General features: G+C 40.6%; 3 protein-coding genes across 5 annotated transcripts in view; 2 read left to right on the forward strand and 1 right to left on the reverse strand.

Annotated features, from left to right (window-relative positions):
* The window catches only part of slc18a2 (solute carrier family 18 member 2), a 51,087-nt gene extending 5,410 nt beyond the window's left edge, over window positions 1-45,677 (forward strand). Inside the window, exons 2-16 of one of the 2 annotated variants that reach the window (XM_028469266.1) lie at window positions 2,732-3,082; window positions 7,926-8,274; window positions 24,523-24,581; window positions 24,747-24,830; window positions 27,216-27,308; window positions 27,660-27,749; window positions 27,827-27,870; window positions 28,507-28,567; window positions 30,007-30,102; window positions 32,522-32,600; window positions 36,837-36,888; window positions 37,743-37,806; window positions 37,889-38,008; window positions 38,983-39,116; window positions 45,139-45,677. In XM_028469266.1, coding sequence (XP_028325067.1) covers window positions 2,968-3,082; window positions 7,926-8,274; window positions 24,523-24,581; window positions 24,747-24,830; window positions 27,216-27,308; window positions 27,660-27,749; window positions 27,827-27,870; window positions 28,507-28,567; window positions 30,007-30,102; window positions 32,522-32,600; window positions 36,837-36,888; window positions 37,743-37,806; window positions 37,889-38,008; window positions 38,983-39,116; window positions 45,139-45,249 — 1,551 coding nt within the window. In that variant the 5' untranslated portion in view covers window positions 2,732-2,967 and the 3' untranslated portion in view covers window positions 45,250-45,677. Of the gene's footprint in view, window positions 1-2,731; window positions 3,083-7,925; window positions 8,275-24,522; window positions 24,582-24,746; window positions 24,831-27,215; window positions 27,309-27,659; window positions 27,750-27,826; window positions 27,875-28,506; window positions 28,568-30,006; window positions 30,103-32,521; window positions 32,601-36,836; window positions 36,889-37,742; window positions 37,807-37,888; window positions 38,009-38,982; window positions 39,117-45,138 lie in introns of both variants that reach the window. The other variant, XM_028469267.1, reaches the window with a different exon arrangement.
* Window positions 45,678-62,144: 16,467 nt separating this feature from the next.
* pdzd8 (PDZ domain containing 8) lies at window positions 62,145-113,680 on the reverse strand. The gene is made up of 5 exons (XM_028469250.1): window positions 112,769-113,680; window positions 94,196-94,321; window positions 92,364-92,466; window positions 65,256-65,418; window positions 62,145-65,174 (listed from the first exon to the last, which is right to left on the reverse strand). Exons 1-5 carry the CDS (start codon window positions 113,548-113,550, stop codon window positions 62,848-62,850), a joined length of 3,501 nt encoding a protein of 1,166 aa, XP_028325051.1. The 5' UTR covers window positions 113,551-113,680; the 3' UTR covers window positions 62,145-62,847.
* Window positions 113,681-137,165: 23,485 nt separating this feature from the next.
* The window catches only part of LOC114477153 (ectodysplasin-A receptor-associated adapter protein-like), a 15,673-nt gene continuing 15,263 nt past the window's right edge, over window positions 137,166-137,575 (forward strand). For both annotated transcript variants that reach the window (XM_028469280.1, XM_028469281.1), the window contains exon 1: window positions 137,166-137,295. In XM_028469280.1, coding sequence (XP_028325081.1) covers window positions 137,262-137,295 — 34 coding nt within the window. In that variant the 5' untranslated portion in view covers window positions 137,166-137,261. The remainder of the gene's footprint in view (window positions 137,296-137,575) is intronic.

Here is a 137,575-nt window from a genome sequence, read left to right on the forward strand (position 1 = left end):
TTAGCCACAGGTGCAGGAAAGTTGATGGTCTGTAGATGTTGTCAGAGGTGAAGTAGGAAGTAGAAAAGTGCCCGGCCGCCCGCCCCACGTCCGCTCGTCGCACCCCCCATGCGCTCTGTTGCTCCGCTTGCCTGGACGCCTGTCCCCAGAGTGTGTTTGTCGCAGTGTCCGTGAACGCAGCACGGACCGTGTCTCTCCCCAGTGTTGATGACTCAGCAGCAGCGTGTGTTTAGGGACGTGGCAGCACGTGTAGCGTCCATGTCGGACCCTGATTCACAGGAGGAAGACTCAACAGGACTAGGAAGTTTCCTCCTTTTGGATTTTCACTCACACAGATGCGACCAGATGAAATTTTTACTCGCACACACTGAAAAAATAGTCTCGAGCCCTGTTGGGGCTGCTTGGTCGTGGGGGGGTGGCCCCCGCTCTTTCTGCTAGCCTGGCTGCATCTACAGGTTTGGGGCAGCACTTAGGTTTACAGTAGTGGTTCTTACACATACACTGGTCTATGATACACTGACATGTCTTAGACTGTAGATAAAACTGGGCTTAACTTTAGACACGTTGATCCTAAATACCTGTTTTAGGTTTTACCACTCACTCCCTCCCTCTGTCCACAGACACCACCATTATAGCTAAGCTTCACATTGGTCACCTGACTGGTTTGATTACACAACATAATAAGCACAATATACACAACTACAACTACACATCTCACTTTAAAATAATCAACTTATCCCCACCCTTTCCATTGTCCTACCCTGACTCCCTCTTCCCTGTTCTCTTCCCCCTCACCTAGGTGTAACACTGCTCTCTCATTTCATATCATCCCTTTAATAAAGTATTTCTTATCTTTAGGCAATAAAATAAATTCATTCATTTAAATGCAATAACAAAACATGCATTGCTGTGTTAAAAAGATTACACTTCTTGTAGTTTTGACCTTTGACATCATGTGCAGACAAAGAAAAAGAAAAAAAATGGGTTCCAATTATTCAAAAGATATCCTTAGTTTATTGAAGGCATCAGGCGACCCCCTCCCAGTGTCTCTGTGGGGGTTAAGTCTACGCCAATATTGGAATATTGGGGGACTGAAATGATTGGATGATTAACATCATATTTCCTTTGTCATTTATTTTTTCTTTTACTTATGCTGAATATGACCAGCAGAGGTCGTGAAGTCTCTGCTTTGGGAGAACTGGAGTTCTGAATGGGTTTATGGTAAACTTTGAGAAGAGTGAAATAAATGAGCTGGTCAGCAATAACGACCTCTCTAAAGTCAAATCATTTCCCTTTTTCTCTTCATTACGCCATAGTGTAACGGAGGAAAAGGAACTTTTATTCATCTATTAAGACACACTTCAAATAAATATAAAACACATCCATTACAAAGAAGGGAAAAATCCATAACTAAAATATGTCAAAGACAGAGAAAATACACATTTGCAGAGAAAAATATGTGAAAAATCATGTTGCCAATTTCAAAAAATTAGATGAAGTAAAAATTACAAGAAGTTTTCACAAACTTTGTGAGACTGGACTGAAAAATGTCCTTTACGTACAAAACGGGACTTTTGTGTGTGAATCTGTAAGGATTGTGCAAAAGTCAGTCAATGTGTTTGAATTAAAAAAAAAAGAGAAAAAAAAAACCTCTTTGAAGCAAAAACAAGTTGATGAACTACGGCCGAACCCACGGAACGTCTTCGCACCGAATAGCACGAACCACATTCCCGAGAATTGAGTGAAATGACTCTAAAACAGAGTAAAAAATGTCTCAGAGAGGCTCTAGACATCTGCTCATAGAATATCCATGTCAGATTACAGCCCGATACAACGAGCGTTAACAGAGGAGGAGGCATGAGAAAAATGGAGCCACCGGGGGCCCGCTGACACCCCCATGGCACATATGGGCCCCATCCATATATTGGTTTGTGTCAATGATTTGGTACCACCAACTGTCACAATATTTGACTCACAAATAAATGAGAAAATGACTTTAATTAAAATTGCTGAAAAAAGGGGGTGGGCCTCAGCCCCTAATTGAATTGTGCAATACATAATCATAATCTACGTTGAAATACCTTTAAAACAATATATAACACGACTATGTGCCCATAAATTTGGAAATTACCAGAATTGGGGGGTGGGCCCTCGGGCCCCATTTAAAAAAAAAAAAAAAAAAAAGGGCTCTGTGCGTGTCATCATATTGATTATTCATCCCAAACTGCATTCCAATCTAACGAGAACTAACGGAGGAGTTGTCATTTGAATGCCTGGCACCCTGTGACAGTATGGGTAATGGGCCCCATTTATATATTATGTGCCAATTATTCGGTACCACCAACCGTCATAATATTTAATTCACAAATAAATGAGAAATCAACTTTTGTATTTTTTTTTCTTTTGAGGCCCCAAATCAAAAATGGGACTGTGATGCGTACACATCCATAGATTATAGTCTGATTCATTCACGAATAATAGAAGAGTAGTGATTTTAATTAGTGTACACGACAACAACAACAAGAACAAAGCGAGGGCGTTTTTTGAGTCCGGTAGCCCCGCCCTAAAAACTAACTCTCCCCTCACACAAATGTCCTGTTTGGTTCTTTAACAATATTTTTTCTGTAGCTGAAGAATTGTTTCTTTAAACATGTAAAACATGCTGTATTTGTTTAATTGGTACATTTCTTATTTGTGTATGGTGATGGTGATGGTGGTGATGATGATGAAGGCAGCACAGACCTGTTGAGTGTTTGGAGGATGCTGTGACGTCATCAGCACCTCCTCCCAGTAGAGCAGATGCTCCTCAGTCAGTCAGAGCTGGTGTCACGGTGAGGAGCATCAGCAGCAGCATCAGCAGCGGGGGGTGCTCTGTCAGTGTTAGTGAGTGCTCTCTGATCTCTGGGACCACCAGCACTGGTGCAGAGGGACCACTGTAGTGGGACCACCAGCACTGGGTCTGGTACCATGGGACAGCTGGCTGTGATCCGCTGGCTGAGGGAGGAGAGACAGTCCCGGAGACTCATCCTGTTCATCGTGTTTGTGGCTCTGCTGCTGGACAACATGCTGCTCACTGTAGTAGGTAGGTGTAGGTGTGTGTGTGTGTGTGTGTGTGTGTGTGTGTGTGTGTGTGTGTGTGTGTGTGTGTGTGTGTGTGTGTGTGTGTGTGTGTGTAAGGCTGCACCTTTTTATATCAAAACAAAATCCCGATTCTTTTTTACTTTGAAAACATAATTTTCGATTCCGATTGCTATGCTTTTTTAAAAATTTTTTTATCCTCCCTCAGACACTGGATTGAATTATTTGCATTATTTTACTGTAAAACTTTAACACACAGTGTTAAATCCCCTGAGGGATTGATCAAATAACCTGCTCAACCAATTGTGATTACACATGATTAAATAAGAACATTGATTTTACAATTTTGACATTTCAAAAATCTCCCTGAATAAATAATCCAATTTCAATTTTATATCAATTAATCGTGCTGTTTTACACCACAGGTTGGATTTAAAATCGACCCAAAGTGAACCATTAACAGTGTTTCATTCTGTTCATAATGTTGTGGCTCATTGGTTTATAATCATATCAATACTTTTAGAACAAGCAGAGTCTAGTTACAGTAATAGATCTACACAGGACCTGATCTACACTCACATTATCCTGTTTAAAGTAAAAAGCATGATGAATGAAAGGCTGTCAGTCTAAAAATCTCATTAAGTATCATTTGAAATTGTTTAAAAGCAGATTTAGCTTATTTTTTGTTGTTTACATTGTGTCTTGTAATAATAATATTAATGATAATTCATTGGATTTATAGACACTCAATGCTCTTTACATTGCATTATTCTGTACCTTCACACACAGTGGTGGTAAGCTACTATTGTAGCCACAGCTGCCCTGGCTGCCATAGTGATGAACCATCATTCCCTCCGCGCGCGCGCGCACACACACACACACACACACACACACACACACACACACACACACACACACACACACACACACACACACACACACACACACACACACACACACTAGAGGATGAAACAGAAAACGTCAAAATCTCTGAATATTTGGAAACGCTGCTGCTTTATTTCTGAGCTGAAACACTGAAGATAAAATCAAATAAAATCATGACATTGTTACAGGAAATCAATCACATGCGTTGCAATATTAATAAACGCAGGAACCATAGCAACAACTGTTTATTCAGCAGAAACACATCCATGTACTGTACTCTCCAGAACATTCTATAACGTCATTCGTCTGGTTTTTCTTCATGGAGTCGCGTTGTTTTCTGAAATGTTGAAATGTCAGACCTCGACCCTGAGACCTGCAGGTTGACCTGTTCGGGTGGAGTGAGTCAGCGCAGCATGCAAACAAAAAGAGCCCCTCCCTCAGTGGGAAAACAGTAATTAATAAGATTATTATTATCATTATTGTTATGAGTAATAATGTATGGCCTTTGGGCCTCGATGTGTGTCAAATATCTTAAAGCTAATAACAATAAATAATGGCATTATGATCAACAACAACGATACAATATTAATCAATATCACAAAATCTGCCACGATTCCATGTGATTCTGTTGATTGACGACAACATTATAAACCTATTGAACACAATTACTTACATTTCACATAAAGCAAGAAGAAAATAAACTTATATTTCTTCATTAATAAAATCATTATTTTTCAGAAAAAGGAAAAAAAGTTATTTAACCAATCAATATATTGATCAGGATCGATGGATATTTACCGTTTTTATCTGACGTTAATGTTTATCCTTCCTCACATCACAGAGAGAGAAACCACTCACAAGAAAGCAGGGACGTTTTCAGTGGATTTGATTTGAAGAGGCGGGGCATTCGTTTAGGGGCGGGGCCACTTATTTCCCACGTTGTCAACCTCAAACCAAGAAATACTTCTGATAACTTCCACTTTACAGTTTTTCTCAATTGCTAAGACACATTTGTTGAAACCTGCTCCCCTTTTCTCTAAACTATGAACACAAAACACAATTTCCAAGCTACATTCACAAAACGTCAGACTCTTCTTGCAAAACCAAACTTTCACCTCAAAACAGTTCAATCTGTGCTCAAAACTGAACTGTGTTGTCAAATCATGTCCCAAGTCAATCAGAATTAAAAACACTACTGAACAGTCACTAAACACTACGTAGAAAAATAGAAAACAATGCTCAGGACATGAAACTGGAGAAATAAATGTTTATTCACTGTAGGCTAAATGCATGTTGCAAAACAAAGAACCTGTGCATAGCACTTGTACAAAAAGAGAAAACACAAATCTTATGCATTTACACGTATCTTATGCGTTTGCCACTTGTGTACAGTAAGCCCATGTAAAAAAGTACAAAGATATACAAATACTGTGCATTACTCAGCCACAGCATCATGTCTCCGTACTGGGTCAGGCCACAGGACTTCATCCACATCACAGGCCACATTTTGTCTGGCCAGGCAACGGGGGAAAAACCCCTGGCATGCTGTATCCAGGTTTGCCAGATTGACGTTTTTCAATCTAGAGGTCCAGTGGGGTTTTACGGATGGGCGGGACTTACCAGCTCTATAGTATGTCATACAGTAATTGCTGTCAACATTTACATACTGTACTATAATGTCAAAAAAAAAGGGTAATTACCTGTTCTCGTCTCTAAATCTTTGGATTATGGTGGACACAGTGAATCTACTGATGTTTGGTTGTATCCTTTGTCCAGCCTCCCTCATGCTCATACCATGGACAAGAACATGGTCAATCACAGAAGCTCTGATTTCATCAGATATTACTGTTCTTTGTCTTCACTGACCACCTCGCCCTCCTCTCACACCAACTCTTCCTCTCAGATTTCTATCCATTGTAGGGCCTCACAAACCACTGCTCTTCCCTTACATCATTAGCCACAAGTGTGATCAGTTTTGAGTTGTTGTGTTCAAGTGGTGACGCCTGTGCTTTAATTGTGTTTGACTTTTGTCACCTGTGCTCACCATTATGCAGCACGGGTGCATCACAATGAAAATGTGTTGGCAAGTTGTGTCTAAACAGGTGAAAAGTGTTTATGGTTTTGCCAAAAAAGTGATTGTTTCAATCAGTGGGTTCAGGAAACTGAGCATTTGGTTCAGACAATAGGGTTTAGTGTTTTAGCAAATGAGAAAAACTGTAAGAATCAGTTTAACTTTGTGGCACAGTGACGTAGATCCATGTGGGTGGAGCTTCTTCTTCTGGAGCTCTGAGTTACTGTAATGTGGCTACAGCACACATATAATATAATGTAATATAATATAATATAATATAATATAATATAATATAATATAATATAATATAATATAATATAATATAATATAATATAATGTAATATAATATAATATAATATAATATAATATAATATAATATAATATAATGTAATATAATATAATATAGTATAATATAATATAATATAATATGATGTGATATAATGTGATGTGATGTGATACAATACAATACAATACAATACAATACAATACAATACAATATAATATAATATAATATAATATCCATCCATTCCATCTGTATTTTGGAAGAATCACAGCTCTAATTCTTTTTCTCCACAATATGTTTCATCAGATGTAAATAAATGATTTTATTTTTGATTTATTAAGGATTTCCTGATCGAGTATTGATATTGATATCAGATTATATCATCCTGCATCTAAAACAGTCCATTCCAGACTCCGTTCCAGCATGCAGAGCACACATGATCACAACAACAGTGCGTGCTAAGGCGCTAACAGAGTAGCATAGAGTAAGGCTGATGTTTGCCGTGCAGCCCAGTGCCAAACCTGTCATCACAAGCTTTTTCTAACGTTCCACACAGAGAATAAGTCATATCGTATCAATATCAACCAACACTCCAGGCTGTAAAATCAGTATTGTTACAGAAGTGATGGAGTTGCATCGATACGAGCCTATTATTGCAGTTCTTCTCACATCAGTATTTATTACATTTACCCAACAGAAAACGCTTTTCTCAGAACAATCAGTGCAAACTGCAAAACCTTGTGGATAACCTGCAAAAGTGCGTTACTTGTTCATAATGGATCGTTTATTCTTTATCAAGTATTCGTGTCATCAACATCAGCTTTTATTTTGAAACTTCCAGTGAAATTGCATATTAGCTAAATATTTAGTTTCACCCCTGACATTTAGATTTAACATTTAGATTCAGATATAACATTTAGATTTAATATTTAGATTTAGATATGACATTTAACGTTTAAATTTACATTTACATTTAACATTTAACATTTAAATTTAGATTTAAAAATAACATTTATATTTAATATTTAACATTTAGATTTATCATAGACATTATATTTTTCAGAGGAAAAATAATATTGCAATTATTGCTGTAAATCTGGTCAAAATGAACATTTTTTAAATATTTTTTGTTGCTAAATGTTGCCAAAAGTTGCTGTTTATTTTACCATGCGCAATTTTACAATCAACACCCCATACATCAAAGCTTCAATGTCCTGTTGTTCATGAACAAGATAATAGGCGAAAATGATTAGTCATGTTTTAATATGTTAAGTGTTTAAAAGGAGACATATAAAGGATAAACAGAAGCGGTCCAAGAACAGAGCCCTGAGGAACCCCACATGACATAAAGTATATCATGAATAGCAATTTTACATTCATTTAATGTCATTTTAAGGAAAAAACCTACTTGTTTCAGCAAGCATTATTAATATTATTTTCTCCATATCGCACAGCACTATGACCAGGTAGGCTACGTGTTTAAAAAGTGTTTCTATTGAGCGTTCACCATACATTTAATACAGAAATGTCTGAAAAACCTTATCATGAAAGACTAAAAACGTATTAGTGATAATTGAGTATTTAAGTGCGCTTCCATTTTTCCTACAGTTCCCATCATTCCTAGCTACCTGTACAACCTGGATAAATCTGCTGACGTGTTGAACCAGAGCTCGCTGCCACAGCTCCACCCCTCAGGATCCTTCAACAGCATCGTTTCCCTTTACGACAACACTGTCCTCTCCTCGGGCTCCAACACATCATCATCATCATCATCATCATCTACGACCATGGTCCCTTTAGTCCCAGCTGGTACCCAGCAGCTAATCAACTCGTCTGACTGTCCCCCCCAAGCCAGCAGCAGACTGCTGAACGAGAACGTTAAAGTGGGAATGTTGTTTGCTTCCAAAGCCATCGTTCAGCTGCTCACCAACCCCTTCATTGGCCCTCTGACCAACAGGTAACATCACAGTGTTAGCGTACAGTGCTAACTACAGCTAACACTACAGTGTTAGCGTACGATGCTAACTACAGCTAACATTACAGTGTTAGTGTGCAATGCTAACTACAGGTAACATAACAATGTTACTGTACAATGCTAACTACAGGTAACGTCATAATGTTAGCATACAATGCTAACTACAGGTAACATAACAGTGTTAGCGTACAATGCTAACTACAAGTAACTTAATAGTGTTAGCGTACAATGCTAACGACAGGTAACAGTGTTTGATTAGGTTAGCAAACAATGCTAACTACAGGTAACAGTGTTTAATTAGGTTAGGGTACAATGCTAACTACAGGTAACAAAAAAAAAAAAAAAAGGTTAGGGTACAATGCGAACTACAGGTAACAGTGTTTGATTAGGTTGGGGTACAATGCTAACTACAGGTAACAGTGTTTAATTAGGTTAGGGTACAATGCTAACTACAGGTAACAGTGTTTAATTAGGTTAGGGTACAATGCGAACTACAGGTAACAGTGTTTAATTAGGTTGGGGTACAATGCTAACTACAGGTAACAGTGTTTAATTAGGTTGGGGTACAATGCTAACTACAGGTAACAGTGTTTAATTAGGTTAGGGTACAATGCTAACTACAGGTAACAGTGTTTAATTAGGTTAGGGTACAATGCGAACTACAGGTAACAGTGTTTAATTAGGTTGGGGTACAATGCTAACTACAGGTAACAGTGTTTAATTAGGTTGGGGTACAATGCTAACTACAGGTAACAGTGTTTAATTAGGTTAGGGTACAATGCGAACTACAGGTAACAGTGTTTAATTAGGTTAGGGTTCAATGCTAACTACAGGTAACAGTGTTTGATTAGGTTCGCGAACGATGCTAACTACAGGTAACAGTGTTTGAGTAGGTTAGCGTACAATGCTAACTACAGGTAGCAGTATTTAATTTGATTACTGTACAATGCTAACTACAGGTAACAGTGTTTGTTTAGGTTAGCTTATAATGCTTACTACAGGTAACATAGGCTGTGTCCGAAATGGTGCACTACACACTACTCACACTCAGTATGACATCATAATTAGTGTGTAGTGTATCCCAATTCGATAGTCTGCAAAAATTAAATGTGCTAGAAATACCCGGATGTACACTATGGCCGTGTTGTAAATGTCAACCTAAGGCACTACTTGCACTAACTCTGACATCATAACAAGTGTGTAGTGCGTCCCAATCTGATAGTGTTCAAAGACTATGTACGTGATAAATACTCGGATGTACACTTCTTTGGGACATTTCTGAAGTGTACATGGTGGGCACACTACGCGCACTCAAGTGCCCCATGATCACCCATCATAATGCAGTAATAACGCAGCCAATTTGACAAAGAGGAGCAGGTGAGAGGCGCTTAAGAAAGCAGAGGCTCCCATTTTTTTTTTAATTTCTTAGTAAATAGGGTTCTTGTTTTGAAGTTAACTGGAAGTATAGTCAGTTTTTATGGATCAAATGAGCACATGTTGATATTCTACTTGGTCACTTTCTCGCTTAAAATGTTTTCAGAACTTTCAAAGGTGGAGAATTAACAGAGATATTTTGCCTCTGCTTCCACTTTTTGTCATTGTACTTTCAAAATGCATCATGGGAAACGTGGAAGTGTACTTTGGTGGGAAGTACACCCTTTGTAGTGTGTAGTGTGTCATTTCAGACACAGCCAAAAACATCACTGCAGGAACGCATGGAGTTCCTCATTGGGCTGTGAATGGAGGAGAACTAGTCCAAACACAGCTGAGGTTAGTTTTCAGCTGAAACTGATTCAGGTGATCTGTGTTTGGCCTCATTAGACACAAAGGAGTGGATTTGCTAGTTTGGGTCAAAGATGAGTGGGTGGGGTTGGTAGAGAGAGAAGAGACAGGAGAGGAAGACCAAGAGCTGTGGTATCTGATGAAATCAGGTCCACAGTGATGGACCATGTGTTAAATCATGGACTCTCTCTTACAGAGGTGCTTTAAGGTGCAGCGTTCAACAGTTGCATTATGAGAATCTTCCAGCAAATTAACAGTTAAGACCAGTGGGCGTGCACTGTAGCTGTTCCCACTCAACGTTCTGGAAGCCAAAATACGGCGCTTCCATCTTGCAATTTTGGAACCAGAGTCTGTGCAGTAGGGTCCGATGGGAGGAACCCTGGTAACATGCCCCGCCCATTTAGCGTACTGCCCTGATGACTTACACAGCCCAGCCACGCCAAGAACAGAAGTATATTTTCCGCTGGAAATTCTACCAGCGTCTTAGGACAGTTTCCTGCAGAACAACTCATTTTAACGAAAAAGACGAAAAAACTGAACGGAAAACTTTAATGGCGTCTCAGCTTTCCTTCACAATGTAACCGCTATTCACAAAGAGAGCTACGCAAGACCCACAGCTGTCAATCATTGTCATATATGACGTAAAATCCCGTTTTTCAACTCCAGTTAACTTATTTAAAACAAAGTTCACAGAAAAATGAGCACTTGAACACAACATAGGTGATAATAACTAATGATCACAGCAGTGATGAGTATTTTAACTTTAGTAGGAAATAAGGGTTATTAATAATTAGTTATATGAATGAAAATATTATTATGATTATTAATATTACTTAAACTTTTGCCGGGGTGTCGCCTCTTAAAAAGAGGAAATATGTCTAAGTTTTTTTTTTAGACTAACCCAATATTGAACCAGGGAAGTAGATTCATATACAGCACATCTAGACCTTAATACACAGCTTTAATGAATCAGAGGAATCAAAGATTATGTTTAACCTTTTGTTCAAAATTCAACAATTAACAGTCAAAATATCAATTGAAATGGAATAATTAAATCATGATAAAATGCATTTCTAGGCTAATAAAAGTGAGGATTATATGTAATAAAGTGAAATCACTAATCTAGGGGAATGCTCGTCTACTAAATATTGAATAAAAATGCAGGATACATATTTGAATAATAAGATCATAAAATCAAAGAATAAAATCATAAAGAGAGCCCATAAAACAAAGAGGGGAAGACAGACAGGGAGGACGAACAGACATGAATGAGATAAACTATGTTTGGAACATGTTGTGAATGTATGTAAGTGTGAAGTTATGGAAGTATGTATGTGAACTATTGTGTTTGCTGATCAGAGTTCGTTCAGGTACCTTGAAGATGATGTCTGGTAGAACTAGCGGGTGCTGTGTTGAAGAAATGCAGTGGGACGTGCCACCGTTGAGTTGAACAGAGTGTAGCCCCTTCAGCCTGTCCAGGCAGTTCTGGCCTTCGCAGCTGGGTTAGAGAACGGCTCGTGGCTTACCACAGTAGGTCGCAGGCCGGGCTTCTTTCGACTGTTATGCACGTCACTAGATGCTGGATTCGTCCGAACCAAGCAGCTGTTGTTTCCAAAAATCTAACTGTTTCAACTAAAAATAAAATAAAATAAATAAATAGATGGGGAAGGGAAACGCGTTGAGCATGAAACGGCCAACGCCCCAAAATTAAAGTTTCTTTCTTTTAAAAGATGATTTTTGAGGCTCACCTCCCAAGAATGGGCTTTGTTGATTGGTTTAAAGTTGCCAGCTTCTCAGCTGGCTGCCTGTGGGTGTGTCTTGGGTGTGTGTTTATGTGAGACAAAGATTTATACATAAACCATAATAATGAGTTCAGCATATTCAAATAATCTTTTCAACAATATCATGTATTATGAGAGTTTGATACCAAACATAACTGGAAAGTAGCCTAGTATTACTTCAGGAACCGGTTAGTGAATTTTACTTGTAATTAATTATAAACATAAATGTGAAAAATCATGTTATGTTTTCTCCTTACTATATGGTAAACAGTAGATACCTTAAAGTAACTTTTGTGATGTTTTCTGGTATTTCTGTTGGTATAGAATCACCTGAAAAGAGTGGCATAGGACAGACAATATTTGCAATTTAAATTTCTGCAGGAACCATTCCAATAATGTTTTCTTTTGTGACTTTTCAAACATAGCACAGTTTCTTTGTTCTCATTTGTTTTGGAAAATTACTAGTATTTCTGCATCTAGAGGAGGCCTGGGATGTATCTTTGTGTGACAATTCACCACAGGTGGTCAGGGATGAAAGGGACACGTTCTATGATCTTACAGCATCCTGAACGTATCTGTTTGTGAAAGGGGGCGAAGACGGTGTTTTTCGCCCTGTGTGGAGTCGTAAAAATGGTTTGTACTGAAAAGTTCAAAGTGTTAGAGCCAGTCTCCGTGGCTCCATTATTGGTTCAAAGGAAGCATAGTGGGGTTAGCTATGCACCTCAAAGTTGCTGGAGCAGTTATTCTGTAAATAGTTTGTGATAAAGAAACAGGCCCCTTGGTTAATCCTGTTAGAAAGAGGGTCTTTAGGCTAAAGTTCAGCTTGGAGTGGTTTGGTTCCCTACACTTTGCAGTTTGACCCACATCCCATCTGTTATCATTGAGGAGGCGGGATTTATGACCAATACGGCAGCCAGTCAGCTGGGTGAGTTCTAAATATAAATGCTTCACTCCACCGGGGAGCTTGTCCTGTTCATTCTTTTTACAGTTTATGGTTAAGACATGCATCCTACAATTACTGTATTGAGCCAGAGTTCACAAAATAAAGTAATCTATGGCTTTACATTAGCTGGAGGTTTGGGTAATATATTGATTACATATTGATTACAAAAACACCTCAACAGAGAAGACATAAGATGTGAGGAGGATAAAAACATGTGACCAAATGCAGACAACAGGATGTGAATGTTACAGTATGTTGTTGTTTTTAAATTGTATTCTGCCCCTGGAATTATGATATTCTGCATTTTTCAGTTTACAGTAATGTTTATATTTTTTGTAAGGTCTAGGAGTATCTGTAGTTCTTTATTACTGTAAATTGCTGCCAACCTGATTCAGTCTTGTTGTAATATATCACAGCATATGCGATAATTTAGAACCTTCAAAGTGCAAATATTTTATTTTATGATAAAATACTGATTTACCTGACAAAAATCATTCAAATTTAAAGATTAGATGTATTTGATGTAATGTTTTTTTGTTGTTAGTATTGTGTAGTTCATTGTGTGTTTCCACAGTGACACTATGTGTTAGTGTTAAATGAGCTTCTGGTGAGACGTGTATTAAGTATTTAGTTGAAGATTAGATCATGATGGACATGCTGACTGTGTTAGAGTTTAGATCATGTGACTCAGTTTGGACCAATGATTGTTAGCAATAGAAAAAAACTGTGAACCAATCAGAGTCTGACTTCAGGTGAACTGATCACGTCTCAGTAAATGAAGCAGAGCAGAGTTCCTGCGTGTGTTGTTTAGCATGCAAGCGTTTAGCATGGCTAGCTGCACACTGAGGGTGTGTGTTGATCATTTCCTCTTTCTCTTTGATGTCAGAGCAGCTCTGTACACACACGAACAGAGAGGAAAACAAAGGAAACAATCAGCTTTGATCAGGTTCCACTGCTCTACACGGAGCGTTCTGATTGGCTGGAGATGTTTGACATGTTACCGTCACAACTCACAAAGAACAAAGCAGCTGATTGGACCGTGTGTGTGTGTGTGTGTGTGTGTGTGTGTGTGTGTGTGTGAGTCCTTTTGTTCTGTTGGCTAACAATAAGGAAGTTATGTCCTGGGCCATGTTGTAAATGTCATACTAACGTCCTACTCTTGCTAACGTACTACTCATGCTAACGTACTACTCATGCTAACATTCTACTCGTGCTAACATTCTACTCATGCTAACGTACTACTCATGCTAATGTACTACTCATGCTAACGTTCTACTCATGCTAACGTACTACTCATGCTAACGTACTACTCATGCTAACGTACTACTCATACTAACGTACTACTCATGCTAACGTACTACTCATACTAACGTACTACTCATGCTAACGTACTACTCATACTAACGTACTACTCATGCTAACGTACTACTCATGCTAACGTACTACTCATACTAACGTACTACTCACACTAACGTACTACTCATGCTAATGTACTATTCATATTAACGTACTACTCATACTAACGTACTACTCATACTAACGTACTACTCATACTAACGTACTACTCATGCTAACGTACTGCTCATGCTAGCGTACTACTCATGCTAACATACTACTCATACTAACGTACTACTCATGATAACGTGCTACTCATACTAACTTACTACTCATACTAACGTACTACTCATGCTAATGTACTATTCATATTAACGTACTACTCATACTAACGTACTACTCATGCTAACGTACTACTCATGCTAACATACTACTCATGCTAACGTACTACTCATGCTAATGTACTACTCATACTAACGTACTACTCATGCTAACATACTACTCATGCTAACGTACTACTCATACTAACGTACTACTCATGCTAACGTACTACTCATGCTAACGTACTACTCATGCTCACGTACTAGTCATACTTACGTACTACTCATACTAACGTACTACTCATCCTAACGTACTACTCATGCTAACGTACTACTCATACTCACGTACTATTCATACTAACATACTGCTCATACTAACGTACTACTCATGCTAACATACCACTCATACTAATGTACTACTCATACTCACGTATGACAGTCCGTCATTGTAAAAAGGGAGCTGAGCCAAAAAGCGAAGCTCTCTATTTACAGGTCGGTCTACGTTCCAACCCTCACCTACGGTCATGAACTTTGGGTCATGACCGAAAGAACAAGATCACGGGTACAAGCGGCCGAAATGAGTTTCCTCCGTAGGGTGGCTGGGCTCTCACTTAGAGATAGGGTGAGAAGCTCAGTCATTCGGGAGGGGCTCAAAGTAGAGTCGCTGCTCCTCCGCATCGAGAAGAGCCAGATGAGGTGGCTCGGGCACCTAATTAGGATGCCCCCTGAACGCCTCCCTAGTGAGGCGTTCAGGGCACGTCAGGGTACGTCAGGGCATGTCGCTCCGGAAGGAGGCCCCGGGGAAGACCCAGGACACGCTGGAGAGACTATGTCTCTCGGCTGGCCTGGGAACGTCTCGGGGTCCCCCCGGAAGAGCTGGAGGAAGTAGCCGGGGAGAGGGAAGTCTGGGCCTCCCTACTGAGGATGCTGCCCCCGCGACCCAGAAACGGCTAAGCGGGAGAAGATGGATGGATGGATGGATGGATACTCACGTACTACTCATACTAACGTACTACTCATACGCATGTACAATTCATACTAACGTACTACTCATACTAAGTGTGACGTCTAAATGAGTATGTAGTGCTAGTCACTGTATAGTATATAGTAGACAGTATATATTATAGTATATAGTAGACAGTATATACTATAGTATATAGTAAACAGTATATACTATAGTATACAGTAGACAGTATATACTATAGTATATAGTAGACAGTATATACTATAGTATATAGTAGACAGTATATACTATAGTATCAGTGACGTGCCATGACCACTAGGGTTGGGTAGGCACGTTGCAAATCGAGACCACCAATGACAATTTCATATGTTTCTGCTGGCAAGTGTTAATTCAATTCAAATCAACTTTATTTGTATAAAGCAATTTCCAACAGTCATCTCAATGCGCTTATCAAAATATAAAATTCATAATAAGAAAAAAAAAACCCCATAAGATCCACATGAACAAGCATTTATCCATCTAACAAAATCAACATCATAAACACCATTAAAGAAACATAAACAATTATTTAATATAGCCTCCATACTCTCCCAACAAGATTAATCTCATGACATGGCAGCACATCTGTTGTTTGTGTTGGAAACACAGAAACACAAAAAAAATGGTTAGGGTTAGGGACCTGCGCCTCCAGGCATTTTCCTTTCGGGTGCACTACAAAAAAAGTTGCTGTAATATCGTACGTGACGCCTTGTCACATGCTCCCCAAGGTTCTGAAGGGCAAGTCCTCTTAGCCGTTCCCAAAACCTACTGGGCTGACCTACCAAGATCTCTCCAAGGCCGTATTCATTGTCATCTCCAGCAGGGTGTGTGGTACAGGGGGGTACCATCCAAACATGGGGGTTACAACTACCAGCTAGTAGTGCCATGTAGTCCTATGACAGTCCCTTCAGGACACCTTGGTTGGATGAAAACTCTGTTGAAGGTTCTTCAGGTGGCTTGGTGGCCCACAGTCCGAAGGGATGTCTGGAATTACGTCCCTATCTGCAGTACGTGCCAGCAGTACAAAAGTCCCAATGAGAAACCAGCTGGACTCCTCCAATCATTGGAGGTGAAAGTCCCAGGAGAAATGATCGGGGGGGACTTCATGGGACCATTTCCCCTCAGCAAAGATCAAAACTCCATACTGATGGTAGCGGTGGACTACTACAGTAGATGGGTTGAAGCGTTCACCATGAAAGATGCAAAGACACCCAAGGTCTGCAAGATCCTCAAGAATGAGATTTTCACACGCTGGGGAATTCCCAAGTTCATGGTGTCTGATCGGGGACCCCAGTTTGCGAGTCAGTTGATGGCCCAAGTGTGTGAAACATGGGGCGTGACACAAAAACTTACAACAGCATACCACCCCCAAACCAACATGACGGAAAGATTCAATCGCACCTTGAAAACCATGATGGCGTCCTATGTTGGAAACCATCACCAGGACTGGGACAAGTGGCTACCTGAGCTCTGTTTGGCCCTCAACACCGCTGTGCATGAAACCACGGGTGCCACGCCTGCCATGCTGACCATGGGAAGAGAGCTGAAGGGGCCACTCGAGAGACTAGTGCACAGAGCTCCAGCGCCATGCACATCCGCATATCTCACCTTTCAGACACACACACAGTTGCGGGAGGAGGTCGAAAAACATGTGGGCGTGTCCAAAACTAGACAAGCCAAATACTACAATGCACGATGCAGGGAGGTACACTTTTCCGTTGGTAGTCTGGTCTGGGTTAGGTCGCACCCGCTGTACAAAGCTTCCATTAAGTTCATTGCTAAACTTGTGCCTCGTTGGAAAGGGCCTGCTAGAGTAGAGAAAAAATTATGCCCTGTGAACTACCAAGTTCACTGGATGACAGATCAGGGGAAGGTGGACACTATTAATGTAGTTGACAAGAAGCCCTTCGTCGGTCCTGATAAGCCGCTGGCTGGGGGGGGGAATGTAAGGACCGCATAGGTCCCCCAGCAGGGGTGAGCCAGCCCCTTTAAAATGTCATTTATTGTGCAGAACCTGGTCACAGAGGATATAAAATCATTTAATTATGGTCTTTTTTTTCTTAGTACTGGTGTATTATTGGAACTGTATGAAAGCAGTTGTGAATTGGAGATGTTACCGCTATATGAGGGGAACAGGTTGTGTGCGCAGAGGCACAGTGTTGTGCCGTCACACGCCGACTTGATACTGCCCAGAACTGCGATACCGTGGAGCTAACCTCTTTGTGGATTGTACCCTTTGTGTTTCCTCGATCGTCCATTGACGGATGGAATAACGCTTCACAGAGCTGCTGGGATCATCTGGTCCAACTTCGGATGCACGGGAGGGCAGCCGTTTGGTGTTTGACCGAGCCTGCGGTGGGAACAAGGCTTTGGGGTTTGGACTTCAGGTTGCATGGACTTTTTATGTACAGCCAAACAATGGTTTTCCTCGCGCCATAGGGCGTAGTTTTGTTTTTGTTTGTTTGTACATGGGTTTACGCTTGAGCGTTTGGGTGGGATATTCTTTAAACTGCCTGAAATACAAGGATAATACCTAAAGTGTCTTGAGATACCATTGGTTATGATTTGGCGCTATACAAATAAAAGATTGATTGATTGATTGATAAAGCCAAAGCTATTTTTATGTGTTGGTGTGTGTGTTGGCATTCATTCCTGCTGGTAGACAGATCCATCCGTTACCTAAAAGTGCGTTGTAGCTTTATCGCCTTAGAAGAGACAGGTGAATCGTTACAACCTGACTGCGCATGCGCAAACACGTCAAAACACGCAATGGCAACAGAGGCAGAGCAGCAACGTGCCTTTGGGAGGGGGCGTGGCCTCCCTCTGCCTTACAGCGGAGTGAGACTGTGTAGCTGTTCCAGGAAATAGCACTGTTTAGTCATTTGGGCTGTGAAAGGCACAAAATGCGGACACTTTCAAACTTATAGGTACTGTAGGCTATTGGAAATGGAAAATAAATAATTTATAATTATATTATAATTACAACAAATAATCAAAATATCAATTCACCCTTGTGTAGGCACTGCCTACCTTGCCGACCCTGACGGCACTTCACTGTATAGTATATAGTAGACAGTATATACTATAGTATACAGTAGACAGTATATACTATAGTACACAGTAGACAGTATACACTACAGTATACAGTAGACAGTATACACTATAGTATACAGTAGACAGTATATATACTATAGTATACAGTAGACAGTATACACTATAGTATACAGTAGACAGTATATACTATAGTATACAGTTGACAGTATATATACTATAGTATACAGTAGACAGTATATACTATAGTATACAGTAGACAGTATATATACTATAGTATACAGTAGACAGTATATACTATAGTATACAGTAGACAGTATATATACTATAGTAGACAGTATATATACTATAGTATACAGTAGACAGTATATACTATAGTATACAGTTGACAGTATATATACTATAGTATACAGTAGACAGTATATATACTATAGTATACAGTAGACAGTATATACTATAGTATACAGTAGACAGTATATACTATAGTATACAGTAGACAGTATATATACTATAGTATACAGTAGACAGTATATATACTATAGTATACAGTAGACAGTATATATACTATAGTATACAGTAGACAGTATATACTATAGTATACAGTAGACAGTATATATACTATAGTATAGAGTAGACAGTATATACTATAGTATACAGTAGACAGTATATATACTATAGTATAGAGTAGACAGTATATACTATAGTATACAGTAGACAGTATACATACTATAGTATAGAGTAGACAGTATATACTATAGTATACAGTAGACAGTATATATACTATAGTATACAGTAGACAGTATATACTATAGTATACAGTAGACAGTATACACTATAGTATACAGTAGACAGTATATACTATAGTACACAGTAGACAGTATACACTACAGTATACAGTAGACAGTATATACTATAGTACACAGTAGACAGTATATACTATAGTACACAGTAGACAGTATACACTACAGTATACAGTAGTCAGTATATACTATAGTACACAGTAGACAGTATACACTACAGTATACAGTAGACAGTATATACTATAGTACACAGTAGACAGTATACACTACAGTATACAGTAGACAGTATATACTATAGTACACAGTAGACAGTATACACTACAGTATACAGTAGACAGTATATACTATAGTACACAGTAGACAGTATACACTACAGTATACAGTAGACAGTATATACTATAGTACACAGTAGACAGTATACACTACAGTATACAGTAGACAGTATATACTATAGTACACAGTAGACAGTATACACTACAGTATACAGTAGACAGTATATACTATAGTACACAGTAGACAGTATACACTACAGTATACAGTAGTCAGTATATACTATAGTACACAGTAGACAGTATACACTACAGTATACAGTAGTCAGTATATACTATAGTACACAGTAGACAGTATACACTACAGTATACAGTAGACAGTATATACTATAGTATACAGTAGACAGTATACATACTATAGTATAGAGTAGACAGTATATACTATAGTATACAGTAGACAGTATATATACTGTAGTATACAGTAGACAGTATATACTATAGTACACAGTAGACAGTATACACTACAGTATACAGTAGACAGTATATACTATAGTACACAGTAGACAGTATACACTACAGTATACAGTAGTCAGTATATACTATAGTACACAGTAGACAGTATATATTACAGTATACAGTAGACAGTATATACTATAGTACACAGTAGACAGTATATACTACAGTATACAGTAGTCAGTATATACTATAGTACACAGTAGACAGTATATACTACAGTATACAGTAGTCAGTATATACTATAGTACACAGTAGACAGTATATACTACAGTAGTCAGTATATACTATAGTACACAGTAGACAGTATATATTACAGTAGACAGTAGACAATATATACTATAGTACACAGTAGACAGTATATATTACAGTAGACAGTATATACTATAGTATACAGTAGACAATATATACTATAGTACACAGTAGACAGTATATATTACAGTAGACAGTATATACTATAGTATACAGTAGACAGTATATATACTATAGTATACAGTAGACAGTATATACTATAGTACACAGTAGACAGTTTATACTATAGTATAGAGTAGACAGTATATACTATAGTATAGAGTAGACAGTATATACTATAGTATAGAGTAGACAGTATATACTATAGTATAGAGTAGACAGTATACACTATAGTACACAGTAGACAGTATATATACTATAGTATACAGTAGACAGTATATACTATAGTATATAGTAGACAGTATATAAACTACAGTATACAGTAGACAGTATATACTATAGTATACAGTAGACAGTATACACTATAGTATATAGTAGACAGTATATATACTACAGTATACAGTAGACAGTATACACTATAGTATATAGTAGACAGTATATAAACTACAGTATACAGTAGACAGTATATACTATAGTATACAGTAGACAGTATACACTATAGTATATAGTAGACAGTATATACTATAGTATACAGTAGACAGTATATACTATAGTATATGCTCAATGAGTGTGTAGTGGATGTTACGACATTTACTACACATTGTGTGTCACCTTTGTTCTGACAGCTGTAGATACATTAGCTTAGAAACTCTTTGTTCATGATGTTTCACAGCTTTTATCATTTTAATTTCAGATAGTATGGTGGCTGAGAAGTACAAAACACATTTACAAATTACTGCAACACTTTTACAAAAGGTCAAAACTAATTAACAAATATGGAAACACTGATTATGTATATTTTTTTCAAAATTGTAAATGTGTTGCGGTATTTGTAAATGTGTTTTGCACTTTTCAGCCACTGTAAGATAGTTCCCAAATAATATTTGGCAAAGTCCTCAACAAACTGGATTAAATTCTGCTGCAGTTTGTTAGTGGACTAACTAATTTTATGAGATTAAATGTGTAATATTATGAGAATAAACTTGTAATTTTATGAGATTAAAATGGTTATATTAAGAGAAGAAATTCAAAATATTACTAAATAAACTTGTCATAGTATGAGGATAAACTTGTAATATTATGATAATAAAGTCATAATATTAAGAGAATAAAGTTATAATATCATGAGATTTCACTTTTAATCTACATTAATGAAAAATCCTGCAATTTTTCTCCAATTATTATACAAAATGTCATCAATTTCATTGATAATTTGTCACAAAATCCAGTAATCCAGAATATTGTGAGAACAAACTTGTAATATTATGAAAACACATTTTTAAATATTACAAAAATAGACTCAATACCTAATAGTACGAGATAGAATAAACATGTACCATTATGAGAATATAATTGTAATATTATGAGAATATATAATATTATGTTATTATGTAACAGCTGTTTTCTCTTCTCTCTACACTGTAAGAAATTGCTTTTAATTTCCGGCCAATATCCAACAGCACAATACTGTATTAATGTAATACAGTTTTGTACTGTAGTTTGCAATGCATTGTGGGTTGTTCAACATAAAATAAAAGCACACAGGCCTTCAACAGTGTATGTTAATGTGATAAATTACAGTAAACTAAAGTTCTCCTCCCAGAACATTGGAGACGCGTGTTGATGCACATGAAGAAGAAATCCTGCTTCCTCTGCATCTATGGATTATTCATCTACAAATAACAGGTAATTAAAAACGAACGTATCTTTGTTTCGTTTCCAGTAAAATACAACAGAAGTTGTTTGAAATCAAACAGTTGCTCAGAAAGTTGCCGAGTGAATGAGTGTGTTCTCTTACAGTATGTATTTATTATTAGCATTTTATTTTGCTGTGCATGTTAATGCTACACAGTCACGTTAGCACAACTAGGCAAGGCCTGCATGACAGAGATGAAGAACGTACTGTATGTACATTAGCAGAGTGAATTTAGGGATTTTTACCAGCAAACTACAGTTGGTGGATGATGAAACAGTGAAATGATGAAACAGAGATGCTGTGATTTTAATTTCTAGTTTGAAGGAAATGTGTTCAACATTGAGCTAAGCCAAGTAAGCTAACGTTAATCCTTGTTCATGAGATAATATTATTTTTAATGATTAGACTGCAGGATTTGTTTCATAATATGAATGTCTTTGTTCTTTACAGGTGTCTACCTGTGTAGCTGACATTAGGGCAACCCTCGCTCCTCCTTCTGATACTGCTTGGTATGCATTTCATTTTCATTGTTTCATATAATAGACTGGTCATTGTTCTGAGACTTTATAGAAGACTTTATGAAGTAAATAATGTTGCTATTACTTGATGTTTCAGGTGGAACAGGGCTAGTCACTATGCTGGATGGTCGTATAATATCTAAAGACATCACACCATCCTTTATGTACTCATTCAGAGGTAAGACTCATTCATTCCATTGTCATCATTATAGATTTTTTATTTTATTTATTAATTTAGTTCAAACTAAAACCTGAATAATCACAGATGTGCACACTCACACGGATAGTTTGGATTTTTTAACATAAGGTGGTATTTATTGACAGAGACATGAATTCAGACTCCGATCAGACATGAGCAGCAGAAAACTGGGGTTCAGGTCACGTAACTAAACATATCTCAACACACAACACAAAAAAACTTCAGCCATTCAAACCAGAATACAACATATATTGAGTAATTCTACAGCGTCTTAATATTTACTCAGATAACACTGTCTATAAGCTTTAACTAAGATGTCTGTGATTAGGCTGTAGTGCAATGTTCAGCACATAAAATACTTCCAAGATACAGAAAGATGTGATCGGAAAATCAAGCTGCAAAATTACACAAAATATCTCCTGATATCAGTACATGTGAATGAGTTACATCACCTTATGTTAAATAACTTGAAATATAAAATGTAGTTTTCATTCAATCACTGATCCATCACTATTGTGATTGTGTGCATTTCAACCTGCAGAGAAGATCAAAGGCCATCTGAAGAAGATGGATATGATGGTCCAGAAGAAGTGAACACACGTCTCCACTAGTGAAGAACCTCATGGACTTAGAATCACACTTCATAGGTCAGTGAGCTCCATCTTGTCTCTTGCTCTCAGTTTTTCATATTGTTCTGAAAAGCTGACATTAACTTATAAAATACTTTGATTTGATCAGATTTAGAAGCAATAATGTTCTTGTACATTTTGAGTTATGTTTTATTATTGTGTTTGTTGTTGTTTTAGAACGACAACACTGGAATAAAACCATGGAGAAGAACTATGACGAGCATGGTGAAGATCATCTCTCCCTGACTGAGAAGATTCCTGAATCACAACTATCTACACATACTCAGACTAATATAATAATGCACTGATACTTCACAGAGGTAAACATGTGCCTTACAGGACTCTTTAATGGTAAAGCACAAGCTATAGAGCTATACACACAGACTTCACCATACTACTATAGATCTCTGATAATCTAAGCCATTATGTCCAGCAGACACTATTTATTTTATTTTACTACTCAGAATCTCTTTGGCTTATTTATCTGAGATATCTAACAATTTCTTGTTTCTTTTTTAATATTATTGTATTTTACAGTAGCTGTATTCATGTTGACACTGCCTGTTTAAATAAATATGTGTGATTTATATCCTTTGTAAATTGTTTATTAATTATTTAGCATATAGGTTTAAGCACTTCTCTGTCGCCCACAGAACAACTTTAATTTTGATTGCAGTGAATATTGAGATTTTAGATATTCTAAAGTGCTGAGTCACTGTATTATGCCTGTCTACAGTAAACTGTGAAAATTTAAAGTAATTCCAGAATGTTGCTGTAAATTAAAATAATTACTAAATTATACTGCATTTTGTCTTTACTGTAATAGACTGTGAAATTGGTCAACAGTTTGAATACTGTAAAAATACAGTAAAGTACAGGCGTCTGCTGCTGCCAGCACTTTACGGTTATTTTACAGTGTATCTTTTTTTTCTCCTCATTTATTTTCTTCTCTTTTATTTTATTTTTTCTTCTCTTCTCAGAATAGGATACCAACCTCCCATATTCATCGGCTTCTGTATCATGTTCATCTCTACGATCAGTAAGTTCTTTCCTCATCTGTGTGTGTGTGTGTGTGTGTGTGTGTGTGTGTGTGTGTGTGTGTGTGTGTGTGTGTGTGTGTGTGTGTGTGTGTGTGTGTGTGTGTGTGTGTGTGTGTGTGTGTGTGTGAAGGGTTTATGATTCTCATGTTCTCTCTGTGGTGTAGTGTTTGCGTTCTCATCCAGCTACGCTCTGCTGTTTGTGGCTCGTTCTCTTCAGGGCGTAGGTTCGTCCTGCTCCTCTGTGGCAGGTACGTACATAATTTACACGTTTATTTTCACACTCTCGGTTGATTACTTCTACCTTTCCTTTTCAAGCTAAAATGGGGCCTTGCCCTTGTGGGGGCCTCCCCTAAAGTTGTTCAGGATGGGTGTGTCGGGGCACGGCCTGTGGTTCTTGCCCTGGCGGATCCGTGTCGGGAGTGGTTGGTCAGCTGTGGTTGGTCAGCTCGTTGTGCCGGGACAGGGGTGTCCAGGGGGTGGGTCTTTGGGTGGGGCGTCTGCTGGGAGCTGACTGGTGGCCTGGGGCCCTCCGCGCTCTGGGCTGTGCTGGCGTCGGGGGGGTGTCTTGTGTCGGCGCGCGGGTGATCGGGGGTGGTCTCCATGTCGGGGGGGGGGATGGGATGGGGCTCTGCTGGCAGCACTTGGTGTGGGGTGGCGGTGCCTGGCTGGGGGTGCTTGGGTTCACCTGCTTATTGGTCGGTGGGTGGCGGGGTTGGCGTCCTTTCTTGTCAGGGGGGCCGGGGCCGCCTCCCTGTAGAGAGCGTTGACTTTAGCAATAATTAAGGCGCATCGCGCTGGCGGCGTCAAAAAAAAAAAAAAAAAAAAAAGGTGACCTAGGGAGCTCTGGGGGGCTCTGTCGGTGTGGCACGCAGCGTCCCCTTGTTGCCCTGGGTGGCCGAGGATGTGGTCGTTATCCCTGGGCGGGCTGCTCTCGCCGGCTACCCATTCGGCATTGGCTCTGGCCTTCTACTGGGCGTGGGCCATGGCACCTCTGCTGGGGTCCCGGGCTGGGGGATGTCTGGGCCCTCCCCTTGGGGTTGTGATGGTGAGGTGGATGTTGGTGGGGGGCCTTGGGGTTGGGGGTTGGGATTGGTGGTGAGGTGTGCTGGGTCCTCGGTTCCTTGGTATGATTTTTTTTGCATGGGCCATGGCTCCTCTGCTGGGGTCCCGGGCTGGGGGCTGTCTGGGCCCTTCCCTTGTTGGGTTGGGTGCGGGGGTAGGGGTTGTGATGCTGGGGTGGATGTTGGTGGGGGGCCTTGGGGGTTGGGATTGGTGGTGAGGTGCGCTGGGTCCTCGGTTCCTTGGTGCTTTCTCGGGTGTGTATGTGGGGGGCAGTGGCTGCCTCTCGGCTTTGCGTTTTAGGGGCATCTGGAGGGCTGTTCGGCCATGGGGGGGTTGCCTGGGCTCCCTGGGCCCGCTCTTTCTGCTAGCCTGGCTGCATCTCCAGGTCCGGAGCAGCACTTGGGTTTACAGTAGAGGTTCTTACACATACACTGGTCTATGATACACTGACATGTCTTAGACTGTAGATAAAACTGGGCTTAACTTTAGACACGTTGATCCTAAATACCTGTTTTAGGTTTTACCACTCACTCATTCCCTCTGTCCACAGACACCACCATTATAGCTAAGCTTCACACTGGTCACCTGACTGGATTGATTACACAACACAATAAGCACAATATACACAACTATAACTACACATCTCACTTTACAATAATCAAATCTTTCCCACACTTCCATTTTCTAACTTGAATCTCTCCTCCCTGTTCCCTGTAATGTTTATAGATGTTTTATAAACCATAATCAGGGTTTACTAATCCTTTGTTAATCATTAACAAACATTTTATAAAGTGTATAATATGTTATAATGTGTGCATCAATAAACTGTTAATATTACAGCAATTATAGTATTACAAATCATTAAAAAACATTATTAACTATAATTTCATTGTTTAACAGTAAATAATTATAAACTAAAGGTTAATTAACTATCTATTTACCATTATTTAACCTTTATAGATGTTATTATAAAGTGTTACCCATTATTATGAGAATAATAATAAACTTAAAGATAATAGTATGATATAGAATAAACTTTAAACATAATGAGAATAAAATTGTAATATTATGAGAATAAATTAAAAATATGATAAAATAATCTTGAAATAGTACAGAAATGAAGTTGTGTTTTTTCCGCTGAAATAAACACATTTTCTTTCATATTCTTTTTAAAGTTGTGATGCTGATGATGATAATGTGATGCAGATGGACCAAAAAATAAAGTATTTCCTTATTTGTCAAACCTAGAGTAAAGTAGAACTTCACAAAGTCCTGCACAGATCACATGTCTCTGTAGTTATTCTTAAAATTATGACTTTTTTTCACAAAATGATGACTTATTCTTACGTCCTCCTCGAATTATGACTCTTTTTCTTGTGACAGTAGGACTTTATCTTCATAATATTTCTCATAAATTCAGTCTGTATTCTTCACATTCCTCTCTTTTCTCTTTAAAATGCTGTGGTTTTGTACAATCGTTGATGCAATGAAAGTATAATTTCCTGTGGTGTAATTAGTGTAATAACTCATGTTCCTAACACTGATCTAAGCTGTGGTTGTGTCTCTGCCAGGAATGGGAATGTTGGCCAGTGTTTACACTGATGATGAGGAAAGAGGTCACGCCATCGGGATCGCCCTGGGAGGACTGGCTATGGGAGTGCTAGGTGTGTGTGTGTGTGTGTGTGTGTGTGTGTGTGTGTGTGTGTGTGTGTGTGTGTGTGTGTGTGTGTGTGTGTGTGTGTGTGTGTGTGTAACTAAATGACATTTAAAGTCAGATGCTCACTAAATTCATTACAGAGGTGTACAGATTACTGTTATATCTATCTGGCCTCAAGCAGAAAATAAAAATGACAGAGAATCAATTAATAATTGTATGTAATTGACCAAATAATCCAGTTGTAGATATCTCAGTCCCTCCAAATACACATATTAAATGAAACTCCAACTGCTGTATATATCACATGATGGCAGTCATTTGTGTTGTGTTGTGTTATGTTGTGTTGTGTCCGTCACAGTTGGACCTCCGTTTGGCAGCGTCATGTATGAGTTTGTTGGGAAAACGGCTCCGTTCCTGGTTCTGGCGTTCCTCGCTGTATTTGATGGAGGTACGTCTGTAAATGTTAAAGAACACAGATGTTTAATAATGATGAGTGTTTAGCATGAAGACCCTTTGTCTCCACAGCTCTGCAGCTCTTTGTTCTCCAGCCTACGAAGGTGGAACCAGAGGTGGGTCTGTTTACCTTTATACTTCATTTCCTGAAGCTTATCTGCTTTTATTGAGATGACCTTTACAATGACTCAGCATTAACCCATGTTGGCCTTTTTCCTCATTAGACTCTCAGGTAAACACAGGAAGTGCTGGTGACAGCATCGGAAATGATGAGAAAGTTCACTAGAAGAACAACCCAAACCTCGATAGGAGGTTGGGTTCAATTATAATTATAATTATAATTACAATTACTATTAACTCCAACTTTTTCAATTGTTAATTACATTTTTATTTTTATGAGCATTGAAAATATAGCAAGAATTGGCAAGTATATGTTTAAAGTTAAACATTTTGATTCGCAGTGGGCAAAAATTGTGGGAGGAGTTTTTGATAAAAAATAAAAGAGATGGATTTCATAATTTATAAAAAAAATATTAGATTCAGAAAAGTTTTAGGATGGAGGAACACAAGCTCTAAAACTGTAAAATAGTCTCATTTTTGAAAAGACATCACACTAATACTAGTAGATAATAACAGATTTGTATGAACGGTGGAGGATCCATTAAGATGCTGTGTGTGTGTGTGTGTGTGTGTGTGTGTGTGTGTGTGCATGTTGCTGCTGTGGTTGATTGTGTCTCTGCTTTGGTCTTTAGAGTCAGAAAGGAACGTCTCTGTTGACATTGATCAAGGATCCGTACATTCTGATTGCAGCAGGTGAGAAACTAACGTGTGCCCTGTGACGGCTACAGGATCCACACTGTTTTAGTAGGGAGACCATAGTTTGACTTTTAATTAAGACGATACTTGGTCGACCTCTTCATACTCAAAGAACTCCACGTATTCTTCAATCTACCTTGTAACAACAAAATACAATATAGTAGATAAATAACAGGGTTCCCACGGATCCTTAAAAAGTCTTAAAAGGCATGAAATTCCTGAATTTAAAAATAAGGTTTTAATTGGCATTAAAATGTTTTAAATCAGTGTTTCAAAACTCTTACATTTTACCACATAATAAGTAGGATTTTATGATTGTAATTAAATAGTCCTATTTATTTATTTTATTAAAATTTTTCCTAATTTTTTTTTGTATGTTATTTGTATTTGTATTGCCACCAGTTGCACGTCTTCACTAGATACTGGAAAAAAATGTACCCCAACCCTATGTGTTTAATTTTATATCCCCAAATAACCAAAAACCCAGTATCGTAAATCGAATTGTATCGGGAGTTGAATGAATCTTTACATCCCTATTTATTATACATTATAACAATCTGTCCTTGAAACTTCTCCTGGAAATAAAAAAGTGTAAAAAACAAACTCAGGCTTACAGAACATTACATAATCATTAAATAAACACTTCAATAAATAACTGAAAGTTTCCATCCTATGGTTACATGCTGACTCAGCTTTATTCTGTCTGTTGTCATGGAGACGGGAGGTGATGAGGTCTAGACCAGATGATGGAAACTTGACTTTAACTTCTTACGTTCAAAGTTTCTACCTGTGTCTCCTTGGTTTTCTAATCCCTCTGTGAACCTCCATGGAGGTTTGATCATCCAGTAGGTTCTTCATCATGTTGTTTATTTATTAAATCCATCAGTATTTGTTCTCTTTTAATCCATCTTGGACTTTAGTCTCTCTTCTCTTTTCCTTGTTTGTGATGATTTGGTCAAAACAAAGCAGCGTCTTTAATGATTCCATCACGTGTGAGTAAAATTACCGTAATCACGTAATACTGCAACTCATTGGCTTTTAGAAACTGGTGGAATTTCTCAGACAGAGCAAATATTAGCTGAGTCATGGTCATTTAGATTAACGTGTTCCCCTAGATGTGTTTAGTTTGTAAAATCCAGAAAAGACGTGAAAAGAGAACATGTCTGGGTAAAAGCAGGTCACCCTAGCTTTATTGGGGCTCAGCATGATGCCTGATTGATGGTAGAAAACCCCTCCCTTTAGCTCCGTTTAGCCCTTAGATCCCAACTTTGTGACTTCTCTTCCAGCTTATGTTCTGGATATCTGTGGTTGTTTTCCACAGCTTTGTATAATTCTAACTCTATCTGACTTTTTTATTTGTGTGTGTTCAAACATTGACCAATCAGGTGTGAGCGTTGGCCTGATACTCTTTCACAGTTGAACACTATCGTCTACAGGTGCTATCTGCTTTGGGAACATGGCCATCGCCATGATGGAGCCCACTCTGCCCATCTGGATGATGGAGACCATGTGTGCCAGGAAGTGGCAGCTCGGTATGAGTATGAGCACAAAACACCCTGCACATGTTTCATACGACACTAATTATAACAATTAGTCCAAATAGAAAATGGTTCAGAAAAATCCCAATAAGTGAGTCCAGATAATTGACTTTGTAATTGTAACGGAAATTCTATAAAAAACTGTCAATTACAATGTAATTAAACACAAACCTTGTGAACCATGTTACAGTTCTATGTCTGACACATACGTAGTTAATAATTATTAAAATATGTTTCAGATCAACTTTTCCCACTAACTGTCACTTCTCTTCAGGAATATTTCATTATTTTTAAAATATATGTAAAACTAAGGCGCACGGTGGCTTAGTGGTTAGCACATCCGCCTCACAGCAAGAAGGTCCTGGGTTCAAGCCCTGGGGTGGACTTGGGCCCTTTCTGTGTGGAGTTTGCATGTTCTCCCTGTGCTGCGTGGGTTTCCTCCGGGTTCTCCAGCTTCCTCCCACCATCCAAAAACATGACTAAGGTTGATTGGAGTCTCTAAATTGCCCATAGGAGTGAATGAGAGAGTGAATGGTTGTCTGTGTCTGTGTTGCCCTGTGATGGACTGGTGCCCTGTCCAGGGTGTACCCCTGCCCAGCGTCCTATGAGAGCCGGAGATTGGTACCAGCAGACCACCGCGACCCTGATAAACGGGAATAAGCGGGTATGAAGATGGATGGATATATGTAAAACTATGGCTATAGTGACAGAAAAAAGGCTCAAACACCCACATTAGTGTATTTTACAGCTGATTATAGACATGGGTCAAACTGACCGTTAGCGTTACAGATGCTAACAGAAAGCTAACACAATAGGGAGGTTACGTTTAATAAGGCTTATTTATTAAAGGCTTAGTAATTGGGATTCATTGTAATTGAACTGTTAGCTCCAGCGCTAAGACAACATGAGAGAGAGAGAGAGAGAGAGACAGAGAGAGAGAGAGAGACAGAGACAGAGAGGGGGAGGGGGAGGGAGGGAGGGAGAGAGAAAGGGGGGGGGGGGGTGACGAGATAGACACATGTTAAAAACATCTGGTGCTACAACATGTGTACAGACCTGTGTGTTCAGTTTAACCAACTCACTGAAGTGTATACAGTGTAGTGCGTCCACACTTCTACCTCAGGGGTTCTCAACCTTGGGATCAGGACCCCATTTGGGGTCGCAAGACACTGGGAGGGGGTCACTAAATGCCTTCAAGAAACAGAATATGTTTTGAACAATTTGAGCTCATTTTTGCTTATTTTTACTATTGTTCTACAACTCCACCAAACTCACCATCACTTTTTCTTGCCATATTTTTGCTCCTTTTAATGTATTTTGCTACATTTCTCCCATTTCTGACACTTCTACATCACATTTTAATGTATTTTCCACATTTTTTCCACTTTCCAGACATGTTCAGCACTTATTAACCTTTTCTATCACTTTTACACCTAATGTCACATATGTTGACCTATTATTGTCACTTTTAACATCTTTTCATTATATGTGATGATTATTTTTACATTAACCATTTGTCATGCCCATTATTTGCCAGTTTAAACACATTTTTCCTACATTTTACCACTTTTTCTGTCTGTTTTTATCCACTCTAATTTACAACTTTTAACCAATTTCTTTGGTTTTTAAAATCTCATTTCACCTCCTTTTCCACCATTTTTGGTCACTTTGAACCATTTTATTAGTGATTAAAACCATGATTTCCATCTTTAAGATGACTATAATAATAATAATAATAATAAACGTTCCTGGATAACAGTGAATATTATTCAGATGAATAAATAAATGTGGTTATCACAGATTCATAGAACAATGGACCATCATTTTACTGACTTTATGGATGGACCCCAAAAATCTCTCCTTTATTCCCCCTTATAGATGGTCCTGTCTCCACATGACTGTTCTTCAATGTTCATGTCTGTGTTCAATCACCTTCAGACACAGTGGGGGTCCCTGCTCTATGGAACCTTTATTTTGGAGGGTCCCTGCTCTATGGGGCCTTTATTTTGGGGGTGAAAAGGTTGAGAACCACTGCAGTACCTAACATGAGCTGGTAGGGAGGATAGTAAAGTAGCTGCTGAAATCTAAAATACACAAATACTAACAACACTGTTTATATTTGCACTTTTTTGAAGGTTTTTAAATATTGGAATTTGCTGAACCTGAGCATCTTCATTCAGACATCCGTATACTGTATATGTAACATGTGCTATTGTTTGCTCACTGACGATGGAAGAATGGAGGCTGTGATGAGTTTGTTGTGTATGAAGTCAGATAAAAAGGCAGAGAGAGGAACAGGATATTAGCGTGTCACAGGCTGGCAGCTGGAGAACACACGTCTTCATTACACACAATGAAAGATGTGCCGTGGGTCAGTGATAGACATCAGCTTATCTGTTTGTTTGTGCCACAGGTGTTGCCTTCCTACCAGCATCCGTCTCCTACCTTATTGGAACCTATATCTTTGGGACGCTGGCTCACAGGATGGGGAGGTAGGGAGTGGGAGGGTCTTTATCTCTGTTCCTCTGTGATATCTGTGCATCTGCTCCTCCAAATGAGTTTTCACTTTATTAAAAGCATCTAGATCTCTGTGTGCTCACGTCTACAACTGGAATAATATCATCGTCTGCTTTTGAAACCAGTAGCAGTAAAACCACTGGAACCAGTAGAATACAGATGTTTGTGGACAAAATGTTCAATGATATACAGAAGTGTAAAGAGTACTGATATAGCTACTTATGTACAAGTAAAAAGTAGCTGAATTAAAAAGTACTCAGAGTAAAAGTTACTTTAGTTTATTGTTAGTAATAAATCTTGGTACGGGTCCCTTACATACAGTAAACATGTAGAAACTTAAAAAAGAAGAGACACAATCTACTACAATTACAATTTAATTTATTTTCTACAAAGACATCAGGTTTGTTCACATGTGCAATTAGTTTTTAAAATAAAATAACCAATTAATTCAATTAAAAGTAAAATAAATCTCCAGGTTCTAAATATAGATACATTTATGAACTACAAAACTGTGAAAATATCCTTTATTTAATTATGTTTTGGTGCCGTACATTAGGTATAATCTGATGTGATGCTTTACGTTTAATCTGATTGGTTAACTATGATGTGATGCGTTATGTTTAATCTGATTGGTCGGCTATGATGTGATACATTACGTTTAATCTGATTGGTCAGCTATGATGTGATGCGTTATGTTTAATCTGATTGGTCGGCTATGATGTGATGCGTTATGTTTAATCTGATTGGTCAGCTATGATGTGATACGTTATGTTTAATCTGATTGGTCGGCTATGATGTGATGCGTTATGTTTAATCTGATTGGTCGGCTATGATGTGATGCGTTATGTTTAATCTGATTGGTCGGCTATGATGTGATGCGTTATGTTTAATCTGATTGGTCGGCTATGATGTGATGCGTTATGTTTAATCTGATTGGTCGGCTATGATGTGATACATTACGTTTAATCTGATTGGTCGGCTATGATGTGATACGTTATGTTTAATCTGATTGGTCGGCTATGATGTGATACATTACGTTTAATCTGATTGGTCGGCTATGATGTGATACGTTATGTTTAATCTGATTGGTCGGCTATGATGTGATGCGTTATGTTTAATCTGATTGGTCGGCTATGATGTGATACATTACGTTTAATCTGATTGGTCGGCTATGATGTGATACATTACGTTTAATCTGATTGGTCAGCTATGATGTGATGCGTTATGTTTAATCTGATTGGTCGGCTATGATGTGATGCGTTATGTTTAATCTGATTGGTCAGCTATGATGTGATGCGTTATGTTTAATCTGATTGGTCAACTATGATGTGATGTATTACGTTTAATCTGATTGGTCGGCTATGATGTGATGCGTTACGTTTAATCTGATTGGTCAGCTATGATGTGATGCGTTACGTTTAATCTGATTGGTCCATGGTGATTTAGCCTAAGTTACCATGGTGATGATCATGAAGTTACAGCAGTGGTGAACTTAAAGCAGCCTGTCAAGGCATCAAATGCATGGACCCAATAATCATAAAAAAGGGAACAATAAACCTATTAGTGTAAATGGAGTGCAAGATTATGATCTACCAAGTGTTTTTAACTCTTTTTTGGTAGATTTGAGAGGGCGGAGCTTTTAGAAAAGGTTTCTGCTTGTAAAGAGTCTCTCAAATCAAAAAAGGAAATTGTGATCTTACAAAACCTGGTGGCTGCCTTACTCAGAAAAGTGAAGGTGGGGGAAGTGAGGGGTCCTGATGCCATCTGTGGGCGTACCCTGCACACTGTGCCACCCTGCTTAGTGCGCTTTATAGCAGACTATTTCAAAGTTGTGGAGATCATGGTCAGATTCCAACTCTGTGGAAAATTTCAACTGTAATCCTGATTCCCAAATCAAATACTTTGAAGGACTTCAGTGATTTCACTCACATCACTTGTGATGAAACCTTTGAGAAAATTTTAAAGTCTGAGATTTTTTTTTTTTAACTGAGGGAAAACTTGAGTTTATCTACCAGCAAAACAAGGGTGTGGAGGACTCTTCATACTGACCACTGTGTACAAGCACTGTGATAAAACTTTTGTTTGCTGACTTCTCTTCTGCCTTTAATAAGATGTCGCCCCAAATCCTGATTCAAAGACTTGCCAATGTTTTTAATTTGCTTGACCAGCTTCTTTTATTGATTTGAAACTTTCTCACGGACAGTATCCAGCGAGTGTTTGTAAATGGTCAGATGTCCCCAGCGTCCATCTCTAACACAGGATCTCCTCAGGGGTGTGTTCTGTACCCCGGACAGTTGCCTGGTAACTCAGAACAATAGGTTTGTTTTCATACGACACAGTCCTGGTGTCCTTACGTTCAGGATCTGCGTTGACAGAGTTTGTCCAATGGTGTGACAGTAACTATCTTGATTTAAACGTCTCAAAAACTCAGGACATGGTTATTGATTTTAGACGCACCACAGCACCTCTTTGGGCAGCAGTGCCATCCACAGTGAAGTGGTTAAAGTGGAGAAGAACAAATATCTCAGATCTTGCGGTTTGACACAAATATAGACTTTAAAACACGGTCAGTAGAGAATCTATCTTTTAGTGAAACTGAACTCTTTTAATGTAAATAAAAGGATCTCCTGAATTTTTCATTTGTTTGCTGGTCCAAGATTTTGTCTGTGAAAGATAAAAACCAACATTGTCTAAATGCTCTAAAGTCATTGGAGTTAAACAAAGACACTTCCAGTCTCTATGGGAGGAGCTAAAGAAGGCTAAATGTATAATGTATCTTGGGTCGTCCTCTTCATGCTCTGTCCTCAGAGTTTTTGCTCATGCCTCCTCGACGTCGTTTTTATGAACCTTTTCGGAAAATTAATCATTTCATCCCCTCTATCACTGAAAGGGAACGTGTTTACTAAGTAACGTAGACCTTTTGAAATGTGCTCTGTTTCTATTGTTATGGACTGCTGTTTTCTTGAGCCTCTACTCTGGTCTGAACTGTGATGTGTTTGTTTGTGTAAATGTTCTGTTCTGAGGTTTACTACAAATTAATTACCCTTTGGATCAACAAAGTTTTCTGAATCTGATTTAGCCTATGTTACCATGGTGATTTAGCCTATGTTACCATGGTGATTTAGTCTATGTTACCATGGTGATTTAGCCTATGTTACCATGGTGATTTAGCCTATGTTACCCAGTAAGAAGCTAGCCAGTATCATAGTTCAGCACACATTAATTGGATTAAATCGAGGAAGTTAGAGAGAGAGAAACTCCAGCTTCATAGTACAGGACCTTAAATTGTGTTTTAAAAACAAGCTTGCGGTAATGGTTTTTTGCACATATACTGGTATATGATGCACTGGCACGCCTTGGGATGTGGGATAAAACTCATACTGGGCTTAACTTTAGACACGTTAATCCCAAATACCAGCTTTAGGTACTACCACTCACTCATTCCCCCTGTTCACAGCCACCATCATTATAGCTAAGCTTCACACTAGTCACTATACTGGCTTGATTACACAACATAATAAGCACAATGTATTCTACAACTTCACATCTCACCCTCACTGTAAAACAATCTATTCTCCCCACCCTTTCTATTTCCTACCTTGAGTCTCTCCTCCCTGCTCCCTTTCCCCTCCCCCTCCACTTAGGTGTAACACTGCTCTCCCTTTTTATATCGTCCCTCTAATAAAATATTTCTTACCCTTCCTTAGGGAGGGCTGGTGATGGTCACAATTAAGCAATAAAATAAATCAATTTATTTTTTTGCAATAACAAAACAGCATGTGCAGACAAAACAAAACAAGCTTCAACCAAAACAACATCTTCACTTTCTTCATCCATTATTTTCTGTTCAAACCTGGAGCTCAGCTGGATGGTTAGTGTTGGAGGCGGGAAAATGATCAGGTGGATTAGGAAGCACTGGGGCTGTGGTGAGATTTCTCACAATCTGATTGGTTTAAGTAACAGGTTCATGGCAGTAGTTCTGTTGTGCACATTCTAAATCTTTGTGGAACCTTTCTCTCTTTTAATAAATGGATGAATGATGATGATGATGATGGTGATGGTGATGATGATGATGGTGATGATGATGATGGTGATGATGATGGTGATGATGATGATGATGATGGTGATGATGATGATGATGATGATGATGATGATGATGATGATGATGATGATGATGATGATGATGATGAGCCTGTTTTCTTGTCTTCCAGGTGGCTCTGTGCTCTGATTGGGATGGTGGTGGTTGGACTCAGTGTGATGTGTGTGAGTACAGGCCAGTGGGCGTGCTCTGTAGCTGTTCCCACTCAACGTTCTTAAAGCCAAAATAATAACAATGTAGGGTAATAATAACTAATGATCAGGTTTGGAAAAAAATTACATGTGTATTTAAACTTTACAGTTTGACCCACATCCCATCTGTTATCATTGAGGAGGCGGGGCTTATGACCTATGCCGCAGCCAATCAGCAGACGAGCTCTAACAATAAAAGCTTCACTCCACCAGGAAGCTTGTCCTGTCCATTTTTTCTACAGTCTATGTTTGAAACCAGGATATTACAATTTAATTTTGCTGTTGGCTGAGAATGAGATTCTGTGACGTCATTGGACCATCATACCTCACTGTTAGCTCCGCCCCTCCTATAAAAACCTGTGGACTTAACAATCTGTGTGAGTAGGTTGGACTGAGAGAATAGAGGGCTATAGTGTGTATTGAGTAGCTAGTTAGCATAGCATAGATTGTTCTTTAGAGATTTTATAGTTTAGAGTGGGCGTGTCTTAACTGCTCCAGGAGCCCCGCCCATAATCACGTTTTTTTTTTTTTTTTTTTATTTCTCTCCTAGTGGCAGGTCAGAAGAGAGCAGGGGTTTAGTTACTCTTTAACTGTGGACATATTTACTCTGAGTCTGACCTTTTAAATAAAATAAGAACAAACCATAACAATGTGGAGAACAGTAGATGTGGACGATACGTCTTTTGAGGTTTTAATATCATCTTGTTCTATCGTTTCACCTTCACGTACATACTGATACTAATTTTAGTCTGACTTTGAATGTATGAAAATATGGATTCTGTGACTCTATTGACTCAGACAACCACGTTAACCAACCACTGCTTTAGGTCCCTTTGGCAACAAACATCTATGGACTCATCGTTCCAAACTTTGGAGTTGGTTTTGCTATCGGTGAGTTTTCAACACTGATGATGATGATGATGATGATGATGATGATGATGATGATGATGATGATGATGATGATGTGTTCCAGGTATGGTGGACTCCTCTATGATGCCCATCATGGGTTATCTGGTGGATTTACGTCATGTGTCTGTTTACGGGAGCGTTTATGCCATCGCTGACGTGGCGTTCTGTATGGGATTCGCTTTGGGTAAAACACACATTATTAATGTGTTCACACTGAGATTAATACATTACTTTTATCAAATGAAACCAGTGAGCATTTATTTATTTGGAAATATGATTTAATAACTCAAAGTTTGAATTATATTTTTTACACCAAAGTGTTTTATTTAGAAGTAGAAGTTGAGTTAAATAAAAAAGTATCCATGTATCGTATCCATGTTCAATTACAAGTATGTTAACCAGCAGTTCAATTACAATTAATCACAATTACTGAGCCTTTAATAAATAATCCTCATTAACCGTAATCTTCCTCTTGTGTTTGCTTTCTGTTAGCGTCTTTAATGCTAACGGGCTAGTTTGACCCATGTCTATAATCAGCTGTAAAATACACTAATAAATATTATCTATCATCTAATTAGTTTCTCATCTATTGATTACCTTGTTAAGCTTCCTAGTCAATGAATATATTAATATTTATGGTGTGGGTGTCTGAGCCTGTTTTCTGTCACTATATCTATAGATTTATATATTTATTTAAAATGATTCTAAAGAGAAGTGACAGGTAGTGGGAAAAGTTGATCTGAAACATATTTTAATAATTATTAACTATGTATGTGTCAGACATAGAACTGTAACATGATTCACCAGATTTGCGTTTAATTACATTTATTTGACAGTTTTTATGGAATTTCCATTACTATTAAAGTTACAAAATCAAATAATCTGAACTCAATTACAATTCACTTATGATTACAACATATTTTTAAACTAATTATCAATCACACAATTGTAATTATAATTGACACAAACCCTGGACTTGTTTCTCCTCAGCCTGTTGTACCTGCAGGCAGCGCTCAGGGAAAACTTAGTATCATGGTCTACCTTGAACAATTTCAACCTGTAAATTTGTTTTTCTTTCTATGTGTTTGTGAACTTCCTGGTTATTGTGTATTTTCTATGTTATATGTTCCAGTGATGATCTCTGTCCTGCTCACACAGGCCCGTCCATTGGAGGTTCTATAGCTGAGAGTATAGGCTTTCCCTGGCTGATGATCATCATTGGAGTGGTCAACATGTTATACGCTCCTCTCTGCATCTTCCTCAGAAACCCACCAGGACAAGAAGAGAAAATAGTAAGATACTAAATTCACCTCATATCACAGCTGGAAGGTTAGGGTTAGGTCAGGGTTTTATTTTATTTTATTTATTTTATTATTGTTACTATTACTATTATTAGGTCAGTGTATGTAGGAAGTATGTATTACTATAGAAAAGTGGGAGGGGCCAGAAGCTTTTTCATGGATGGTTAAATAAGGTTGTGTTTGAAGGTGGGATGTCAGGGACATTTAGGTTTGTTGTGAAATGTGTAGAGTGATAATTATTGTTTTAATATATTTAAATGAATAAATTGGGAATAAGGAACGTACCAGCATGATATTATGTATGAGAAACACACGTTTACATGGGAGTTTTAATTCAGAATAAAAGTGAAATCATCTTTAAAATGACCTTGTAAACACTTAATTCCTTATGTAAATATAATTCTGAATTAAACACGCACACACAGATATTTTTTATAGATGAATTCATGATGTTTTGGTTTAATTCTTTACTGGACCCAGATCTGCTCACCTCAATGACACGCAACAAAATGAAGGAGTTTGCAAGTTTCATTTACACACATTTTTACAAACTATGTGTCATAAAAAGGCATACAAATAAAAAAGAAACATCAATCTTAAGGAAAAAAAGAGAGAGAAATTAAAAAAAAAAAAGTTACTATGGTGGTGACTAAATAAACTGAAGAAAAATCTATAAAAAACTAAAAACAAATATATATATATATATATATATATATATAGAAAAAACAAAAACAAAATAAAAATTGATGTCACTGATGATTATTACCTAACAGTGTTTTTCAACCCCATATGGGGTCACCTGAAATGTGAAGTAATTGGTAAAAAAATTAAAAAAAAAATAAAAATACACATTGCACACAATAAATAACTGTATCCTATACCTAAACTTCTTCAAATATAAATCTAGTTAAAATAAAAAGCAGTATAAAAATATCTGAAGTGGCATCTTGTCACTAATCATAACTACTCTGTATCTGTAACACATTTTAGTAAACATGATCAGAAACTAATTCTGGAAAAAAAAAAATGTGTCAGGGGTTTCTGGACATTTATATTAAAATGGGGTCACGACCCAAAGAAGGTTGTGAACCTGTGACCTCACAGCAGCGAACCATAAACAGAGCAGCAGAGAAAAAGAAGAGTTTGACTAAAGACAGATTGTGTTTTTAGGTGAATCTGTGACGTCGATGTGTGTTATTGGTCTTTGTTTGAAAGGTGACGCTAATTATTCATCAGATAAAACATCAGAAATGTGTTGGACGTCAAATCATGGTCTACAGGACTCCACATCCCACAATGCAATGCACCAAACTTTACCAACTACGTCAATTAAAGAGAGTTTACAATGGAGATCAAAACAAATAATAATAATGTGTCCTTTATTAATCACCTTAGTGAAACCGTAGTGACATTCTTTCTCTGCATTCTCCCGAGGGTTAGCAGTGGGGTGGAGCCACAAACAGGAAACCCTGAAACACAGACAAGTTAACACAAACCAAATAAACAAAGACAGAATAAGAAAAGGAGGACCCAAGGGTTAAAATAAACAGAACCTATAACACCATTACCGTTGAAAATGCGCAAAATCTAAATAGTTCAATAAAAACTGGTAATAGAAACAACTGCATTTGGAAAAAACATTCAATAATAAATGTTTTTTCTGATGCAATGGTTTTCATATTTTTTATGTTATATTGAAAAACGAATGAACAATAAATGATTATCAGACACAGAGTAAAGCTACAATAATCTCATGTAAAGGATTAAAAATATTCACCATTATAGCCATTCTGTTAAATATAACAGAATGGCTAGAATGGTGAATATTTAACAGAATGGCTAAAACCAACATAATACCACAACACATGGCTAGAAATAGAACAGCTAGACTGCAAACATATAAAACTCTCTGATCTCCCTTTTATCACTGTGACCCTCAAACATCATAACTGCTTTAAAAACCCACTGATTGCCTCCACCCTGACTGCGTGATGGAAAACCCTGGACATTAGGAATGTTCACTTAAAAACTAACATGCTGTCTCCAATCTGGCACAACCCTGACTTTCGAAACAGAAAATCACTGCTCTATCTGAAGACATGGGAAGAGAGCGGAATTATTCATCTCCAAGACCTCTTCAAAAATGATAAGCTCAGGACATATAACAATCTAACCCAAACATTTAATATAAATAAAATTATTATTTTATTTTTTTTACAGTACTTACAAGTAACAGAGACAATAAAGAAAAATACTCCAGTAGATCTAATTGCTTTACAACCTCCAGAACTGGCCATATATATAAAACATGTCTCAACAAAATAAAAATAAAAAACTCTCAAAAATATACAGAGCACTGTTGAACACCAACTCTAATCACTTACCAATCACTAAATGGAAGCTGAACTCTTAATCATCACGAACACCGATTTGTGGACAGAAATTTTTTGTAATATTTTTACGATGACTAAAAACACAAATCTACAGCTAATTAAATACAAGGTCCTCCAAAGATCCCACATTACCCAACAGAAAATGTATAAAATGGGCTTCTCCGTAACAGACATCTGCTCTCAGTGCACCCAGGGAACAGCTGATTCATATTTACATGCCTTATGGCTTTGTTCGCCAGTTCAACAGTTTTGGTTTCTAATCACTGAAAAACTGGACAGGATTCTTCTCTCTCCAGATCTATGTCTGATAGGAGACCTGACAAAGCTTGATCTTCCAGCAAACCAATCACAATCCATCCTTGTGACACTCACCATAGCAAAAAAAAAAAACATTAGTGAATTGGAAAGATAAAAAATCCCTAAACATAAACCAATTGGGAAATCTCTTCATAGAATATATTTCCATGGAAAAGATGTCTGCTCTCAGAAAAAATAAAATAACCTGCTTTGAGGAGCGTTGGACTCCTTTTTTAACTGCATTAAATCTTGATTTCTTAGCCTAATGATCAAACCTGCAAGCGACTGCCAGCACCACTCTTTACTAACACACTTATCAAACTGTAGACCTGGATCTCCCTGGGCTTGTAGGGTGGCCTGGGTAACTTGGGTGCCTCTGCGCGGGCCTGCGTTCCTTCTGGATGTCCTCCGGACCCTGAGCTGTTTGATTTTGCTCTCCTGTCCCCTCCGTACACATCTGGGTGGCCCGTGGGGCTGGGGGTTTGCATATTTCTCTGCCGCTCTTTCGACTTGCTCGCTGTCCGCCTGTCCCGTCCTCCCCTCCTCCTCCTCCTCCTCCTCCTCCTTTGCTCTTGCGCCTGCTCTCCTGCTGGGGTGGGCATTGGGGGGCTCCTGTCGGCCCGGGTGATGGTGGAGGGGCTGTGGCTTTCGCCTGGGGGCGGGCGGGGCCACGCCGGGTGGGTTGGCTTAGGGGTGGGCCCGTTGGGGGGCTTGGGGTGGTGAGGTTTGTGGCTCCTGGCCGGGGGGGTCCGGGATGAGGGAGGCTACTGCTCGGGGGCGGCGTTTGCATCCTGGGTCGCTGGGTGGCGGGGTGTTGCTGTGGGTCGCTCTGCCGGCCCATCTGGGTGCTTTGGCTTTGTTCCCTGGAACGCACCATTGCCGGAGATGTCGCTAGCATGGTGGGCCGGGGCACCCCGGGGCTCACTTGGGGGACCGTGTGGGCCGGTGTGTGGCGTGTGCCGTGTGCCGGGGGGGATGAGGGAGCGCAATGGGGACTTGCCCGTGCAAGGGCCTCCCCTGAAGTTGTGCTGGGTCGGTGTGTGGGGGCGCTGCCTGTGGTTCTTGGCCTGGCGGATCCGTGTCGGGAGTGGTTGGTCTGCTGGCTGGGTATGTCGAGCCCCATGGGCGCTGTGCCGGGGCGGGGGTGTCCCAGGGGTGGGCCTTTGGGTGGGGCATCTCGGGGCGCGTTCTCCTTCCGTTTGCCCAAGGACTGGGTTCGGTGTGTCGCTGCGCTGCCTTTGGCAGGGTGGGGCTGGTGGCCTGGGGCCCGCTGTCCTCCGGGCTGTGCTGGCGTCGGGGGGTGTCTCGTGTTGGTGCTTGGGTGATCGGGGGTGGCCTCCGTGGGGGGGGCTCTGCTGGCAGCACTTGGTGTGGGGTGGCGGTGCCTGGGTGGGGGTGCTTGGGTTCGCCTGCTTATCGGTCAGTGGGTGGCAGGGTGGCCCTGCTTGCGCGGCTGATGGCGTACTTTCTCATTGGGGGGGCCGTGGCCCCTTCCAATGAGAAAGGGGGGCATTGTGTCGTGGTGCAGTGCGGGCCTGTGCTGGCCCTGGTGCGAGCGCAGGCTTGTCTCCTGCTCGGCCGCTCTCTGTTGCGGTGGGGAGGGCAGCTTTGGGCCGGCCTGCGGCAGGGGTCGCCCCCTGAACTGCTGGGGGTGTGGCTGGTGCCCTGCCTTGCCTGGGGGGTGGGGGGTGCCGCCATGCTCCGAGGGGTTGACATGGTTCGGGGGGTGCCGCAGGGTGGGTATTCGGCTGTGCTGCTTGGCGCATCCCTGGGGCCCACAGGGCCGCGTGCCCATCTGCGCCATCTACTCTGGGGGGCATTGCCTCTGGGCTTGCGCTGTTCGGTGAGCAGCGAGGCCTGGGCTGCTGTCCTTGCGCCATCTGGGGCTGTGCGACCTTGCTGGACTGTGGCCGGTTCATGGGCTGGGGTGGCGGGTTGGGGTTGGTGGCGGGGTGCGTTGGGTCCTCGGCTCCTTGGTGCCTTCTCGTATGTGTGTGTGGGGGGCGGTGGCTGTCTCTCGGCTTGGTGTCTTAAGGTTGTCTGGGTGGCCTGGGCTCCTTGGCCCCCGATCTTTCTGTTGGCCTGGCTGCATCTACGGGTCCGGGGCAGCAGCGCTTGGGTTTACAGTAGTGGTTCTTACCCATACATCGGTCTACGATGCACTGGCATGTCTTCGACTGTGGATAAAACTGGTAGTGGGCTTAACTTTGGACACGTTGATCCTAAATACCTGTTTTAGGTATTACCACTCACTCCTTCCTTCTGTCCACAGCCACCACCATTATACCTAAGCCTCACGCCTACAACGTCACATCTCACTTTACAATAATCAACTCTTCCCCACCCTTCCATTTTCTACCTTGAATCTCTCCTCCCTGTTCCCTCCCCCTCACTCAGGTGTAACACTGCCCCCTCTTTTTATATTCTCCCAATAATAAAGTGTTTCTTACCCTTTATTAGGGAGGGCTGGATATGGTCACAATTATTTAATTGCCATAACAAAACATGCATTGCTGTCTTAAAAAGATGACACTTCTTGTAGTGTTGACTTTTGACAGCATGTGCCGACAAGGTAAATTAAAAAAAAAAAAAAATTCACCGGTGATGAAAAGTTTGGGTCCAAAATAAAAATGAATTAGTCACATAAAGAAAAATATTTTCATATTCCAATAAAGAGGAACATTTATACTATAAAATAAAACAGATCAGAGTTTTTCTTACATTCCCACATGTAGTTATGGACCAATGAAAATAGTAAAAAACATATATTGTTCATATTTCCAGAGCATGTGAGTCTAGAACCAATGCATATCTGTGACTAATCATTAGTGATGTGAACAGTCTATGTTCATAGCTCTAAGCTGATCACATTACAGGGAGCTGAGACATATGCTAAGTAGTTTACTGAAGACCCAAACATGTTCCAGACCCAAACACACACTGACTTAGTGACTATTTAGAGGAGCTGACATGTCCACCAGATAGGATGTATAGCAGATCTATTTCTATATTCTGAGAGAGTGGGTGGAGCTTATTACTATATTATATTTACCTTTATATGTGATGGAGTTACTGATATATTGGAAGATGAACATGGAAGAATAATAAGGACACACCCCCTCACTATATTATCCATATCTATAAAGTATCAGATCAAACTAAACATTTACAGTGTGAATATTGAATAATCTGAATTTTTTTTAGAAACAGTTTTGTTTTCGTTTTTTTTTTGTGTATTTGGTACTTTCTAAATGTTCTCAAATACTTCAGACATGATGTAATTTTACTGACTCATGTTGACACTTTGAATCATTGTTTTTCAGGCGATCCTGATGGACACCAACTCCTCCATGAAGACGAGGTCCTACTCCACCCAGGGTCAGGGTCAGTACCAGGGGGAGGACACGGACCCAGACTATGATGACTACGACTAACGGGCCGTGCACAGACCCGCTCAGAGCTCTATTTTGTTGTAAAAAACAAACAAACAAACAAACAAACAATGAACGCAGAAGAAAAAAAGCAGTGAAACAAACAAGCTAAGATATTAACGTGTGGCGTCGTCTCTGTTTCTGTCCTTTTAACCGTCGTGGAGGAGCAGACCAAAGTCCTTCTTTCTGTTGTGAACCAGGTGTTTCCTACCAAAGGCCTTATTCTGAGCAGCAGGTGTTTGTGTGTGTCAGTGAGAACATCCCCAGCATTAGAGCTGGACCTGCTGTTAAATGTTCAGTAGATCTAGAGTCAGTTTATCACCTGCTCCCAGGTCAGATTGTAAAGGAATGGGAAGTGTATTCCACATTATTAGAGATGCTTTATATTCAAGCTTAACTTTGGAAGTGAATAAAGTCAAATGTTCCACGTTGTCTTTTATTCAATCCTTCCTGTTTGTAAACCAGTGCATGGTTCCCGACTTCTTTTGGGTCGTGGCCCAGTTTTTTATATCACAGATAGACCCCAGAGACATTTTTCTCTAGAACTAGTCAATGATCATGTTTATGATATATTTATTATAAACATACAGTAGCCAGGATTAGTGCACAAAGATGTGCCAGCTCACATATCTTTATACTGCATTTTATACACAAATAATTTATATTTGACAAAGTGAAAGTAAAGAATACTTTTGTTTGAGATTGTATGTGGTAAAGAATAACAAATTAATAATAGTTATCATTCAATTATATTATATCTATCTATAAAAGCAAGGAATCAGTGTGTGTGTGTGTGCGTGTGTGTGTGTGTGCGTGTGTGTGTGTGTGCACCCCTCCTCCACTGTCTGTCCACTTGTCAATATAGATACAGCACACACACACACACACACACACAGTATGTACACCTCTTTTATGTTGATTTCCTCAGAAGAGTCGAGTCCTGTTTATGAGTCAGTGAGTCATAACTTTAATCCCAATAAACTAGAGTAATAATATAAACGATACATATGAGGTCACGAGTTCGTTTGATTAGTTTGATAGTTTTACGTGAAAAGTGGAAAAATGACATTTTAGAAGTTGTGTGAGCAGAGGAAATAGAAAGTGTAAATGTTACATGTGATGAATCACATGCTTTATGATCCAGAACAGTGAGCACAGGGTGACTGACAGATGGAGGAATGCAGCCTGTGGCTTTGAGGTGGGGGGGGGACTCAGTGATGTCATCACTCCCCCTACAGGCAAATTTAGAGACGCCAATCAACCTAACAGTCATGTATTTGGATGGTGGGAAAAAGCTGGAGAACATGCAAACTCCACCCAGACAGGACCAAAGTGTCTACCCCAGGGATTGAACCCAGGACCTTCTGCTGTGGGGAGGACGTGCTAACCACTAAGCCAGTGGTTCACAACCTTTTTCAGGCGGTGACCCTCCAAAATAAAGGCCCCAGAGAGAAGGGACCCTCCAAAATAAAGGTTCCATAGAGCAGGGACCCCCACTGTAGCTGAAGGTGGTTGAACACAGACATGAACATTGAAGAACAGTCATGTGGAGACAGGACCATCTATAAGGGGGAATAAAGGAGAGATTTTTGGGGTCCATCCATAAAGTCAGTAAAATGATGGTCATTGTTCTATGAATCTGTGATAACCACATTTATTTATTCATCTGAATAATATCCACTGTTATCCAGGAACATTTATTATTATTCTTATAGTCATCTTAAAGATGGAAATCATGGTTTTAATCACTAATAAAATGGTTCAAAGTGACCAAAAATGGTGGAAAAGGAGGTGAAATGAGATTTTAAAAACTACATAATGTGGTTAAAAGTTGTAAATCAGAGTGGATAAAAACAGACAGAAAAAGTGGTAAAAAGGTTTCAAAGTGTCAATATTGGCCTAAAAGTGGAAGACATGGGGGGAGGTTGGGGTAATCTCGTTTGAAAAATAGGAAATATTAGTTTAAACTGGCAAATAATGGTTGTGACAAATGGTGAATGTGGTTAAAATAAAATATTCATGAAATATGGTGAAAAGAGGTTAACAGTGACAAAAAATAGACAAACATATGTGACATTAGGTGGAAAAGTGGTGGAAAGGGTTTATAAGTGCTGAACATGTCTGAAAAATGTGCAGAAAAGGCATTAAAATGTGGTGTAGAAGTGTCAGAAATGGGAGAAATGTAGCAAAAATACATTAAACGGCGCAAAAATATGGCAAAAAAAAGTGATGAAAATAGGTTAAAATATGGTGAGTTTGGTGTTGTTGAAGAAAAAAGGTAAAAATAAATGAATATTTAAATAAAACAAAAAGTAACTCCTGAGAAAATTAACAAAATATAAAAACATTTCTATTCTCATGAATTAAAAAATTGAACATGCTAAAATGAAATAAAACATATTTTTCAGTTTAACAAAAACAATCAAACCCTTCATTGATGCACTTTATTAAAAAAATATATCAAGATTTCAAAAAGTCAAAATGATTATCTGGTGATGGTGATGATGGTGATGATGGTGATAACAAGCCACACAGCTGATCTGACAGCAGCTAAAGAGCAGAGCGGAGCTCACAGAGGAATTTATTTACTAAACATGAACTTTTTCTTCTGAGAAATGATACGATACCTCAACATCAAACTCTATCATTTACCATCTGACTCTGGCTCTGAGGTAATCATCTACTGCTTTTTTATTTGCTGGCTCAACTGGAAAGCTAAGTAGCAAGCTAGCTAGCTACAAGTAGCAAGCTAACTAGCAGAAGAATGGCTCTTTCCACAACAGAATACAGCAGTCTTCTCCAAAAGATTACTGAACTGGAGACGACAGTGTGAGGAATACAAGTAAACATTGAGGTTAATGGACACTGTGGATATGATAATTATACGACTGTGCCGCTGTTTCAAAACAGCGGAGTGGATAAAGCTAACTCGCTACCAGCTCGTGCTAACAAAGCTATCAGGCCTAGGGAGGATCCTGTTCCCGTTGATAAGCCAACAGGTGTGAGTCCTCCCTGGAATACTCTGGGAGCTAAGCCTAAGAAAAAGTCATATCCACTTCAAAGGCTAACGGGCCGATCAAAGCGTCCTGATATCAATAATGAGACGGACTGGCCTGCACTGGCTTCTCAGACTGCAGCCTCAACATCAACTCCCTTGTCTGCCCAGGCACAAAAGTGGACATCTGCTAAAGGCAGGAGTATCACCAAGTCACAAACCCAGTTTCATGTAGAACTGGGTAATCGATTCGCCCCACTGCTGAATGACCTAGGATCTGCTCTAATCAGGTCAACACACAACCTTCTGGAACTGCGAAGACTGAAAGTGCTTCAGGAAAACAAAAGCGACATGGTCGGCCAAAGCAACAACCTCACACACTGATAGTGGGAGACGTTTCTGTTAAAGATGCTCAGAAGATGTTCAGCAGCAACGTGAAAGTGATCTGCTTACCTAATGACACAGTATCAGACCTGGCTGACAAAATCTTGCATATTGTTGCAGATTACCCACATTTGAAAAATTTTGTGATTCATTTTGGGTTAAATGATTTAGCCAAGGAGGAGTCTGAGGTGTTAAAGCTGGATTTCACCCATCTGCTAAAAACTGTGAGCTGTATACAGCCTAAAGTGTTCATCAGTGGCCAGATACCTCCAGTCCACAAAGGAGATCTGAAATTCTCAAGGATTTACTCTTTGAATACATTTTTGTTTTTCAGCTTGTGCTGCCCTTTCACTAAATTTTATAGAAAATGTTCCTATTTTTTGGGAACGTGGTCATCTTTTTAGAGCAGATGGACTGTGTCTAAACAAGGCTGGAGTAAAACTGTTCACATCCAACTTGTTTTACTTCACCAGTCACACTGCTATCAGTTCTGATAAAGACAGAGGACAACATGTACCATCGGAGAACAAAACAACAAGGAAAGAACATGGAGTCGATGAGCTTCCAGCAAGAAATAAAAATCGCCAAAATGAAGAGGTCAACCCAACCCCCACATCTCAGGACCCATCTGCTTCACCCCAAAATTCACCGACTTCCACCTCATCCAGCTTCTCTCCTACCCCTGCCTTCTTGGATTTAACTGCCCAGATGAACGAGCTGGTTCTGGCTGGCACAAGACTGACACCCCACCCTTTACCCCACCATGGTCCCATCTTATCTCCTCTAAAGAACCAATCTGCACCACCCATCCCTCCTCGACGATACCAGGCCCAGAATCACTCTTCTCCTCAGGCCAGATGTGTTCATGTTAGAGCGACACAGGTCTGATGTGTGCTGGGTCTAGACTGCAATAGCTCTATTTTTAGGAACAACCAGAAAAAGTCAGGGCCTTATGGAGTTAATGCAGCTTCTTTAATTCCTATGGTGACAGGCAACACAGACTCCGCATCACTGCAGACGCCGCACCAATCCGCCTGTCAATCTCTCGCTCCATCCTTCCCTCACTCGTGAACAAGACCCCGAGGTACTTGAACTCCTCCACCTGGGGCAGAACCTCATCTCCAACCCGGAGAAGGCACTCCACCTTTTTCCGGTCGAGAATAATACTGACGCCCCCAAACCGGACCCCCTCAACGCCCTGACTGCGGAGTCCAACCCTCACCGAAAACGATTTTGACTTACTGCCGGCAATGCGGACCAGACTCTGACTCATACAGGTAACGAACAGCTCCTATCAGGAGGTTCGATACCCCATACTCCCGGAGGGCCCTCCACAGGAATCCCCGAGGGACACGGTCAAATGCCTTTTCCAGGTCCACAAAACACATGTGGACTGGTTGGGCAAATTCCCATGACCCCTCAAGGACCCTGCTGAGGGTGTAGAGCTGGTCCACAGTTCCACGGCCAGGACGAAAACCACATTGCTCCTCCTGAATCCGAGGTTCAACTATCCGGCGGACCCTCCTCTCCAGTACCCCTGAATAGACCTTACCGGGGAGGCTGTACCTGTCTGCTGCCTCCGGAGTCCCACAGGCCAAAAAGGCCCGGTAGGACTCCTTCTTCAGCTTGACGGCATCCCTCACCCGCGGTGTCCACCAACGGGTTCGGGTATTGCCGCCACGACAGGCACCGACTACCTTGCAGCCACAGCACCGATCAGCCGCCTCAGCAACAGAGGCACGGAACATGGCCCACTCGGACTCAATGTCCCCCGCCTCCTCCGAGACATGGTTGAAGTTTTCCCGGAGGTGGGAGTTGAAGCTCCTTCTGACGGGAGACTCGGCCAGGCGTTCCCAGCAGACCCTCACTATACGTTTGGGTCTGCCAGGTCTAACCGGCATCCTCCCCCGCCATCGGAGCCAACTCACCACCAGGTGGTGATCAGTTGACAGCTCCGCCCCTCTCTTTACCCGAGTGTCCAAGACATGCGGCCGCAAGTCCGATGACACGACTACGAAGTTGATCATCGAACTGCGGCCTAGGGTGTCCTGGTGCCAAGTGCACATATGGACACCCTTATACAGAAGTTGTGTATGAAATGCGCTATTGCCTTGGTGATGGTGGTGATGGTGATGGTGATGATGGTGGTGATGGTGATGATGGTGGTGATGGTGATGGTGATGGTGGTGATGATGGTGATGATGGTGGTGATGGTGGTGATGATGGTGATGATGGTGGTAATGGTGGTGATGATGGTGGTGATGATGGTGATGGTGATCATCATCATCATCTTCAGTCTGAGCTCTGACTTAAAAAAAAACATTACTTAACAAAAAGCTTGAAAAACAAAAACATGTTTCTCTTTGCTTTGGACCAACACAGATCTACACTGAACTTAGACACGTGTCTGTGATGCGTTCACCTAGCCTTACCTTTTGAGGTGTTTGAAATTTTTTCATTCATTTTTATGCCTCAATTTTTTGTTTTTCAAAAAATTTAGATTGTATGCGTTACTATAACCATACCTCTGAAATTGGGTGATTTTTTTTTATTTTTGTCCTTTACTGCATTCTTAAATTCTATTTAAAGTATGTACAGTCTCTGAATATCCAGATATGATATATCACATCCTCCTCCATCAGCTGAGCTAATGCTAATGCTAATGTTACCACAGTCAGAGGAAGTGAAAGCAACAGACTTCAGTTCAGTTTGAGAGACTTACAAGTTACTAAAACAAAAGTTGCGCATGTAACTACGGTGCAAATCTGCACTCACCTCACTGTGGACCAATAGGCGGCAGCACTGCTGTAGCAAAGGCCTGTAGTGCTGCTACATTGACCCTGTAGAACCAGGCAAAGGTGCATGGTGAAGCCCAGTGAGCTGCTGCACATATCTCACTAAGAGGCACTCCTCTCATTAAAGCCCAGGATGCAGCAACCCCCCTGGTTGAATGACCATTGACGTACAGGAAGGCCCTCAGCCCTGTATCCACCAGCAATTATCTCCCCAACCTACTTAGAAAGCTGCTGTGCTGACAAGGCTAAACCCTTTCTGGGCCCACCATGGCAAACTAACAGTGTGTCTGACCGGCAAATGTGGAAGTCACTACAAAATACCTCTGGAGCGATCGAAGCGGACAGAGCTGTTGTGCCCTCTTAACCTCCCCGCCATTAATGTTTGTATGCTTCCAACTCAATGGCCTGGTTGACATGTGGGGGCGGTAGCGTCTTTGGTAGAAATAAGGGATTCGGCAAAAGAGTGACCCCACAACCATCAGCTTTCCAGCGCATGTAGGATGGTGAAACAGAGAGTGCATAGAGTTCACTCACTCTCTTAGTCGATATAATGGCCAAGAGCAATGCAGTCTTGGCCTTTTAGTTCAGCCTGTTCAAGGGGCTCGAACGGACGACTGCAGAGCACCTGTAATACAACCGGTAGATCCCATGGGGGTACCTGTACTGCGTGAATGTTTTTTTTTTGCTGCGCCCCTTTTAGGAAGCCAGTAACCAGCGTCTTTGACCCAACAGTCTTCTTATGGCAATTATTATATTCATCATCATATCGTCAAATGTGTGTTCATGTGTACAATTTGTCATGTTTTAATACATGATGACTGCATTACTCTTTCCACTTTTGAACAGCTGAGTCATGTTAGGTTAGCAGTACAGATTGTATTGTATCCACAGTGCCAGCAACACACAGTCTCTGCTGAAAGCCAAACTCAAACTCACATGCAGACATACACGCACACACACTATCAAGGACAGATACCAGTGACGCCAGCCTTCCTCCACTTTCACTGTTGGGCATCTGACCCCCTCCTTCTCTTTCCTTCAGGGTTGGGACTTTTTCTCATATCTGTATAAAGCTTAAGCTGTGAAACTGTTGGTCAGTCCTGCATATCCGGAGCCAGGAAAGAACCTTTCTGGACCATCCTGTTCTCTTTTTCATTTAGCCTTTCCAATATAGAGGATGGGACACTCTCCTTTTTTGTACTCCTTTTCATTTAGTTTTATAATAAATCTTTTTTATAAAATCATCATGCTCCGACTGGACTCCGTCATTCAACACAGAGCATAATTCATGTCACCAAATGAGGTCAACTGCAAATTTGCCGTGACAGTCTGATTCCCCATCTTTGCACTATGGGCCGAGATGGTTGCCACATAGACTTTCAGGGTTGAGGCCGATCGATTTTGGTCAAGTAACACTTGCAGGAAATGCAGTATAATTGACACTGAGCACTGCTCTGGTGCCTCCCCCTGTTGACTACACCACTGTGGGAACAGTTTCCACCTATTAGCATACTGTAATCTAGTGGAAGCTGCTCTAAAGTCTAAAATGTTTCGACAACAGTCGTCACATTCCCTTAAAAGTGGCTCTGGCCCTTCAGAGGCCAAACCCATAATTGTAAGCAGTCCGGATTCGGATACCAAATGTGCTCATCCAGTTGGGAAAGGAGGTCTTGCCTCCTCGGGAGTCTCCATGGGACCCCGTCTAGGAGCCTGTGTAGGACTGGAAACTACGGTTTGGGGCCTCCAATAGGAGACTGTTGTTGCCTTGTTCTACTCAATGCAGCATTGCCAATAACATTGGCATCAGTGGAAAGGCATAGAGTAGCCCTTTTGGCCAAGTGGGCTCGTCTCCAGCCAGGAAAACCAATGGGTTAGGGTTAGGGTTACAATATGTTGATGCCTGTGAGACAAACAGATCCATTTGGTCCCTGCCGTACCTCCTACAAATCATCGCCACCATCTCTGGGTTGAGTCTCCATTCCCCCGGCGGTGGTTTGGCGGGACAAGAAGTCTGTCACCCTGTTCTGGATACCTGGGAGGTACATCACCCTGAGGCTCACAAAATGAATGAACACCCATGGAAGGAGCTGCTGAGCAACCTGCAGAGCCTTCTTGGACCTTGTGCCCCCCTGGTGGTTTATGTGGTAAACTACCAAAGTGTTGTCCGAGCGCACCAGTACATGCCTGCGTTGTACTTCCTGCCTGGAGAGGCAGGAAGTGTGTCAAAGACAGAAGTAGTGCCCGGAGCTCTAGTACATTCATGTGCTCCCTCCTCTCCTGTAGGCTCCAGGCCCCTCTTATTGCCCGATGTTGCCACACAGCTCCCAATCTCAGGAATGAGGCATCCGTAGTAACCACCTCCTGACGGGAGGGAACCACGCCCATGGAGACCCCTCCGGAGAGATATGGCACATTCCTCCATGGCTGCAGAGCAAGGAGATACTGAGGGGACACCCCCACTTTCCTGTGTCTGTGCCACTTTGGGTCCAAATGCTGAGGCTGCCACCAGCATGCCAGCAAGTCTTAGCAAGAGGCCATACCGCACAGAGCGGCCTTGCTGAAATTGAGGGAGGTGACACAGAATATCCTCCACTCGTCTCGGAGAGAGTGAGGCCCTCATCCATTGCAAGTCCACGATCATCCCAATGAAAGACATCTACTGTGTAGGTGTGAGGGAACTTTTCCCATAGTTCACAATTAACCCCAAACTGGCCACATGAGTTATGAGAGCAGCTGTATCCCTGGTCGATTGGTCCCTTGTTCGGGCACCTTTTAACCAGTCGTCAATATACGGTAGGATCTGCATTCCCCTGGCCTGTAGGGGGGACAGGGCTGCACTGATACACCTTGTGAATATTTGTGGCGCCAATGACAGACCAAAAGGCAGCACTTTGAACTTGTAGGCTTGACCCCTGAATGCAAAGTGCAGGTATCGTCTGTGCTGTGGTGCAATCGGCACATGAAAGTTTGCATCTTTCAGGTCGATACACGTGAACCAGTCCCCCTCCCTGACAGCATGCAGCACATCGACAGTGTGCAGCATGTGAAATGTTAACTTCTTTAAAAACTGGTTTAACCTCCTTAAATCCAGTATTGGAAGTAGTCCGCCGTCCCTTTTCGGGATCAGAAAATAACTTGAATAAAAACTGTCCAGCTGTTTTGTAGGACTTAGTCTTAATTGCTTGATATTTCTTGGCTCAGGACCAAGTAATTTTGCGGGGTCGTCCACGCTGGTCATTTTGACCCCGTTGAAAGGCAACCACTAACTGGCAACCACTAACTGACAACCACTAACTGGCAACCACTAACTGACAACCAGCCGCAGCCTCTGGAGGACGGTTCCTTGGAACACAGCTCCAACCACAGTCAAAACTCAAAACCCGATGTGTCATAGGCTACTGTAAGTATGTGTGCACAAATATAACATAGTCTCTTGACCTGTAACACAAACTAACCTTACGAGAAGAGGAAAAAGCAATGATGACAGGATGACACCGCTCCGGTGGTTAGGAAAAAATCTGATAAAAGACATCGATTCGTACACATAAAACTATTTATTTAGCATTTAACATTTCTTAGTGTAGGGGTGCTTATCGTGTGTGTGTGTGTTTATGGTTAGTGCTGTTTAAAGTAGGTGTTAGTGGCAGGTTTTGAAACCTTCAGCACAGGGGATAGCGCAAATTCATAACACGTGTTAATGCAAGACACATCACAGAAAGCAGGTCAAAGACCTTATATTATCTAATTACTTCCTTACTTTAATGCTTTACACCAAAGGGAGGAGACTTATATCACAGTGGGGCCATAAAATGTGTTTGTTTGATCAAAGGGTCACATGATCAACATTAATGTCAGCATTTAGAATAAAGAATAAAACGTTTTTATTGTAATTTTGTGTGTTTTTCTGTCATTCTGTGTTTGTTTGTTGTTGACTTGCTCATTGTGATGCATTTTGTGCATTTCTGTGGTACTTTTGTGGATTTTTGTGGATTTCTATTGTCGTTTTGCTTGTTTTTTAGTACTGTGAGTTTGCAGAGTAATTTTTTGTGTTTTTCTTGTTTTTTGTGTACTTTTGTTCTCATTTTAACCATCTACACACTGTTGGGCAAAATAAAAAGCTCTCAGATTTGCTCAATAGTTCAAATTGTAGAAAATTGTTCACATGCACAGAAATATTTGCAGATACAAACACATTCTGTTGAAACATGTTTTTTTCTTTTCCCCAAGTAAGTCAGACAAACAAGATACTGTATGTGCAGAAGACATATTTACATTAAATACCTGTAGCTCACAACTGAAAAATAAAATTGCTGAAAAAAATGTGCAGAAATAGATACATAAAAAAAAGAGGAAAGAAAAATAATGAGACATCATCTGGGTCTGGACACATCACTGGTAATATCTACCCTAGACATGGAGGGAAGAAGCTCCTTCAGTTCCTTATCAATATCATCCTGAATCATCCACAGCTACTGCATCACATGACTCCTCCAACGCCTGCAGAACAGCTCGTATTCCCTCCACTGCTGAGAACAATCTTTATGGGTTCAGAAATGATGAAGCTGAAGCTGAAGCTGGGAAGATGAAAACTCAACGGTTCCTTTGATGGTCTGAGTCATCCTTAAGCTCTGGTGGTGTGAGAACGTTGGTAGACTATAGGTTGTGTTGTTGGTCCATGCTTGGATTAACGTGGAGGAAACCAGTCGTACACACACGTTGGTCAGAAACATCTAGTCTATGATAGATCTGTGGACGATGACGTTTCTTTGCTAGGTTGAACCATCCTCATCTATAAACATGAACTCATGTGGGATTGCATGAGCATCTATTTCCAGTAGCTTCTCACTAAATCTGGAGACTTTAGAACTCTCTTCTCTTCTCAGTGACTTTTTTCTCAAAAGTGACTTTGGACACACCTATAGTGACTAAAATCTAATCTCACTCTGTAGTTACTGTCCTCAATAGGGTGCTGCTGTGAGCCCCTCCCCCATCCTAAAGTACTCACAGACGGCAGGTTGACTAGTAGAACCCACACCACTCCACATCCACACTCTCTCCATCTTGGATATGCTTCTCTAGGTTTACACACAGCTCAGTGTATGTTTTGGTCATTGTATTTTCCGTTCAGAAAAAGAAATTGAAATTCAAAAAACAAAAATTAAAATTCAAGGCACATTTTTTATTTATTTTTTATCAGAGTCAAGAAGAGATGAACTTTTAAAAATCGGTTGATTTTAAATTTTTATTTTTTAAACCAAAAACCGAAATGCTGGTGCTGGCTAACGTTGGTGCTGGCTAACGTTGGTGCTGGCTAACGTTGGTGCTGGCTAATGTTGGTGCTGGCTAACGTTGGTGCTGGCTAATGTTGGTGCTGGCTAACGTTGGTGCTGGCTAACGTTGGTGCTGGCTAACTTTGGTGCTGGCTAACGTTGGTGCTGGCTAACGTTGGTGCTGGCTAACGCTGGTGCTGGCTAACGTTGGTGCTGGCTAACGTTGGTGCTGGCTAACGCTGGTACTGGCTAACGCTGGTGCTGGCTAACGTTGGTGCTGGCTAACGTTGGTGCTGGCTAACGTTGGTGCTGGCTAACGTTGGTGCTGGCTAACGCTGGTGCTGGCTAACGTTGGTGCTGGCTAACGTTGGTGCTGGCTAACTTTGGTGCTGGCTAACGTTGGTGCTGGCTAACTTTGGTGCTGGCTAACGTTGGTGCTGGCTAACGTTGGTGCTGGCTAACTTTGGTGCTGGCTAACGTTGGTGCTGGCTAACTTTGGTGCTGGCTAACTTTGGTGCTGGCTAACTTTGGTGCTGGCTAACGTTGGTGCTGGCTAACTTTGGTGCTGGCTAACGTTGGTGCTGGCTAACTTTGGTGCTGGCTAACTTTGGTGCTGGCTAACGTTGGTGCTGGCTAACGTTGGTGCTGGCTAACTTTGGTGCTGGCTAACTTTGGTGCTGGCTAATGTTGGTGCTGGCTAACGTTGGTGCTTGCCGTGCACTCTCTGGTCTCAGTCCCTGTCATAGCGCCTCAGTGAGCTGACAGAAGTAAAGTGTGTGGGTAGACAGTAGACACTCTACAATCAGTCTGTCTGTCTCATCTCTGCCCTTCAATTACTGCACATGTTCACACAAAACCTCCAGGAAATCACAGGCAACATTGTTGCTGCAGCAAGGAGACAAAAGTGGCAGAAAATAATTTTTCTTCTCCTGATTTACTTCATCTATGATGTCATTGTTTCAAATCACAGATTAACACGAAGGTCAGGAAAAATACTTTTGTTCTACATTTTCTCACCATCTACAGCTTTAATACACTATTTTAAAAGGAAATCAAACAAATTATTATCGAAAATGCTTGATTATGATTTCAATTATAATTACATTTTTTAACATTTTTGGTTTCAACATTTTACATCTTTTCCCCTGCTAATCATCTTTGATTTATTGAATTAAAATGATTGTCTCCAGCAGCTTTATGAGATAAAACTATGTCAATGACTGATACTGTACTACTGTCTCAGTGACGGGAGAATCTGACATGTATTATCTATACCATGCATGTTGTTTTAAGATAATATAATAATTATCTTTAACTGTACACAGTGATTCCCTCCATGTTCACCGTCATTAGAACCAAAGAGTGACTTCTAACCACTAAATACACCATCCACTGATTTTATTAACACGTACTGGTGTTATTGTGATTAAAAATAGATGTTGGTTCCAGGAGTGAATGTGTGAAGGATAAACAGGATAAATAAATGACTCTTCCATGTTTAACACGGGGCTTTGCCTTTAGTCAGTTGTTGTCACTTTATTTATTTTTACATGAACACTAATTAGAGTGTCCTTGTCTACTTACTGAACGCTTTTTCACAGCTTTTAGAGGCTGATTTTAACACCACAGAGATTTTAAAGCTCAATGAGCTGGAAATGAAGCCGCTGGCATTTCATCAAGAAATTTGTTTTAACTTTGGGGCTTCCTCGGATGTGTGTGTGGGGGGCGGTGGCTGCCTGTCAGCCTGGGATCTTGGGGGCATCTGGGGGGTTGCTCGGCCATGGGGGGGTGACCTGGGGCTCCCTGGCCCCCACTTTTTCTGCTGGCCTGCCTACATCTGCGGGCCCAGGGCAGTTCCTGGGTTTGCGGTAGCGTTAAATTGCACATATACTGGTCTACGATGCACTGGCACGCCTTGGGATGTGGGATAAAACTCATACTGGGCTTAACTTTAGACACTTTAATCCCAAATACCAGCTTTAGGTACTACCACTCACTCATTCCCCCTGTCCACAGCCACCATCATTATAGCTAAGCTTCACACTAGTCACTATACTGGCTTGATTACACAACATAATAAGCACAATGTATTCTACAACTTCACATCTCACCCTCACTGTAAAACAATCTATTCATACCCACCCTTTCTATTTCCTACCTTGAGTCTCTCCTCCCTGCTCCCTTTCCCCTCCCCCTCCACTTAGGTGTAACACTGCTCTCCCTTTTTATATCGTCCCTCTAATAAAATATTTCTTACCCTTCCTTAGGGAGGGCTGGTGATGGTCACAATTAAGCAATAAAATAAATCAATTTATTTTATTGCAATAACAAAACATGCATTGCTGTCTCATAATGATTGCACTTCTTGTAGTGTTGACCTTTGACAACATGTGCAGACAAGATAGAAAAAAAAGAAATAAATAAATAAAAAATAAATAAATTTGTATTAACTTTAAAGGTGCAGTCCGCAACTCTCAGACCCCTCCCTCCCCCCTGCTCTCCAGCCCTCCCTCCAAACTTTCCAAAGTCCCTCCCTCAGAGGAGCTAACAAGTTAACGTTAGTCCGACAGCAACATCACAGTAATATAACACGCTCTGTTAAAAGCATATGACTGCAGTGCTTCTCTCTCTCTATGTGCACACACCTCAGCAGCAGCAACAACACAGTGTCACTTTCAGCAGCACACACAGAGGCTGCTGCACACACATGAACAGCACATGCACCACAGAGTTCTAGTGCAACAATTACACATCAAACATAATGTAAATTGAACAGCAGTAATTACCTTTCAAGCAGAAAAGTCACCAATTCCATCTTCTACTCCTCCAGACCATACGCTGTAAAATAGTTGGCACTCTAGCTCCGGGAAAGGGGCGGGGCTTGTGAGCAATAGCTGTCAGACAACCCATCAAACACAATCCTGGTTCTGATTGGGTCTTTTTGCTCAGTCGTGGTGCGTTCTGGCAATCTGCCAAAGACTGCAGTAGCAGGGGGCGGGGCTCAGTGAGTCTGTTTTTTTTTTTCAAATAAACTAGTAGTTTAATGTAAAGCTGTCCTTATATAGTGACAGCTTTAGCAAATAATACAAAAAGTCACTTTTATGAGTTGCAGACTGCACCTTTAAGAAAAACAAACATGATCAATACATTTTTTTTTTTAAAGCATTCAAATTAAATCATATCATCATTTGGTCTTCATTATCAAGTATTTTTTGTACATCTTAGTTTGACCAAAAGAAGTGATATGGGCTAAATGTTTGTTAAAGTCACATTTGTGATGTTTAAAATGGTGAAAAGGTAGCAGTAGCTAGCTTAATGTTCCATGTTAGCTGTTAGCATCAGCAGTGCTGAATTCTTCCTAATGTACGGAAGCGTATGATGACCAACTTTCATGTTGTCCACTTCAATCCGTTACCACAAAAAGACCTTCATCATTCAACCCCATGTTCAACACACATTAGTATGGAAGCGTATTGATTTAAAACCCAGTTGTGAATTATTTATTTTTTTGGTTTGTTTTTCTGGCTATTTAAAAAAAAAAAAAAGTTTTTTTGGACTATTTATTTTCTGAGCTTAGATGGAATTTGAAACAACAGATACATTTATTTCTTTACTGAGAGAAAACATGGCCGACTTCTTAAATTTGTTAAAATGTACTTTCAACTCTCTGGGAGATATATTTAATATTATATATTTAATCCATAATATTGATGTCATTACAATGAGTCTATAACTGAGGACTATGTGGTTGTTCAGAATTAAAGAACATCCAGATCTGTGGGACATAGACACGTTCTCTAGGATCAGTTGGACACATATGACATGTTCCATGAAGTGGATTGAGACGTGGTTACTATGGTTACCATCAGGAGACTGATGAAAATACCTTCATAGTTGTAGCCTGGGTTTCCTCCTCAGAGGAAAAAATTGTCAGAAAAAAATGACTCTGGAAAACAGAAAAAAAATGTCCAAAAACTAATATATATATAAAAAAAAAAATTATTCAGATTAAAGGTTTTTCCTGTAATAATGATTAACATGGGCTTGAATGATGAAGGTGTTTCTATGGTAACGGAGTGGAGTGGACAACATAAACGTTGGTCACAACCATCACACACTGAGCTACTACTCAATGTCCTTCATTGGTTTTTTAAACATTCACATCAAAAGTAGTTCTGGGGTTTCCATGGATACGGTTGATGGTAACGGAGTGGAAAGGAAAAGGAAACATGCAGAAAATCATCAATAGAACCTGCATTATAAAAAAATTACCTAGTGGAACTTCACCACATACTTTACCAAAGCGTTTATTTTGGGTCTTTTTGGGTAAAAAAGTAGAGTGTAACCATGGGAACAGGTATTTTCTAGAGTTTATTTAGTACAGTGTGAATAATAAATTGATGTATTCATAATGGTCATTTGCAGGAGCTAAACCTTAAGAGTCAAAAAACCATTTCTCTGGGATGCGCGCACGCACGCACGCACACACACACACACACACACACACACACACACACACACACACACACACACACACACACACACACACACACACACACACACACACACACACACACACACACACACACACACACACACACACACACACACACACACACACACACACACACACACACACACACACACACACACACACACACACACAGCCTCATCTCAAACATGAAAGTGTGAGCTGTGTTTTATCGAGGTTGGGCTTTATGCCGCCTCAGATTTCACTAACTTTTACTTTTATTTTGAAATAATCTAAACTTTTTCATCTTTTGAACCAAATTTTTATAACTGTGCAACAAGTAACTTTAAACAAACTCTAGCGCGTGATCCAGAGATCTACTGTGGGAAAGACCAGCCTCATCTCCAGACGCTGCGGCAGAAGAAAAGCCCCAGACAGCGTCTTCATGAGTCGAGCCATTAGGATGGAAAGAACCCTTCTGTCTGGGTGAAGCTAAAATTGTATTACTGTATTCCTATTTTTCCATCACTCCCTCTTATATTACATAAAAACCCAAACAAAAACCATCTACACTCATCAAACCTCCAACTCAGAATATGTACATACCTTAAATTGGTTTACAAAATTTAAATAATTAGTCAGTCAGTAGTAATATTTGAATATTTGTGAAATTGCCTGTCATCATTATGCTTGCCTGAACATTGTAATCACTTCACCTATATAAAAAATGCACAAAATGTACCTGCTGTTTTTATTAACATTATGATTTATTAGACCGCTAATAAGCCAGAAGGACCCACCTAACAGGGAAAGGTATTGACTTAATATTTAAAACTTATCTGGAACACTTAAAAATAAAATCTTAGATGGCACCCTGGCATAATCTAAACCCTTTCATTTAAAACCCTTGTTCTCCTACACATAAATGCCTTCTGTTCATCTTTTTGAAGAGAAATACAATGAAAAATAGAATTTGCCAAATGTTATTAAAGAGCTGTTTTTAATAAGAAACGTTCATTATTCATTGGAAAACAAAACAAACCTTCATAACAAGAACTAACAACACCCAAACTTATAATCAACACCAAATGACTCACCAAAGGAAGAAAACAGTGGCTTGATCACATTGAAGGACGAGTTACAAGTAAGCAGATGCAGAAATCTCAATAAATATTGTAATCAAGTTAAGTCCTTTTAAAATCTACCTGTGGTAAAGAACAACAAGGTGCTTTCAGCATAAAACATATATAGGTACAGGCCCTCTGTTAAATGTAACAGTCCAGAGCAGAAGGTTCTGCATCTGAAACAACTTAAAAACTTCATTTTAAACAAACACAAAGAGAAAAAACATCAAAATTAAAGGGTTTTAAAGAACTTTGAGGCGTAACTTTTCCACGTTTTGCAGCCACACCCAGTCGTTAGAGATCAAAACACAAACCAGTTTAAAAAGCTCACAATACCAAGAAAGCATCACAGGAGGTGAGAAGTAATGGATGTGCAGCACTACAGAGGGCAGAGGACGTTCCCTTTAGAACCGAGCACGTGATAGAGCAGCACACGGTGACTGTGACACCAACCCTTAGTTTCTGACCGTTAACGATGCACGTCTGAAACCCCAAAACCCACTCTTAGTTTCTTAACGTGAAAAAGGAAGCAAAAGCACGATGATTCCACCCTCTCCTGACGTTAGTGGAGAGCCTCCACACAGATCTGCTCCTCCGTGATGTCATCGAGGAGCTGCCCCTCCCCAGGGCTACACGTGTCACTGTCATACACCTCAGTCCCCATTAAGGCCTCGTCCTCCAGACCTTCTCCTTTGCCTTTAAAGCCGTGTTGCTCTGAGGGCGATGTGCTCTCCACTGACTCCAAGTCCTCGATGCCAGCTCGGTAGTGGATGGTCAGGAGGGTCAGGGCCTGAAGTCTCTCCCCTGACTTGACGAGGGCGGTACCGATCAGTGCTTTGCGGCGCGTGTCCGTGGCCTCCCTCTCCTCTAACAGCAAAGCGTTGTTGTGTTCCAGCTCCTGGTCAATCTCCTGCTGCAGCTTGTCCAGCATTAGCTCCAGCTTCTGGAAACGCTCGTCCGTGGGTAGCCCCCTGTACAGGTCGCGTCCGATCTCCTTGACGGCAATAAAGACGCTGTCGTCCAAGCCGCCTTCTTTGCGTACCAGCTTGGCGCTGCCACTGGTCCCAGCGGGCTGCTTGGAGGGACTGGCGCTGCTTGTGTACGTCTCCGTGTCACTACTCTCATTATCGGAGGTGTTGGGCGTCTGCTTTGGTGAGGGCTCCACTGTTCCAGGCACAATGTCACTCACCTGCTCAACAAGTCTGGTTTTGGGCACCTGTCGCAGGTTGAGCAAACGGGAGCTGGTGTTTATAATGTGACGCGTGAGGCCAGTGGTGGCCCTGTTTAGGGAGGACTTTGCTTCAGGGTCAGCTCCCCGGCGTTCAGACGCTGCCACACAGTTCGGGTTTTCGGCGAGGCACTTGTCCTGGCACTTCTTGTGGCAAACGTAGGCGCAGAGGATGCACTGCGATGCTGCCTTGGTCCAGACTTTCTTTTTGCAGTACTCGCACCAGGTGGGGTTCTGAAACTGGGTGTCTTGGAAGTTGTGTGAAGTTCTGCGGACCTCTGTTAACTGCATGGCGCTGTAGGTCAGATCGTCCCGCGTTGCTGAAGGGTTGGGCTCGCTCTCCCGGTCCCTGAAGTCCTCTTCATTAAGGCACCCCTCCTGCTCCCTTTCCACCAAACCTCCACAATAGTCCGCCTCTCCCTCCGATATGTAACAGAAGTTCAGTGTAACATCTCCGTAACATAACTTCTCGTTGAAGCCCTTGTGGGTGCTCAAGCTGCGAAGCGCAGTGCGGCTGATGTTAGCTCGGGGTTCAGGGGCACCTAACCTAAAGGTGCTCTGGTACTCTGCTGAGGATGTAGCCATACATTCAAGGGCTATGTGCTCCAGCTGCAGGCTAACATGACCGAGGCACAGCAGACTGCCTAGCTTAAAGGGATCTTTGCACCACAGAGCCACGTTAAGGTACTTGTGATTGCTCTCCACCTCAAACACCACAGAGGCTTTGGACCAGCATCCGCTCTGGTTACGAAACATGGTTTCAGGAGACTCCCAAAGAAAGTGGTCATCCAGGCTATCATGTGTACTGCAGGAGCTTTCAGAAACTTTGTCCTTGGCTTGGTCTGCCTTGTTGTTAATGTTGGTCATGGTGGAAGGACCAAGGATCTCGTCACTGGATTCGCTGGGCTTTCCACACAACTTTACACTCGCCCTCTCAGGCCTGTCTTCACCCACGCCAGGGGACGATACTTTTTCAGGAGATTTTTCAAAAGTGCAGACGGGGGAAGTCGTGGTCGTAGTTGCAACAGAATCCACACCTTCCAACGAGCTTGCCTCCGATGACGACGTGAGCCGTATCTGAGGTCTTGGGGGAACAGGGGGACGAGAGGGAGGTGGGGGAGGGGGGAGAGTTGGACGAGGAAGCCCCTCCCCTGTGTCACTACTGGTTTTATGGGGTGAGGGCTTGGGGGACTCTTTGGGTTTTAGAGGGGACTGAATACCCACCAGGTTCAGCTTGCGATTGAGAATAGGTGATATGGTACCGAGGGGCTTCGAGGCCAAGTTGGCGACAGTTCTTTTGGGGCTTTGGTTTACTGACAGTAAGAACTCCTCCTTGGTGTCACTGGGATTGGTGGTGGTGCTGTTAGATCCAGCAGTCTGGCTTGGTTTGGACTCCACTATCAAATCTTCAAACTCTTCCAAATCTTTGTGGTCGGACATGTCAGAGACAGTGGTTATGGAGGCGGGTTCTTCTTCATAACCGCCTGGTGGGGGAATAAAAGCCGTTTCCTCGAGCTGCCCAAACCCCTCCTGCAGGATTCTCAAACTTCCTGAGGAGGAAGAAGTGTGGTGACGAACTGGTCTCTCGTACAGGACCAGCACCCGGTCCCCAGCCTGCTTCAACAGCTTCGGCACTTGAACAGAGGACGTTACTTTGACACCTGTCAACAAAGGCAAGAAGAACACGTTTAGAATGTAGATATCACCATAAACAACATGTTTAGTAGTGATGGGTCTCAAACCTCCGATGGCAATCAGACGATCGCCCTTCTGCAGGTCTGCAGTGGCTGCAGGCGAGTAGGGCATGACCGTCTCGATACTGACGTGCACTGCGTCTCCTTCACTCGCAGGAACGTGCCGGAACGTCATTCCCACATTTCCACTTGGTCCCTTGATAACCTCCGTCTGTGCAGGAATGTCACAGAGAAAAAAGGACGTGATAGGTTAATCTCTAATTCAAGATCATCTCTAATCCATCAGGAGTTAACCCTCCCATTATCCTCAAATATCAATAACATTTTACCCTTGGGGGGTCAATCTGACCCCAAGGATATTTGTCTCCAAAAAATTATTTTCAGAAAATCATTGACCAAGTTTTAGTGTCAGACACTTTGTTTATTTGTTGAATTCATAAATAATCCCTTGATAACCCTTGACTTGTTCTCTAGCGCCACCATCAGGACAAACTATTATTTTGAATAGTTTTCATCCAAATCTTCTCAAAATTACTGACAACATAAATGAGCACTAGAGTATGAACCCTATTGGTTGTGGTGATGATATGACCTTTGACCTTTCCAGCAGTGCCACCATCAGGTCAAACTTTCAGTTTTAAAGTTAGTGGATCTGGAAAATCTTTCATCCAAATCTTTTCTAATTTGGGGTGAACATTCATGACTCTCAGAATTAACTGTAGTGATTGATGTTAGTGCCACCCCCCTCCCCCCTGATTTTCCTGTAATAGACATTTATTTACCACTTCAGATAACAAGAATCCACTGTCCTCCACAGCGCGGAAACTATCAGATCTACTTTTGCAGGTGTGATTAGTAGGACGGACGCACACACACAATGTGGGAAAGTTTCCTCCAAAAAACACATACTCATAACAAATAAAAAAAAATGTTAAGCTTCTACATAATCTACATGGCAAATTTTATTAAATCTGTGATAGTGTGACAATAAATCATGTTTTACAAACAAATCTGTAGACCGCTCAAAAAAAAATAATTGAGATTTACATCAAATATAAAGCCAATTGTCATTAGCGAAGGCTATAAAAGCAGAAACATTAGAACTAATGTATGGACATCAACTGCAGCAAATTTGGTGATCATAATAAAGAAACTGTAAACTTTGCACCTTGATACTCTGGTTTGTATAGTCTGTTTTATTCCATTTGTATTTATTCTTATTCCCCAATTGTTATAACTACATCCCCTCAAGATGTTTGCTTTTACCTACTGTACATAAGATACCTCTTTTTACTATTTAACTGCACATTTCTTGCATATTCTGCACACCCTGAGTGACTTTATGCCAAATGTAACAAGTGAATTTCTCCATTGTGAGATCAATGAAGGATTATCTTATCTTAGGTCAAAGATAAACATGTTTTTGTATGAAAAAAAGTTCAGGCTGAAGCTCATTTTGCCACAACTGTGCCAGATTTTTCCACAAGTTTGTAAACAAGTGTGTAACTGCAATATGTCAGTCAAATTGATTCCAATTATTGTTAGTCTTATGTTTCACCACGAGGTGTTTCAATTTGGTTTGAAATAAACACATTTATCCAGGTTTCTGCTGTATCATGCGTAATGCTGTTCCACTCTTTGATGCAGTTACACATGGCTGTTATTCAGCAATGCTTTGACCAATCAGAATAATTGACAGTGTTGGAAAGCTCAGAACCTGTAGAAATTGGTGATATCAAACACTATGGGAGTGGCTTTAGAATCCGTGTATCATTCGTTCATTCGTTTTTCATTATGTAACAAAAACATGAAAAATGAAAAAAAAACCACATTTGATATTTGTTTCCAAAACGAAAAAACGGAAAATGCCTTGTTTTTCAAATTCAAGCTCTTTTGCTTCGTTACAGAAAACGAAGACCTTTATTCGTATCAGAGCTGGTTAAAGGAGGGACTGGCAATTTTAAGCACAAGCTCTGTGCACTCATTGGACGGATTTCTCGACTGTGAAATGGCAGTTTATACATAATGACATTATCTTTTGATAATAAACAACAAAGGTAAGACACCATTTGTCATCACTGTGTATTTTCTGATTTTTGTGGCGTTGTTTTGGTACGTAACATACCCGACCTGTATATCAGTGGATTCAGCTCAGCCTGTACTTTCATGTAGTCACTTATTATAGAGATCTGTGTTTATTATGTGACTCACAACAGTGGAAAAAGGCAGAGTTTGCAGAGTTGTTGACTTTTCCCTTTTTGAACATAATGTCCTGGTGTGTGTGCTGTGGTATTTGGTTCTGAATGTGGGTTAGCTACAGTTATAACTTCTATAGTTTATAGGGCTGAGAGGTTAATCAATTATACCCATCAAATTAGGAAATGTGATGAAATATGAAGATACATTTTTTTTTTTTAAATAATAAATACTGAAGGGGTCAAAATGACCCCTTGGATAATAGGAGTTGAACCATTCACTTTCTGTGCTTCATCCATGTTTACCAGTAACAATGTACCGTTAAACACAATGAGCCTCAGACTAATAAACGTTAAAAACTCTAATCCTTTGAAAAGGATTTAGAAAAGTGAAAATATTGCCTGAGTGAATGAGTTTGTACGATTGTACAGAGAGAAAGAAGAGTGTGGACCAGCTGTGTTATCACAGCTACTGCACACGCTCCACTTCTACCAACACACCTGGGCTAGCGTAGGAGTGGGAGAGTGACTGGATACACAAATGTGCAATTTATGTCAATTCCAACTGGGACTGGTCCATGTCACAAGAAATAAGCCTGGGTAGGATGGTTTGGAGTTTAGAAAATAACAGCTAAATGGGCTGGAAGGGAAAAATGGAGATGAGGACAAAGAGAGTACAGGTGTGGTGGTTTAGGAGAGAGGAAAGGAAAGGGCACAGTGATGGGAGTCGACAAAGACGAATGCCTGTAATTTCCTCTGCTGTCATTTATAACAGCTCTGCTGAAGGCAGTGATTGAGTTACGGTTAGCCCTAAATAAGCATATGATCTATACAGGCTCACTAAACTCTGAGTAACTCATTCAGAGACAATAACACCTGGACTAGAAAACATCATCAGTTATAGAGCTGCTGGTTTCTGAAGAACAGGACAAAGGTAAAGCACGTATGACGAGCCGTTATAACATGTGATAGTGGTTATTGGTTAGAGATGTCTACAACTAGTCCACATGAAGTCACTTCACCAAATGACCCACGCAATTAGGTCTAAAAAATGTGGAAATTTTCACCAATTGTTCAGTAATTATTCAATAGACACTGTATATTTTTAGTGATGATATATATTAACGTATTTTGAAGGAAAAACACAAAAAAATAGAAAATGTAGAACATAAAAAAACTATTAAATCTAACGGGAGTACAGTAGTAGTAGTTCATACAGTGAGTCAAATAGTTCACATTTAGCCCAATTATCACACACACACACGCACGCACGCACACACACACACACACACACACACACACACACACACACACACACACACACACACACACACACACACACACACACACACACACACACACACACACACACACACACACACACACACACACACACACACACACACACACACACACACACACACACACACACACACACACACACACACACACACACACACACACACACAAGATCAAACAGGATGTTTAGCCATAAAACTAAAGCTGATCATCAAGATACTATCAGGCATCCAATGAGATTACAGCCCCACCCCCCGGCACATGCTACACTAAACCAGACATGGGCAACTGGCGGCCCACTGTCTACTTTTATGCGGCCCTCAAAGTAAATGTACAAAATGACAGAAAAAAAGACAAAACATGAGCATTACAAAAAATTACTATTATTAAAATTTTAAATTACAGAAAATCACAATTAAAACACATTAAAAGACTAGAAAACACAAAAAATGACTCTGCAAACCCACAGTACTAACAAACAAGCAAAACGACAACAGAAATATACAAAAATGACACCAAAAAATGCTAAATGACGTACAAAAATACACAATATGACTCTAAAATACACATTATTTTACAGGAAAACTACACTAAAGGACGACAGAAATGTATAAAATGCTTCACAATGAGCAAGACAACAAACATACACAGAATGAGAGAAAAACACAAAATGACTGTATAAAAACTCTTTGTTCTTTCCTGTATTAATGCTCAGATCGCTCATTATTCTAATGCGGTTGATCATGTGACCCTCTGATCAAACAAACACATTTTGTGGCCCCACTGTGATAATAGACTGTACCAGACTGTACACTGATAACCAAGGACTTACAAAAGCCACACAAGTAGTCTAAATTAAACTTCATGTCATTTAAAAAAGGCTACTTTGCAGGGTACAGTAAAATGTGAAGAATATTTAACATTTTGCAGATGGCAGCATAAATGCTTGGTCACTCTTGGGCCTCGTAGAGATCTTTCATAATTTTTTGTTCATCCATTCATCCTTTAACTCAAACCACAGACACTCAGACTATAATCTATAATCATCCTACGTTAGGACATCACGTGAAGAGACGTGTGAATCTAAGGTTAACTGGGCTGAATTACCCTCCATCACCATGTGTTTTCATGTGTTTTCTGCTCTCAGGCTTTAAGGACCACGACATGATTGTGATGTATTGGTTAAAGTAAAAAAACATGGATTATTTATAAGATCAGCTGCTCTGAGCTCCAAACACACAGATGAAAATGACTGAATTTTGGTATCACAACATTAGTGGATGTCAGTTGTTTCTATTCCACAGACAGAATCTCCATCAACAATCATTATTGATCACCACAGTGCACACTAATACGTGCAACCAATGCTGCAGCATGAGATCTTCTTCCTCTGTGGAGTGTTTGAACATTTAACAAAAGACCAAAAACAGGACAAAGGTTCAGGTGAAGGTCAGCATCAAACCTTCAACCCTGTGTTGATGATGATATTTATTTGTTATTGACTGTCATCTGATTTATGGGGGGGCACCTAGCGGACATGGGGGGGGCGCTAGCGGATCAAGTGACGGAGCGCATATGGGGCACGCTTATCAGACCTGGGGAGGGGAAGAGGGCAGATAGTGTTCACACTGACACTGTAGAACCCTGCTGGTTCTGATGAGGGTTCTTTTAAAATTATATAAAATAAACGACCTGTTATTTCAGCCACTGCTTGTGTTTTTTTTAATTTAATTAATTAATTTATTTATTTACTGAATAAAATAACAAAACAGACTTCCAGCAACCCCTCACCCCAACCCCTCCTAAAAATAAAATAAAATCAATAACACTAATCAAAAATCAATAAACAAAATACAACACAATTATTAAAACATTTATAACATAAGTCAACTATTCATCAGCATGTATGTCTATGCTGTACTGCGTTATTCATCAACTTATGTATCAATAGGAGAAAAATATGAAGTTTTTTAAAGAATTTTTTAACAGACAATAAACTTATAAATTAAATTGATCCTCAAGATCATTCCAAACTTTAACACCGTACAGGTAAAAAACATCTTATAACATTTGTTCTACATTTACTTTGTTCAAAAATATAAACAGCTTTTAAATTACATTTTCCTTCTTTTAGTTTAAAAGCAAGGCTTTTATTTCTTACTCAGAATAAAAAATATATAAAACACTTTTAACTTAACTTTTTAAACAGTTCATTAGTAGATGTCCAGATTAGAGTTCAACTTTATTTATTAAGATCTCTTTTGTAGTTTGATTAATGGATCTACATATGTTTTACATGTATTGGCACAGCTTTCTGAGCCAGGTAAGACAAAATATATACTGTTTATTCTATGTGGAATGTCTATAGTTTTAGATCTTTTTTCTAATATGTTCTACATGCGGCTTCCAGCAAAGCTGATGATCTATGATAACGCCCAAGAACTCTGTGTTTAAACAGTAGTGGAGCTAATCTTTAGAATGAACTGAATAAATAAATAAAAATAAAATAAATAGATGATCACAGTGTGGTTTATAACATGCTGTTATCTTATCTGAAGGTGACATCACATCAACACACAGCCCAGTGTAACCAGCTGCTCTTATTGTGACGACACACACTCGTCAGTCCACTCTGCTCCAGAACAAACAGTGGCTCCATCTCTCTCTCACACACACACACACACACACACACACACACACACACACACACACACACACACACACACACACACACACACACACACACACACACACACACACACACACACACACACACACACACACACACACACACACACACACACACACACACACACACACACACACACACACTAATTGTATGGTAGGAAACACAGACAGCTGCAGCTCCTTCTCTATAAAGCTCAATAACACCAGTCACTGCATTAGGATCATAGAGAACATGATGAGGGTCATGAACCATCCTAACACACACACACACACACACACAATGTTAGGGCTCGTCTACATGCCCACAACACACTTCCATCATCTGCAGCCGCTCCTAACATGTGCACGTTAGCATGTGCTAATCGTAGCACTAATAGTAAAGAACCCTGAGCAGTGTTTTAGCTAGACTTCATCTATCAGGCCTTTGGGTTTTTATACCGAATTTGTACTTTTACCAAAAACAAATGCTCGAAATGACTCCAAAATACACAAAATGACAGAAAAAAAACAGAAAACTGAAAAGTCGAGAGAAAAACACAAAATAACAAATACACACAAACCTTTTGTTTATGTACATTTGTGTGTAAAGCAAAAAATGCAAATATACAAAACCACACAAAGCTTTTGATGTTTCTTATGTTAATGCTCTGATTGATCATTATTCTATGTTCATCATGTGACCCTCAGATCAAATACGATTATAGGTTTGTGGCCCCGCCCACTGTGACAAAAGTTGTGTATCTCTGCTTTGGCTGATACACTTTAACAATTTATCCAAATCTTTAAACGTTACACCAGCAAATAAAACAAATGTGTAAATAGATGTTTGAATGTAAGGATGTAGAAGGTGCAGCTCTGTGTAGATCAGGTACTTGTTGGTTTCTGAGCAACTGTTGGTTTTACTGATTCTGTTGGATCTACTGGATCTATAGGATCTGTCGGTTCTATAGGTTCTGTTGGCTCTATTGAAATTGTTGGTTCTGTTGGATCTGTTGGTTTTAATTTGTTGGTTCTGTTGGTTCTATTGGATCTGTTGGTTCTATTGGATCTGTTGAATTTGTTGGTTCTATTGGATCTGTTGGTTTTATTTAATTTGTTGGTTCTGTTGGTTCTGTTGGATCTGTTGGTTCTATTGGTTCACAGTAAATTGTTGTCCAGCAGTGCTTTTGGTTCTCCAAGCTCTAAAGCCGTGGCGGCACCGCTAACCTTGTTAAGATCGACTCAGACAACAAAGCAGCTTCTGGCTTCTTCTCTCAGAGCAGAAAACATGAACAAAGACAAAGGGAGAGAGCAAAGGCTGAACTATTTCAGCTCTTTTATCTGCAGCGCCACACAAAACAAATGAAAGGTTAATATGTTCAAATGGCAGCTATCACTGCTTTAAAGTTCCCTGCTCTTCCTCCAGGAAACAAACCCAGACCTCCTCCTTTGATCCCCTGAAGAACACATTCATTGTGATAAAAGGCTGCTATTACACACCGTCAGAGGAACATCTTCATCTTCCTATCACACACACACACACACACACACACACAGCAGTAACACACACACTATTGGACTGCCTCACACTTTACCAGTCTGGATCAATCCTGATAGGTATATATATCTGATCATTACAGAACAACTCAGATGAAGAGGAAAACTGTGATTCAGAGTGGAAACATTATTTTATTTTTGATTTTAAGTAATTTTTCTAAACAAAATCTTAGATTTACACGTGATTAGTCTTCATAAACCAGTGGTCAGAGACAGAAATCTCCAAATCTGATGTAATATTAATGTCCAGAAAAAATCTGGGCATCAAATCTTTGCGTAATCTCAGCGTTTCTGTCGAGTATAAATATAAATTAATGACAATAGTTAACTCCATTAACAGTTTTAGCACGTTTGGTATGATTTTTGGGTGTTTTATAGCCTGGAACGAGTCTGAAGAGGTGTCCATGAAGAAAAAAACCCAGCACTGTCCAGAAGCGCAAGATACGCCTTCGTTTTTGTGAATAGAAAACCTCTGGGAGGTCCAATCCCGGGACTGCTCCTGGTTTCCAGGAAGGTCACGGACGACGGTGGATCCAGCCTGTGGCTCCCGTGCGTCTGAACCCCGGCCTGCGCCATCTGCCACTGCAGCGCCGTCGCACAGACGCCGTTCCCGGCACCGGGGGATGAACCACGGATGCCTTCGGCCGCAATTCTCCACAGGTTAATGAGGAAGTGACTCTACGCCTGTGCTTTCAGAATGCTAGGTCGCTAGCAAACAAAGCTCATCTCCTGAGGAGGAAACTCTTTATGTCCGGGAGACCTGGCAGCGGGAGAATGAGTATGTTCATCTGAATGAACTGTGCCCTCCGGACTGCTACGTGTTTGGAACTCCTCGGGTCACGCGTCGTGGAGGCGGTTTGGCGCTCGTGTGCCGGAATTCTTTCTCCTGCAGACTGATAGACACGGACACTTTCAACTCAGAGCTCCAGACGTGTAAGGTTGGAAACAAACTCTCTTTTTACTGTTTTAATTTACCGACAGCCTGGTCCTGCTCATTTATTTCTAGATGAATAAACTGAGTTCATGTCATCTATTGTTAAGCTGGAGAGTGTATTAATTACTGGTGAATTTAATCTCCATGTTGATAACTTCCTGTCCTATGGCAGCTGAGTTTGTGTCTCTTATGGATTCATTTCACTTTGTACATGTGTCGGTCCAACGCACACTAAAAGTCATACTTTGGATTTGGTCTTTTCTTTTGGTTTAAAAATTGACCAACTAAACATTGAGGATTTACAAATAAGCGACCACTGCTGTATTTTATTCAATCTGTCATTTACACTGGCACAGACTACTTCCACTGTGAAAAAACAGAGACACATTCTAAATGAAGCTGCAACCAGTGGGTTTTCTGCTATGTTTGATTCAACTACCTTTTCTAGTTGTGTTGATGTTGACTCGTTTATGTCAAACTTCAATAATCATTGTCTGACTGTTTTGGACACAGTAACTCCAGCTAAAAACACTCTAGGCCCTCATAAAAAAAAAACCATGTCCGTGGATAAATGAAGCTATTTCTAACTTCAGGAAAAGCTGCAGGAAGGTGGAGCATTTGTGGAAAGCCACAAAATTAGAAGTGCATAGACTCCATCTTAAAGACATGATAATGGAGCTAAATGAAAAAATAAAACACGCCCACTCTGCCTATTTCTCAGATCGTGTTTCACCAAATAAGAAAAACCCCAAAGTCTCGTTTGAAACTATTGACAACCTTGCTGCACCTCCACCGTCTCTTGTTTCGGTGCACACGCAAGATGACTGTAACAGTTTTTTGAAATTCTTTGTAAACAAAGTACAAGACGTCAGGGCCAGTATCACTCCTCCTTTGGTCAGCTTGTGCACTACAGTAGCCCCTGTGTGCTCATGGTCCTCCTTCACTCCTGTCAACCTACAGGATGTTCAGTATTTAGTGGGAAAAATGAAACCCTGTGGACATTGTTCCCACTCTACTGCTCTTAAATATTTTTGACGTTATCAGTCCTTGGGTGGTAAAACTGATTAATCTCTCACTTTTATCTGGCTCGGTCCCCAAATTTTTTAAACATGTTGTAATAAATCCCATTCTTAAAAAGCCTAATCTGGATCCCGGGGAGCCTATAAACTACCGGCCCATATCTAAACTTCCGTTCATTTCAAAAATCCTGGAAAAAGTGGGTGCTAAGCAGCTGACCTCATTCAAAGAACAACATGATATTTATGATAAATATTAATCTGGTTTTAGATCAATCCACTCCACTGAAACTGATCTTCTGAAAGTTTCTAGTGACGTGATGATGTCACTGACTCTGGTCGTTACACAGTTTGTTTGACTTGATCTGACAGCTGCCTTTGATACAGTAGATCACAGTATACTGGTTTATCCACTTACATCTGAGATGGGTTTTCTGGTACTGTTCTCCAGTGGTTTACCTCTTATATAAATGGAAGAACTTTTAATGTTGCTATTAATGACGTAATGTCTAATGTGTCTGATCTGTCATGTGGAATAGCCCAGGGCTCTGTTCTGGGACCTGTTCTGTTTTTATTGTATCTGATGCCTCTTGGTCGGTTCATCCGTGGTTCTAAAAATGTGTCCAATCATTTCTATGCAGATGATATTCAGCTGTTTTGCTCTTTCAATGACTCAGAGTTTCACTTCTTATCTGAATTCCTGGAATGTGTATCTGCTATCAAAAACTGGTTGACATCAAATGATCTGCAGATAAATTCTGGCAAAACAGAAACTCTGATCATCGCTCCTGATAAAAAGTTCCCATTGATCAAGAACTCCCTTGGTGCACTGGACACACTTGTGAAAACCAGCCTCAGAAACCTTGGAGTTGTTTTTGATAAATCAATGTCTTTGGAGGGTCACTGTCATCAACTGACTAAAAACTGTTTTTATCATCTGAGAAATATCTGTAAAGTGAGGAATTTTCTGTCCAAACCAGATCTGTAAATGATCATACACGCATTCATCTTGTCATACATTAATTACTGTAATTTGGTTTTCACCTGTTTTAATAAGTCGACACTAAAGAGACTTCAGATTGATTAGAACGCTGCTGACAGACTCTTGACCAGTGATCCCAGAACATCCCACATTACCCACATTATTTCTGGTCTTCATTGGCTTCCAGTTCATTTTCATATTGAGTTTAAAATTCTAGTCCTGACTTTCTGTGTGATGCATGGTCAGACCCCTCAATACATCACTGACATGTTCTGCTCCCACACTTCAGGACTCACCCTTCGTTCTACTCATGATCCTAAAAACTCATTTTAGAACCCAGGGTGACCTGGTGTTCCAGGCAGTAGCACCAAGACTCTGGAATAACCTACACCAGTCGCTCTGTGATTATGTCTGAGTCTTTTAAAAAACATCTGAAGACCACGCTTTTCAGAAAGGCTTTTGGTTTAATTACTTTTAATTTTATTATCTTTATGATGTTCCAACTGTTGTTTTAAATTATCTTGTGTTTTATTATCCTTTTATGATGTTGCTGTTGTTTTAGTTTCATTTTTGCCTGTTCAGCACTTGACGTGATTTTATCTGTTAAAAGCAATATAGAAATAATATTTACTTACTTACTTCCCCCTGACAAACAATTTCAGCCCATTTTTGCTTTTTACCATTTTTCTTCAACTACACCAAACTTGCTATATTTTTCATCACTTTTTCTTGCCATTATTTTGCTTTTAACGTATTTTTGCTACATTATTCCCATTCTACCACTTCATCAGATTAATGCCTTTTCTGCAATTTTTTTCTACTTTAAAGACATTTTCAAACCTTTTCCAACTAATGTCACATATGATGACTCCTGTCCATTTTTATCCACTATAATTTATAACTTTTAACCAATTTCTGCTGTTTTTAAAATCCCATTTCTCCACCTTTTCCACCATTTTTGGTCACTTTGAACCATTTTATTAGTGATTAAAACCATGATTTCCATCTTTAAGATGACTATAATAATATTAATAAATGTTCCTGGATAACAGTGGATATTATTCAGATGAATAAATAAATGTGGTTATCACAGATTCATAGAACAATGGACCATCATTTTACTGACTTTATGGATGGACCCCAAAAATCTCTCCTTTATTCCCCCTTATAGATGGTCCTGTCTCCACATGACTGTTCTTCAATGTTCATGTCTGTGTTCAAACACCTTCAGCTACAGTGGGGGTCCCTGCTCTCTGGGACCTTTATTTTGAAAAGGTTGAGAACCACTGGTGTAGAGGACTGAGGAGGATGTAGTTGTACAAAGTGAAATAGGATTATTCATGATGTTCTGCCTTATCGTTGGATCTTTACCATTAACTTCAACCAGTCAGACAAATGGTCTCCAGCCTCCACTCTGTTTATTAGCCTTTTCTCTCCATCATGCTAATGTTAGCAATGCATTCTTTTTTTAATAAAAGGACCTTAATATACATTTCTATGAGATAGAGGCGTAACTATCAAAGCACAAACTGATAATCAGTTTGGACAGAAAGAAGAATGATCCCAATGCTGGAAAACTGAACCTAGATTAAATTATAGAAGAAGAAGCTGTTGCTAATTGTCAGAGATGACATTTGTTGGCAGGTTTTATTAAATAAGTTATCAGATGTACGTGTGGATACTGGAAACACTGAGCAGGGAGGGGTGGGGCCGTAGCACGGGCTGGTGGGGGTTGAACAAATCCTCTTCACTGTCACTGCTCTGCTTGGTAATTTAATCTAATACCACATGTCAAATCGATTTGTGTATGGTTATAGGGCACGAGTCGCTGCAGGGCAACAGCGCAGCAATTCCCTGCTGCCACTTCAATCTGCAGCCCTGCTGGTGATGGGGGGTCGCAGGGGGAGGCACAGCAGGAACCACTCAGGTGTGTGCTCGATCTACACTGACGCACATTTTATACACCAGATACAGATTTAGTAGAAGGACAACCTGCTGCAGACGTTCACTTCATTACACACATCTGCACCACACGCATATATCATATAAATTATTACTAATTAGAGCTGCAACTAACGATCATTTTCATAATGAATTCATTGATCAATAAATTAATTGATGAATCAGATTTAAAAAAAAAAACAGTTTATCTATAAAGTACAAACGTGTGTACAAACAAACTCTGTGCATGCATGCCCAAACACTCTGGGCGTGCGCACGCACAAACACTCTGGGCGTGCGCACGCACAAACACTCTGGGCGTGCGCACGCACAAACACTCTGGGCGTGCGCAAGCACAAACACTCTGTGCATGTGCACGCACAAGCACTCTGTGCGTGCGCACGCACAAGCACTCGTGGTGCGTGCACACGCACAAGCACTCGTGGTGCGTGCACACGCACAAACACTCGTGGCGCGCACACAAACACACTGTGCACGCGCGCACACAAAAACACAGAGACATTGCCAATGCTTTTAATAGTCGATTTTTAATGATTCATCGTTGCAGGCTTATTACGAATTGTTTTCTTCATTGCATTAAAAGGAGATACGTCAGCAATTTAAGGTTTTCCCTCCTTTAAAGCAACTGTGTTAAACTCAAGGCTCAAAGGCCAAATCCAGCCCTTTAGAGCATCTAATTCGTCCTGCAGCAGAAAGCAAAAAAAGCGAGTGAAACCATGAATCATTGTGTAAATGGTCAACTAATTCAGCTGTCGATATCTTCAAAATAATTGACAAATTCAATGAAACACCACAATATTAGCAGGGCTCACATTTCCCCCCATGATTATATCACATGATGGAAGTCATTTTAATCTCACATTGTAAAAAAAAACGTTTTTCTCAAATATTGCAAATTTCATCAAATTATTCCACAATATGTCCTTTAATATTATCAGTGCTGTACAATACAGATTTGATCATTATATATATATATATATATATATATCCTTCTCTTGTCCAGAAGTTTAGGCGGCGGGCGGAATCTGTTACAACTTTCTTTCTGGCCGCCTTCTACTCTTAAACATGTTCATAAATGATTCCTTACCCCTTTAGCACCTAAAGAATATCCGTAATATTACGTGAATATCTGTAAAAGTCACGTTTTTCTATGTCTGCTAGCATAGCATCTCTTCTTCACTGCAATAATATCTGGATGCCAACTGATCACTGGGTTACCAGTGCCCTCTGCTGGTCCAAACAAATATCTGACGTAAATACAGCGTAGATTGTTTTTTTTTTTTTTTTTTAAAGTCCAATTGTTAAGGCACAAAATGCATTTTCAGTTGCACTTTCAAAAAGAAAAACAACTATTATGTAGTTTTGCATTGTTTACTAAAGAACCATTTAAATTAATAGGCATCTTCTTCATTTGTATTATTCCTTTATTTATTTCATTCAAGATTTATTTTTAGTTAAATTGCATTGTTTTGAATAGTTTAACAAGGGATTCTTTTGACAATGAAAAATAAAAGGAAAATAGTACAGTATTTTCAAGTTTTTTCCCGAAAAAATTCATTTGTCTACAGTCCCATTTTGTAAAATAAATCATGAGAGAATCGTATCGTGAACCCAGTATCAAGAATCAAATCATATCGGGGAGTTGAGTGAATTGTTACATCCCTACTAAATAATGATGAAATTACTAATTTTCCCACCTAAAATCTGTGCCCACGTAAGATAAACTGGTCTGTAAAATGAGTTTGACACCACGGCTTTAGAACATCCAATTCCCACCGGAGAACGTTGTGGATATCTCAGCCCTTCTAAAAACACAAATTTAATTAAACTCCCCAATATTTTAAAGATCGCAATTTTCCCACGCTTTTATCACGACTGCAGTCATTTTAAACCTCTAATTGTTTAAAGGACTCAATTTTCCCAAAATTATTTCACATAATTTCCCCAAATTAAATAAAATTTGGTCACAAAAACCTCTGAAATGTAAAAGAGAAAACCCTGCAGGGAGTGACATCTGTCATTTATTTCCTGGATATTGCCATATCTTACGTAATTCATGCATCATTTATACGTCGTGTAAAGTGCAAACTTGGGGACATTTATTTTGAAATTGCTTGTCTTCCTGCCTAAAATCTGTGGCCCACTGAAGATCAGAGTACTTCGTATTTGGCCCCTGAACTAAAATGACTGACACCCCTGCTCTAAAATAAAAAGGCCAACAGAGACTTGTAAAAGAAATGTCAGTTTGTCATAATCAAAGGTCATCAGGAAAAAAACCTTTAACTTCAAATAATGTCATCAGTTAAATTAAAATAAGGAGGAGGACTATTACAAATATAAAGCAACGATATGTAACCCCTGGACTTTTTAAAACGCTCCTTTTAATGGATGTTTGTCCAAATACTTTTAAATAAACTAGTTCAGTGCCCGTATGTATTCATATAGTGGGAGGAGCTTAAGTAGAGTTATCAATTATGACCAAATGAGTATGTGTTATAAGGTTGTATGTACATAGAGGTGTACATACTCTGTACTCTGTTATGAAGGGTTTATGTGTGGGTGTAAAATAAAATAGTGTGTGTGATTTATCTGGTTTAATTCTATTAGACATGATAAATGATAAATGTGTTTGTTGTTTATAATCATTTTTATACTTTTTGTAATGTATGTTTTTTGGAGTCATTATGTTTATTTTTGTATCTTTTTAGTGTAGTTTTGTGCATTTTTGTTGTCATTTTAGTGTATTTTTTGTATAACTATTTAGTTTTGTGTATTTTGAGGCATTTTCATATTTTTGTTGTCGTTTGGTGTGAGTCAATTTGTGTGTTTTTGGAGCCTTTTTGTAAATTTTTGTGCATTTCTGTTGTCTGTTGTGTAATTTATGTATAAATATTTGGTTTTTTTGTTTTATTTTACTAATTTAGGATATTCTTATTATTAATACTGTGTGTGTGTATGGGGCTGTAACCTCATTGGATGCCTGATAGTATCACGATGATCAGCTTTAGTTTTATGGCTCCTGTTTGATCTGGTGTGTGTGTGTGTGTGTGTGTGTGTGTGTGTGTGTGTGTGTGTGTGTGTGTGTGTGTGTGTGTGTGTGTGTGTGTGTGTGTGTGTGTGTGTGTGTGTGTGTGTGTGTGTGTGTGTGTGAGAGAGACTTGCTACCTCAGTACAGCGCGTGGTGAAAATATCAGCGTTTAAAAATGCTGTATCCGTGGAGAAATGTGTATTTCCCGTCAATAACCTCCAGGTCCGGTCTATCCGGTCTAAACAGGGAACGGTCAAACTAACATGAAAATAAACATTTTGAAACGTCATCATCAAATAAGTTGCAGTCAAAAAGTATGTTTCCTCAAACAAGAAGTCCACAGGAGCTCTGGCACACATCGGAGCTGTGCAGTGAAATAGATATAGATGGTGCACTAGCGCCCCCTCACTCTGAGGTCAAAAGCTGAATAGGTTTCACTTCTGGGTGAACATGAATGTGCCGTCCAGGTGAAATAAAATGAAAATAAACATTTTGAAATAACCAAATTACTTCAAAATAACAGATGTACAAACTCGGGGTACTTGGAAGCTGTCGACAAAGTTTCAGATTAAACAGACACAGAAATTGTGATAATTCTCACTGAACACTATATATCACATCTGTGCCACATCTCTCTAATTCTGGTTATACACTAAACATGTTTAGGAAAAGCAGCGTCTCTACTCTGGGCTGTGGTGCCCACAGCGCCCCCACTGGCCAGGAGGTGAATCCATTCATAGGATTTGCTGAATTGATATTGAACCAGAATGTTTGCATTTCCTGAAGAAAATGTAAGTGAGGCAGCAGCTGCATTGCCTTAGTGTTGCATTAGCATTAACTAGCATTAACCTAGCAATAACATTAACACTAACCTAACATTAGGTCCCAGAAGGGCCCGAATAGGAGGTAAGACTTAAGGGAACCGGGGCTCTATCACGACTCAGGGGAGCTCACAGAGTATTTACAGTCACACTTCATGCAGATTTATACAGGGGTTATATAGACTCATTTCCTGTGACGTATGCATACTACATTCGGTGCATGCACGCGCAGGCTTGGTGCAAAACAACCAGAGAACTGCTGGTTCACAGGAGCAGACGGAGCGTTATCTCAGTCTGGATCCAGTAAAAAGTGACCATAAAAAGCTGTAAATGGACTGATATGCAGACATGGAGCAGTGAGGAGGAGACTTCATGTAGAGATGGAAACTCATCCATTGAAAGTGATCAGAATACACAGAAATACACTGAAACCCTCGTTAACAGGAGCACAGTAGCCGTCCTACCTGCCTGTTCATAACAGTTATAAACATCTAGAGACTTAATGTTTTTAGGTTTTCTATTGTTTATACACTGGGTTTTTCTATCAGATATGTATAAATGTCTGGTCATTAAACATCTGGACAGGAGCAAACATTAGATAACCACTTGTTTTCAGGAACGCTGCATGTGTCCCACAATCGTTCACCTGTACTTAAAGTGAGTTTCATTAAATAAGTGTCCACGTCCTCAGGTGATGAACTTTCTACAAACTACCAACTATTTATGAGCTTTAACAGCGATTCATTCATTGTTAGTTTTACAGTTTTCAGAGTATGCGTGTACACATCAGTCACGTGTTCCACTCATTCACTAAGTTAAAACATTAAAACCATATGAGGAGTACAGTGGGACAGGAGAGACTGATGGACTTACCATGATGTTCATAGAGAATGAGAGAACAAAGAAAATGAACATACAGATCATCATGGAGCACAAGGCTCGTCGTATGTCCTTCATATAGAGGTGAATATGTCTATAGTACTTCATATTAAATAGTGTTTGTGAACATGTGGGTCACTGTGTTAGTTTAACTAAACGTTATATCTACTGATACAGGCTCTGAGGTGAAATGGTTAAAGTGGTGCTGAGATGTTATGAATTTGTGTTTTATTATTAGTGACCATCCTAATGTTTTTGTTGTTCTCTTGTTATACTTCATGTCTGTTTGATGGACTTCATAATGACAGTCACTCTCCGTGGTGCTGAAGCATGTGTATGTTGTATAATAATGTCATTGTGAGCTTTATTATTTGGGTTTAAAGGGCCTGGTCTTTAGCCCCGCCCCCGGCCCAGCTCTGAGTTGTTCTGCTACTGCTGGGGATGAAGGGGTTAAAAGTAAAAAGCTGAAATTTCTAATAGAAATGAATGGGAAAGAATTGTCAAAAATTTTAAAAGTTACTATTTATAAAAGTATGCCTCCTGCATACTCACTAATTAGGGTGGGAATTATTGGAATAAATTGATTAATCAATATTTTAGCATGTTTCGTAAGTTAAATAGCAGTAAAGTATATCAACAATGTGTGATGTAGAAAAAGGTAAACCATGAAACAGATTTTGAAAGAGAAAATGGCCGGTTGATGAAGTGAATGGAGTTTCCATGTGTCTAACACAGACACATGATGTGAGGTTTGTGATGTATCTGGATGTAATGTTGAGATGTGTATTTATTTATCAAAGGAAACGTTTGAAAAGGCTGGAGAACAAAAGGCTGCGTAATGAGACAGATCCTCATTAGCACATGTATGGAGAGCTAGAGGACGCGCTCGCCCACGTGCACGCCCTGGTCCTAGTGTGGTCATTGTCCTAACGCTAATGGTGACATGAACGTGCTCATCAGGTCACAACCAAAAGCTGAGGCTCTCGTACTCGTTCACAGCAGAGAAAGAAATAAAATCAACATTTCCACCGCGTGAGTTTGACATTTCATCCAACGCCTCCTCTGAGCGTCCTGGATGTCCATCATCCACACACCGACCATATCTCGCTCTGCTCTCACTGGACTCCTTAGAACCACGAGGAGACGTCTGACCTAACATTTACTTATCAGTGCACGTTTCCTGAGCTGATTCCAGCTCCTAAAGGTAGCGTCAGTTAGCCGCTAACGCCTCATTCAGACACTCTTTTAAACATCAGATAGTGCTGCTAAAACAAAGGATTCTCTATAATAACATTTATGAAGGAAAATCATAAATATATTGAGTGGTTAACATCACTCTGAATAAGCCTGACAACAGACAGAAAACAGACGGTCCTACGTCATATCAGCTGACACACACACACACACACACACACACACACACACACACACACACACACACACACACACACACACACACACCACACACACACCACACACTCACCCCCACCCACACACACACACACACACAACACACACACACCACCCCCACCACACACACACACCACACACACACCACACACACACCAGTAATTCATGTAACATTGCTACGACCATAGATTTTAAGTTTCATAATTTTTCAAATTCTGTTTCAGGTTTTACCTTTTCCACATTACAATAGTGTTTCCAATCTTTTATTGCCCCGTGTACCCCCTTTTGCATTTTTGTCAAATCATGTGCCCCTCTTCATAATATTATTACCCTCTTCATAATTTCATGTTTTTTCCTTTGTGGAACAGTGGACTCTCCTCAACATGTCTCTAAAAATGACTCCCTTAATCTTCAAATTCAAAACAATGAGAGGATTTAAAGTGGAATTTATTTAAAGGAGCAGGACTCCACAGTTACCCTAACCATAGTGGTTAGGGTAACTGCAGCCATCAGTCAAGCGCTGCAGGGGCGCGCATCAACTGTTTACAGCTGATACTAGAGAGATACCACCTGAACGGGTCGGGTTCAGACAGATTATATATTATATATAGAACTAGTGGTGGTGTGGGGTTCACATAGGCTACGTTCACACTGCTAGCCTTCATGCTCAATTCAATTTTGTGTTTGTCCGTTCACATGCCCATTTAAAATGTGACCTGTATCAGACTCCAGTGTGAACGCTTTGTGGCTCCAATCTGACCCACATGCACACTGTCGCGTTTGTGCAGCGGAGCCGGAGAATAAATGATCAGGTGGACGACGACGCTTTTAGTGGTGCTGATTTGTTTTTAAACACAAACCATTTATGATATGAACCTTCAAGCTTTGACCAGAACCCGACAGAGCAAAACTGAAACCAACAGGTCCGACAGACATTAGGTATTTATATCAGAGCCTGACCTGAAAGCAACGGTTAAAACCAATTGTGTTCCTCATACAAATGACATATTTATGCTTGTTTTAGTGGTAAACATTGCATTTATTAACAGACAACTGTTAATGTCCACATCAGATCAGCGCACGGGGAAACAATAGCACGTCAAACACCAGTGCGCACAAGAGAGTAGATCTATTCACAAAATCCATGTATGAAATATAAGGATAATCAATGTCTGCTCCATGGTGAGAGGACAGCTGCACACAGCTGTTGCCAACGTATCAAATGCACATTAACTTCTCCTTGACCAGAACTGTATCTGATTCAGGACCACATATGAAAATCAGATTTGGGCCACATTTGCCAGCAGTGTGAACAGTGTCGTTAGCGTGCAGCGTTCTTTCTTTCCTGCAGCCACAGCCGATGGAGAACGGAGCAGAGCACAATTTTAAAGGAATACAACGTTGAAACATTCCTTTTTCTGCACAACAACATGGATTATCTTTATCTTTTATACATGAATTATGTAAATATATCCCATGGTTCTCTTGCGTGCACTGTGCACCTGTTTGTTACGCGTGTGTTGATCTGATGTTGACATTAACAGTTGTTTGATAATAAAATCGGTGCTTACCACTAAAACAAACGTAAATATGTCATTTCTTTAAGAAAATAATAAATGAGGTTTTCACTGTTGGGTCTGACTCCCGATCCACACTCCAACCAAATGTGATCGTTTACTGCAAGACTGTGCACATGCCTCTGCGTACGTCTGTGGAACCGAACAATAGTTTAGTCCACTGTGCACGTCTTCTTTCAGTCTTCAAGACGTCGTCTTCTCATTCTTTTTTTTCCGGTATTGGGACTCTCTCCAAGCCATGGAGAACATGCACCAGCATCAATTCACTTCACGTCTGCAGAACCGCGCGTAGAAATCGGAACCGGAACAGCAGCACAAAACGTATGACACAATCTTTTTAAGGCAATAGATATAAATATGTGTGGACTCATTCTCTTTGGTTTAGAGCACTTCATCATTCGCATTAAAAAGACTTAAAATGAGTGTTTTCTCACATCCTGCCCTACGGTCCTTTACGCTCCCACTTTATTGTGATGACTTCAGTAGTAAATAAATACAGCCTCCTTTGTAAAATGTAGTTCATTATTGTCTCATAGGAAATGTGAGACGGTAATTGACTTTCAGAGGGAAAATAATAAGTGTAATTTTAATTGCAATTGGAAAAAACACTGGTCAATATAATCATAGTTGAGTTGTAATTAAACATGGGAAATTGAAGATGTAATTGTATTGTATTTATTTTTTTAAAATAATGTTAAAATGATTCTAAAGAGAAGTGACAGTACGTGGGAAAAGTTGATCTGAAACATATTTCAATAATTATTAACTACATATGTGTCAGACATAGAACTATAACATGGTTCATCAGGTTTGAGTTTAATTACATTGTTTTTACAGCATTTCCAGGACAATTACAATTACAAAGTCAACTAGGGAAGACCTTTATTAGCAACGTGAATACGTATTTGGCAATGAAATGAAAATGGTTAAAAAATTCAACCTGTACCTGGATTTGTTGACAAGTTATATAATGTAGGAAAAACAAGACTGACCTTGACCTTAAATATGACCTTGAGCAAAAGTCATAGTCACACATTGAAAGGAGATGTTGTTCAATGGCATGAGCACTGCATCTTAATGTGTGGCCAAGTTATAGGGAATTATTTTTTGTGACATCATGAACTTTGACCCCTATCAATATTTCTACAGGTTTAGTCCAATTAAATAAAATACTCCACTTGAGACGAGCTTTTTATAAATGCAAGCATTGAACTTGTACGCTGTACACATCCTTGACATTACTGCTATGAGATGATGTAAATGATGATGTCAAAGCTGCATTAATAGCCTAGAACAGGGGTCTGTAACCTTTACTCTACAAGGAACCATTGAACCTCATCTCACCTGGATTAAAGTCCTTCTGGAGCCATAAATACCTTCTCTATGAAGACAATACAGTGGATTACATTATATACAGTTATTATTATAGAGAATAATGTTTGATTTGATTTATATTGATCATGTAAATGGAAACTTAAAAACAGTTTAAAATAAAATAAATTAACATCAATATATTAACATTATCTTTCATCTTCAAATTCTTACACATCTCAGTTTACATGAACACAATGTTTATAAAGAAGATTTTATTAGTTAATGTATATGCAAGTCTACAAAAAGTAACTTAAATTTAATAATGCATGATCATGTGATCAACACATGCTAATTACTCATTTTATGCCACACATAAAACATACATATGAAGTAGGAACAAATTGTTATATCTTGATTTTATCATTAATCATTAATAGCCTCTGTAAAAAAAAATAACAATTTATTTCAATAGTTTTTTAAAGCTATAGGGAGCCATTGTATAAGAGTCAAAGGGCCACATTAGGCCCCAGAGCTGCAGGTTGCAGACGCCTGTCCTAGGAGGAGTTTTAGAACAAAGCAAGTTACGGTAGAAAAATAACTGATTGGTGCACACCTCAAAAACCCCAACGTCTGAACTTTTGGAATGTATTTGTTTTTAATCAATAAGCGTCTGAGAGTCTATTGATTCGTAGTAAAATGCTGAGTACGCACACTGTCTGTTAACCATCAGTATTAGATTGGACGTTAGACGCATCAATGATGACACTCTGCAGAAGCTAACGAGTTATTTCTATTCATTTAAGCTCATACCAGAAACGGACCCTGAATCAGTCCCAGTGGAATGAGTAATGTAGCCGGAGCCGAGGTGGTCATGAACGCATCGGCTGATCAATGGGCTTCGCTGTGAGGTGAATTGATCAGTGGGAAAGAAACATTAAAAACAAACAGCTTGTGGAAGCGGGCTCTCATGTCTTTAATCTACTTTTTACCACAGCTGTCAAACCAAATTACAGCGCGCTATTTATGAAAATGGATGCTTGATGCATCACCTGCGACACCTCAAAGTATGTACTTTAATTTTAAATTGAGCTGTCATTGATTACAGAATATATTGTGTCCTATTTAGCAGCTTTTTCCATCATTTAACAGCTTTTTCAGTCTCAATAACAGCGTGTGCTGCTTGTCGTTGCTCTAAATAATCAGGAAAAGGTAAAGATGTTGATGAAAACCTCTTGTTTACAGAAAGATGATAAAAACAGTTGTGACTACAGGGGGCGACAGTTCTAACTCTGAGGTTTGGTAGTAGGCAATGAAACAGGGAAGAAGAGCTCTCCTAAGGGACCTGTACTCTCCCTTAAACAGTGTGTTGACATGCTCTGGTGGCTGAAGTTAGCGAGTAAATCACAGACTGTTGAAGGACTCCCACCAAAAAGTCCTTCTATTCTCAGGGTTAGTGCGTCTTCAACAGTCCGTTATCAATCATTAACTTCAGCTGTTTAAGGGGGAGTAAAGGTCCCTTAGGAGAGTGTGGGCATAAATGTATCTCTGAATATAAAGTTAATTTCTTTATTTGCTCGATAGCATCAAATGTGCCAATATCAGCTGTAATCTGAAAAAGTTGAATGAACAGTAAACTTATGACTGAGTAAAGATGAATTAAAACCAGAAGAAATATGATTATCCTTTTAAAAAGTGTGATTCTGTGAGCCAATCATCATCATCCATTTCCAGAACAAACAAAACAACAAAGTGAGCGCTAAGGTTGACTTTAGAGTTTCCACTGAGAAGGATTCATTCAGGGTTGACCCAGATATAAATACACACTTACAGTCATCTAACGCCACTGTTACACATGTTAGTGTGTGTGTGTGTGTGTGTGTGTGTGTGTGTGTGTGTGTGTGTGTGTGTGTGTGTGTGTGTGTGTGTGTGTGTGTGTGTGTGTACGCACGTAGAGCTGTCAGCAAACATCAACTCTGACAGGCAGATGTGTAAACATGGCCGACACACACCACACGGCCAGATAATTGCCTGTAATTGTAATTGTCATGGAGATTCTATAAAAACTGTCAATTACAATGTAATTAAACTCAAAGCTGGTGAACCATGTTACAGTTTTATGTCTGACACATATGTAGTTAATAATTATTAAAATATGTTTCAGATCAACTTTTCCCACTACCTGTCACTTCTCTTTAGAATCATTTTAACATTATTTAAAAAAATAAAATTACGTCTTCATTTTAACATTTAAAAAAAGATATAAATCTATAGATATAGTGACAGAAAAAAGGCTCAGACGCCCACACCATAAATATTAATATAATTATTATTCATTGATTATAAAGCCTAACAAATTAATCAACAGATGAGAAACTAATTAGATGATATTAGTGTATTTTACAGCTGATTTAAGACATGGGTCAAACTGACCCGTTAGCTTTCTGTTAGCATCTCTAACGCTAACACAAGAGGAAGGTTACGTTTAATAAGGTTATTTATTAAAGGATCAGTAATTGTGATTGTTATTGAAAATGTGATAGTAATTGACTTTCAGGGGAAAAATAATCATTGTAATTTTAATTGTAATTGGGGGGAAAAAAAACATCATTGATTTGTAATTAAACATTGATAAATGAAGAGGTAATGGAAAAATGTAATTGAACCTAACCCTGACCCCGAGTTAGCGTAGACGCGCGACCCCGAGTTAGCGTAGACGCGCGACCCCGAGTTAGCGTAGACGCGCGACCCCGAGTTAGCGTAGACGCGCGACCCCGAGTTAGTCACAGAATGTTCCTGAGCCAATAGTATTGATAAACTCACTAATGATCAGACTGCTTACGATGACATGTTGCGTTCTATTATTATTTCTGTAACTGTAGCATGTCTCCAGGCCTCTCCCAGTCTGTCAAAGGCTTCACGCTACCACTGTACATCCATTATTTTCCTCCCATTGTGAAGAAAATCCCAAAGAAAAAATATTGTTAAACATTGTGTAAAAAAAGGACACTCCTCATTTGTGTACATTTGTGATTGTGAACGTACAAAATAAAAGGACTGACAAAGCTTCAATGATGACTTGTAGATATGACTTTATATGATTAATAATAATTAAAAAAATTATAAACAGACATCATGACTAACACTAACATGTGGATAATACAAAAAGCAAATATTTGCTGAACAAATGTTTCCATGTTCGTAGCCAAAGGGTAAAGAGGAGGTGGCATGATGTCACCAAGGCTGCACAGCCTCACCTCTCCTCATGGAAAGTCAAAGATCACAGAAAACCTCTGAAGTTATTTTTGTTTATAAAAATTAGTGAGAGACCTTTAACAACATAGCATACATTTTGTTAGTATTAACACAGCTAGAAAAACATTTAAATACAGTTTACTTTTGTTAAAGTGGTAAAATAAAAAGTGAGTGTGATCTAAAACCAGCCCTGATTGAAATATTGCTCGTGTTAAATGTCTTTGCAGTTTGGGAGTAAATGCATGTTAAAATGAGTCAATTTTTAATATTAATTTAAACTTGTATACGTTCAGAACTAGAAGGAGAACATGCTTTAATCCTTCCCTCAGAGGCTGGAGCAGTGATAAATCAGGCTGAAATGCCACACAATCTACATTTGTATGAGCATGTGAACAAAAAAGGAAATACAAGTGCTTTGAAGAGGCTTTAGTCGGGGTGGGGGTGGTGGGGTGGTGGGGGGGTTGTAATGTGCTTAGTGCTGCACTGGTTGCTATGTATTACTGAGAATATTCATGACTGAATGAAACACTGGGCACAATTCATCCAGTCACAGTCACTGATATCTGGGTCCTTTTAATGACACCTAATAAAATATTACTATTAGAAATTAAACCAGTGGTTCTCAACCTTATTCAGCCCCTGACCCCCAAAATAAAGGTCTCAGAGAGCAGGGACCCCCACTGTAGCTGAAGGTGGTTGAACACAGACATGAACATTGAAGAACAGTCATGTGGAGACAGGACCATCTATAAGGGGGAATAAAGGGGAGAGATTGTTGGGGTCCATCCATAAAGTCAGTAAAATGATGGTCTATTGTTCTATGAATCTGTGATAACCACATTTATTTATTCATCTGAATAATATCCACTGTTATCCAGGAACATTTATTATTATTATTATTATAGTCATCTTAAAGATGGAAATCATGGTTTTAATCACTAATAAAATGGTTCAAAGTGAATAAAAATGGTGGAAAAGGAGGTGAAATGAGATTTTAAAAACCAAAGAAATTGGTTAAAAGTTGTAAATTGTTGGTAGTGGAATTTAAATATGGCCATTAAAATGGTGAATGTGGTTAAATTAGCAAAAATAAAAATAAAATATGATGAAAAGAAGTTAAAAGTGTCAATAATGGGTCAACATATGTGACATTAGGTGTAAATGTGGTAGAAATGGTTTATAAGTGATGAACATGTGTGGAAAGTGGAAAAAATGTGCAAAAAATACATTAAAATGTGATGTAGAAGTGTCAGAAATAGGAGTTAAAAAATAGGAGTTAAAAAACTACATTAAAAGGAGCAAAAATATGGCAAGAAAAGTGATGAAAATAGGTAAAAATATGGTGAGTTTGGTGGAGTTGGAGAAAGAAAAAGGGTAAAAATAAGCAAAAATTGTATAAAAACTATTATTTGCTACTTAAAGGCATCTATCGACCCCCTCTCAGTGTCTCGCGACCCCAAATCAGGTCCTGACCTCAAGGTTAGAGTATTATAGACAACTACAAAGAAAAGTGTATTATTTAAAATCAGGCCCAACATAACACTGAAACACATCATGTTAATGTTTTGGCACAATATCACACATTTACACAGACAGACACATTTGTCTAATTCAGACAATAATCTCTTTCAAAATCAAATGAAGGTTTAAGTGAGTGTTTCTCAAAGAGCGGTAAACCCAGGGATGAAGTAACTAAATAAGTACACAACGTTCTATAACAGGATAAAAGTAAAGACTTCAGTAGAACAGCAATGGAAAAAAAGAGCAAAACCAGAACATGGAACTCCTTTTTAAAGCAATTTTACCATTTAAAAATAAATAAATAAAAATATCAGCATGACGCTGTTCTGGTCCTTCACTGCCCCCTGCTGGTGGACAATTAAAACCATTAAAAACAACAGAAGAAAAGCGTACAAGGTAATTACACTTCGACACAATACTAATTATCTTTGAGCCGCTGCAAATGTCATAGAGAAGAGCATGGCATGGATAGCAGCAGGTCTGCTGGAGCCAGGCAGTGATTAAAGCTGACATTTCCTTTTAAAACGCTCATTAGTCACTTCTAAACGAGCCTGATGTGATCACGGGAATATCTGGAAATTGCAGTGATTTAAAAAGGGTTGCTGGAGGGGCCGTGGACATTTTCTTTGCCATTCAAAATGTCAACAGAGGGCCAATCTGATGAAATGAAAATAAGCTGCAGTAATGTGACAGCGTGACAAGACGTCCAATAAGTAACGTCTGAGTGAGTGAAGATCAGCACCTGTTTGATGGAGCTACGGGTCTTCTCCTTCCATTGGCTGCTGCTCAGCTCCAACGTGCAGTGGACGTACATTTCTCTGCTGTAGGAGCCCAGGATGAAGAGTCTGTAGGAGCAGTGATCACTGATCAATAAACTGATCAACACATAAGACAGACTGGAATAAAAGAGCCGAGGAGAAAGCTGATGTCATCCCTCCTCATTAACCCGCAGGGCCTCTTTGGTGTAAATAAATATTATCTATCATCTAATTAGTTTCTCATCTATTGATTACCCTGTTAGGATTCATAATCAATGAATATATTGATATTAATATTTATAGTGTGGGTGTCTGAGCTTTTTTTCTGTCACTATACCCATAGATTTATATTTATTTAAATGTTATAATGATTCTAAAGAGAAGTGACAGGCAGTGGGAATTGTTGATCTGAAACATATTTTAATAATTATTAACTACATATGTTTAATTGTAAATAACTACAAAGTCAATAATATGAACTAAATCACAATTGAATTTAGATTAACAAGACATTTTTAAAATTACAATTATATTTACATCATAATTGTAATTACTGATCGATTGCAGTTATAAATGAGCCAACCCTGCATGGTGGTGAACATATCTGAGGAAATGACAGGTTTAATTCCGTCCTGGCTGCTCCAAGCAAACAGACATAATAACCTCTATTATTATGTCTGATCTTTGATTGAAATTGACTTCAGATACCCTTTAATTTAATATATTGTTAATTCCCCACATTTATGGGCAATCTAGAGCAGTAAGGAGGCTGTAGGGCAGCTCACTGCTCCCCCCAGAGGTCATCAGTGGACATTACACACAATAATTTTACTATAAAGAACAACATTCACACATATTTCTTACCTTGCTTTCATCCATCCATCCATTTTCATACCCGCTTATTCCTGTTTAACAGGGTCGCGGGGGTCTTACCTTGCTTTCATATCAAAGATTTTAATCTAATGTTTAATGTCTTTTTAACTTGTTTATTGTTGTATCAGGTCTACTTTAACCTGATCTGATCAACCTGTAGAGGATCGATCAAAAAAGCTAAAAAGAAAAAAATCAGACATTAAAAAGCTTTGGTAATCATAATACAGATTTTTTGAATAAACATATGAGTAGATCTCTGCTAACCCTAAAGGTTTATGTCTAGGTGTCTGCTGCCCTCTGCTGGACATCCACGGTGTCACATGCTACACTGACATGCTGCAGTAAATGAAACATTCTGTAGTGGAAGTTTTGACAGGGTTCTCACACTTTTCCAAACTATTTTACCAAATTTACAGAATTTAGTTCTGAGCCACTATGATTTAATCTTTTCAACTTTATTTACATAGCGTAAATTACAACAATAGTCATCTTAAAGCACTATTAAAATATAAAGTTATTAAGAGAAAAAGAAAATGTTTACTCATTCTACCAAAAATGAGCGTAGCTTTCCAGAGTACTAGTGAAACAGAGGTCTGACAGCGTTCCATAGTTAGTAGAAAAAACATGGTACAGGGAATGTAGGTTGTGTTCATAACTATCATATATGTCTATCAAAAGATTACAATTACAAAGACACTTTTAACCAGAGCGATGTACAACAAAAGGTGTTATGGTTAACGTCCCATAGTAATAGCAAAGGTTGAATTTTAAACTTTAAAATAAAATAGGCTATATTTTCAAAACTGTTAAATTATTCCATGATTTTTCAAATTCCATAATTTATCCAGGAATTGAATGACCGTGGGGACCCTGATATGAACACTTTGACATCAAATAAAACAAAGTCAGAAACAGTTCAAAGGTTCATGATAAAGAGGCTCACCTGCTACATTCAATGAGCGTGACCTTTAACCTTCCCTCCACCAGCCTCATGTCCTGGACCGACAGATCAGAGTCACACACTGAGCCCAGAGGAGGCTGCACTTGGAACGGAAAGAACGGCTTGAATCTGGAGAGACGAGATAAAAACACGTTAGCATGAACAACACGTTAGCATGAACAACACCTGAGCAAAGACACGTTAGCATGAACAACACGTGAGCATGAACAACACGTTAGCATGAACAACACCTGAGCAAAGACACGTGAGCATGAACAACACGTGAGCATGAACAACACGTTAGCATGAACAACACCTGAGCAAAGACACGTTAGCATGAACAACACGTGAGCATGAACAACACGTTAGCAGAGACACGTTAGCATGAGCAACACGATAGCTTGAACAACACGTTAGCATGAACAACACGTTAGCATGAACAACACGTTAGCAGAGACACGTTAGCATGAGCAACACGTTAGCATGAGCCACACGTTAGCATGAGCAACACGTTAGCATGAGCAACACGTTAGCATGAGCAACACGTTAGCAGAGACACATTAGCAGAGACACAGCTGATGATGAGGAATCATCGCTTTTTGTAACATTTTGAATATTTGATCAATACTCTACTGAACAGAACAATAACAGCACGGTAGGCCAGGGCAATACATTAAGATTCTAATGGTTTATCTACAGTGATAAACATCCTTTAGCCTCATTCAGAGGAACAAAGTGTAAAAAGTTATGTTTCCTCCCGTGTTACTACACATTTTGTAAAAAGTCAGCTTTAAATGGGACAGTTGGATTTTACCCATGTGATGTCACTTAACACGCCTCCTAGAACGTTAGCTCCTCCCTCTCCAACTATCTAACAGCTAAAACAAACACTGCTGTTTAATATAGAATATATATTATACTTTATTACCATATATGTAAATGCAAACTGCACTAATTTTTCTGCTGCTGATCGTGTTGAGAGTCACTGCTTGGAGCCACGGACCCATTGTTTACACACATCAGCTGTTAGCACTCTGTGCTAATGCTACACCAGTCTAGGCAGCGAGACCCGACATCGCTTGTGAACTGAGGAGGAAACGATGGGGATGTTTACAGATTCATGGCTCACAGCGCTAACAATGGACTCGGTTGTGGAAACCAGAGCAGCAGCAGCCATCTGGTAAGCGGAAAGGAGGAGCTCCTGATGCTGCGCTCCTGCAGCAACGCGCGCATACTTTTCTGAGTTTAAATCACTGCACATTGTTTGATTACGTCATTGCATCACACGCTACTATTCGGCCTTGCTTTTAACTCACTAAACCAAAGGCTGAATGTTGCTTTTTTTGCAATATCCGGCCGAATATATTTGGTGGCCGAATATTCGGTGCATCCCTAGTTTATTAGTGCTGCAAATGTCTGGAAAGTGGAAAAAATGGGCAGAAAAGTCATTGAAATGTGATGTATTGATCAGCTGTTTGTTAATGTGTTTGATGCCAAATGGCATCAGCAAATTTAAAAGGAGAGTGGGAACAAAATGTGCTCTGCAGCCCATACAGTCACTAGTAACTCGTGCTAATATTCAAGAAAATTCAAATGAAAAGTTGTAATTAGATACTTTCGGACCCTGCACAATAACACAGTCCAATAAGTGTTGGAGGGATTGTGGAGACTTTGTAGAAAACTATTCTCACATATTCTGGTCATGCTCTAAACCCTACGTTGCCAAAGTGGGGTACGGGTACCCCCAGGGTATGCCAAATTGGCTGACAGCGTGAAAACATTGGAAACTAGATAATAAATACAGCAGCAGTCAGGAGCCTCCATGCATTGCTACAAATTACACATTGGCCTCTGTTAGACTGCCCTCTAGTGGTGACAGAAACAAAATCTACTGTATGTATGTATCCAACTGTAATTGTTTTAAAAAATGTTTAATTCTGATTCTGTTAAGTTCTTTAATCCTTAATACAAAGTAACCCCATCAAAGTGTCCAGTATGTTTTAGGAAAATAAATCTAAACATCATTGAGGAGTGAGGTAGTTTAACAAGTAGTAGTCTAACAATACATCGATACATCGATTAATTAATTAACGACCCAATTACATTGATGTAGTGAAAACATAGATAAACATCGTCATCTTTAAGATATGCTTTTATTTTGAAATTCACATAGCAAGTCTGTAAGTCCGTGCCACCATTTCCTGTGCAGGGATGGTGATATAACGTTGCTAACAAACAACAACAAAGCCTTGCAACCCCTGCCACCACCCCAATGTGTACACAATATTATGCAGCCACCAACCAGTAATGCCCCGCTGCCACTTCCTGAATGTGGAGCCAACCACTATAAAACACCAACGAAGAAGAGTGGCACTGAACCGTCGTTGCTTACATTGTTGCTCGGCAAAGCGAGGAGTTGAGGAGAAAAAGCCACGCGAGGAAAGAGGTAAAAATGATGAACTATATATCAGAAATGAAATAATAAAGAAAGTGCAGCGCTATAATAGTGATGCTGATTTTAAGACGATAAGAAATAGGTTGAAGAAGGTTGTTTAGCTAGTGGTTTAGCATGCACGTGATACAGACACACAAACTAATATCTGATGGTTTCAGTATTCAGTCCGTGCTCGTAAATGGGTTGATTTATACAAACTCCCCAAAACAAACAGTGTCTGTTCATGTAAATAAACAAGACTACTGAATAACAAGTGTCTGAAAGTCCACTTAAGTTATTTATTTATTATTATTTAAGAAGAAAAAATTGCATCAAAACCATATATGTAGCATTATTATCTGTGTACCCTTTGTTCTTTGGTTATTACATTTTAAAACCAATTCAAAACAAATAAACCATGTAGTTATTTTTGTTTTACGCAAATACATCACATTCCCCTTAAAACATGTTTTTATACTTCGTTATATAACAGTGTGGCATCAAACATGTCAATGTTAAAATAATAATATTAACAACAACATACCAGTGACACTTTTTTACAGTGAAATCAACGGTTTTTAAAGACATATTTCTGTATTATTAAAAACGTATTACACCATAGTAATTTAAAAAAAACTACTAGATACTTTTTATTACTCAAACAATTCAAAGTCTAACATTTGAATAATGTTACAGAATGGTGTTCATACTGTTTATTTAATGTTTGAAACCTGAAAGACCTTAGAAATAAATAAAATGGTGAAATCATATTTCAGTAGTTTTTTGGGAGTTGATATACATGTCAATGATTGTGTGAGATGGGAATATGATATCACATCATATCAATCGTAGGCTTGTGAATCCAATCGAAATCGTATCGTGACAGACTTTGTGATATCAGCAAACATCGTATCGTCATCCAAACATAACGACATTGTATCGTATCGTGATGAAGCCAGTGATTTACACCCCTATTAACAAGGTCTGATGGTGCGTTCACTGACACCTAGTGACCGGGCGTTTACGTGCTATGCACATGTTGCACAGTGAAAGTGATTTTTTCTTACACCCTTACAGATTACTATGCTTTTTTTAACTCTATATTTTTCCTCAACAGGGTAGGTAAAATTCAGAGACAAATTTCACTGTAGAGTTACATTGTTTATGATGTTACATTATCATGTTTTTTTAAGTGTGCAGTAGTAGGAGGTACATGGGTTCAGGTTAAAGGTCTGAAGGGGAACGGGACTGTGAAAGGTTTGGGAACCACTGATCTAAACTAGAACATACAGTAGATCACCTATGGATCCAAACAATATGGGATGTTTATACAATGGAGCAGATAACTTATTCTATGAGGCTCCAAAACATATTTTTAATAAAAGATGGAGTCTGATGATAAAACTGGAGATACTACTGTCTTTCTTACTTATTATTTTCTTTTCAATAAGGTAATCAATATGTGTTGTACAGTATATGTTATTTCTCATGTAATATAACTGTTGCATGAATACCATAAATCACAGCTGTGAACCTGTTGTACTTCATTCCATACTGTGGCGAATTGTGAACAAAAATAATAAAAAAAACGAGATTTATTTTGTACATTGTTATTTATTTATATATATATAAGTTTTGGTCCATATCGCCCAGCCATAGAGGAAGGGTCCAACACTGCTGATTTCCCACGTTACGTTAATGTAGTTTTCAGTAGTAATCTCACCCAGTGACTAGTGTAGAACAGTAGTAGACCCTGGTAGTGGTGAACCAGTTAGCCCAGTAACAGAGATGGTTGAGTCTAACAGAGATAATAGAACATTTAGTGTAAGCTAGGACGCATTAGCATCCCACAGCACAACAGCAAATCTGACATTTCATTTTCCATCTGCAGTGGTTTGAACTTGTAGAACTGAAAGTGAACCCACAGCCTTTTTCTGCTGCTTTTCCAACCAAAGGCCAACCTGGAGACACTTTGTTCATTTACATCCAAACAGCAGGAATGTCAAATTCAAATGAGGTGAAGACCAATGTTCCCACAGCTGATGGCTGAAGGCTTTCCTCTACACATCCTTTCATTCCTGAAGAAGTCGATAGTAAATCATTTGACTCATTAGATAAGTCCATACTGCACTCGTATGAAAACGCTCTTTTACCCTCAGCATCAACTCAAAGCCACAATCAATATCAATGATGTCATGCCTGAAACTGTAGCCTTTGTACTGCACACTTCATTGGTCCACTGACGTTCAGCTGTGGTAAAAGTGCTGGATGTTTTACACTTGTTTAGATGTAGTCTGCTATCACAATGGTTTAGTGGTGACTGGGTGTGAATGGTTTAGTGGTGACTGGGTGTGAATGGTTTAGTGGTGACTGGGTGTGAATGGTTTAGTGGTGACTGGGTGTGAATGGTTTAGTGGTGACTGGGTCTGAATGGTTTAGTGGTGACTGGGTGTGAATGGTTTAGTGGTGACTGGGTGTGAATGGTTTAGTGGTGACTGGGTGTGAATGGTTTAGTGGTGACTGGGTCTGAATGGTTTAATGGTGACTGGGTGTGAATGGTTTAGTGGCGACTGGGTGTGAATGGTTTAGTGGTGACTGGGTCTGAATGCTTTAGTGGTGACTGGGTCTGAATGCTTTAGTGGTGACTGGGTCTGAATGGTTTAGTAGTGACTGGGTGTGAATGGTTTAGTGGTGACTGGGTCTGAATGGGTGAAGAACAGCTGATTATTTCATCCCCTTGTTTTTTTTTTTTAATACAAGGTTTATTTATTTAAGATTCAGTTTTACAATGTTACATAGGAAATCACCAATGTTTTTTCCCTCTTTTCTTCCCTCCCCGAACCCCACAGTCAACACATAACAAGCCAGACAGGTTAAACAGGATACATAAATACAAAAATAATATTGACAATATTATTACTATTAGTAAAATAAAATAAGTCAAAATATACGTAGAAATATAATGTAGTTAACAGTTCTAGAATAGTTTTTCCTTACACATCACTATTAAACAATCTCACTTGCGTCCATCTTTTGAAAATAGGCAAGAAAAGGGTCCCAAATTTCGTGAAATTTTTTAACTGAGCCTTTTGTTGTGTATCTGATTTTTTCACGCTGTGTGTAATACATGACATCTCTGACCCAAAGTCCATGTGCCGGTGGCTGTGGATCCTTCCAGCCCAGCAAGATCCTCCTACGAGCCATAAGTGTACAGAATGCAACTAAATTCATCCCCTTGTTTTGTCGTGGTTTGGGTTCAGAAAACATCTTCTGATCCATGAGCTAACCAATTACTGTAATAGTTACTGTAACTAGTTCCATGAGCTAACCAGTTACTGTAACTAGTTCCATGAGCTAACCAGTTACTGTAACTAGTTCCATGAGCTAACCAGTTACTGTAACTAGTCCCATGAGCTAACCAGTTACTGTAAACGGTTACTGGAGTAGAGGTTCTAATCTATGGGTCAAAGCCAGAGCTGTAGAGTTCTCACAAACTTCTTCCTTCTTTGTTTGTTCTTTACCAACATTCAACAATGAAGCAGCAACAAGTTGTCCTGCTTTTCCTGGTTGTAAAGCTCTGGTTTGGGCCCTCACCAGTTCGCCTGATCACCCACAATGCCGTGCACTCTACATCATCTCTAATACTTCTTGTGTTTGATCCGCTCTGAGAGCGCTCGTGTTCACAGTGAACCTAATCACTGTGAGACCCACAGAAACAATCACTCTAGAATCTCCTGTTTGACCCGCTCTAGACTTGGTTTGTGTTCACACCAACCAAACGAGGAGGACCATCAGAGCAAACGAGGAGGACCATCAGAGCAAACGAGGAGGACCATCAGAGCAAACGAGGAGGACCATCAGAGCAAACGAGGAGGACCATCAGACCAAACGAGGAGGACCATCAGAGCAAACGAGGAGGACCATCAGACCAAACCAGGTGGACCATCAAAGCAAACCAGGAGGACCATCAGAGCAAACGAGGAGGACCATCAGAGCAAACGAGGAGGACCATCAGAACAAACCAGGAGGACCATCAGACCAAACCAGGAGGACCATCAGAGCAAACGAGGAGGACCATCAGAGCAAACGAGGAGTGTTTCAACAGCTCTCGGGTCCGTCGTCATGAATGCACCCTTAGGTGTGTCGTCTCTCTGACTGTCGGAGGCCATCCCGTTCCAGCTACTCACTAAATTTTATAAAACAGCTTAAATTAATCACCCACAGGGTCAATCCCAAAATCACCTCCACTCGATCCTCTCTGCCACACACATACACAAGCGTGCGAATCGCGTTGCATTTTTTCGTCCGAGCCCGACTCAAACCAGACAGTTAACACCAATTTTTTTTTTGTTTGATTTAGTGGTACACCTGCTTTTATTAACAATCAACTGTTAATGTTGGGTATCGTCTGGCTTTGGTCGGTCAGCCATTCTTTAATGCACACATCACAAACCTCCACCACCCCATTTAGGCCAATGGCATCGTTCAGCCAACCCAACTGGACCAGATCTGAAGCACGTGTGTAATGCCAGTTAGGGGATGGTCAGGTCATCAAAGTCAGGAATAAACCAGTGGTTGTTACCCTGCCATCACCATGAACCCCTTCATGTCTTTTTTTGGACTGGGGCCCTGTAGAGGCTGCAATAGCCACGGTTTGATCTACTGTATCTGAGGCCGCACCTGTTTACCACCCAAATACCGTACTTCCCTCCATCCAACCGCACACTTCTTTGGGCCGGTCATGACACGTTGAACATGAGTAGGAAGTGTGAGGGCACAGCACTTCATCTATCACATGTGGAACTCTGAACATCCCAAAAAGGAAGCGTGACAACTTAGTACAAACTGTACAGAGTGGAAAGAGCCGAGTAATCCTTGGACTCTGGAGGGAATCTGCCATTAACCCTTGATTAAAGATAGGGATATATTTGATATATTCAACAAAGCCACATTCAGCATTTGGTTTAGTGCGTTAAAAGCAAGGTCGAATAGTAGCGTGTGACGCAATGATGCAATCAATCAACGTGCAGTGATTTTGAGTCGGAAAAGTGTGTGCGCATTGCTGCAGAACCAGAGCAGCAACAACTCCTCCTTACCACAAATAACCACAGCCAGACTCTCTTCTTACCGCTCTCCATCCACCGTCACCGCGTAAAAGTTGGAAACCGTCCAATTCCACAACAGAGTCCGTTGTTAGCGCTGTGAGCCACGAATCTGTAAACATCCCCATTGTGTCCTCCTCAGTTTACGAGCGATGTCAGGTCTCACTTCATAGGCTGGTGTAGCATTAGCATGGAGTGCTAACAGCTGATGTGTGTAAACAATGGGTCTGTGGCTCCAAGCAGTGACTCTCAACACGATCAGCAGCAGAAAAATTAGTGCAGTTTGTATTTACATATATGGTAATAAAGTATAATATATATTCTATATTAAACAGCAGTGTTTGTTTTAGCTGTTAGATAGTTGGAGAGGGAGGAGCTAACGTTCTAGGAGGCGTGTTAGGTGACATCACCTGCCAACGTGGACAAAATCCAACTGTCCCGTTTAAAGCTGACTTTTTACAAAATGTGTAATAACACGGGAGGAAACATAACTTTTTACACTTTGTTCCTCTGAATGAGGCTAAAGGATGTTTATCACTGCTTTTTTTGAAAAGCAAAGGTTACTGGAATATTTAAAAAATGTCAGAATATTCAATAAACATTTACTTTCTTTAAAAAATATGTCTAAAATGTATTCTCGGCTATTTATGCACTATTTAAAAAAAATTGTGAAAAACTTAACAACCGCAATCGATTTTTGATATTCAGCCAAGTGTCATTCAGCCATTTTTTTTTTTTAAAAAGGGTAGGCTAACGGTGACACATTCACCTTACGATAGTCCACACAGTAACGCACTCACCCATCCTTTTTGGCTACGAGAACAATTGGGCTCCTCCATGTGCTGTGGACTCTTCCATTACTACCATTTCCAACATGGCTTCCAATTTATCCTGAATTATTTTTAGTTTATGTTCCTGTACAGCCAAGAACATATCGTTACCCCGGTGGGCATATTGATTTAATGCTCTCATCTGGAAACACCTCTGCATCCTGTGATGGTGAGAGATGGTCATCAAGGGTGTGGCCCATTTAGCATTTTTTGGTCCCAACCCATCTTTATCTTTAATTGCGAGACCAGAAAAACAGGCTCCACCTCTCACCATAATTTCAGGAGGTTGCGGTGGTAGATCTGCACAGCCCTGCCTCTCTCCGAGTGCTCAAACTCATAACCCACACCGCCCACTCACTGTGTGACTACTTAGGGCCCTTGGCGAGTACATTTGAGTGGGGTGTAGGGATTTTATTACAAAAGCACCTTATCTCCTGGCTCCGCCCCTCTGTTATACAGGCCCTTCTGACTGCTGGACGTGGAGCAAATTCTAACGTGACCACTGACCCAAAGTGTGGAGTTTTGCTCTCAGCTCCAACACATTTTGCTGGGGGTCAGGCCTTCATCGCAGTTTTCCTTTATCTGCTCTCCCTGAATCGCCTCTCCCTGATCCTCTCTGTCTGCTAACAAACTGCTATCACAACGTGTTTGTATCATCTCTAAGTGATGCACAAGCTAAGACAACTTTTAAAGTTGCAACATGTTGGTTTTAAAGCTTGGATTACATCCTGTGTCCATCTGTTCCAATCCCAAATCCCACAGATCCAGCTCTCACTCTGTGTGTGTGTGCGTGTCCGTGTGCGTGCGTGCGTGCGTGCGTGTTCTTCATTACATCATCTCACTTGCTCTCTCTGCAGGAATATTTGTGTTGCACATGGTATTATGCATTATGAAGCCGACAGTGGTTCCACCCGTTTGTTTTCCTGCACCACAAAGACAGAGAGTCTGAGCAGAACACAGTCATTAATATTTTACTGTAATAAAAAGGTTAGGAAGCTTCTTTTAACCTGAAACCCTTCTGTCTCTACTCTATAATTCAGCTCTATCACAGCGTTCATCTGTTAGTTCTATCCACAGTTTCTTTACTAATGATCGACCCCTGATTACACACAGACTTCCTGTTTTAAATACTTTTGTATTGACCTTTTGTAGAGAGGAGGGCTGGGCAACTATGGCAAAGATAAAAATCACCATTTTTATTATTGCACTATATCCCACTCAACTCAGTTTATTCTATAAATATTTATTAAAGAATTCTGCAAAAACAGAAAGTTGACATTTACTACTCATAACATTTTGATGAGCAGCCAGAGACTATGATTGGTTCTAGAAAGTCTGAAACTGACCGATGGAGGAAAGAGGTGGAGCTTGTGAATCCTGTGTATGTTTGAATATTTGTATGTTCTGGCTCTTCACTGAAATACCGACTCTGCAGTTTTACACGGGTTTAAAAGTAAGGGTGCATCTGACTGACCACCATTTTACCGGCCGATACCAATTTTAGTTGATGCCAATTTTTTTTTTTTATAACTGTCATTAAACACCTTGAATGTTTCAATCTTATTTTATTGTAAAACATTGAACAATACCTGTGAAACAATACAAACGTGACACATGAGGTAGTTATCTCAAATATAAATTAAAAGTTTAGAACATTGCTGTCCAAAATACTAAATTACAGTATATCACTTCTTTTTCATTTTTCACATTTTAAAAACTAAATAAACGTGTCCAACGGGTTCCACTGTAGACCTGTTTAGAGCGCTTTGACTAAAATAAAGTGCACAGTCAGCAGTATTTAGTTTAACAAATAACGACAATCACAGGGTTTGGGGTAGATTATATAATAATAATCTACAGGACAAACTTACAAAACATCTTAAACGACCAATAAAGTGCCCTGAGTTTTAAATTTCCTTGTAGAACAAATATAAAAATAAAAAAGTCCAAATACAGAAGCTTTGTGGATATTTAAATGTAAAAATATTATTCTAAAAATAATGTGCAACACCTGGCAGGACAAATGCTAAAAGTCAAACATTCTACAAAAATAATAAAGTGCATCATGTGTAACATTTTCATAAGTCAACGTGTAATAACAGAATGAACATGACAGGTTAGTTGTTCTCGCACTTATTACAGTCACTTGTTCATTAGTGGAAGGTTTTTATTCATAACCATGAACTCCATTATTTTCCTCATAGTAACTTTGATCTTTTCACAGATAAACGCTCTCAGTGAACAACTGGCTCTGTTTACCGCTAGCTTAGCTTTATCATCAGAGCTGCCAAGCATCACGCTTTGAGAGTGACAGTCACGCAATTTGACGCATTCTCACACCACACTTGACATTTCTCACGCTTATATTTCCCCATTCAATACTCTTTTTTTTCATTACAATAAACTTTGGTCCTCGCGGCTTGCCGTAGCTCGAGAAACTCTGATTGACTGACAGACATACGGCAGGCATCACACAACAATGAACCAATCAGAAGGCGGGTCTTGATGAGCCGTCTCTAACGACACCTCACACAACACACACCGACTCATCAACATACTTTCAGAAAGAAAGTCTCTCGTAGACAGACAGTCTGAGATGGTATGTAACTACTGTTCACTGGTTATATTACTGTGTGTGTGTGTGTGTGTGTGTGTGTGTGTGTGTGTGTGTGTGTGTGTGTGTGTGTGTGTGTGTGTGTGTGTGTGTGTGTGTGTGTGTGTGTGTGTGTGTGTGTGTGTGTGTGTGTGTGTGTGTGTGTGTGTGTGTGTGTGTGTTAGTTCACTCGTCTAAAAAACATTGTGTGTCTCTCTCTCTCACTCTGTATAAGGGTGTGAGATCTGACGATATTAGAACGTTAAGGATTAAAACATGAGATTGTAGAACCGTCTGTTGTTCACATTTTAACCCTTGTGGTGCCGTGTCTGTGTCATATGTCTGTGATTCATACACAGCACATCCACAGGTTTTTATCTCTGCCAAATCACACCATTTACTAGTCAGACACCAAAGAATTATTAAGCGTTTAAACAGGGCAGAAGTACCTCCCCCCAGTGTACAGACACACAGTCCGCTGTGTTAGTGACTGTCTGTCAGAGGCTCAGTGCAGATGTCTGTCTGTTAAACTGTTCTCAGTGTTGAAGCACTGAGAGATGTTTGAGGAAACACTGCATGAGTTTCTCTTCTATAACTAACTTCACCCAGGCCTAATGTAACCAAAGCAGTAACGTTTTATCTTATAAATGATATGATTGTCTAAACTGTGTGAAATGAGGCGTTCAAACACTGTTTAAAGCATGATTTTATTAATATGAGTGTGTTACCTCAATAACTAATAGAAATCACTAGACTGATATGATGCCTTGTTATGTAGCAGTGATGCTAATGCTACATTACTTTAGTAGGTAAGTAAGTAAAAAGACAATGTGACTATAAAAACATGTCAGACCTTTAGTTTGATGTTAATTGTACTTAGAACCAGTTTGATAAATTACTTACATATAATTTAAAAAATATTTGATAATGACCTTAAATGATCTTTTATTACTTTTTCCATTTAGGGCGATTGTTTTAAGTAAGTTAATTGGTTTGTTTTATTGGTGAATAACTTTAAAATAGTTAAAATTATCTGTATCTGATGCCTCCTGGTCGCCTCCCTCAGGAGGTGTTTCAGGCATGTCCTATTGGGAAGAGGCCTCGTGGAAGGCCCAGGACACGTTGGAGGGACTATGTCTCTGAGCTGGCCTGGTGTCACCTCGGGGTCCCCCCAGAACGGCTGGAGGAGGTGTGCGTGGATCGGGAGGTCTGGGCATCTCTGCTGAGACTGCTCTCTCCACGACCCGGCCCCGGATAAAGCGGAAGAAGATGGATGGATGGATAGTTAAAAGTTTTTGAATTAAAAAATTTGTATTGTGATTGTGATTTTACACAGAATAAATTGTGATATGATTTTTTTCCCCATATCACCCACTCCTACGTGTGTATGTCTGTGAATTAAAACTCTTAATCAGCTACTAGCAGTGTTATGAACACTGCTAGTAGCTGAATTACACTTGTAGGTTATATCATCATAAATACATAGTAAATGAAACAAATCTCTAATATAATGTTCATTTGAACTGTTCTTATGATTATTATTGTATGTAATAGTGTATTTCTATAGACATTGATTCAATGAAAAATGACGATGTTTGAATGTTTTTTACATGATGATCTTTTTAATGACGTCCTTTCTGTTGCAGACAAGGAGAGCTGAGGTAAAGGTAGCACTGCCTTGGGCCACAGTGTTTTAAGTGGGAGCCTCTGTCATCATCAACATCTGTGATAAACACCTACAACATGAGACATGTCCCCAGATAAATGATGGACAGTTGGTTATAATGATTTACTGACAAATAAATGTATTAATTCTTGTTAGTTTTTATTTGTAATTTGTGGTTGATTAAAACTAGCATTAGGAGGACACAGTGCAGGGAGAGCTGCTGGTATGGAGGTGATGACATCATTCTGAAGGTAGAAATCAATGTTAAAACAAAGTCATGTTAAAAAAGGACTTTTTTTAACATCAGGTCACTAAAGTCTCACTATTGTTATTTTCTCAAACTTGGCAGCTCTGATGCATTAACTTGATTTCTAGTTTTAAATGCTGCATACTGAGCGGTGTGGCGGTTTATTAAATGTTGGATGACGTAGCGTTTTGTTTGCAGTTCCATCATGGCTTATTTCCACGTTACAGGAAGTACAAATTGCGATCCTTTGCTCTTTTTTTGTGTAAAACTGCCGACATGCTAAGCTAACGGCTGCTCCGGCTGTTGTAGTTATCCAGTGTAGTAGAGGCATGCGTGCGCGCGCGCGCACACCATAGACTGTACATGTACACATGAGCTGGTGGGAGGGGCCTGTCAGTCAACTCACAGCAGAAGAGGACAGTGGCTGACTTCAAGACCGGCTTTAACACCTTCGCGGAGGTAGAAAAGATCAGTTTCATATGCTAGGATCGGCCGATCACCGATCCCCCAAAATAGTATTTTGTTATTTTTTTGTGTGGTTTTGCATGTTTTTATGTATTTGTGATATTTTGTGGATTCTTGGATTTATTTTGTGCATTCACTTTTGAAGGCTGGACAAATTTGATTGAGGGCCACCAGTTACCCATGTCTGCTCTAGAAAACAGATATCAATTATTGATCAAAGAAATTATTTCTCAATAGTTGGTTTCCATATTTTTTTATATAACTATAAAATCAGCATTTTGTAGTTAGTTACTGAACCTGTTTGATGATCACTAAAACATGTGAGTGAAACAAAGCGTATGAACAGGGCAGTGACTATAGATGTAGACGAGCCCTACAGGTGTGACTGAAGGTATTATAACTATGTGAAACATGGAGCGTGTGTGATTCACCTACAGAAGCTACTGGAACCATCAGGGAACACTAAGACTACACATCCACAGTCAGCAGCAGTGACTGCAGGGGTAGGACCAGCGTAATTATCCAAAACTAGTGAATGCACCATCATCATCACCTCCAGCAGTGGGTAGCTGTGACTCACACAGTGGGAGACGCTATTTTAGATTCTGCTCAAAGTTGAACAAACTGAGCCATTTGTTCAGAGTCAGTTCTATCTTTATACAAACACCTTGTACGTAATGACGTAATCAAACAATGTGCAGTGTTTTTGAGTTGGAAAAGTGTGTGCGTTGCTGCAGGAGAACAGCAGCTCCTCCTTTCCACACAAACACAGCCAGACTCTCTCCTTACCGTTCTCCGTCGTCCGTCACCGCTTAAAAGTTTGAAACCGTCTAATTCCACAAAAGAGTCCATTGTTAGTCCTGTGAGCTACTAATCTGTAAATATCTCCATCGTTTCCTCCTTACACTACACCAGGTCTCGCTGCATAAACTGGTGTAGCACTAGCATGGAGTGCTAACAGCTGATGTGTGTAAACAATGGGTTCGTGGCTCCAAGCAGTGACTCCCTACACGATGAGCAGCAGAAAAAGAAGTACAGTTTGTATTTACATATATGGTAATAAAGTATAATATATATTCTATATTAAACGGCAGTGTTTGTTTTAGCTGTTAGTTATGAATTTTTTGTATAAATATTTAGTTTTGTGTATTTAGAATCATTTTCATATTTTTGTTGTCGTTTGGTGTATTTTTCTGTAAAATTAGTTTTCTGGAGCCTTTTTGTATAGTTTTGTGCATTTCTGTTGTCATTTTGTGTACAAATGTTTAGTTTTATTTTACTCATTAAGTATATTTTTATTATAAATACCTTATATGCAGACATGCTAACGCCAAAGGCCGTGAAAAAGGTGACAAAATAAATCCATGGTACAGGATCCTCTCCCAGAGAAATGTTTTTAACACTAAATTAAGCAATGAACGCTCTGAAGAGTACACTAAGGCTAAATACACTATTTTCTTCAAGCAAAAAAACATGTATTCACGTCACTCAAGTTATGGTTTGTGAAAAACAACAAAAATATATATGAAGAATTGTGATGTTAAAGTAAAAGTAGCTAACATTTGTACAGTTATTGGCTTTGTTACTTAACACCAGTGCTGCTGAGCTACTGGTTTTAACAGTTTCCATCATGTGTCTTGTTTCTAAACAAACCTCACGCTTTCTTTGTTGATCCATGAGATTTTTACCAGAAACTTTATTTCTTTCTTACTATGACTTTTATATTTTATATTGCTGTGCTTTGAGATGACTGTCGTATTCTGCTCTATATAAATAAAGTTGAATTGAATTGTAATAACTGACAATCATTAACAGACTTACATAGAGCACTATAAAATACATTTTATTTTTCCAAACTCCATTTTTTTTTTTTATTCTGTTTCTTTAAATACATTTTATGCATTTGTTTCAGAAAATATTGGTTTTCAACTCCTATGAATAAATAAAATGAAAAATAAAAAGAATTATTATAATTAAACAGAAATGTATGTCAAAATAAAAGTGTCATTTAAAACCACATGTAAGCTCCAACTGAAAGGTAGTTATAGATTGTACTGACATGGATTATTCTTACTGCTGCTTTTTAATTATTAATAATCATATGTCATAAAGATGTATGTATGAGAACAGCATTAATGTCACCATATTTCCTCTCAGGGATCAATGGTTTACTGAATCTGATCAGGTTTACTGTTTTGATTAACTTAACTTAAAATAACCTCATTTAAATGATCCTGATGATATTATTCCAGATGTTTAGACAAAAATAAATAGACATCAGTTATTTCACCACAAGGAGCCAGAATATTAAAATCTATCAAGTTATCAATAATCTACGATGTTTCAGACTCTACAATCTCTAGAATCAGTCTCGTCAACAACAACACAACTTGTTCCCACAGATCTTCTGTAGCTCTGATGAGATGTTCATATTAAACACTGAGCAGGGGAAGCTGACAGAGGTTGCTAAGCCCCTCCCTCCCTGTTTGTAGCTTCACCAGAAATGGGTGGAGCTTCACAGATACTAAAGTTAAGCATGAACTGCTCAGCTCTGTGTTTAAGAGTGTGTGATGAGTTGCATAGTTTTTTTTTTTTTTTGGCAATTTATTCAGTGTTGCGGGTGGCTGATTAGACATGGGAGTGGGAGGGGGGCGGGGCGATTAATGAACGGCCCCATAGGGCCCTACATATCTGATAAGCATCTGCTCTTCTGTTGTCTCAACTTTCTCTCTAAACGGCTCAGTGTGCGTTCAGCATGTATTTAAGGTGTGTATTTGGTTATAGGACAGCACACGGTGAAAATATCTGCGTTTATTATGTCGTATCCACGGAGAAATGTGTATTTTTTGCCGTTAGCTTTCAACACAGCCGTGGCCATTGCCCGCCAACAACTTCCGGGTCCAATCCAAACAGCGAACGGTCAAACAAACATGAAAATAAACATTTTGAAACATAATCGCCAAATAAGGAACAGTCAAAAAGTATGTTTCCTCAGAGAAGTTCACAGGAGCTCAAAACTTGTGAAAGAGTCTTAAACTATCTTCCTCTCTTTCACTCGTTTGCCTGCGCGTTGGTCTGGAGCTACTTCAGGTCTTCAGCGATTGGTTCTGGCATGCACGACGGAGCTGTGCAGTGAAATACATATAGATGGCGCGCTAGCGCCCCCTCACACTGAGGTCAAAAGCTAAATAGGTTTCACTTCTGGGTGAACAAGAATGTGCCGTCCAGGTGAAAAAAAATTAAAACAAACGTTTTGAAATAACCAAAATACTCCAAAATAATGGATGCACACACGTGTGGTATTTGGAAGCTGTTGATAAAGTTTGAGGTCAAACGGATATCGCATCGGGGAGACATTCGCTCCACAAACACAAGCACACACATAAAAGTTTCTTGGTTTTATAGATAGAAATGCCCAAATAAAAAGGAAATTGACTTTGAACATCAGCAGATGCCTCTGAAGACAGCCTTTTATTCTACTGTTATTTTATTTTGAGTTGTGTACATTGTTTCTCTGTGATAAGAATGGATTAACTATTGTGTTTGAACTGTTCCTGGTGCTTTGTTCATCAGTAATTATTGTTATTTCTCATACTTGTTCTCTTTTGTCATGTTGTATTCTCTCTGTTTTTAATACCTTTTATATTCTAGGTTTCCTTTTAGAATCATGTTTACTAAAGGCCGTCGTACGTGCTCGTGCCCGGTGCGCACCAGGTCCTTTGAAAATAGATTTTCACTTACCGGTGGCGAGTCTGACATAGTGGGAAAAGTGCAAATCTTCTTTTGTAAGGTAAGCTTGTATGACTGATGTCCACACCAACTTGTAAACAGAGCTGTGTACGAGGAAAACGGGGCTCGTGCAGCTCTCCCGTACACGTAGGCGTGTTGCGCATGTGCATTTTTTTTCAAAATGTGGAGAGGGCGTTTCTTTTTTAAACATCGTCCACAATGCCTTTAACATATTATTTAAAGATAATGATTATTATGGGGAAAAATGTTTGATTTTTAGAAAACCCTGCAATTTCTTAGAAACAATCCTACTAAATTCCCCTAAAAATGAGTCACAAAACAATGATATTAGATGCTGCAGCGTCTTATTGATTATTATTGATTAGAAACGATCGGTGCCTTACATACTTAATATTTCATTTAAACATGGAAGTGCAAACCAGGACTGCAGTTAGTAGAATGTGTGAGACTGGAATGGAAACAACCTTGCTCCCCCCTCCCCTCCCTGTTTCCAACATGACTTACTTCCTGTTTCCCTGTCGTTCACTGAACATGTCCATCATATCACTCTCTCTCACACTCTCTCTCCTCCTCGTTCTTCCTGTTTCTCTCTCTTTGTCTGCGAGTCGTTCTTTATGAGACGATGACGACTTCTATTGGAACGTCAACTATTGAACCATCACTACTGATAGGATGTGAACATGCTTTGATTTTAGTCGAGCAGCCAATAGTAACGCTCCAAACAGCTCATAGAGCACTTTGTAAACATCACTGATTGGCTGAAAAAGAGTAAGTTCTCCTAACAGAGTTCATCATTCAGACACAAGGGAATAAAAAAGAGAACAATGTGGTGGGGGTGTGGTTAGTGCCATGACACCCCCCCTATAGTATGACCTGTTAGCAGAAACGTAGTAGTGCTATGAACAACTACGTTTACAAACTGCATTCGACCACTTTCTGAGAAGGAATTCTGTCCATTAGCTTAGCCCATTAGCTTAGCCCACAGATCCCTCACATAACACCCAATGTGGTGTGAACGTAAACATTTAAGTGTTTATCCTGTACCAATATTATGAAGCCAACGCTTGGATAACTCTGACTTACTGTCGTTATTTGGCTCAGAGACGTGAAAAAAAAATGTAGCTTTACCATCCAACCATTTTCATACCTGCTTATTCCCGTTTATCAGGGTCGCGGGGGTCTGCCGCGACCCCCCTGTAGACCAACAGAACACTGTTGCCTAGCAACAGCTAACAGGAATCAACTAATGTGTGTCATATCCTGTCCAAAATGGCAGCTCTCCATAGTTTATGACCCCAAGTATAAAATCATTCTAAAGTCCTTTTAATGTGTATTCTGTAGTAAAAAGTTGTTTTAATGTGTAAACATATCTTATAGTTTAAAGGTGTGAATGTACCTTTTATTGTAGTTTTAACAAATTAACATACTTTAACTTGTAGTTTTAATGTATAAACATACCTCATTTTGTAGTTTTAATGTGTAGAAGTACCTTATTTTGTAGTTGGGGAGGGTGTGCTTCTTCTTGATGACCCTCTTCAGCTGGTTCACGATGATGGAGGTCAGCTGGGGTAGGGGTCTACCTTCAAACTGGGACTTGACCTCAAAGTCCACCAGAGGGTCCTCCAGGAAGCAGAAGGACCAATGGGAGAAGGGCATGCGCGTGAACTGCAGCCGCAGCTTCCCGACCACGCGCCGCAACTTGACGAACAGGTATGCGGACTTCCCGAACAGCAGCTCCACGTCGATGGCCAGGTGGAAGCCGCCATTGTACTCAAGGTCCACCTCAAAGTTCAGCTCCTCGGGCACGCCGTCCTCGTTGACGTGCACGGGCTTGATGAGCGTGGCCGAGTTGAAGACGGGCACGGAGTGGCCCAGGGAGATGTCCCGGAGGCTGAGGCCCTCCAGGAGGCGGCCCGCGGTCCGGGTCTGCAGCAGCTCCTCGAACTCCACCTTGATCTTCTTGGTGAGCCAGTGTCGCAGCGGGGGGGTGTCCCTCAGCTCCCGGAACAGGAACAGGAAGATGGCGTTCAGGAAGCCGCACGTCTCCGGTCTGTTGGGGTCTCCGGTACCGGGCTGGGGGTTCTGTTTGGGGCTATCCGACTGAGGGCCCGCGTCCCCCAGGTAGTCCCTCAGAGAGCCGTCCGGAACCACTCTGACGAAGGGCTGGCTCCGGGCCACGGGCTCCGGGCTCCTCCGGTACAGCAGCAGGAGCTGCAGCAGCACCGTGACCACGGCCCCGAACACCGCGGACACGAGCACCAGGTAAATCATGGCTCACATGGCCGCGCGTCGCCCCTCACTCAGAACCAGTTCCACCTGGTCGGGCTAAAGCTAAGCTCTAAGCTGCCATATCATCCGCTTCTTCCTGAGCTGCGGCTCCGCACCTGATTGGACGGACGGCTCACGCTGGTGTGCGTGATGACGTCATAGTGGCATCTTGTGCTGCCTTCATGAACTTCGGATTTTCGAAACTTCTTCTTCCAACGTAAATTGGTTGAAGTAGATCAATGTTTCTCAACTGGGGGTACTGGTACTACAGGGGGTAGCGAGAGGAACATTTACAAATGAAAGCATTAAAAATATGGCGTTTTATAATGTTTTCTTTTAGTTAAAAATGATAATCACACTAAATATTAGCAGCAACTCACAAAACAACAACAAAAAACACATGAAATAAGAGAAAAATATACAAAATAATAAAAAGAACAAACAAACATCAACAAAACACACAAAAACACACGCACAGAGAGAAAAATACAATTACCATCAACACACAAAACAATAACAAAGACACATTAAATGAGAGAAAAACACACAAGATTACTACAAAATACACAAAAATAACAGAGAAACATACAAAACGACACCAAATAATACCAACAATACAGAAAATAAGAGAAAAATATACTGAATAATAAAAAGAACTGACAAACAACAACAAAATGACACCAAAAACAAAATGATGACAGAAATGATCTTAGTTAGAAAATGAACTATAAACACAAAGGTCAGTGTTGGTTCCACATCAGGAGGGAGATGACAGGAAATAATAAAAACTATAAAAATAAATCTATTCAGGACTCAGAGCAACTAAATACTGTTTCATTCACTTGTTTATAAAATGAGATTATTTAAAATGTTTGTATTACTCATTTATTCCATCATTATGATCTATAGATGTTGCTTCACAGATTTCTGAGTAAAATGTTGTAGTCGGACAAAAGGAAGGACATGGATTCAAAAGTTAGATAAAGGGTTACTAGAACCAAAACAGTTTGAGAACCACTGATCTAGAACTACAATTGATTTAAATTTCCCCTTGTGTCAAGGATTGCTTTAAACTTCATTGTTTAGTGTGTATTTTTAATTTTTATCTATTCTTTTTTGATTTACGATTCGCTTTTGATTGATTTGTGTTTCAGTTCAGGATATCACTCAGTACCAATTTTACTTGGATATGGAACATATTCTCATTAGAACTAATGATGCAAATAGTAGAAACTACAGCTTTATCTTGGTGCTTTTGTAAAAATATGAATATTTACATTAATAATTGAACTTCATGCTATATTAATCATGTATGTTTTATTTAACATGACCTGAGCAGAAGAAAATTACAATGACTTAAATCAATTCAAAGCACAGACAGACTGTGTAAATAAAGTAGTAACAGACACATTATAAACTCAACATATTCTCATTCTTTTAGTCTCACAAAGGTTTTGTTCTAATGTTCCAGTGGCTGCACAACAAATATAACTGTATAATAAGAGACACAACCATAAAAATAAATACATAATTGTAAATAAATCAAACATCCAGAAATTAAAATGATTTTGAATTGTCCTAAAGTGCATAAAGTCAGGTCTTTGGTAAATGTAAGAAAATGCTTTTAAATTCCTGTGAACAGTAAAGTTCAAACTTTTTTTTTTGCTCATTCTCAGCACTAGTACAGTGCCTGTCTGAAGTATGTATTCATATAGTGGGAGGAGCTTAAGTAGAGTTATCAATCATGACCAAATGAGTATGTGTTTGAAGGTTGTATGTACATAGAGGTGTACATACTGTACTCTGTAGTGTTATAAAGGGTTTATGTGTGGGTGTAAAATAAAATAGTGTGTGTGATTTATCTGGTTTAATTCTATGAGACATGAACATGATAAATGTGTTTGTTGTTTTTACTCATTTTAATATTTTTTTGTTTGGTGTATTTTTCTGTAATGTATGTTTGTTGGAGTCATTATGTGTATTTTTGTATCTTTCTGTTGTGTTTTTGTGCATTTTTTTTGTGTGTGTGTGTGTGTGTGTGCGTGTGCGTGCGTGCGTGCGTGCGCGCGTGTGTGTGTGCTTGTGTGTGTGTGTGTGTGCGTGTGTGCTTGTGTGTGTGTGTGCGCCTCCATCTCCTCCCTCCATGGGTTGTCTCTCACACACGCACGCGCGTCTGCCGCGCACATGCACATAATCCTTCTCAGGTTGTTGCGAAATTAAAAAAAGGCCCAGAAGTGCCACAAAAAATAAACGTTTTGCAAACACCAAAGTCGCACTCTCCTGTCAGCACAGCCGCCGCCCACAGTCATGGAGATGGAGGAGGAAGTGAAGTCCGTAACCCGCGATTTAAAGGAAGTTTAGGATCATGGGAATATTTTTTAAATAACCATGAAATATTAACTTAAATGACTTTTAGCAGTACAACAACGTGGTCATTTGCCGCAGGGAACAACTATGATTTCCAATGACCATGAAGGCCAAGCTTTCTCTGCCAATGTGTGTCTTGTTTACATGTGTTCTGAGTGTTGATTGGCTGGAAGGCTGGGGAATGGGCGGGCATAAGGGGGGAAAGAGTCACAGTGTGTTAACAGGGTTAGGGTTAGCAACGCGCTAACGAGTTGCTGTGCTACTAATCTACAGGCAGCAAAAGGTTCGATTCAAGGGTTTTATGAATCGATATCGGGCTGTACAAAGGAGAATCCATTCAAATTGATTGATTGATTTTTTTTATTATAAATGAATGACATTCATTTTAATTATATTTTTTCAAATATGTACAAATGACATTCCCTGTTTTGTTTTATTGTTTTATTTTGTTTTCTATGATTGTTTCCTGTAATACTATTTACTCTTGAGTGAATTGATCAAATGATGAGTTGCTGTTCATTTGACAAGTTCTTCATTTTGGTATTTTGTTGTAAATTGTAAAATGCCATTTGTTTATTCTTGTACATATTTTTTAATAATAAATAAATAAATAATAATGATAAAATAAAAAGGTTCTTGTAAAGTAGTTCCCAACCTTTTTTGGATCGTGACCCCAATTTGATGTCAGACATTTCTGGCGACCCCAAAAACACTTTTCTTCTAAAATTAGTTTTTGACGGGGTGAGGCGTTCAGGGCACGTCCCTCCGGAAGGAGGCCCCGGGGAAGACCCAGGACACGCTGGCGAGACTGTGTCTCTCGGCTGGCCTGGGAACGTCTCGGGGTCCCCCCGGAGGAGCTGGAGGAAGTGGCCGGGGAGAGGGAAGTCTGGGCCTCCCTACTGAGGATGCTGCCCCCGCGACCCGGAAACGGCTAAGCGGAAGAAGATGATGGATGGATGGATAGAAATACAGATTAGACAGGATTAGTGACAAGTTGCACCAGTTTAGATATTTTATATAGTGCATTTTATTTGAAATTGATTTATATTTGAGAAAGTGAAAATATTGAATACAGTTAAGATTGTGTTGTTTTAAATTAAAAGAATATGTTTTTAATAAGTAATTTTTTTAATGAATTACTAGACATTACAGGCGACCCTACATGGGGTCCCTACCCCATGGTAGTGGCTGTTTATTGTAATCCATCTGTGTACATATTATTTATTTACTTATGTATTTATTTGATTATTTTACTACAGTTTATTATTTGGACATGGTCACTGTTTGCAGTAGGTTAATTTTAATGTCTATGTGTACAATATATGTTCATATTCATTTTTTATATTTATTATTATTATTCTATTGCTTCTGTTTTTTGCAACATCCACCAAGTCAAATTCCTTGTACTGTTAAAAAAAAACTTGACTTGGTAATAAAACTTTTCTGATTTTAATTGTGTTCCTTTATGAATCCAGGCAGATTTTTAGCTTAAGGAGGACATTTATTCACTTTTTTATTCACTCGTTTTGGCAAACGGACATTTTTGGACTGTGGGAAGAAGCCACAATTCCACACAAACAAAGGGAGAACATGCAAACTCAGCAAGAAACGTTCCAACGCGTCACCTGCTGCTTTCCACAACAATGCAAATGTACCAAAAAATCATCTTGATCTTTGACTCACTGACCAAATAAAACCTGGTTTTTCTACAGTTTGTAACATTAAGCTGGGTCTGTGAGCTGAATTAAATGTAATGAATATAAGTTACATACAGGAAGACTGACCTGTGTAAGATGATGCTACGCCATGTTTTATTTCATCTCTCTGCAGGGAACAGTGAGAGTGTTCTGTTCTGGTTTTAATGCTTGGATTACCTCCAGTGGACCATGTACCCCCCCCCCCCTCCCTCCCCCCATCAACAGCCATCTGTGTTCCAACACAAATCCCAGCTTTCACTGTTTCACTCTGTCTAGTCATCATTACATCATCTCAACACACTGCAAATCTGCATCGTAACACAAACACACACATGTATCATGTATGTTAGCATCCACTGACTCTACAGGTGTTGTTCCCACCATGGACCCCCCCCAACTGTTTTGTCTCCCCTCAAGGAACCCTCATTAACATTTTAGAACCAATCTTTTGCATTGAGCCCCCTGTCTGATTTTGTGCTGCCCCTGAGTGGCTCAATCTGTCGGCCGTGGGATTATCACAGAGTGTGATTTCCACCATACAGAGTGCCCGAGCCCCCTCCACGAGGTCTCTTTAGGGCTCTAGGTGTAGGCTGTTTGAGGGATGGTTCCTTCAGATAAACCATGTCCCTTTTCAGTGCCCGGTGGGAGTGATTTTGTCATTTCTGCAGGACCTGATTGACAAAAAAAAGCCTTTCCACTGTGAAGGTCTATTTGGCGATGATCGCCGCCTGTAATGTTGGCTTTGGGGATAAATCGGCCAGTCAGCACCCGCTAATCTGCCAGTTTATGAAGGGAGCACGTAGGCTCCTCCCTGCGTCCAGACCACTGGTGCCACTGTGGGATCTGGCGGTGGTTTTGGAGGGACTTAAACATCCTCCTTTCGAACCACTGGAGGAGGCGGGCCTGAAGTCCGCCTCTCTTAAGGCTGTCTTGTTACTGGCTCTGGCTTCGGCCAAGAGGGTCGGTGACATCCATGCGCTCTCGGTTCATCCGTCGTGCGCTCAGCTTTTCCCAAGTGATGTGAGGATCATCCTGAGATACAACCCGGCCATTGTGCCGAAGGTTGTGGGCTCGTGTTCTCCCATTGACCTTTTGGCCATTTCTGCCTCACAGGGTGAGCAGTGGCCGAATGTGTTATGTCCAGTTGGTGCGATACGCACTTAATGGATATGACGAGGAGCCTCAGGAGGAGCTGTTTGTCTCCTGGGCCAATCTCCGCAAGGGGAAGCCTTTTACTAAGCAACGCCTGTCACACTGGGTGGTGGAGGCTATTGCTTTGGCTTACCCGTGTCAGGGTCTGCAGCCACCTACGGGTCTGCGTGCACATTCAACTCGGGGTCTTGCCACATCCTAGGCTTTGTTCAGGGGAGTGTCTGTTCAGGACTTCTGTGCAGTGGCGAGTTGGACCTCGCCCCTACCTCATCATTTATTGCTTTGGTTGTGTGTGGTTTCACATTTGAGGTGTATTTATTCTTAACAGAGACAGGGTCTATTTTATTGTTTTTGTTTGTGATATTTATTAAAGTGCAATTTTTTGCTAACAGAAACTGAGTCCATTTTATTTTAATTGTTTTATTTGTTTAAAATATTTTAAAGTTATTGCCAATCAAATTACAATGATAAAAATGCTAATGAGTGTGACGGTGCAAGCCCGTCCCTAAGCGTACGTTACGGCAAAGCATGGTAAGAGGCGGGCAGCAGTCTCTCTCTCTAACCACAATCACACATACACACAGTCGATAGTTACTTACCTGTTTATCCACTCCGTTTTCTGCCCGGTTTCTCCATCCATCCATCACAGTAGTCTTGGGTGCACACAAGGCCACCGTGAAAATCATCCATAGCCATTGTTTAGTAGTCCATAAAGTTTAGACAACGTACGATCTCTCATTTCACCATCCATCTATTCAAACCGAGCACCACGCACTCTTCCGGGTTTTATCCATCACATGCGGGACATCGGCGTCGCAAATAGCAGTTTTCGTGACAAAACTAATTTAATTAATGTCATGTTGGCAGATACAACCGGGTTGAATTAATAATAAATGACCCGATTTTTACATAGATGTTAGGGTGGAAATGAATGGGTTTTTAGGTAGAAAACCCTGATTATGGGTTTTAATGGACAAGGGGGAGGAGCCAAGGGCTATAGAAAGGAGCCAGTCTCTGCTCTCCCTGTCAGTGTATGTCCTGCCAACGAAGGTAAGCCAGAAGGCCTCTGTTATTTTGTTGCATGTGCAGTTGTATATATTGTAAATATTTATTCTCTTTTTCTGTTTATTTGTCTAGCGCTCCTCTTCATCCTGGAGTTTTTTTTGTTATTGTTGTTCACTTGATGGAATAAAAGCACTAAAAATGTATATCCTGGCTATGCCATCATTTATTTAATCAAGAACCACGTCACATGAGAAATACAAGTTGATTGCATTTGTGGTTAATTTGGTCAAAAAAAATCGACAATAATATCGTTTATCGGCAGTAATTTGTGGGACAATATATCGTCCGGCAAAATCTGTTATCGGCCCAGGCCTAACAAAGTGTTGGTCACTCCAGCCCGAGATGGACTGTCTGCCTCCTTCACTGCCTCTCAGGAGGACTTGGAGGGCTTCTTACCCATCTCTCATCCTCCGAGCCTGGATATGGTGGAAGTGTGCAAACGCGCTGCCGCACGGCTGGGCGTCCCCTGGCCCATCGTTGCCGTGGAAACCACCAGGTCCCACTATGAGGGAACGAAGCTTCCTCTCTCCAGAAGCGCTTTGAGACAAACTCTGACCTTCTTCCCCGAGCTGCTCAAGGAAGTGGCTCGTCCTTGGTAGACCCGCCCGTTCACCGGGAGGGCTTTTGTTGCAGGCTCCTCCGTCCTCGACTGGGAGGCCATGGAGGCCTGCGAACCGCTCAGGATGCCGCAGGTGGAACCGCTCGTCCTCTCCCTCCTCACCGCCTACCAGGCTGAACTTTGTGAGAATTTTGCTTTGTCCCAGGACTCAATGATAGTGGAGGAGGTGTCCACAGTGGCGGATGTGTGGCTCCGTACCAAGCCTGCTGACTACAGACTATGGGGAGAGTCATGGGTAATATGGTCATCCAGGAGCATGCTTGCTGGCTTGACCTAGCAAAGCTGATGGATGCTGAAAGATGCGACATCCTGGATGCTCCAATTGTTCTTGAGGGAATTTTTGGCTCCACCCTGTCTTCCATGCAGCGGCGCTGCAAAGCAAAGAAAAGGGAAGATGAGGGTCTGCGCCTATGCCTCCCTAGGAAGCCTCCGGTCACGTCTCCGCCTGTACATCGGTCCGCTGTTCAAGGCACCGAGACCCTCCGCAACCTCAGCGAGGCCCGCCAAAGTGCAGCCCAGTGCTGCGTCACTGGCGGATCCCCGGCTTCCTGATGGATGGAGTGCCCTTGGATGCTGTCACAAACAGGAAAGTAATCTCTACTGACGCCAGCCTGTCAGGCTGAGGTGGGATTCACGAGGGCAGGTCTGTGAGTGCTCTCACATAAAAATCTTGGAAATGTCTGGGGTGTTTCTCACGCTGATCCACTTCTTCCAATTAGCTGTTAGTCTCCTGAGCCAACCCCATAAGGGGAAGCCTGTCTCTAAGCAACGCCTGTCGCACTGAGTGGTGGAGGCTATTGCTTAGGCTTACCTTTGTCTGCAGCCGCCTACGGGTCTGTGTGCACACTAGACTTGGGGTCTTGCCACATCCTGGGCCTTGTTCAGGGGAGTGTCCTGCTCCCTGGGCTGGTGACGCTCGGTAGCTTGTTTACAATACGGGAGTTTCCATATCCCATAGTGAGACATCTCACAAAATATTATAAAATAGAACTATAGGTTACTTTTGTTTTATGAGTAATATGAGTGAGATGTCTCAACAGACTGTCCTTCTTTCTCAAACGAGGAGAAGAGGTTCGCTTACTAAGAATGACGTGCACCTGTTTGTCCCCTCCTCTTATAGGTGGTGGAACGTTCTCCCATCGAACTGATGCACTTCACCGGCCAATCAGAATTGGCCGGTGAAGTGCCAATTTTCTCTCCTGCTTGGGAGGAGGAGCTGTAGAGGTTTGCATTAGAGAGGGGAGGAACATATGTGAAAGGAAAGAACGCTCTGAAGCTGTGGAAGGAGAACATGATGGAGTGATGTAATACTTCAGAGAAGAAGACATTAGGATGAAGTGGAGGAGGAGCTTCTCACTGAAAGTGGAGGAGGAGCTTCTCATATGAAGTGAGAACTAACAGGATGTGGAAAAAAGTTTCATCTTAAATGTGATACCAACCATAGTTCAGCTGTACTATTCCTCACATTTGGAGAACAAGTAATGTATTCAGGTTTACTAGTCAATAGTAGCTACTACTAACTACATCATATGCTAATAAGAGGAAGATAATGTAGGCTTCCTATTGGTTTATGAAATACTAGAACCAATCAGAGAGCTGGATTTGATTCTAATCCCTCCTACATTTACATTAGGTTTTTTCTACTAATACTGTGTATCAATATCAGAAGATATTGAGTGTACTTATGTAACAGTGTCATTTATGCATGTAAAATATTTGTTATAATTGCACAAAATCTGTTATCTTAAGTTTATTTTATTTTAATAGTTCATACCTGACCAGTTGGGCCTCCAAATCAGTATGTGGAACCTTAATTTATGTGTGTATCCCCACGTTCAGTTTTTAATGTTGCACTTCCGTCTGTATCTTGTTTTCCCGCGCTTTTACCTCTTCCCTATTGTTACTGATCTCCGTGTGAGAGGTAAGCGGCTTTGCTGTCCAGATAAAAATATATTTATTAGTTATGTTTCCAAGTCAGTTGGCTGAATTAAACCTGTTCTATAGTGCTTCGTATGTATTATAACACATGTTCATGTTATTTATTTTGTATAGGGGCATGTTTATGGGGGAAAACTGACGGAGGATTTGTGTGTGTTCCCGCTGCTGTCAGGTATGCTAGGTTCTGTTATAGTGGTGTATATCGGGTATATACGGCCCTTTTGTTACTGATCTCCGTGTGAGAGGGGCATGTTTATGGGGGAAAACTGACGGAGGATTTGTGTGTGTGTTCCCGCAGCTGTCAGAATAAAACTCATTCAAACACAACACAGAGACTCGACCGGTTACACTTGGTGCCGTGACGACCCGTTGCATCCGCGATCAGCGCCCGTCTGGTCCCCGGGGTGCGGTTGCTTAGTCCTGGGTCCTGTCTCCTTCTCCCTGCTCATAGCTGTTGATGATTTCAGCAACATGATCGCAGATTTGGCTAAACAGATTGGAGAAAACATCGCAGCCAGCCTTAACACTATGCACCAGCCTTGTACAGTACAGCCTCAGTCCCCCACTACAGATCAGTCATCCAGCAATGCTGTAACACCACAGTTGAAGGTTGTTGTGCAGTCAGATACCAAACCTCCACCTTACTTCAGGGGTGACCATGCCGACGTGTTCTCTGTCCATGAATGGGAGGACATGATGAGTTGTTACCTGAATAGGGTGAAATGTGACACTGATGCTGAAATGTTTGACCTGATAATGTCAAGATTAACAGGCAAAGCTCGGGATGTGGTGAAGGTGTCGCTCCGCAGCCGCCCTGAACTGAGTGCAGCCGACCTGCCCACAGCTGTGTTCAACATACTGAAAGGTAACTTCAGTCAGCTGTCATTCTCTAACTTGCCTATGAAGGACTTCTATAGCACCATTCCTCATGCGGGTGAGAGTGTTTTAGACTATTGGATTCGTCTTAACAAGTCAATTGATGCTGCCGATGAGTGTCTCCGGAGGCGGGGTAAATCTGTGGAGGACCCCAGTGCTGAGGTGGTGTTGATGTTTATTAATCATTGTCCTGATCCCAGACTCGCTATGGGATTCCAACTAAAGGCACCTGAGCAGTGGACTGCAGCTGAGGTTCAGGAGCGTCTGGATGCTCACGTGAGAAATATGAGACAAACAGCAGCCCACTCCCCACATATAGTGGGTTTGTCTGCCTGCGGCCAGAGCCCTCTTGATATAAGTGTGTCCCCGGCTGCTTTTGTAGCACATCAGCCAAAGCCCCCTCCTAACTCTCCAGCACTCTCTGCCCTGGCCTGCAGTCAGCCCCAGACAGACAACATTGAGGTGTGCCCACGTGAGTCTACTTCTTTGTCCCAACCGCCTTCCGCTGTCTCTAACCTGACTCATACTGCTGTTGACTCCCCTACCACTGACTCTGGTGTTCAGCAGGTTGTGGCAATGTTTGACAAAGTTCTGTCCTTGTGCAATGCTTCTCTTGTAGCCAACCAAAGACCAGTCAGCCATCAACCAGGCAATCATCGATCAGCCCGCCGTCAGAGTAGTCAACCCTGCAACCCACAGGCTTCTGAGCCCTTTGGATGTAGAGTCTGTGGTTCCCGGGATCATTCCACCCATGCACACTGCAGGCTTTACAGATTGTGCCTCAACTGCTTCAGTTCCGGGCACATAAGGAGTCAGTGCCAGCAGGCTTCTCTTTCCTCAGCTGTGCCACCACCTTCTCCCTCCCCTGCTAATTTAAACTAGCCCGCCTGTGTGGAGAGAGGGATAACACGGGCGGTACTGGAGACACCCTCAGTGAAGGAAAAGACTTGCAATCAATCTATGTGAGCTGCTGTGGTAATGTTTCTAGTGAAAAAACGGTTATTGCAGTGGGTTCACATAGAGTGGAAGGAGCTAGTGAACTGTTTTATGCTCCGGTGTCTGTCGGGGGTCAGCCCACCTTGAAGGGGATGCTTGATTCAGGGAGCATGTCATGCACGCTCAGTGTGGAGGCAGAGTCCAAGCTTAGAGCCGCAGGTGTTCTCCCGAGTCCTCAGCCTGTGCCCGGGAAGGTGGTTCTTATCGGCTGTGGTGGCCTTACGACGCAGCCCAGCTGCATCTATGACCTAGAAATTGAACTTTATGGGTCCAAATTCATTGTACCTACTTTTCTCGTCCCAGGGCAGAGAGATGAGCTTATCATTGGAAGCAATGTCATAAGGCCTATGATTCAGAGAATGAAGTCTGATGAGAAGTACTGGGAGCTCATCCACTCCAACACCTCAGACCCAGACTGTGAGCAGTTCCTTCAGTTACTCAGCTGCATTACTCGTTGGTCTGGTCCTGAATTACCTGACAAAGTTGGCACAGTCAGGCTCCGGCAGGCTATCATTCTTGACCCTCAGGGGGAGTATCTGGTGTGGGGAAAGCTACCCGGTAGTGCTCCTGTGTCACCTGGGAGCACTATCATTGTGGAACCCACCTCTTCTCGTTCAGCCCCTAAAGACATCATTGTTGGACGGGTTGTGGCACCCATGTGGGGTGATGGCTGGGTCCCAATGAAGATCCTCAACCCAACACTGAGACCAGTGACAATGCGTCGCAATGCTAAAGTGGCAGATGTGTTTCCTTGTGTGGCGGTGGAGGACCTCCCACTCTTCCAGGGTGTGGGTAGACCACAGACCGGCCAGTTAACTGAAACTGTTCACAACACAGATGACGCTTCTACCCCATTTCAACGGCTTAAGGACTGTGGGTTAGCAGACATCAACCTTGAAGGCTGTGAAGTGTCTGATGAATGGAAACAGCAGTTAGCTGAACTTGTGTTATCTTACCAAGATATCTTCTCCAAAGACAAGCTGGACTGCGGGGAGGCGAAGGAGTTTGTCCACCGAATCCACCTCACTGACGATCGCCCCTTCAGGCTGCCATATCGCCGTGTCCCTCCAGCACACTATCACAAACTGAGAGAGGTGCTGTCTGAGATGGAGTTGAAAGGCATCATCAGTAAGTCGGTCAGCGAATATGCTTCACCGCTGGTTCTCGTCTGGAAGAAATCAGGAGAATTGAGGATATGCACTGATTTTCGCTGGCTTAATGCCAAGACCACCAAGGATGCCCACCCATTACCTCACCAAGCCGACTGTCTTGCTGCCCTTGGTGGTAATGCCTTTTTCAGTACCATGGATCTCACATCAGGGTTCTACAACATCCCCCTCCATGAGTCTGACAGGCGGTACACGGCCTTCACGACACCCTGGGGCCTGTACGAGTACAACAGACTACCTCAGGGCCTTTGCAACAGTCCTGCTTCATTCATGCGGATGATGATCAGTGTTTTTGGTGACTTGAACTTCTCCAGCCTCCTCTGTTATCTAGATGACCTACTCGTCTTTGCTCCATCTGAGGAGGAAGCCCTGAAACGGCTAGGGGTCGTCTTCTCACGTCTCAGAGCTAACAGCTTGAAGTTGGCGCAGAAGAAGTGCTACTTCCTGCGGAAGTCTGTAAGGTTTCTTGGTCATGTGGTGGACAGTAGTGGTGTTTCGGTTGATGAGGAGAAAGTAAAAACCATCTCAGCTTTCATGAAGGAAGACCTCATGAATGATGACGGTCGCACCCCATCTCAGCGGAGGATAAAATCTTTCCTTGGGATGGTGCTCTACTATCAACATTTCATTCCCGGCTGTTCATCCATCGCAAAGCCACTCTACGCCTTGACTGCAGGACAGAAGAGGAGGACTAAAGGCTCATTTAGTCGGAGATGAACCGGCACCTTCCGAGAACTGACTCCTCAGGATTGGACTCCCGCCTGTGAGAAAGCATTTGGAGATCTGAAAAATGCGCTCCTCAACAGTGTGGTGTTGGCACACCCAGACTTTGATAAGCCCTTCATTCTTTCCACCGATGCTTCGCTTGATGGTCAGGGTGCTGTACTGTCTCAAGTGCCTGCCGGTGAGGAGAAGGCAAGACCCATCGCCTTTGCAAGCAAAACGCTCAGCTGCAGTCAAACCAACTATCCCGCCCACAGGCTGGATTTCTTGGCTCTGAAGTGGGCGGTTTGCGATAAATTTAGCCACTGGCTAAAGGGTCATCGTTTCACTGTCTGGTCCGACAACAACCCGCTCACATACATCTTGACCAAACCAAGACTTGATGCGTGTGAGCAGCGGTGGATCTCTAAGCTGGCCCCATATTCCTTCGAGATCAAACACATTCCTGGCAGGCTAAATGTGGTGGCAGACGCCCTCAGCAGAGATCCATTTGTGAAGCCTTTGAGGCAGCGGCTGCTGTGTGAACCTTACTCTGAGCTGCTGGACCAGGTATGTGATGTCAGTGATGGATGCGTGCAGGATGTCTTCCGACTTACGTGCCAGCCACAATCTCTGGGGGGTCCTTCTCACTCTGCTGCTATCGTAGGCTCAATGTCTGAGGATGATGTCTCCTCTCTTCTCTCCTCCTTGGAAGAATGGGACTCAGCTCCCAGGAAGCGTGCAGCCTCCATGGCTGACCACCTCACCACCTTGGGATCTCCTGGCCAGGATGTGATGCCCGCTTTGTCTTTTGCTGAGCTTCAGTCACACCAGCAGCTGGACTAAGTCATCTCAAGGGTTGCTCATTATGTGGACAGGAAACGTAGACCTTCCAGACGTGAACGCTGCAATGAGAGCCAGCCAACTCTTAGAGTCCTGAAGCAATGGGACAAATTAACACTTCTGAATGGAATCCTCTATCGGGTCACAAAGGATCCTTCAACAAAACAGAAGAGGTTCCAGTTTGTTGTGCCTGAGACCCTGAAGAAAGATGCATTGTCAGGTGTTCACGACCATGCTGGTCATCAAGGCCAGCCCCGCACACTTTCTCTGGTCCGCCAGCGTTTCTTCTGGGATAACATGGAGAAGGATGTCCGCGATCATGTGAAGCACTGTCACAGATGCGTTCTCAGCAAGACTCCCGAGCCATCCGCAAGAGCCCCATTGGAGAGCATTAAAACATCTGCCCCTCTTGAGCTTGTGTGTATGGACTTTTGGTCGGCTGAGAACAATCACAACAAATCCGTGGATGTTCTTGTGATCACTGATCACTTTACGAAGTTGGCACATGCTTTTCCCTGCCAGGACCAAACTGCCAAGAGGGTGGCCAGAAAGCTGTGGGACAACTTCTTCTGCATCTACGGCTTCCCTCAGCGCCTCCATTCCGACCAGGGAGCAAACTTCGAGAGTGAGCTGATTGCTGAGCTTTTGAAGTTGTCAGGAGTTGACAAGTCCCACACCTCACCTTATCATCCTATGGGGAATGGTGGCACAGAGAGATTTAACCGCACCCTGGGCAGCATGTTGAGATCTCTACCCCTTCGCTCCAAACAGAAGTGGCCGCAAATGATCCAGACCATGACATTTGTATACAATTGCACTGTTCATGAGACCACCGGCTTCGCGCCCTTCTACTTGATGTTCGGGAGAATTCCTAGGTTGTCGATTGACCTCCTCTTCAAGAACGTGCTCCGTGATGTGACTGTGTGTGACTATGATGCCTATGTGAAGTCGCTATTGGAAGGCCTGCACAGTGCTATGGCCCTGGCTCAGAAGAACTGCACGGCTGAGCAGAGACATCAATGTGACCAGTACAACAAACGAGTCAAAGGTCAGCCCCTGTGTCTCGGTGATCAAGTGCTGTTGGCAAACAAAGGCGTCAAGGGGAAACGTAAACTCTCTGATAAATGGCAGCCTGTTGTACATACTGTGGTGGCCTCCAAACCTGCTCTACATATCTACCGGATCAGGGATCCAGAGGGTAACGAACGTGTCGTTCACCGTAACCTGCTGCTTCAGGTCAACTTCCTTCCGCTGGAGGAAGCCTTGGATGGTGATGAACCCATGTCCATGCCTGCCCTCAACATGGCTGATGCCCCTCCTGTATTTGATCGGAATGAACAGGATGTGCCTGATTTGAACTCTGCAGCTGCGACAGCTGAGCCATCCCTTGCTGATTCTCTCTCGAGTGTTGATGGCTGGGATGATGGCCGCACTGCCTCGTGGGTTTGTGAGCAGTTCTCCATTGATGAGCCCCCTGATTTAGACTGTCCAACACCTCCCTCTGTAACAGCGTTGCCTGCTGCTGGTGGCCCTGCCGCCATTCTGGACCCCCCAACAGCTTCCACAGCTCTCCTACCGCAACCACCACATGCTACTCCGCCACAAACAACTGATGCAGATGGCCAACTTACCTCACGGTTTGGCAGAGTCATTAAACCAGTGTGCCGCTTGATTGAGTCCATGGCATAACTTGGGCCCATTCTAGGGGTTCAGTCAGGTGATCGTCCTGTCATTCATGTGTGAAGGATGTGTTTTTGGGTGGGATGTTCTGTTGAGATGCTCTTTATGTTGTTACGGTTTCATACTGCCTATATATATATATATTTTTCTTTTTTTTTTCTTTCTCTTTCTTTTTTTTGTGTGTGTTTTTCTTTGCTCGCCCACATTGTTGGCCTGTGTAAGTGTGGTGTATAAGGCACCTCTTTTTGTCTATGGGGTACTGTGAGTTTTGCTAGGCGCCGAGCGAATCTCTTGTTCTCTTATCCTTTTAATAGGAGGCTGATGTTGCTGTTTCATGTCATTTGGTTGTCTTCTTAAAGGCCTGTATGTATATGTGGATTGTGTTACTGCCCAGTTTTTGTATAATTCTAGGGGGGTGAGTGTAACAGTGTCATTTATGCATGTAAAATATTTGTTATAATTACACAAAATCTGTTATCTTAAGTTTATTTTATTTTAATAGTTCATACCTGACCAGTTGGGCCTCCAAATCAGTATGTGGAACCTTAATTTATGTGTGTATCCCCACGTTCAGTTTTTAATGTTGCACTTCCGTCTGTATCTTGTTTTCCCGCGCTTTTACCTCTTCCCTTTTGTTACTGATCTCCGTGTGAGAGGTAAGCGGCTTTGCTGTCCAGATAAAAATATATTTATTAGTTATGTTTCCAAGTCAGTTGGCTGAATTAAACCTGTTCTATAGTGCTTCGTATGTATTATAACACATGTTCATGTTATTTATTTTGTATAGGGGCATGTTTATGGGGGAAAACTGACGGAGGATTTGTGTGTGTGTTCCCGCTGCTGTCAGCTGTCAGAATAAAACTCATTCAAACACAACGCAGAGACTCGACCGGTTACACTTAGTACTAGTAAACAAAAATGTCCGACAACGCGGGTCTTAGCTGACGCCGTCCTCTGCGCACTGGGAAACAAACGCACGTCAAACACAGGTGTGTGTTTGACGTGCCAGAGACAGCAGTGGATCTATTTACATAATCCATGTATCAAATATAAGGATAATCCATGTTCTTGTGCAGAAAAAGGATTGATTCAATAGTAGATGCTTGTGCTTCAAGCCTGTTTTAATTCGCTCCCTCTCAGCTCCAATCAGAGCAGTCACTGAAGCACTCACACACACAGCTGTTGCTGGACATAGAATCATGTTTAGGCATTAAATTAATTATATTTCATATTTAATCCTTATCACCTATAGAAGTTCCTTTCTCTTTTTTTTCTAAACGGTATTGAAACTGATAACATTGCTATTTTATGTATACAGTATTACTGCCCAATGCCTACTAGTGAGATATTTTAAATGTAGCACCAGTAAACAAAAATATTGTTACTAATAAAGGCTTTTGTTGCACTAGTGAGCAAGTAGAGTTTACTAAGAAATCAAAAGCATCTACTAGTAGACTACTTTGTGTCACAAGTAGTAGCACTAGCAAACTCTTTTGTTTACTAATGCTACGAGAAGTTTGAGCATAAACGTAATATCAACCATTATTAAATTCTACTCGTGCTCAGTTTTGGAGTACATGTACTACACTTTACTAGTGAAGCTAAAGGTGTCACTGTCATCATATGCTAATAAGAGGGCGGGGAAAGTAAATTTAGGCTCGTCATTGGCTTTCAAATATATTCCAACCAATCAGAGAGCTAGATTGGGTTATTTGGTCGTAATCTCTCCTTCTTCATCTGCAACAGTAACTGTGTTGTCTTCGTATGTTCACAATGAACAGACAATGCGTGATAACGTGTAGGTTAGCTTTATTGCAGTCTTCACACATAAGCCATATCGTGCTGCCTGCATGGCTGCGTACCACCAACTAGTGTTACCGCGCATGCGCCTAACTACTGCGGCATGCTGGGATGTGTAGTATTCTAATAACACACAGAACACCACATCTTTCCCCCTATAAAGAAGACATAATATTTACTCCTTACAACAAACCATGCTTAGGTATAATACTAATTATTTTTAAACTTTGCATTTCCCCTTAAGCATTATAACACTTGTAAACGACCTTTCAATGTAAACACTTTTTGTTTTGAAGAATAATAAAGTGCAAACTCACTAAGCATTAAAACATCAACTTAGATTCATGTAAACAATTTTCACATACAATTTTTTCTTTACATTTTTTTTTTTTTTTTATAACATCTTACTATTAACTTAAGGGTCCATGTTGCACCTGTGTTTAGCAACAGTCCATAGTCAGGAGTCTTCAGCAACTCTCAATCAGCCTTTTAGGTGGCTGAGCATGTCTCTTAGGTCTAAACAGTCCTTCAACAGCTGGCGACTGTGAGAGTTTGGAAAGTCTCTCAGCAGCTGGTGACGCAGACGCTGCTGTCAGACCACAGTCAGTGTGGTCAGGCCCACTGTTAGTTGGCTCTGCAGATTCAGCTGTGTCCTGCTGAACCGTGTCCTGAACTGCAGTGTCCTTTTTAGTCTGCTGTAGTTGAATATCTGTTCGGTTCCTCCTCAGAGACAATCCATTCTCCATCTGAATCCTGAAGGAGCGTGGCGCAACTTCCTCCGTGACTTGTCCCTTTTGTCTCCACGTGCCTGTAGAGATGTCCCTGAGACGCACTGTGTCTCCAGGCTTCAGCATGGGAAGGTGCTTTGCTGTACGATCATGCAGCTGTTTTTGTTTCACTTTTTGTTCCTCCTTTGCTTGCCTGACTTTGTGTGCACTTTTGGGTGTCAGCAGGTCTTCATTTACTGGCAGGTTAGAGCGAATGCGCCTACCCATCAGCATTTGGGCTGGTGACAGTCCATTTTGTAAAGGTGCACTCCTGTAGATCAGTAAGCTTTTCTGAAAGTCATCTCTGTCCTGTGCTTTTTTCATCATGTTTTTTACTGTTTTCACAGAGCTTTCTGCCAAGCCGTTGGACTTTGGATAGGTTGGGCTCGACGTACTGTGCTGGAACCCCCATTCTTTGGCAAAGGCAGCGAACTCACAGCTCGAAAACTGCGGGCCATTGTCTGAAAACAGTTCGCACGGGACGCCATGTCTGGCGAAGACAGTCTTGAGGTAGCTGATGACAGCTTTACTCGAGGTTGACTGCAGTGCTCCAACTTCAGGATAGTTAGAGAAGTAGTCGGTGACCACGATGTAACTCTTACCATCATAGTCCAGCAGATCAGTTCCTACCTTATAGTAAGGTCTGTGGGGCACCGGATGAGTCATCAGTGGCTCCGCTTGTTGTTTTGGCCTGTAGGTGCAGCACAGGTCACATGACGCTGTTGTCTGGCTGATGTCTTGGTTGATTCTTGGCCAGAACATCACTTCTCTTGCTCTGCGCTTACACTTGACTTCTCCGAGGTGGCCTTCGTGTATCTTTTGGAGCATTTGTTTGCGCATTGAGGGTGGAATCACAAATTTGCTCCCCTTTAACACTATGCCATCCACCACTGTGAGCTCTGCTCTGTAGTTCCAGTAGTCACGTATTTTCACAGGGCAGTGTTTTTTGTTTTCAGGCCAACCGTTCTGTACTGTGCATTTCAGTTCTTTCATTGTTTCATCTGCATCAGTCTCTCTCCGTATTTTTTCTGTTCTGTCAGCTGTTACTGGCAGAGATGTCACGATCATGTCCACATATGCCTGTATTTCTGCGCTTTTCTCACTGTCGGCACGTTCCTCCTTGTCCACTGCTCTAGACAAGGTGTCGGCGGTGTACATGTATTTTCCTTGTGTGTATAGCATGTGCACATCGTACTTTTGCAGCCTGATCAGCATGCGCTGTATCCGTACTGGACAGTCATTTAGAGGTTTTGACATGATGGACACCAGCGGTTTATGATCAGTTTCTACTTCAAAAAACTGACCATAGACATATTGGTGGAAGCGCTCACATGCATACAAACTCGCTAACAGTTCTTTCTCAATTTGAGCGTACCTGGATTCGGCGCTGCTCAGGGCTCTGGATGCATAAGCGACAGGTAGCCACTGCTCGTCGTGTTTCTGCAGTAGCACCGCTCCCAGGCCGTACTGTGATGCATCTGCCGATATCCTGGTGCTCCTCTCTGGGTCATAAAACTGTAACACGGGCTCACGTGTCAGCGTCTCTTTCAGTTTCAGAAAACACTGTTCCTGCTCGTGGGACCACGTCCATTGGTTTTTTTGTTCAAGAAGACTCCTGAGAGGTGCTGACTGTGTTGAAAGCTGTGGGACAAACTTAGCAAGGTAGGTAACCATCCCTAAAAACCGTCTGACCTCATCTTTATTGGTTGGTCTTTCCATGTTGTTGATTGCTGATGTTTTTCTCGGGTCTGGCTTCACCCCCTCTTCACTGACGACGTCTCCCACAAAGGTGAGTGTTTTCACTCCAAACTCACATTTGTCCTTGTTGAGTTTCAGATTTACTTCCCTTGTTTTGTCTAGCACTTGTCTCAGCCTTTCGTCGTGTTCTTGTCGCGTTGACCCCCATACTATGATGTCATCCATCATTGTCTCTACGCCTGGAATGTGTTCAAAGATCATGTGAATAGTCTTGTGGTAGACTTCCGGCGCTGACAAGATACCATACGGCAGACGAAGAAACCTGTACCTGCCCTCCGGCGTGTTGAATGTGCACAGTCGCGAACTTTCCTCGTCCAGTCTCAGTTGCCAAAACCCAGACGACGCGTCTAGCTTACTGAACCATTTAGCTCCAGCAAACTGTGCCATAATTTCTTCTCTGGTTGGTAACTTGAAATGTTCTCTTCTGATTGCTTTATTTAGGTCCCTTGGATCCAAGCACGTCCTCAGAGCACCTGTTTTCTTTTGCACGACGACCAGTGAGCTGACCCATTCAGTTGGTTCATCTATTTTTTTGATGACCTCCAGTTTTTCCATGCGCACTAGTTCCTCTTTGAGTTTTTCTCGCAGTGCGAACGGGATTTTCCTGCAGGGATGAACAACAGGAGGCACACTTTTATCCACATGTATTTTATGTATTCCAGGTAGACATCCAAGTCCTTCGAAGCAGTCTTTATACTCCTCCATGAGTGAGTCTTGATCATTTGCAGATTCTGGTGATGTCACAACAAACACTCTTTTTACCAGATCGAGCTTGGCACATGCGCTGAGTCCCAGGATTGGTTGTACTCTCATGTCCACGATCAGTAGCTGTGCTTTTATCTGCCGGCTTTTGTGTTTGAAGGTTGCAATGCATCCACCTTTAACAGGGACACGTTCTCCTGTGTATCCTGTCACTTTTGTTTTCACTGGATAGATTTTGCTCTTTACAGTGAGTGTTTTGTAGTCCTCCATAGATAGCAGATTTACGTGGGCACCTGTGTCTAACTTGAATGGTATTATAGTCTCATTTACCTCGATTGGCAGAATCCATTCCTCCTTTTCGATTGTACAGGCCTGCACCACATCCACAATGAACTCGTCATCCTCTTCTTCCTCATCGACTGTGTGAACTTTCTGTTTTGTAGCTGCCTTGCAACATTTAGCATAGTGATTGCTTTTTCCACAGTTGTTACAGGATTTTCCAAATGCAGGACATGACTTAGGCTTGTGGCTGCCTCCACATTTACCACACTTGAACTCTTCAGATTTCTCTTTTTGGTCTTTTTGTTTGGTAAATGTTTTCTTTTTCCTTTGTTCTTTATGTATTGCATGAACTGTAGTTTCACCTCTCCGTAGCTCTTTTGCTTGTGCTCGGGTGGTTTCTGCTGCTCTGCACATACTAACACACTTGTCCAGTGTGAGTCCTGTCTCTCTGAGCAGTCTTTCTCTGAGACCATTATCCACTGTGCCACAAACTATCCTGTCTCTCACTAATGAGTCTCTCAATGTGTCAAATTCACATGTTTTACTCAGCGTGTGGAGCTCTGCTAGGTACTGATCAAAAGGTATTCCTTGCTTTTGGTCATGGGTGAAAAACTTGTACCTCTCAAAGGTCACGTTCTGACTAGGCACGAAGTAGTTCTCAAACTTTGTCATTAGCTCTGCCAACGTCAGATTAGCTTCATCCAACTGAAAGCTATTGTATATGTCCAAAGCATCTTCTCCAATAACATACAAAAAGATATGAGCTTTCTGTTTATCATCATCACCCCCTGCTCCACTAGCTGCTGGATATATATTAAATCGTTGCTTAAAGCGTTTCCAGTTATCAGCAAGACTACCAGTCAGTTGCATTGAAGTGGGTGGACTTAGCTTCGCCATGAGCGTACGTCGGGGTGAGACAACTTCCACAGCTCTCTGTTGGTGCTGGTTGTGTTCCGATTCGAGCCCGAGATCCTCTTCTTCTTGTTCGATCTCCTCTTCTTCCCCCGTTTCACTTCCACTGTTACTCGTAACAACGCCCGTAGCCATTAGCAAACTCCGCTGGCATGCTGCTTTGTTAGCACGTTTCACTCACGCGACCGGACTTTTCCTTTTTTTTTTTTCTTTTCCGGCGTTCTCCCGTGGCAAAACATCCTTCTGTAGCTGCTCACGGCCACTTCTGACACCATGTGTTGTCTTCGTATGTTCACAATGAACAGACAATGCGTGATAACGTGTAGGTTAGCTTTATTGCAGTCTTCACACATAAACCATATCGTGCTGCCTGCATGGCTGCGTACCACCAACTAGTGTTACCGCGCATGCGCCTAACTACTGCGGCATGCTGGGATGTGTAGTATTCTAATAACACACAGAACACCACAGTAACTAGTAAATGTATTTGGTGCAGTAGTGCATGAGTAGACTTCACTAATAAAGCCAAATGTATTTAGTAGTAGGCAATGTCATTTTACTAGTAAACTAGTAATAGTACTAGTACTACTAGTACACTGTGAGGTGGATTCACTAAGATGTGAAATAAAGGATAATGAATCCTTTGGTGGAGCTGTTCACTATGATTGCACCACTAATAGATGTATACACGTATAGACGTGCTTCAGACATTCTTATTTAAATTTGCTCACTCAACGTGGAGAGGTGAGAGCACAGACGTTCAACTGGAGGCTGGTGGACAAACATTTATTAATGTAGAAAAATAAATAAATCAGAATCAGAATTCCTTTCTTAATCCCAGAGGTAAATTGTTTTTGTTACAGCCACAGAAAAAAATCACAAATAAAAGAATAAATACGTTAACAAAGACAAAAGAAAGAATAAACAATAAATAAGTTATAATTAAGAAAAAGACTGTTAAAAATATGGATCAGATACACACACATTACAGTAGTAGAAAATAAAGTAGGATAGATAATACTAATAATACTACTACTAATAATAATACAAATATATACCAATATGATTCAGATATTTACAAAAATTATACAAATATACAAATATGATTTAGAGATGTACAAATATGAATACTGTTTATTAAACTTTAAAACCTAATGATATTTTTTCCCCCTAATTTAAAGTGGCTGTTCCGTCAATATGCTCTGATCAGTTCATGGAAATCAGGAAGATTTGAACAGAAACCTTCGTATTGATCTGTTAACGTCATTGATCTGAGTTAATAAAGCAACACAGTCTGTAAATCAGTGGATCATCATACGTCATACACACACCAGTGTTATGATCACTGCTAGTAGCTGAATTACACTTGTAGGTTATATCATCATAAATACATAGTAAATGAAACAAATGTCTAATCTAATGTTCATTTGAACTGTTCTTATGATTATTATTGTATGTAATAGTGTATTTCTATAGACATTGATTCAATGAAAAATGACTTGATGTTTGAATGTTTTTTACATGATGATCTTTTTAATGACGTCCTTTCTGTTGCAGACAAGGAGAGCTGAGGTAAAGGTAGCACTGCCTTGGGCCACAGTGTTTTAAGTGGGAGCCTCTGTCATCATCAACATCTGTGATAAACACCTACAACATGAGACATGTCCCCAGATAAATGATGGACAGTTGGTTATAATGATTTACTGACAAATAAATGTATTAATTCTTGTTAGTTTTTATTTGTAATTTGTGGTTGATTAAAACTAGCATTAGGAGGACACAGTGCAGGGAGAGCTGCTGGTATGGAGGTGATGACATCATTCTGAAGGTAGAAATCAATGTTAAAACAAAGTCATGTTAAAAAAGGACTTTTTTAACATCGGGTCACTAAAGTCTCACTATTGTTATTTTCTCAAACTTGGCAGCTTTGCAATGGTGAGCCTGAATTTACTTTCCCCGCCCCCTTATTAGCATATGATGCTAACTAGTGTCACCTTTTGTGTAACTAGTGCTACTAGATATAGTTTTTGCTCCACTAGTGAAGTCGACTAGTGCACGAGTGGAGCCAGTTTTGAGAACTTCTGTTTTTAAAAATTAGGATTCTGATTTTAAATCTGATGAAATCAGTGACGATGGAAATTGTTTCTATTTCTGAGCAGAAAAAAAGTGAGTGATTCCCCTCTGAGAAGCTGCTTTTTACGAGCTGACCATGAAGGCAGCGTGTGTGTGTGTGTGTGTGTGTGTGTGTGTGTGTGTGTGTGTGTGTGTGTGTGTGTGTGTGTGTGTGTGTGTGTGTGTGTGTGTGTGCGTGTGTGTGTGTGTGTGTGTGTGTGTGTGTGTGTGTGTTCAGTGGTTCCTCTACACACACACTGTGCTCTCACTTCCAAACATGAGCACTTTAACAGCGTGTGATCAAACCTTTGGTGAGTAACTCATGTTTACTACTCTATAGATATTCTAATATAGATCTGTTTACTACTCTATAGATATTCTAATATAGATCTGTTTATTACTCTATAGATACTCTAATATAGATCTGTTTACTACTCTATAGATATTCTAATATAGATCTGTTTACTACTCTATAGATACTCTAATATAGATCTGTTCACTACTCTATAGATACTCTAATATAGATCTGTTTACTACTCTATAGATACTCTAATATAGATCTGTTTACTACTCTATAGATATTCTAATATA

Source organism: Gouania willdenowi, chromosome 15, assembly GCF_900634775.1.
Source record: "Gouania willdenowi chromosome 15, fGouWil2.1, whole genome shotgun sequence".
NCBI lineage: Eukaryota > Metazoa > Chordata > Actinopteri > Blenniiformes > Gobiesocidae > Gouania > Gouania willdenowi.

Coding starts and splice junctions, on each gene's coding strand:
- pdzd8 (XM_028469250.1), bottom strand. CDS start 113,550: ATGATTTACCTGGTGCTCGTGTCCGCGGTGTTCGGGGCCGTGGTCACG. Junction 65,419..92,363: donor CCCGTAGCTCCATCAAACAG/GTGCTGATCTTC, acceptor ATTCCTGCACAG/ACGGAGGTTATCAAGGGACC. Junction 65,175..65,255: donor TCGTCTGATTGCCATCGGAG/GTTTGAGACCCA, acceptor CTTTGTTGACAG/GTGTCAAAGTAACGTCCTCT.